Source organism: Emys orbicularis, chromosome 15 (assembly GCF_028017835.1).
Source record: "Emys orbicularis isolate rEmyOrb1 chromosome 15, rEmyOrb1.hap1, whole genome shotgun sequence".
NCBI classification, from domain to species: domain Eukaryota; kingdom Metazoa; phylum Chordata; order Testudines; family Emydidae; genus Emys; species Emys orbicularis.
In genome coordinates, this window is record NC_088697.1 from 7,773,362 (window position 1) to 7,902,992 (window position 129,631).

Here is a 129,631-nt window from a genome sequence, read left to right on the forward strand (position 1 = left end):
CTTCATTGATGCACAGCGCACCCAGCTGTGGTCTTCTAATCACCTGGTGTCTGGCTGTGTGTAATTGACAGCCAGGCAATTTGCCTCAACCTCCCACCCCACCATAAACGTCTCCCCCTTACTCTCACAGATATTGTGGAGCACACAGCAAGCAGCAATAACAATTGGAATACTGGTTTTGCTGAGGTCTAACCTAGTCAGCAAACTGCACCAGTGAGCTTTTAAACATCCAAATGCACATTCTACCACCATTCTGCACTTGCTCAGCTATAGTTGAACTGCTCCTTACTACTGTCCAGGGTTCCTGTGTATGGCTTCATGAGCCATGGCATTAAGGGGTAGGCTGGGTCCCCAAGGATAACTATAGGCATTTCAACGTCCCCAACAGTAATTTTCAGGTCTGGGAAGAAAGTCCCTTCCTGCAGCTGTTCAAACAGACCAGAGTTCCTGAAAATGCGAGTGTCATGCACCTTTCCTGGCCATCCCACATTGATGTCAGTGAAACGTCCCTTGGGATCTACCAGTGCAGCACCATTGAAAAGTACCCCTTGCGGTTTACGTACTGGCTGCCAAGGTGGTCCGGTCCTAAGATAGGGATATGCATTCCGTCTATCGCCCCACCACAGTTAGGGAATCCCATTGCAGCAAAGCCATCCACTATGATCTACACATTTCCCAGAGTCACTACCCTTGATAGCAACAGCTCAATGATTGCGTTGGCTACTTGGATCACAGCAGCCCCCACAGTAGACTTGCCCACTCCAAATTGATTCCCGACTGACCGGTAGCTGTCAGGCATCGCAAGCTTCCAGAGGGCTATCGCCACTCACTTCTCAACAGTGAGGGCTGCTCTCATCTTGGTATTCTTGCACTTCAGGGCAGGGGAAAGCAACTCACAAAGTTCCATGAAAGTGCCCTTACACATGCAAAAGTTTCACAGCCACTGGGAATCATCCCAGACCTGCAACACTATGCGGTCCCACCAGTCTGTGCTTGTTTCCCAGGCCCAGAATCGGTGTTCCATGGCATGAACCTGCCCCATTGCCACCATGATGTCCAAATTGCCAGGGCCCGTGCTTTGAGAGACCTCTGTGTCCATGTCCTCAACAATCTCGTCATCATGCTGTCGTCGCTTCCTCGCCTGCTTTTGCAGGTTCTGCACATACTGCAGGATAATGCATGAGGTGTTTACAATGCTCACAACTGCAGTGGTGATCTGAGCAGGCTCCATGCTTGCAGTGCTATGGCATCTGCATGGGCTATCCAGGAAAAAGGGCGTGAAATGATTGTCTGCCATTGCTTTCACAGAGGGAGGGAGGAAGGGGTGACTGACAACATGTACCCAAAACCACCTGCGATAATGTTTTTGCCCCATCAACCATTGGGAGCGACCAGGGAGCTTTGCGAACAGGGGCTGCTAACAGGGAGTTTCGCAAGGGAGTTCTCCAGGTGAAGGAGGAGCTAATACAGCATCTGTGGGGTAAGTGACTGTCTGTAGTGTGTGTTTGTTTGAGTTTGGGGGTTACTTGCTGTGTGCTGAGCTTGTGTTTGTTTGGTTGGTTGTTTGAGGGACCGTGTGCTCTGGCTGGCAGTTGGAGGCAGGTTTGAAAGCTCGAAGCCTCTGGTAATTGGCTGAGCCTTACTCAGTGGGCGGGGCATTCACTCAGGCCAGGGCTTTATAAAGCCGCGCACAAGCGACCAGGGAGCTTTGCGAACAGGGGCTGCTAACAGGGAGTTTCGCAAGGGAGTTTAGAAGGGGAGTGGGAAGGGAGTGGGAGTCCCTCGCCAGCCGTAACCCCATCCCCGTGGCCCCCCCCTAAAACCTATAAACCAAACCACATTCCAAAACTTCCTTCTGTAAACCACCCTTTCACTAACTAGGATAAAATGCAGGCAGAAGCCCAGCAGCAGAGTGGGGGCTATCCAGTTTATTGCACCGACTGTTGCATGTATGATTACCTGCCCTGTGGGCGGGTGGCGTATGTGTGCAGTCGGTGCAAGGAGCTCCTGGCCCTCAGAGACCATGTACGGACTTTGGAGGCCAGGGTGGCGGAACTGGAGGAGCTGAGAGAGGCAGAGAGGTATGTTGATGAGGCTTTCCGGGACACTGTAGAATTGTCCCACCTCCGCTTAGACAGCACCTGTGCTGTTAAGGAGGAAGAAGGGCCCAGGGAAGTAGAGCAGTCAATGGAAGCAGAGGGAAACTTTCCCATAGTTGGGACCCTCCTTCCAGATGGTTCTGGGGTTGCCTCTCGCACTGAGGTTGCCTCTCCGGGGGAGGGAACTCCAGTTTCTAGGAAAAGGCAGGTGTTAGTAATGGGAGATTCGATTATTAGAAATGTAGATAGCTGGGTCTGTGATGACCGGGAGAACCGTATGGTGACTTGCCTGCCTGGTGCGAAGGTTGCGGATCTCTCGAGGCATCTAGATAGACTTATGTGTAGTGCTGGGGAGGAGCCGGTGGTCGTGGTACATGTAGGTACCAATGACATAGGGAAGGGTAGGAGAGATGTCCTGGAAGCCAAATTTAGGCTGCTAGGGAAGAGACTGAAATCCAGGACCTCTATGGTGGCATTTTCAGAAATGCTCCCAGTTCCACGCGCAGGGCCAGGTAGGCAGGCAGAGCTTCAGAGTCTCAATGCGTGGATGAGACGATGGTGTAGAGAGGAGGGGTTCACGTTCATTAGGAACTGGGGAAACTTCTGGGATGGGAGGAGCCTATACAGGAGAGATGGGCTCCACCTAAACCAAAGTGGAACCAGACTGCTGGCACTAAACATTAAAAAGGTTGTAGAGCAGTTTTTAAACTAGGAGATGGGGGAAAGCCGACTGCTGCAGAGGAGCGTGTGGATCGGACACAGACTTCCCTTAAGGGAGAGTCTGATGATAGAGAATCTCCAGGTTATAGTCAGGAGCAGAGGACTGAAAAGTATAATGTAAGGGCCGGATCAGATGATAAACAGCCACATAAAAAAGAATCTGGCACATCAGAAAAAGACAGGCTAATAAACAGGGACAAGTTTTTAAAGTGCTTGTACACAAATGCCAGAAGTCTAAATAATAAGATGGGTGAACTAGAGTGCCTTGTGATAAAGGAGGATATAGATATAATAGGCATCACAGAAACCTGGTGGACTGAGAGCAATCAATGGGACACAATCATTCCGGGGTACAAAATATATCGGAAGGACAGAACAGGCCGTGCAGGGGGAGGAGTGGCACTATATGTTAAAGAAAGTGTAGATTCAAATGAAGTAAAAATCTTAAGCGAATCCACAGGTTCCATAGAGTCTCTATGGATAGAAATTTCATGCTCTAGTAAAAATATAACATTAGGGATCTATTATCGACCACCTGACCAGGACAGTAATAGTGATGATGAAATGCTAAGGGAAATTAGAGAGGCTATCAAAATTAAGAACCCAATAATAGTGGGGGATTTCAATTATCCCCATATTGACTGGGAACATTTCACTTCAGGACGAAATGCAGAGATAAAATTTCTCGATACTTTAAATGACTGCTTCATGGAGCAGCTGGTACGGGAACCCACAAGGGGAGAGGTGACTCTAGATTTAATCCTGAGTGGAGCGCAGGAGCTGGTCCAAGAGGTAACTATAGCGGGACCGCTTGGAAATAGTGACCATAATACAATAGCATTCAACATGCCTGTGGTGGGAAGAACACCTCAACTGCCCAACACTGTGGCCTTTAATTTCAAAAGGGGGAACTATACAAAAATGAGGGGGTTAGTTAGACAAAAGTTAAAAGGTTCAGTGACTAAAGTGAAATCCCTGCAAGTTGCGTGGGCCCTTTTTAAAGACACCATAATAGAGGCTCAACTTCAATGTATACCCCAAATTAAGAAAAACAGTAAAAGAACTAAAAAAGAGCCACCGTGGCTTAACAACCATGTAAAAGAAGCAGTGAGAGATAAAAAGACTTCCTTTAAAAAGTGGAAGTCAAATCCTAGTGAGGCAAATAGAAAGGAGCACAAACACTGCCAACTTAAGTGCAAGAGTGTAATAAGAAAAGCCAAAGAGGAGTTTGAAGAACGGCTAGCCAAAAACTCCAAAGGTAATAACAAAATGTTTTTTAAGTACATCAGAAGCAGGAAGCCTGCTAAACAACCAGTGGGGCCCCTTGACGATGAAAATACAAAAGGAGCGCTTAAAGATGATAAAGTCATTGCGGAGAAACTAAATGGATTCTTTGCTTCAGTCTTCACGGCTGAGGATGTTAGGGAGATTCCCAAACCTGAGCTGGCTTTTGTAGGTGACAAATCTGAGGAACTGTCACAGATTGAAGTATCACTAGAGGAGGTTTTGGAATTAATTGATAAACTCAACATTAACAAGTCACCGGGACCAGATGGCATTCACCCAAGAGTTCTGAAAGAACTCAAATGTGAAGTTGCGGAACTATTAACTAAGGTTTGTAACCTGTCCTTTAAATCGGCTTCGGTACCCAATGACTGGAAGTTAGCTAATGTAACGCCAATATTTAAAAAGGGCTCTAGGGGTGATCCCGGCAATTACAGACCGGTAAGTCTAACGTCGGTACCGGGCAAATTAGTTGAAACAATAGTAAAGAACAAAATTGTCAGACACATAGAAAAACATAAACTCTTGAGCAATAGTCAACATGGTTTCTGTAAAGGGAAATCGTGTCTTACTAATCTATTAGAGTTCTTTGAAGGGGTCAACAAACATGTGGACAAGGGGGATCCGGTGGACATAGTGTACTTAGATTTCCAGAAAGCCTTTGACAAGGTCCCTCACCAAAGGCTCTTACGTAAATTAAGCTGTCATGGGATAAAAGGGAAGGTCCTTTCATGGATTGAGAACTGGTTAAAGGACAGGGAACAAAGGGTAGGAATTAATGGTAAATTCTCAGAATGGAGAGGGGTAACTAGTGGTGTTCCCCAAGGGTCAGTCCTAGGACCTATCCTATTCAATTTATTCATAAATGATCTGGAGAAAGGGGTAAACAGTGAGGTGGCAAAGTTTGCAGATGATACTAAACTACTCAAGATAGTTAAGACCAAAGCAGATTGCGAAGAACTTCAAAAAGATCTCACAAAACTAAGTGATTGGGCAACAAAATGGCAAATGAAATTTAATGTGGATAAATGTAAAGTAATGCACATTGGAAAAAATAACCCCAACTATACATACAACATGATGGGGGCTAATTTAGCTACAACGAGTCAGGAAAAAGATCTTGGCGTCATCGTGGATAGTTCTCTAAAGATGTCCACGCAGTGTGCAGAGGCGGTCAAAAAAGCAAACAGGATGTTAGGAATCATTAAAAAGGGGATAGAGAATAAGACTGAGAATATATTATTGCCCTTATATAAATCCATGGTTCGCCCACATCTCGAATACTGTGTACAGATGTGGTCTCCTCACCTCAAAAAAGATATTCTAGCACTAGAAAAGGTTCAGAAAAGAGCAACTAAAATGATTAAGGGTTTAGAGAGGGTCCCATATGAGGAAAGATTAAAGAGGCTAGGACTCTTCAGTTTGGAAAAGAGAAGACTAAGGGGGGACATGATAGAGGTGTATAAAATCATGAGTGATGTTGAGAAAGTGGATAAGGAAAAGTTATTTACTTATTCCCATAATACAAGAACTAGGGGTCACCAAAAGAAATTAATAGGCAGCAGGTTTAAAACAAATAAAAGGAAGTTCTTCTTCACGCAGCGCACAGTCAACTTGTGGAACTCCTTACCTGAGGAGGTTGTGAAGGCTAGGACTATAACAATGTTTAAAAGGGGACTGGATAAATTCATGGTGGCTAAGTCCATAAATGGCTATTAGCCAGGATGGGTAAGAATGGTGTCCCTAGCCTCTGTTCGTCAGAGGATGGAGATGGATGGCAGGAGAGAGATCACTTAACCCAGAATTTCAATGGGCAGTGGAGACTGGGAACTGTGGTATAGCTACTCACAGTGCATCACTGCGAAAGTCGACGCTAGCCACGGTACTGTGGACGTACTCTCCCGACTGAAATAAAACAAAAGCATCTCCTGGAGAGGCCAGCCATTAATCCTGGGATCTCACCCATACCCTCTGCCCCTCAGCAATAACCCCCCCAAAGTCCTAGCTACTGTCCTGCACCACAGCGACCCCCACCTATTACTGCAGCACCAACCTGATTTCAGCTCATGGAGCTCACTTTGGACTTCCCAGCGTTGCTGACTATTTTCATCATTGATTTACAGAAGAGTCTGTGATGGGTTTGAATAGAATAATGATTCGAGATCAGCATGCGGGGTCAAATGAAGTTATTTGACGAAAGCCTAATGCTGCACTATACAGAAAGAAGATGTACATTACCGCCCTTTATAGAGGGTGAAGAGAAGTTAGTTGGTCTCTGCATCTGTGCCTGGTATAGTGCTGATGGTGTTCATTCACAAAGCTAACTTTCCAATCCACTCCTTTTATAGGGTATGAGACAAAGAAACTTCTTTTGACAAGGAAAAATATTTTCCCATGATAAATTTTATTGCATGTTCCGTTTTTCCAACTACTGATGGAATTTCATTGATGGCCATCAGTTTACCTACACACATAAAATGATGGGGTCTAAATTAGCAGTTACCACTCAAGAAAGAGATCTTGGAGTCACTGTGGATAGTTCTCGGAAAACATCAACTCAATGTGCAGCGGCAATCAAAAAAGTGAACAGAATGTTAGGAATCCTTAGGAACAGGACAGAAGACAAAATAATATCATAGTGCTTCTATATAAATCCATAGTACGCCCACATCTTGAATATTGCATGCACATCTGGTCACCTCATCTCAAAAAAGATATATTGGAATTGGAAAAGGTTCAGAAAAGGGCAACAAAATTATTAGGGGTATGGAACGGCTTCTGTCTGAGGAGCGATTAATAAGGTTGGGAATTTTCAGTTTGGAAAAGAAGCAACTAAGGGGGGATATGACTGGTGTGGAGAAAGTAAATAAGGAAATGTTATTTACACCTCATAACACAAGAACTAGGGGTCACCAAATGAAATTAATAGGCAGCAGGTTTAAAACAAACAAAAGGAAGTATTTCTTCACACAATGCACAGTCAACCTGTGGAACTCTTTGCCAGAAGATGTTGTGAAGGCCAAGACTATAACAGGGTTCAAAAAAGAATTAGATAAGTTCATGGAGAATAGGTCCATCAAGGGCTATTAGCCAGGATGGGCAGGGATGTTGTCCCTAGCCTCTGTTTGCTAGAAGCTGGGAATGGGTGACATGGGATGGATCACTTGATGATTACCTATTCTGTTCATTCCCTCTGAAGTACCTAGCATTGGCCACTGTCAAAAAACAAGATACTGGACTAGATGGACATTTGGTCTGACGCAGTATGGCCACTGTTATTATTGATGAGTAAAACAACATTTCTAACCTGGTCATTATTTCTAAAAGCTGTGACAATTGACAGTTCTTAATGAGTTAACATCTTTCAAGAGGTATTTTTTCACCCCTCACAGAATCCATCTGAAATAACAAGGAACTCTTAGCAATTCCAGAACATAATTGAATCATCAGCACCCCATATCAGTTACCCAGTCTTGTTTATTATAACATACACCTGTAGACACCTTTCATTAGTTTTGAGGGAACCCTTCCCTGGATGTCTTGGCTGTATTAGTAAGGTCATGCTGGTTGGATGTGATGGGGTCCTGTGCATGGCTGGAGGTGATGGAGGGTTTGAAGGGAATTTGGGGTGGTTTGCATCATGGGTTGTGTGCAGCGTGGGTGACGATGAGTGAGAGAAGGGTATGTGAGATTGGAGGGTTCACAATTTTAGGAGGTTTGGGGACAGCTGGAAGGGAAAATGGGTGTGTGCAGGGTTGGGGTTGATGAGGTGAGTGATGGCAATTTCGGGAGGTTGGTGTGATGGAGTCTGTGGAGGTATCAAGGGGATTTGGGATGGTTTAGAGGTGATGGTGTGTGTGCAGAGTTGGGCTGTTGGGTGGTGATGGGAGGTTGTGTGGGGTTGGGGGAGTTGATGGCGGCATGAAGGGGATTTGGGGCTGGTGTCAGAGAGAAGCACTCTCACTGACACAGCTGTGTACACTGGGGATTAGTTCGGTCTCACTGCATCACTCAGGGGTGTGGATTTTTTACACCCCTGAGCGACATAGGTATACCAATATAATTTCACAGTGTAGACCAAGCCTTAGCGACAGCTCAGGGACGGAAGTGTCACGCTGCCTGGCGTGGCTCACAACCGGGAGTGCCAACCTCACAATGGACTGTCAAAGAACAGGGCAGATGCCCCAAACTGGGTTTGTGTTCCATGTTTAGATTTCAGCAGCCCAGTAACAACCGTGAACTCCTGAAGCACTATGATAGACACATAGTGCAGCCCCAGTCCCCGTGGGCGCTCCAATCTATCTTACCACACAAGCACGCTTAAGGGTGTGATAATGTTTTACTCCGAACATCAGAAGATATTTAGGTTACTTCCAGTCCCGAGGGACCAATCACGTACTTCAGCTGACTTGCAGTTTAGGCCTTGTCTACACTACGCGGCTAAATCGGCACCACTGAGGTCGATGCAGTGGTCTGGTGAAGACGTGATGAGTTGACAGGACAGCGCTCTCCTGTTATCTTAATCAATCCATCTCAACGAAAGGCGGAAGGTACGTCAATGGGAAAACATCTTCCGTTGACATAGTGCAGTGTAGACACCGCAATAAGTCAATGTAAGTTACCTCAATTTGAGTTACATAATTTACGTAGCTTAACTAGTGTAATTTACTTTGATTTGTAGCGCTAGTGTAGACTAGGCCTCAGATCTCACTCCAAAGCCAATTTGATAGGAAACTAGCTAAAAAGTTATTAACTCAGAAACGAAATGAGAGCTATTTACAGGGTAAAGCATTGCCAGTGCAGACAGGAGGGACATGATTTGTTTTAAATGAGTCAAAGGATAGTTTCACTGTTTTCTTTCTAAGCATTTAGCTCTGGAGCCAGCCTCACAGCCCAGTTAATACTGAGGGGGCAGTATTAATTAAAGGGTAAAACACTCCCTTAATGTAGAGTTAAGGTTTGCTGGTGCAATATCAGCCCCTTGCAGAACCTCTACTCTGCAAAACTCAAACTTCTGAAAAGCAGAAGATGCAGTTCCAGTTGCCTGCACCACCTTCATCCTGTCCTCTTTCAGCAACGTCCCATTAACACACACACATTTACTCTGCCAACACCTCACTGGCTGAAATCTACAAGCTGTTCTCTACCTTTTACAGCCCTTCCAACCAGATCTCCAACTCCATCTCCGCCTGACAAGGCACAACGCCTGGGCAAACCAGACTGGGGTACAGATTGGGCATGGCCATGACAGTGACTGCAGAGCAAGACCCCTGACCTCTACTCAGATCAGCCCCACCTCACTGATCTCTCCTCACTCAGACGCACTGCACCCCCTCCCCAAATTCCTGAAAGCCTGGGTAGGAGAGCTTATTTTCCCTTGTGATGGTCTGAGCTCACCTTCCCAACCCGGACACAGCTGGAGGTAAGATAGATGCCCCCTCCATTGCTCCCCTTTGGGAAACAAAGTGTTAATTTAGAGGAATCTGATAAGGTTCAGATGGGGAGTGGCTGATCTCCGCTCACATTCTCCACAGTTCCAGCCCCTGTTGCTTATTGAAAGAAATAACTCAATATCCCAGTTACATGAACATAAGAACATAAGAAAGGCCGTACTGGGTCAGACCAAAGGTCCATCTAGCCCAGTATCTGTCTACCGATAGTGGCCAATGCCAGGTGCCCCAGAGGGAGTGAACCTAACAGGCAATGATCAAGTGATCTCTCTCCTGCCATCCATCTCCATCCTCTGACGAACAGAGGCTAGGGACACCATTCTTACCCATCCTGGCTAATAGCCATTTATGGACTTAGCCACCATGAATTTATCCAGTCCCCTTTTAAACATTGTTATAGTCCTAGCCTTCACAACCTCCTCAGGTAAGGAGTTCCACAAGTTGACTGTGCGCTGCGTGAAGAAGAACTTCCTTTTATTTGTTTTAAACCTGCTGCCTATTAATTTCATTTGGTGACCCCTAGTTCTTGTATTATGGGAATAAGTAAATAACTTTTCCTTATCCACTTTCTCAACATCACTCATGATTTTATATACCTCTATCATGTCCCCCCTTAGTCTTCTCTTTTCCAAACTGAAGAGTCCTAGCCTCTTTAATCTTTCCTCATATGGGACCCTCTCTAAACCCTTAATCATTTTAGTTGCTCTTTTCTGAACCTTTTCTAGTGCTAGAATATCTTTTTTGAGGTGAGGAGACCACATCTGTACACAGTATTCGAGATGTGGGCGTACCATGGATTTATATAAGGGCAATAATATATTCTCAGTCTTATTCTCTATCCCCTTTTTAATGATTCCTAACATCCTGTTTGCTTTTTTGACCGCCTCTGCACACTGCGTGGACATCTTTAGAGAACTATCCACGATGACGCCAAGATCTTTTTCCTGACTCGTTGTAGCTAAATTAGCCCCCATCATGTTGTATGTATAGTTGGGGTTATTTTTTCCAATGTGCATTACTTTACATTTATCCACATTAAATTTCATTTGCCATTTTGCTGCCCAATCACTTAGTTTTGTGAGATCTTTTTGAAGTTCTTCACAATCTGCTTTGGTCTTAACTATCTTGAGTAGTTTAGTATCATCTGCAAACTTTGCCACCTCACTGTTTACCCCTTTCTCCGGATCATTTATGAATAAATTGAATAGGATTGGTCCTAGGACTGACCCTTGGGGAACACCACTAGTTACCCCTCTCCATTCTGAGAATTTACCATTAATTCCTACCCTTTGTTCCCTGTCCTTTAACCAGTTCTCAATCCATGAAAGGACCTTCCCTTTTATCCCATGACAGCTTAATTTACGTAAGAGCCTTTGGTGAGGGACCTTGTCAAAGGCTTTCTGGAAATCTAAGTACACTATGTCCACCGGATCCCCCTTGTCCACATGTTTGTTGACACTGTCAAAGAACTCTAATAGATTAGTAAGACATGATTTCCCTTTACAGAAACCATGTTGACTATTGCTCAAGAGTTTATGTTTTTCTATGTGTCTGACAATTTTGTTCTTTACTATTGTTTCAACTAATTTGCCCGGTACCGACGTTAGACTTACCGGTCTGTAATTGCCGGGATCACCCCTAGAGCCCTTTTTAAATATTGGCGTTACATTAGCTAACTTCCAGTCATTGGGTACCGAAGCCGATTTAAAGGACAGGTTACAAACCTTAGTTAATAGTTCCGCAACTTCACATTTGAGTTCTTTCAGAACTCTTGGGTGAATGCCATCTGGTCCCGGTGACTTGTTAATGTTAAGTTTATCAATTAATTCCAAAACCTCCTCTAGTGATACTTCAATCTGTGACAGTTCCTCAGATTTGTCACCTACAAAAGCCAGCTCAGGTTTGGGAATCTCCCTAACATCCTCAGCCGTGAAGACTGAAGCAAAGAATCCATTTAGTTTCTCCGCAATGACTTTATCATCTTTAAGCGCTCCTTTTGTATTTTCATCGTCAAGGGGCCCCACTGGTTGTTTAGCAGGCTTCCTGCTTCTGATGTACTTAAAAAACATTTTGTTATTACCTTTGGAGTTTTTGGCTAGCCGTTCTTCAAACTCCTCTTTGGCTTTTCTCATTACACTCTTGCACTTAAGTTGGCAGTGTTTGTGCTCCTTTCTATTTGCCTCACTAGGATTTGACTTCCACTTTTTAAAGGAAGTCTTTTTATCTCTCACTGCTTCTTTTACATGGTTGTTAAGCCACGGTGGCTCTTTTTTAGTTCTTTTACTGTTTTTCTTAATTTGGGGTATACATTGAAGTTGAGCCTCTATTATGGTGTCTTTAAAAAGGGCCCACGCAACTTGCAGGGATTTCACTTTAGTCACTGTACCTTTTAACTTTTGTCTAACTAACCCCCTCATTTTTGTATAGTTCCCCCTTTTGAAATTAAAGGCCACAGTGTTGGGCAGTTGAGGTGTTCTTCCCACCACAGGGATGTTGAATGCTATTGTATTATGGTCACTATTTCCAAGCGGTCCCGCTATAGTTACCTCTTGGACCAGCTCCTGCGCTCCACTCAGGATTAAATCTAGAGTCGCCTCTCCCCTTGTGGGTTCCCGTACCAGCTGCTCCATGAAGCAGTCATTTAAAGTATCGAGAAATTTTATCTCTGCATTTCGTCCTGAAGTGAAATGTTCCCAGTCAATATGGGGATAATTGAAATCCCCCACTATTATTGGGTTCTTAATTTTGATAGCCTCTCTAATTTCCCTTAGCATTTCATCATCACTATTACTGTCCTGGTCAGGTGGTCGATAATAGATCCCTAATGTTATATTTTTACTAGAGCATGAAATTTCTATCCATAGAGACTCTATGGAACCTGTGGATTCGCTTAAGATTTTTACTTCATTTGAATCTACACTTTCTTTAACATGAACAAATAAAACCAAGAACACACATCAGTAAGGCTACATTACTATAAATACTACTCAGCTAACTAAGGGTTAAACGATACAGTGATAAAGTTCGGGTCAAATCAGTAAATCAATGAGTTAACAAGGATATTGGGTTGGAATCAAGTCATCAATTTAGTCAAACCATCAGATTAATACAGCAGAAAATCAACCCTTATAAATCCTAAAACAGCAACCCAAGAAGGCAGGGGCATATTTAGTGATGCCGAAACCCCAATCAGATTTTCACCCAGGCAGTGCATTCCAAATTTAGCCAGCTGAATATTTCAATACCGAAACCAAATTATTGCTTACATTTAGCCCACAACCTCAAAGCTAATTAGTTTTCTCCTTAGATTTCACTATTGCGTAGCTAATACTTCTCCTTGCCCCAAAACACAGATACAGACCTTATAGAGACATTAGTAAAAAGTTCAAACAGCTCTCTCTGAACAATGTATATCTGACAGCTCAATTCCTTGGAATCCTTCCATAAGTAAAGGAGCATGCCTGCAGTCATTTCATAGGGCAGAGTGTTACGGCTATTAAGATTTGGGGAACTATTCTTCTTAGCATCTTCTCTGTGTAGATTTCAGAGCTGTTCACACACTCACACCAACTGAGCCACACTGTTACACCCCAATCTAATAGACAGGCTGGAAGGCTCCACATCCATAAAAAAACAATAGACAAAAATAGAAAAAGGAAAATAAATTTCAAAGATTACAAGCGGTTGGATCTGTGCAGCTCTTAGTCTTTGGATTCACATGGAGTAGGAACTGTAGCTGCAATTGAGGAACCAGGTAATGGCATAGATGGTCCAGCACTTCGGGCTAGCAGGCTTTTCAGGTACAGGGAGACTAGTGAAGGCTGCATAGCCTGTCAACATTGTGCTTCATTCCCCAGAGGGGATCAGTCCTGGGATCCTGGCAGTCAGTCTCTCTTAGATGACTTACATAAGAACACAAGACTGGTCATACTAGGTCAAACCAATGGTTCATCTAGCCCAGTATGCCGCCTGAGAGTGACCAGTGCCAGATGCATCAGAGGGAATAAACAGAACAGGCTTGTTGATCTGAAAGCTGAAGGACTTCCACCCTTACCTTTAACTTTATTGTTGTAGATTGCAGCTTACCCTACCTTACCACACCTCACCCGAGGTCTCTGGACAAATCAGGTGTGAACTAATCCTTCAATACAGATGTGTCCAACTCCAGTTGAAGTGAGGCAGAGTTTGGGCCAATGTCAGTTTGAAAAAGCCCTGCTTAACCCAGCAGTTTTCTCAAAGTATCTACTGTTGTAAACCGCATGTAGTGTGGACGTGCAAGCCCCAAAGGTATCAAACATGAAAGAAACATAAGGCCAGTTATGGGGAGGTTTCCATGGCCAGGCCTGACGGTTAAACAGCTGTTCTCTAACAGCTGTCCTCCTCAAAAAGAAAAGGGGCCTCAGCACCCATAAAAATAACTGGTTGCAAAAATAAATCATCATGCATCCATCACCATTTTGAATTCTGACATCTCCTGCTCGATGTGTCTTTGTTTAGCAAAAACCAAATTGGTGAACTCTGTGGCTGTTACCCTCTAACTGAGTAAAAGGTTACACATCTTGTCTCAAGCAATTTTCCTCTTAACAGAAAATTTATTTTAAAGTTTATCAAAATAAATTCCATTTGAAATAGAAATAATTACAGTCTATACTGGGTCTTTCTTTTCATACATGTTATTTCTCTCACATGTTCCCCCACTCTAATTCCTTTGGAGTGAGATTTTACTTTTCAGGATTAGCCACCATTTCCGATATAGTAGGAGGGGGCAGGGAGAGAACTAGAAGAAAACCTGAATTATATTGTAACACTGAAAGTTATCACATAATCAGGCTCTTACTTTACACTAATTAACTTCATATTTAATTACATTGTCACTGATAATTTATTCAAAGATTACAAAATATGAACCTATAGGGCACTTTTCTCTTATTTCCCATTTCCACCCAGTCAGCTTTCTGTGAAGTCACATTCTACAATAAACTAGGAACCTTCCATTTCTGAGAGTTCATTTCTCCCTGGGTCTTCTCCCAGAAGTGTGGGTGGAAGGGGTCTCACACTACGTGGGAAGGTTGCATCATGAGAAAAACCACCTGAGCTCTATTTTCACACTTTCTAATCCTTCAAAGTAGCAGGAGGCAGAGAAGTGATTCATTAGATTCAAGAGCAAATGTAAGAGACCAAACCACAGACTCTGGACTCAGCATTCATGTATCCTGGAGTCTGAACATGGAATCTGATACACTTCCAAATTGATTACCATCATTTGCACAGCATGGAAGTGCTTCTTGTCCAAAAAGGCAGCCAGACTGGGACCCATAGGCATGGAATGGTTCTGAAGGAATCAGCTGTTTCTCTCTGTGCTTCATGAAACTTTGGATCCAAATGGTAAAAGACAGTTGTTCCCAATTTAATCATGGCATCCTTTAGGACCATGATCAATGCCACTTAATTAGGGAGCAGCATTCTAAAAATAGTTTACCTGGGCCACAGGTCACCATAGCATCCATCTCTGGGGTGAAAATCAACCACTCGTACCTGCAATTTCTACCTGAGTTCTTGTCAAATCTTTGACCTTATTTGGAGTAATTTTACACTTCTCTGGTGTAAAATTCTTCACCACCCACACAACATATCAGTAGCAATAGTGAGGTATAACTCCCCCAAATATGCCCTTTTATTTCTTTAATCTAGTGGCACAGATTTAAATTAGTGACTAAATTCAGGTGCGGTTTAGAATCCCTGTAAGACACCAAATGTCAGGTAGCTATTAAAAATAGGTATCTTTCTGCATCTATATCACATTCAACACGGATTTCATTCTCTACACATTTGCAGCATCTCCCAGGGGTGAGCTGAACAGAAATGTCTTTTCCATTTTTCCCATCTCTACCTAGATAGGGATTGCATTTCCCAAATAATAGGCAACATGCACCTGATTAGGAAGGAGATATCTTCAGGAGTGACCATCTGCAGGGCCTGGGCCACAATTGCTTTGGGAGCCCAATGCATGGGTATTTTGCTTAGTTACAAGTCATTTACTAGGGAATCCTCTTCCCAGCCCTTTAGAAAAAATATTGACCTAACCAATTGAACAACAGGGGGATTGGGATGGTGATGGGGAATAAGGGAATCCCTCTGACTTACCCCCTCTTCTGTTGTTACAGAGGGTGAAATGACATTTTTCCCTATCCCTGCCCTGTTCCTGCTCTTTGTTATAGTTCAATATACTTTAAGTGAGGAAAATGGTAGTAAAAATATCTGCTCCTCAGGAAAAGCTGAAGCAACATAGCTCTGATGAACTGTGCCAACTGGGAATGAAACAATATGTTCCTGATGGGAGAACTTGATGACTCACAATTGCTTTGAAATGGGGGAACAGTATAACCGTGATGGTCAGGGTTTGTTTAGACTAGGAAAAGTGGTGGAGTTTAGGTCAGGTCAAGGGGAAAGCTAATGCCAACCACTGCACCTGGGCTGCATCTGCACTACAATTATAATTGTCTTTTTACACCAAGATTCATAGATTCATAGATTCTAGGACTGGAAGGGACCTCGAGAGGTCATCGAGTCCAGTCCCCTGCCTGCATGGCAGGACCAAATACTGTCTAGACTATCCCTGATAGACATTTATCTAACCTACTCTTAAATATCTCCAGAGATGGAGATTCCACAACCTCCCTAGGCAATTTATTCCAGTGTTTAACCACCCTGACAGTTAGGAACTTTTTCCTAATGTCCAACCTAGACCTCCCTTGCTGCAGTTTAAGCCCATTGCTTCTTGTTCTATCCTTAGAGGCTAAGGTGAACAAGTTTTCTCCCTCCTCCTTATGACACCCTTTTAGATACCTGAAAACTGCTATCATGTCCCCTCTCAGTCTTCTCTTTTCCAAACTAAACAAACCCAATTCTTTCAGCCTTCCTTCATAGGTCATGTTCTCAAGACCTTTAATCATTCTTGTTGCTCTTCTCTGGACCCTTTCCAATTTCTCCACATCTTTCTTGAAATGCGGTTCCCAAAACTGGACACAATACTCCAGCTGAGGCCTAACCAGAGCAGAATAGAGCGGAAGAATGACTTCTCGTGTCTTGCTCACAACACACCTGTTAATACATCCCAGAATCATGTTTGCTTTTTTTGCAAGAGCATCACACTGTTGACTCATATTTAGCTTGTGGTCCACTATAACCCCTAGATCCCTTTCTGCCGTACTCCTTCCTAGACAGTCTCTTCCCATTCTGTATGTGTGAAACTGATTTTTTCTTCCTAAGTGGAGCACTTTGCATTTGTCTTTGTTAAACTTCATCCTGTTTAACTCAGACCATTTCTCCAATTTGTCCAGATCATTTTGAATTATGACCCTGTCCTCCAAAGCAGTTGCAATCCCTCCCAGTTTGGTATCATCCGCAAACTTAATAAGCGTACTTTCTATGCCAATATCTAAGTCGTTAATGAAGATATTGAACAGAGCCGGTCCCAAAACAGACCCCTGCGGAACCCCACTCGTTATGCCTTTCCAGCAGGATTGGGAACCATTAATAACAACTCTCTGAGTACGGTTATCCAGCCAGTTATGCACCCACCTTATAGTAGCCCCATCTAAATTGTATTTGCCTAGTTTATCGATAAGAATATCATGCGAGACCGTATCAAATGCCTTACTAAAGTCTAGGTATACCACATCCACAGCTTCTCCCTTATCCACAAGACTCGTTATCCTATCGAAGAAAGCTATCAGATTGGTTTGACATGATTTGTTCTTTACAAATCCATGCTGGCTGTTCCCTATCACCTTACCACCTTCCAAGTGTTTGCAGATGATTTCCTTAATTACTTGCTCCATTATCTTCCCTGGCACAGAAGTTAAACTAACTGGTCTGTAGTTTCCTGGGTTGTTTTTATTTCCCTTTTTATAGATGGGCACTATATTTGCCCTTTTCCAATCTTCTAGAATCTCTCCCGTCTCCCATGATTTTCCAAAGATAATAGCTAGAGGCTCAGATACCTCCTCTATTAGCTCCTTGAGTATTCTAGGATGCATTTCATCAGGCCCTGGTGACTTGCAGGCATCTAACTTTTCTAAGTGATTTTTAACTTGTTGTTTTTTTATTTTATCTGCTAAACCTACCCCCTTCCCATTAGCATTCACTATGTTAGGCATTCCTTCAGACTTCTCGGTGAAGACCGAAACAAAGAAGTCATTAAGCATCTCTGCCATTTCCAAGTTTCCTGTTACTGTTTCTCCCTCTTCACTAAGCAGTGGGCCTAACTTGAGCTGCCAACACCATGTACAGCCCTAGTGGATGTAAGGCACAGGTAGTTTTTGCCTCAATGTAGCTTGTTGGGATCAAACCTCTCTCTCCCACCTGGAGCTGATGAACATTCCTGGCTGATGGGACACACTCCTACGACTCAAAAGGAAAGGAGTTGATAGAAAAGATCACAGGACTGATCCCAAAGAAGGGTGAGCTACAAAAGGCAGAAGCAGGCAACTCATCTAGGGGAGCTGAGAGACCACGGTGAAGATGGTGCAAAGATCACTCTGTGGGAATTAGCAAATGTGATTTAAAAAAAAAAAAAAAAACTTTGGCCAGCCCTAGTCAAGGCATTTGTTACAGATCGCTCATTTGGATTTTCTGATGTCTAATAAGGGGTGAGTTCTGATTGAAGCATTTCCCACACTCAGAGCATGTGTAGGGTGTCTCGTCCATGTGGATTCACTGATGTGTGATATGGTTTGAGCGCTTATTGAAGCATTTCCCACACTCAAAGCATCTGTAAGGTTTCTCACCTGTGTGGATTATCCTATGTGTGATAAGGTATGAGCTCCGCTTGAAGCATTTCCCACACTCAGAGCATCCATAAGGTTTCTCACCTGTGTGGATTCTCCTATGTGTGATCAGTACAGAACTCTGATTAAAGCTTTTCCCACACTGAGAGCACATGTAGGGCATCTCTCCTGTGTGGGTTCTCTGATGTGTGATTAGGGTAGAGCTGTGATTGAAGCTTTTCCCGCACTCAGAGCATGTGTAGGGTCTCTCACCAGTGTGGATTCTCTGATGTGTGGTAAGGGCTGAGCTATAACTGAAGCTTTTCCCAGACTCAGAGCAGGTGTAGGGTGTCTCTCCTGTGTGGATTCTCTGATGTGTGATAAGGTGTGAGCTCCGATTGAAACTTTTTCCACACTCAGAGCAGGTGTAGGGCCTCTCTCCTGTGTGGATTCGCTGATGTGAGATGAGAGCTGAACTATCAATGAAGCGTTTCCCACACTCAGGGCATCCATAAGGTTTCTCGCCCGTGTGGATTCTCTGATGTGCAGTAAGGGCTGAGCTATAACTGAAGCATTTCCCGCACTCAGAGCACATGTATGGTGTCTCTCTTGTATGGCTTCTCTGATGTGTGATCAGGGTAGAGCTCTGATTGAAGCTTTTCCCACACTCAAAGCATATGTAGGGTCTCTCACTGGTGTGGACTCGCTGATGTGCAGTAAGGGCTGAACTACCAATGAAGCATTTCCCACACTCAGAACACATATAGGGTTTCTCTCCTGTGTGGATTCTACGATGTGTGATAAGGTGTGAGTGCCGACTAAAACTTTTTCCACACTTAGAGCATATGTAGGGCCTCTCTCCTGTGTGGATTCGCTGATGTGAGATGAGGGCTGAACTATCAATGAAGTGTTTCCCACACTCAGGGCATCCATAAGGTTTCTCACCCGTGTGGATTTTCCTATGTGTGATAAGGTGTGAGCTTCAATTGAAGCGTTTCCCACACTCAGGGCATGTGTAGCATGTTCCTTCCAAGTTCATTCTCTCAAGTGTAATAAGGTCTGAGTGGCTATTGAAATTTTCCTCTGGCCTGTGCTGACTCTCACAGGCTTTTTCTTTTTCTTGGAGTGCACAACTCCCGGAATCATTCCTTTTGGATCTTGCTGATAATGTCCGTTGTGGTTCTACTTGCTCAGCATCTTCCTGCTGGGGTTTCTCTTCGTTCTCGCTCACCATCCCAACACCTGATGGGAGACAGAGAGAATCCAGACATAGGTCATACCCTTCGCCAGAGAGAAGAATGGAAAAAGGGATGAACAAACCAAAATGTGTGCCGGAGAAATCATACCTATCAGGAGCTGATTTTCCCCAAAACCTTCCCCAGAGGAGAGAGAGGAAGGGATCAGTTCTGGGTCTGCATCTTACCAGCTCTCTCAGAGGAAAACCAGATGGGGAGGGACCTGCTGCCAGTTGTCAGTCAGGATACGTGGGAAGCCATGAGTGACCTCTGCCTAATGATTCCACATCTGCAGGGAACAATTCTGAACTTGGAGAGCTCCCAAAGTCTTGGTAGGGCATCCCAAATATTTCCTTTATTCATGGACAATTTTTGAGTTGGTTTAACCAATTCCTCACCTGTGCAGGCAGCTCTCGAGAGCAGTTTTTCCCCAGAGCTGTGGAGGTCTGGGACCCATGGCTCTTTCCCTCATTCCAGCTGCGAGATCACATCAGGTTTGGAAACTGGAAACCTTGCTCAAGGCAAAGAAAACAAGGGAGGTCAGTGGAATTTGTGGGATACTTGTCACAAGGAATATTCCATGATTTTAAACCCAGATCATTTTTAAGTAGTAACACCCCAAGGCCAGCTTTGTTGGCTCAAAGTGGCAGGAGAGTTTATTATTAATATAAATCATATTCATTATCTTAGTTCCTAACGACCAACTAACAGTGGGTCCCCATTGTTCTAGGCACAGTACACACCCAGAAGAGTAGGTGGCCAGTAAGAACATAAGAACGGCCGTACTGGGTCAGCCCAAATTTCCATCCAGCGCAGTATCCTGTCTACTGACAGTGGCCAATGCCAGGTGCCCCAGAGGGAGTGAACCTAACAGGTAATGATCAAGTGATCTCTCTCCTGCCGTCCATCACCACCCTCTGACAAACAGAGGCTGGGACACCATTCCTTACCCATCCTGGCTAATAGCCATTAATGGACTTAACCTTCATGAATTTATCTAGTTTTCTTTGAAACCTTGTTATAGTCCTAGCCTTCACAACGTCCTCAGGCAAGGAGTTCCACAAGTTGACTGTGCGTTGTGTGAAGAAGAATTTCCTTTTATTTGTTTTAAACCTGCTGCCCATTAATTTCATTTGGTGGCCCCTATTTCTTATATGATGAGAACAAGTAAATAACTTTTCCTTATTCACTTTCTCCACACCACTCACCATTTTATATACGTCTATCATATCCCTCCTTAGTCTCCTCTTTTCCAACCTGAAAAGTCCTAGCCTCTTTAATCTCTCCTCAAATGGGACCCATTCCAAACCCCTAATCCTTTTAGTTGACCCTCTCTGAACCTTTTCTAATGCCAGTATATCTTTTTTGAGATGAGGAGACCACACATTACACAGTATTCAAGATGTGGGTGTACCATGGATTTATATAAGGGCAACAAGGTATTCTCTGTCTTATTCTCTATCCTCGTTTTAATTATTCCTAACATCCTGTTTGCTTTTTTGACCGCCGCTATGCACTGCATGGACGTCTTCAGAGAACTATCCATGATGACTCCACGATTTTTTTCCTTATTAGTTGTAGCTAAATTAGCCCCCATCATACTGTATGTATAGTTGGGGTTATTTTTTCCAATGTGCATTACTTGACATTTATCCACATTAAATTTCATTTGTCATTTTGTTGCCCAATCACTTAGTTTTGTGAGATCTTTTTGAACTTCTTCACAGTCTGCTTTGGTCTTAACTAGCTTGAGCAGTTTAGTATCATCTGCAAACATTGCTACCTCACTATTTACCCCTTTCTCCAGATCATTTATGAATAAGTTGAATAGGATTTGTCCTAGGATTGACCCTTGGGGAACACCACTAGTTACCCCTCTCCATTCTGAAAATTTACCATTTATACCTACTCTTTGTTCCCTGTATTTTAACCAGTTCTCAATCCATGAAAGGATCTTCCCTCTTATCCCATGACAACTTAATTTACGTAAGAGCCTTTGGTGAGGGACCTTGTCAAAGGCTTTCTGGACACTATGTTCACTGGATCCCCCTCGTCCACCTCTTCAGAGAGCTCTAATAGATTAGTAAAACATTATTTCCCTTTACAGAAACCATGTTGACTTTTGCGCAACAATGTATGTTCTTCTATGTGTCTGACAATTTTATTCTTTACTATTGTTTCAGCTAATTTGCCCGGTACTGACATTAGACTTACCGGTCTGTAATTGCCGGGATCACCTCTAGAGACCTTTTTAAATATTGAGGTTACATTAGCTATCTTTCTGTCATTGGGTACAGAAGCCGATTTAAAGGACAGGTTACAAACCATACTTAATAGTTCCGCAATTTCACAGTTAAGTTCTTTCAGAACTCTTGGGTGAATACCATCTGGTCCCGGTGACTTGTTACTGTTAAGTTTATCAATTAATTCCAAAACCTCCTCTGGTGCCCTGAAGAATTTACTATTTAAATAGACAAGACAGACACAGAATGGGGGAAGGGGTAGAACCCACCAGCAGCATGAACTATGTGAAGGCAGAGTGACCGATCTGATGAACAGAGGCATACACCTTGTGACTATTGTATTTAATGTTACAACGAGGGCCAGTGTTTTCTGGAAATTGCTGCTATTACTGTATTTTTTTCTGAAATTACTCTTCATTTCTGGAACCACCCTTCATATCCAGAATGGCTGAACAGAGGGTGGGTGGGGCATGCAGGGTCACAACCCCCCAGATTTATGCCCAGAGACACCTGACTCATCTCCAGGGTGCAGGGCAGAGGCTGGGGGCTGGCTGTTGTTGAGACTTGCTCCTGATAGAAGTCTGGGCTCAGCAAAACCACTTTGCAGCTTCCCCATGGCAGGCAGGGCAGTTGGCAGTAGGACACCAGGCTCTCTCATCATGCTGCAGAGCGGATGGCGCTCGCACCTGCTCTCGACTGCATCCGCAGCACCTCTCCTCTGCTCATCTCCCCTGCACACAGCTGGTTCATGCCCCGTCTCCCCAGCACACAGCTGGCTCTAGGCTATCAATGCCCAGTGTCTAGGCCCCACCTCCCCCACACAGCTGGCTTCTGTCCCCTCCCCCAATGCATTTGTGACATTGCACTCTATATGATTTTATGAAAGTATGCTCACGATTATGAATATAATGTAACTGAAATATGCTTCATGCAAAAGGTCTCTTGTAAGGTATCATTACAAAGCTTATAATCTACTGAGTGGGGTCATCCTATTTGTATAAATGTACCACTCTTGTATCTGAAACTAGAAATATAAAATATAACTCTGAGGGCCTATTGTAATTATGCAAAGTGTGGGCCATTAATGGTGGTTTGGAATCTTGATGGCTGCCATTAACCAGGACAATTGTCTGTAGATGGCTCTGTTTTATTGGTAAGTCTTCCTGTATATGTGTGTGCTAGCAAGTGGGTAATGAAGTCTTACAGTGACATGTGATCAGGTCACCTGAACTGGAATCCATCTTTAACCTGGTGCTTTTCTATTGAGAAGGAGGGGGTGGGAACCCAGAGAGGGACAAAGGATTCCCCCTTTATGCAAAAGATATAAAAGTGGGTGGGACAGAACCAAGAGAGGGGGCCATCATGAGAAATCCCCTAGCTACCACCTGAGCTGGAACAAGGGCTGTACCAAGGGAAAGGACTGTGCCCAGACTAGGAAGGCATCCAGTCTGTGAAAGAAACTTATTGAAACATCTCTGAGGGTCAGATTTTAGCTGTATTCTGTTTTATTACTCTATTAGGCTTAGATTTGAGTGTTTTATTTTATTTTACTTGGTAATTCACTTTGTTCTGTCTGTTACTATTTGGAACCACTTAAATCCTACTTTCTGTATTTAATAAAATCACTTTTTACTTATTAAAAAACCCAGGGTATGTATTAATACCTGGCGGGGGGGAGGGGAACAGCTGTACATATCTCTCTATCAGTGTTATAGAGGGCGAACAATTTATGAGTTTACCCTGTTTAAGCTTTATACAGGGTAAAACGGATTTCTTTGGGGTTTAGACCCCATTGGGAGTTGGGCATCTGAGTGTTAAAGACAGAAACACTTCTGTGAGCTGCTTTCAGTTAAGTCTGCAGCTTTGGGGCACGTGGTTCAGACCCTGGGTCCTTGTTAGAGCAGACTGGCATGTCTGGTTCAACAAGACAGGGTGCTGGAGTCCTGAGATACCAGGGCAGGAAAGCGGGAGCAGAAGTAGTCTTGGCACATCGGTTGGCAGTTCCCAAGTGGAGTTCTGTGATCCAACCCTTCACAGCACTTTCATGCTGTAAAGGATTATATATTGCTCATGTTTGTCAATTACTCTGTTTTCATTGCCAGCAAACACTGGTCCTAGTTATGACTGTTATCTGTATATTTGATCCAGCCCTTGAAAGCATGAATTTTTCACACTCTATGATGCTGAGATGGGCCAGATGATACCAGGGAGGGCTCAGGGATGGGATTCCTGTGCAATCTGGTATCACTAAAAGGTGATGAATGCAAGATCTAAAGGCTGGTTATGCAGATCTCCATCTTTTGAAGCTTTTCAGAAAGGGGCAGTGACTGATTTCACCTTATTCAGGAGATTGAAGAAGACAGATAGGCTTTTTTGGGAGAAACAGCTGCATTTGAGCTGACTGAGGGGGGTCTTTTGGGGCTACAAACTGACATGTACTGATAACCAAGAGGTAAGCCTTTAAGAACAGTTCCAAAGTGTATTAAAACCTATCAGGGATTACCAAGAGGACTCATGAGGGGACGACGGTAAATATGCATTTGGATGGTCTTCTTGTTTTATACATTTTCACCCATAAGGCTTAACCTCTGGCACACTGTCATGGATCCATAGGATCTATGCAATGCCCTGGCTTTTAAACAGTCCTTGGGAGGTGCCCCTTGAGTGCGCTAGACCCCCAAGGGGTCCCACTCTTCCACAAGGATAGGTCATGTAACTTCAACACCTGAGACTGAGCCTCTGGCTTCAACACTCCTATTTCAACCTGTGAGCTCTGCCAGCAGGTCCAGCTGAACGACACTCCTGTTCAGAGGCTCTTCCTCATTCATGCTTCAGAGCAGCTCAGAAAGTTTTTGCTGTGACACTGGGCAGACTGTTAAAACATAGCAGGGTTTATTAGTCAACCGAAACACAGCATTGGAAAGTCCTTAGATTAGGACTGAGAAGCAAAGAAGACAATATAGTCCATACTGGCCAATACCCTTGAGCCATGCTGCTGTAGAAAACATTTTGTTTTCCTTTTACTGTGCCTGTCCATTTGTCTTTGCTGCGGTAGAGCTCCCTGCACCAAAATTCCCACCTCTATCACACACACACATTGCTCACAGCCCTTTGAGAGAAAGCAAAGCACAGCAACTGGACGTTAGTCCAGTGAAGACAGTGGAGGACAAGCTGCAATCCTCAAACCCTGGTCAAAAAGGAGAGGCATGTGGGTCCCTACCCATACAGAGGACCTGGGTAGAGGCTTGATACCTGACAGGGCATTCCTTGAGCAGACCATGGAGGCAGGTCAAAGACTTAGCTACACCAGAACTGTGACATCGCAAAAGCACATTTTGGGGAATTGGGAAATCTAGTGACTCAGGTGTAATAGGAGGGAGAATTCACACACTGGGGGAGTTTGAGAAGGCTGGGGAATTAAACACTAATATTCAGAACAACAGCCTCTAATTCTTCCGGAAAATGGAGAATGTAAGAAACAGGAACTGGGCCATGTAACCTCAGGAGGGACAGGCTCAAAGATCCAAGGAACCTGGAGGGAAGACAGATTGTGGCTGCTGCAGATGGGGAGAGGGGAGACAAGACTCTCTCCAAACTCTCACTCCTGTTGAGAACAACCTGATTTTATGATCTATGACATAGTCTCATATCTTGTGGGAAATTTTAGACTCGCTACAGGTAAAATGTCATTATTAGAGTATTGCTTATTAGCTTGGAACATGCATGGAGGGGCAAGGAGGTGAACATAAATAAATGGTGTCAAGTATCAGAGGGGTAGCCGTGTTAGTCTGGATCTGTAAAAAGCAACAAAGAGTCCTGTGGCACCTTAAAGACTAACAGATGTATTGGAGCATAAGCTTTCGTGGGTGAATGCCCACTTCGTCAGATGCATGCTGAAGATAAATAAATGGGTTATTGAGCCTTATATTAGGTTGAGGCTTTGTGGGAGTAGTTATACTGAAGTCTAGGATTTACCTGAATAGGCCTAAGGAGAGAATCCCAGGTCAGATATTTGGCACCTTCATTTTGAGAGACTAACTAGTAACCACAAACAGGTGCAACACACCACAGGATTCTGAAAGAAGGAAGTTTGGGGCGGGCTTTAGCAATTAGGTTGCTATGCAGTATCTGAGCAGTTGGATGCATTCATAGATTGGAATTAATAAGTAAAAATCATGAGTATTAATGCTTGATGCTTAATTTTGGACTTCCCAAAGGCCACATATGAGTTGGGGCAGCTATTGACATTACTGTAATCAGAGTAAAGGAGCAGATATGGTATATAGCCATCCTATTACCATTAGGAAGTGGATAAAATACTTCTCCTAGTTACCACTTTTTAATTTTGTCGGGTCCTCGAGACAGTGTAAACTGAAACAGGGCCTCCCTTGCATCTCGATCTTTGTTTCCAATGGTGTCCATAACTTGTAAGTATGCACAGTGCAAGACCCTCTTTACAATACTTTTCTTAGTCTAATCATTATGTGTATTAATCCTTGCCTATAATTTCAATTATAACTGTCTGTATTAAATCAAGATTCTGTGTTTCACCGAATTTCATCTTCTCAATTAACTTTGAGTAGCCATGTACAAGGGCAAGTTTTACCCCAATACGTGACATTATAGATGTAAAAATTGTACAGGTTACACTACCACCCTATGACATCATCAACAAAGTGCCCAGGTTGTGGCCCTGCTATGGGAGGAAGGAATGCAGCAAGGACTGAGGATCGGTGGCCAGGATCACTGTGCATAGAGATGGGGAGGGGGGGTAATGAGTGGGAGAGGGAGATCAAGAGTTAAAATAATAATATTTGGGGGAAAATGTATAATGAAGAGAAATAAAACTGGAATGTAGGTGCTAAAGCAACAAGGCTTGGGTAGAGATTCGGGGTTAAAGGTCTGGGATCCCCCACAGCTCTAGATCCCCAAACCTCTCCTCTGCCCACTAACCCACCCAGCCCACTTCCTGGGTGCCCTTCCTCCACACTCCCCTCCCCTTCTTCCCATTACTCTCAGCCATCACCACCTCCCAGCACCATGGGAGCTTCTTGTGTTCCCTCCTCATCTCTCACTACCTCATCCCTCCCTGCTCCTTCTTACCTGTAATCCTGCACACACCCTCCCCATGTCCTGGCACTCCAGAATTATCTACTCCACCCCCTTCTCCTCCCCTCCCATGGCTCTGTTCTCCCTTCACCCATGCAGTCCTGAATGGAAACATTATATGCTCTCCTATCAAAAGAGGAGCTCATCTGACTGTCACACAAGCCATGCATGAGTCATACACCTATTTACTTAATTTAGAATTCTACAGGCAGTATATTTTCCTCTTAAAATGAGGAAAAGGCATGAAAGCTCTAGTTTTTAATGTATCCAATAAGGATACATTAAATGCAATTTTAATATGGCCGATGGCACCAAAAAGGCACATGTCCAAAAATTATTCTAGTGGGTGGGAGATAAGGCAAAAAATGGGGGCAAGGAAACTTGTCAAAACTTGTATGATGCTTAAAGGTATAAAGTTATTACTATTTAGGCTCTTTAGAGACCCTACAGCTTCTAATAACTGAGGGGACAGGACTCCTTACCCAGCAAGACCACCGTCTCATAGTTCTCCTGCATGACGTCTCTGTAGAGGGCTCTCTGAGTGGGATCCAGAAGAGCCCACTCTTCCCTGGTGAAATACACAGCCACTTCCTCGAAGGTCACCGGCCCCTGAAAGAGCAAGAGTCCTACACTCAGTACCTGCTGCCCCGTCACAACCCCACCACTCATGGGGGAAAGGAGCCAATCAAATGGAAGCTCTGCGTGGCTCACAGTCAGAAGTCCCAACCCCACAATGCTCAGAGCATCCAGAAAACGCCAGTGTGAGGGGGAAAAGAGAGAGCCCCTTGTCTCTCCAGCAGATCCATCACACCCCTACTAGCCACAGACTGATACAGGAGATGGAGGCCCTAGCAGGGTACAGGGAGAGCTCACTAGTAGAAAGCCCAACACTGTTCTCATTGTGAAGTGCTGGACAGGGCCAGCCTTAGTGGTGGGCAGACTACATGACGGTCCAGGGGGGCCTTGCTGAGGGGGTTCCTCTAGCAGGGGTGTCCTGTCTCTCCTCTCCCCACTTCTCTTCAGCTGTCTGCCGCTGCAACTGTTCCTACAGCCCTGCCCCCTCCCCCCACTTGGAGCTGCCTCTGGCCAAGCTGCTCTCAGGAGCCTTGTGTGTGTGTGCAGGGGGGTTGCTGATTTTGGAGTGGCCCCAGCCTCCTGCCTCTACCCAGTCTCTGCTGAGCTGAGGTGGGGGGACAAGATTCTGTGCTGCTGCCTCTGGGTCAGGAGTGGGAGCTGCTGGCCGCTGCTGCTGTCTGCACGAGTCTTCAGACTAGTGAGTGCTGCTCTGCTTAAAGTGAGAGCGTGCTGTGTCTCACAGTCCTGCAAGACACACTGTCTCTTTCACACTCCAACACAGACACTCACCCCACAACAGACACTTCAATTATTGTTGTTATTACTTCTTGGTACTTCCTGTCAAAATGCCCAAGACACAATTTTATTCTTTCACATTCATTAAGGATTGCAGTGCTGTTATTTTAGCTTTTTAACTGGTCTGTGCATTTCATAATTTTATTTCTGACTTCTGCTTAAATTCAATTATTTGAGTAATGAGTTCTAAAATGCCTAACCTGGCCTGGCTGGAGTAATTATCATTATTACTTTTACTACCATATTGTCCTTTGTCATTCATTATTTAAAATGGTACTATCAGATAATAGACTGTAAATTTTGCTAGTACTTACCTTAGCAGTGCTCTTTTTTTTTTTAAATTAGCTAAACTCAAAACTTTAGACACTGTGCAGATGAAGATCATTTATTTTCAAATTATATTTTTCGGTATATCTGTAAAGTAACTTAAAATTTATATGAAAATTAATGCAGTTGTAAGTATGATACTAATAGCAATGATGGAGTCAAATGTGAGTCACATACACAATTGTGATCAGTAAACATAAATGCCAAAATAACTAGAAAAATAAATTCCCGTTCTTAATAAAAGAGAAAAAACCTTAATCACACATGTAAAATTAAGTAAATATGTTTTTCAGTGAAGTGAAAGACAATTGACTAAAATAGAGGAGATAATGGCAGTAACAGAGATAAATATTAGAGAAAGTATGCAGATTTTATTTATTTTTATTTATATCTGCTAAAGATAGGGTGCAAAGTATCAAACTTGTGTTTCTGATATCTGCGTTAAAACTCCAGAACTGATACCTCAAGGCTTGGGATAGGGAATATCTTGCTGTGTTATCTCCTGATTGTTCTAAATTTACATTTAAACTTAAAATGTGGCTGTAATTGGAGTCAGTATATATTTTTCTTTGTTTATGTAACTGTTAGATACAGTGCTCCTATCAGCAAATTCCTAAGTTATTATCTGCAAAAAACCCTACTGTTTTCAGGTGCCTCCGTAGCCCCTGGAATCACAGTTAAAGTTGCTCCCCTCCCCAAAATCTGAAATGGCCCCTAGTGAGCCAGGAGTGGCCACATGGCTACAGGATATCTGGGGCTCCAGCAAGATGCAGCCCTCGTGTGAGAGCGCAAAGACCGTCTTGAGCAGCAGGCAGAGCGCCGGGCACCACAAGCCACAGCAGCAGTGTAGAAGTAAGGGTGGGAATGGCAGCCAATGATTTTAGTTTACTGTTCATTTATTGTGTGGTGTTATAATTAACTGACACGTTATGTCATATAGAATCATCGTATGCTAAATAGAGAATAGATTGATCAGTATGTAGAGAGAATAATCATGTATTAGGTATTTAAGTAAACAGGGTTGAAACACAAGGCCTGTGGACTAAGACCTGTAAGATTTTAGCTTAGTTATTTTAGTCCTTGGAGCTAAAAAATGCTGACATATGTAAATGACCGAGGAATAACCCGATGCCCTAAGATTATGGGGAAAGTACCACCAACTGGTAATGGGGTGAAAAATTACCTGGAAGATTAATTTTAAATAAAAAAATTCTGGAAAGGCACCTCTGTTTCCAAAGGTCTTAACCAAAGGACACAGGTTGTGCGTCAATGCTAATGAGGTATAATCAGAATCACATTATAAAAAGGGGGTGCCAAAGCAGGAAAATTGAGCTCCCTATGGGAAATTCCAGCAGGAACCATCCCTCTACTGATGATCAATCCATGTGAGACACATCAGACCCTAATACTATTGTTCAGGATGTGAGTAGAACTATAGTTGTAACTTTTGCAAAAGTCTTTATAGAATTTCTATATGCTTGGGTAGTCATAATTTTAATTGTAACTTTAATAAAACTCATAAAACAGACTAGAGCTTGTACTTGTGAATGTCTGTGTGGTCACTACCCTTGGTCGTTCTGTGTTCCTAGGGACTATACATTTGAAGCAAGTAGCAGAGGCGACTTTCACTCTGTTAAGCTTGAAACTGTAGCCACCAGAGCCAAACCCACGGTGGTCTAATGCCACATTACAAAATGCACTTTAAATAAAATAAAAGGCTGCACAATCCACCACATACCAGGCCACTCTTACTTCTGCGCTGCTGCTGGCGGTGGCATTGCCTTCAGAGCTGGGCGCTCAGCCAGCAGCTGCCACTATCAGGCCACCCTGCCAGTGCTGAATTAGTGCCAGGGCTGAGCTCTGGCATCTCTTTCAATAAAATTAAGAACTAGAGGGAGGCACCGGGGCCTGGAAGTGATGGTGGGGAGCCCGTGAGGGCCAGGGGTAATGGGGGGGCACCAAAATACAAGATTGCCCAGGGTGCCATTTTCTCTAAGGCCAGACCTGGAGCTGGGTATGGGGGGAGGGGCATATCCCCTAAGGCAGTGGTTCTCAAGCAGGGGGCCCTGGACCTCTTGGGGACTGCAAGCAGGTTTCAGGGGGTCCTCCAAGCAGGGCCCGTGTTAGACTCGCTTGGGCCCAGGGAAGAAAGAAGAAACCTCGCTGCCTGGTGCTGAAGGCTTGCGTCCTGAGCCCTACCACCGGGCACTGAAGCCAAAGCTTGAGCAATTAGCTTTGTGGGGGTCCCTGTCGCATGGGGCCACAGGCAATGCCCCTCGTTGCTACCCCCTAACACCAGCCCTGGCTTTTCTATGCAGAAAACCATGCATATGCAGGGCAGTGGAGTTTTTATAGCATGTTGAGGGGCCTCAGAAAGAAAAAAGTTGAGAACCCCTGACTAAGCCTCACTGGTGGGTGCCCCCTCTACATCTCATAGCAGCTGCTGGTTAGTCAGGTCAGGCTCCAGCCCTGGGGGTCTGGTCCATTTTCCTAGTCCCACCTAGGTGTGTTGTTTGCTCTTCCACAAATTAGAGCATTTCCACCTTCTAACCTCATGGGTCTGTTCCTAGAATGTAAGCCACATATTAAACAAGTCCCAACAGGTTTGCTACACCCTGGCTTCCTCCCATTCTCCACCCTGTGAATTTTCTGCCCCGCTCCAACCTCCAAACCAGACTGCCCAAGCCTTCCCACCTCCTGTGTATTTGCTGTGCCTCTTAGTCCAGCAGGAACCCACCAGTAACTCCCAATAATCCCTACCTGGACTGGCTCCTCTGCAGCCATTTCCTTTCCCTGTCCCATGGGAGAACAGGATGAACTAGAGCGAGATGTGTGCGACATTCTGCAGCCTGGCAGGACGAGAAGGGCAGTTATGGAGGTTTCAGAACAGGCTTTAGTTAATTTCACATCACAATTCCCCCAGGCCCTTTCCCTGCAAAAATACATCCTAGATTCTGCCATGCTGGGAAAATGCTTGATCTCTTCATTACAGTGTGGACCTGACCCCTCCTGCCAGGGCTAAGTCAACAGACATTTTTTATCCTCCCCAGTAATAAAGTCTCTGAACAAAATGCTAGAAAGGAGCAGAACCAAAGGGGCTGGGCAGGTTCCATAGGGGACACTGGCTCCTCCTTCCCCGCCGGTGCCCCTGCCATGCCCTGTTGCTAGCAGAGAAAGGCCACCGCATCTCCACCCCAGAGGGAGCTGTGTCTCATGGTTTCCCCAAACAGCACCCAGTAACCCCGATCCCTTTTGGGGAATGACTCAGGCAACAATTTCTCACCCAAACAAGGACGAATTGCTGTAGATGAAATGGGGGGGGGGTAAGCCCCCCAAATATGAGGATAATTTAAATTGACATTTGAGAATTATGGAGAAAAAATCGGGAAAAATAAGAGAATAGAGAGTCAATGATTTAAGAAAAACGAGGGAATCTCCTTGGAGTTTTTAGCCATATGTGGTAAGGGGAGAGTAAAGGGGAAGAACTAGAGCGAATTGTTTCAGTATTTGAGAGGGAAGTGGCACAAACAGGGAAAGGATGCAAGTATCTCACCCCCCGACTCTCACACACTTCTCCCCCTGGACTTTCCTGGCTGCACAGAGCACATTCAATCCCCCCCCTGCCCTTCCCCTCCCTGCAACTCCGGCGTCTCCCCTCCTTTCCCTCCCCGCCACCTCCAGCCACACAAAGGGGAACCCCCGGCCCCATTCTCTGTCCCCACCTGAATCTCAGCGGTGCCTGGGGCAGATCCTGGCTGCAGCGGAGACCAGCAGCTCCGCTACCGCTCAGGCAGCTCCAGCGCTGCCGGCAGCACATGTACAACCAGGGAGCAGATTCCCAGGGGCTGCAACAGCTGCGGATCCCTGGGGCAGAGACTCACTTTCCTGCCCGTCCCCCGCACTTCCCCCGGGGGCTCTCACTCACTCACCGGGAGTCTCTGGCGCCGGAGCTGATGGGGACAGAGTCCGGGGCTCTAGGAGGCTGGTTCCCCGGGAGAACGTCCCAGCTCGCCCGGCGCGGCCGGGAAGGAGCTTTAATGACGAGCTCCCCCCAGCACAGACCCCGGGGAGCAGCAGCTGCTCAGCCCGGGCTCCCGGATCACAGGGAGGCAACAGCAGAGGCCGGTTTGTGCCAGAGCCCCGCCCCCAGGAGCCACCCGGTCTCTGGGTTTTGTTCCCCCGGCTCCTGCCTCCTTCTTCCCAGCACCCACCGCTACCAGCTGCTCCCTTCCTGTGTCTGCAAATACCACCCCGGGGCGGGCTGCAGCACTCGCTGGGGCTGTCTCCAGTTGCTTAAGTTGCCTGCATCTCTGTCCACCTGGGCGGTGGGGAGAGAAGATGGGGGCAGGGAAAGAAGGACTGCTTGGATGCGGGGCGGGGGAGGGTTGTACCAGAGGGAGTCAGAAGAAGTTGGGCAGCAGAGGCTCAGGGAAATTGAGGGGAACCCCACGGGTGTCACAGTGTTGGCCAGGGTTTGTACAGCACCTTGCACAATATGCAGTCCCGATCTCAGTCATGGTCTGTGTAGCACCTGAGAGCCTTGATCACAGGCACTGGGAATGGATAGAGGGAAAACCTCAGCACCTGAAGGGTTAATGCAGCAATGTGTGCAATCCCCACTGGGTGGCGCTGCTGCTCTTATGAGGGGTTGTTTTAGTAAACAAAACATAACAGTCCCATTCCCATATGGTCTAGTGGTCAGGATTCCTGGTTTTTACCCAGGCGGCCTGGGTTCAATTCCTCGTGTGGGAATAGAGCAGATCTTTTGCTCAGAGGGGAGGAAGGAAATGAAAGGAATGGGGAGGGATCCTGAAAGCAGGGGATTTGGACAGTGTTGGGAGGGGATCCCAGAAGTGGGAGTGGGGGGTGGAGATCAGGGAAGGATCCCAGCATTGTGGGAAGTGGGCAGCATGGAGAGCCCAGGCCTGGCACGGGGAGTGGGAAGAGTGACTCTGTCCTTCTAAACTCACCAACTGCAGACTAAGCAGGCTTGGAAGAATTACTTATTTGTTGGTAAATGTCAATTTCTGTGTAAACACACAACCCAATGGCAAAATATTTCCATTGATAATAATCAAAATTGACAGATGGACCAAGTAAGAAACATGCTGCTTGAGCAGGTATCCTATTCTAATCTTATAGGGTTCCCTTCTGCCTTAGATGTTGTACTCAAAGTACTATACAGGATCTTTTCAGGGGGATTAAGGCAAGACGCCACATTTATTAGTAATACCGGTATTAATTAATACTCTACAATATGCATATGAGATATATATATCACAGTCATGCATTCACACACACACACATACAAACACACTCCGTCTTGCTGTTGTTACCAACTAGTTGCTCCCCTTAACTGCACTGGCCAGGTGAGTTAGATGGGGGAGGGGTGGAGCCGATCCGGATCGATGCTCCGATGGTGACAAGACGAGACCCGGGGTCCTCCTGCAAGACACCTCATATTTATAGCAGCTTCCCTCTTATGCAAATCTAGACCAGATTCAAAATCTGGGTCTGTGTCCATTGGTCTGTGTCCGTTGGTCTTTGTGCTGCTTTTCTCTGGGTGTTGTCCCAATGCTGCTCAAAGAGGGTGTTTTCTAAAGAAGGTGCTTGCTTCTAATCCCTGAGGCCGTCAATATGTCTGCTCTTCTTTGTTGGGCCCACTTGACAAGTTGTATTGTCCTTTGCTCTGGCTCTCATTCCCTCTGCAACTGTTGTAGCTGTCTGGAGGTGGGTGTCTTCCACGCCTCACTCATTCACACCTCATTCAGTCAATAGGGCAATTGATTACAGAGTGGAGGGAAGATCTTATTCTACTTCTAGCAAAAAGGCTTTTACTTTAACTATACTATCCTTAGGGGCTATAACATTTGATACAAAGTTTTCTACCAATTTTCTATATAGGGATCTAATACAAAGTTGTATGAAAATAGAGAGGCACAATGCCAAGTCATATGAAATACAAAATAACATCATGCAAGATGCAATGTCATAAAGATACTTAATACAAAATGTCATAAAGAAAGATACTTAATACAAAATAACACAATGCAACATCATAAAGATTTATAGAGATAGTTAATACAGAGATGTCTATACATTGTCCCCCTTTTGACCTCTCAAGAACAATTCTTGAGTGGTCACCATTTAAAATCTCTGTTTCCAATGCGTGAATTATCATCAAAGTTACTGGAATCCAAATGCTCCATGCCTTGAGCGCCATCTGCTGGTTTGGGTTCATTAGTGGTGTTGGTATCTGTAGCTTAAGAAAACAATTTTAGTTGCGAGATATGAGCCCATTTTAGCTTGCCCTGTTTATCTATCCGGTACACCAAAGGGCTGAGCCGGTCCACAATAGAATATGGACCTATCCATTTAGATTCCAAATTGTGCTCCCTTCTACCCAATTTTAAATACATAACCAGATCTCCGGGCTCCCAGAGTTGGGAGTTACCAGCTTTTTGCTTATGGAGTCTGTTATTCATTTTATCAATGGCCTCATTGATCCGGTATTGCAAGGTTAATTTGTCCTCCTGTAATTGTTTGAGCCACTGAAAATAATCATGTTGTGGTGTTACCACATCTATTTCCCCTGATCCTAAACCCATCTGTGTGGGATCAATCATCAGTTTCATCGGCTGTCCAAATAAAATTTGAAATGGCTGGATTTTTGTTTTTAGCCGGTTGCTACTGCGGATGGCAGCCAGAATTAGAGGCAGCTTTTCTGGCCAATTTTTCCCAGTATTACTTACCACCTTCCTTAGGGCTTCTTTAATGGTGCGGTTCATGCGCTCTACTTGCCCTGATGATTGAGGGCGATAGGGGATGTGAAATTTTTGTTTAATACCCAAGGCTTGTAATAAGCTAGTAAACATTTCCCCTACAAATGCTCCTCCATTGTCTGAATCTATTATCTCCGGAGTTCCATAACGACAGACCACCTCAGTAAATAATTTTTTTGCAGCTTCTGTGGTGGTGTTTCTTCTAGTGGGGAATGCCTCTACCCACCCAGAGAAAGCATCTATGATTACCAGTAGGTACTGGAATCCCTCTTTGCTCCATGGCAATTTGTCTATGTAGTCAATTTGTATTCTATGCCAGGGACCTACTCGTCTCTGGTGCATAAGGGGCTGGTAATGTGGTGGCCGGGCTTTATCCTGAGCACACCTGATGCAATTTTGAACCCAAGTTTTAACATCATCTTCCATACCTTTCCACTGGGCTACCTCTCTTAGCCTGCTTAGCGTCCCTTCCACTCCCTCATGCATGAACTGATGTGCAACATTAACCAGTTCCTGTTTTTCTATCTTTCCTGGGGTTCTGTGTGGGGAATGTAAACAGTTATTGTCATCAATAAATTCATCAATTGACTGCGGATCCCCCATTACCTTTCCCTCCTGACTTCTAGTCACTACTGCAGCTATATCATACTGCCGTGCTATACCATCTACTTTATTATTCCAAAGAGCCTCTGGAGTGTTCTGTCTGCTATGTGCCTTTACATGCCTGACCTTTAAACAGCCAGGATGTTGTGTTACCCATTGGTAAATCCATTTCCACTCCTCTACATATGAAATGTTTTTCCCATCTGCTGCCTTCCACCCATTTCTTTCCCAGTCATGCATCCAGTATTGTATTCCCTTGACACAGAAATCACTGTCTGCATAGATAAACACAGGTCTGGGGTTGTTCTGATATTGCTGTAGTACCCGATATATGGCATGGAGTTCAGCATGCTGGGCTGACCCATGATCCAAATAGCCCTGTAGTATTTCCTCTTCTAAGTTAATTGCTGCATATTTAATTTTCCTTATGCCTTTAAGCACCATTGAGCTCCCATCTGTGAACCACACGTGTCCCTCTATCCCAATGGTATCTAGCTCCTCCAAGGGGGGTGCCTGTATTAGGGCTATTCTTTGCTCTAATGTAACCTCGGGGCAGTCATGTTTATTCCCTTTTTCAATCAGAGCGTGAGTCAATAGGTCAGGTCTAGACACGGTCTCGGTGGTGACTCCTCTGTTTATCAGTGTGAGGGTCCACTGAGCCATGCGGGTGTTTGAGACCTTGCCCCCAACCAGTTTCCCAGACAGAATGTACTTTAAAGGGGTGTGGGTACTTTGGATTGTTAGGGGAGCCGTTCCAGTTAGGGGTTCAAAAGACTGGACTGCCCACACCGCTGCCAAACATTCCCTCTCACAGGGATCAAAATTCATTTCTGGCCCCTGTAACTTCCTAGATTCGTAAGCTACCGGGACCAGTTTATCTTTTTCATTCTTTTGGAGGAGAGTAGCTGCTAATGCCAGGTCGTTAGCCGCGAGTCGGATTACAAACGGCTGGGACTCATCTGGGAATCGCAGAGCAGGGGCTGTCAGGGCTTTTTGTTTAAGCACCCTTAGAGCCTCCTCTTGCTCTGACCCCCACTCCCATTTTACCTTTTTCTTAAGCAGTTTCCACAAGGGCAGTGTAATCTCAGCATATTTATAAATATGAGGTCTTAGAAAATTAAACCCTCCCAACAGGACCCGTAGGGAATGTTGGTCGGTAGGAGCCGGCATTTCTATCAGGGCTCTTACTTTTCGTTGATCTACCTGCCTCCCTTCCTTTCCTATAACAATGCCTAGATAAGTCACTTGAGACTGGACCAACTGGGCTTTTTCTAAGCTAACTTTAAAACCAGTCTCTTGAATTAGAGCCAAAACATTTTCAGTTAATCGTTGTACCTGTGCCTCAGTTTCCCCAAAAATTAAAATATCATCTACGTAGGAAAACACAAAGGACCGATCTTGTGGGCTAAGGCGATCCAGCATGTCTATGACATGTTTGTGAGCTATAGCTGGGCTATTGTGAAATCCTTGGGGTAGACGCTGGAATGCCCATTGCTGCCCATTGACCGTGAAGGCAAATCTATCCTGTGAGTCTGGGTGCAATGGGATAGCAAAGAAGCAATTAGCCAAATCAATGACTGAGAAATACTTTGAAGTAGCCTGAACCTTTTGAATTACCTGGGTCATATCGGCTACTATAGGGGCCATAGGGATTGTGCCTTTGTTAACACGCCTATAGTCAATAGTTAAACGCCAAGATTTGCCGTCTGCCTTGAGGACTGGCCAGACAGGAGAGTTAAAAGGGGAGTTAGTTTTTCGAATGACCCCCTGCTGTTCTAAGTCCCGGACTGTTTGCTGTAACTGTGTTTCAGCCTCCTTGGGATAGGGGTATTGTTTTTGAGGGGGTACCATATCCCCAATGATTTTTACACAAGCCTGTATTTTCCCACAGTCCGTTTTCTTTTGAGTCCAGACAGTGGGGAATTTTGAGCGCCACACCTCAGCTTGCTGAGTTATTGTGGTGGTGGCTACTGGTCCCCCTTTGGTTAGAGGGGTCCTCTGTTCCACTTTTCCCTTATGGGGAGGGGGCATGTCCAGTTTCCATAAAGTGCCCCGTGGTAAATCAATCACTATGCAATTTTTAAATAGCCAGTTTGTGCCAAGAATCATATCATTTGTCATGTCTGGGGTCTGGATCAGATCTCCGTGGGTTCTAAACCCTTGCACGGAGAAAGGCACTTCTGCCCACTCCCATCCTGTACTGGGCTTCCCTTGAAAGGACTGCAGTGTGACTTGTTTGATTCTAGTGCCGGCTGGTGGCTGAGTTCTAATTAGCGAGACTGCAGCTCCTGTGTCAATTAAAGCCAATGTAGGAGCACATGTGCCCTGCTGGATATAAATACATGGTCGACCTTCAGGGTCCCATGCAATTTTACTGATGAACCTCCAACGTGGTGCTCCTACATATGGAGGAGGTTCGATATCCAGAGGGTCTCCCTATACTGTATCTCCTGGGAATGGGAGGGGGTCCGTAAATACAGAAGGAGTAGGGGGAGGGAGAGGAGCTGTCGGTGTTAGTATGCTCGCTACTCTCCCCTCCTTAGAAAGCATCTGAAGTTTAAAAGCTTCTGCCAATAAGTTCTGTGTGGGTGCCCCGTCCCACTTGTCTCTATCTGCCCCGTATTGCATTAACACCTTCCAGGCCATGCGGCGAGCGTCTCTTTCAGTTAACTCTTCCTTGCCTGGAGCTGGGGTGTTTGTTTTAAATTTCTGGAGGTCTGGGTACAAATTATCCCTTTGTCTTCCTCCATAATACCCTCTACCCCGAGATCTACCTCTAGTGTGTGTTCCCCGTGCCCCAGTTATGCCTTTATTGCCGCTTTCATTAGAATAAGTAACCGAGGGCTCTAATGTTGCAACATACGCCACTCGTTCCTTTTTTATGGTAGGGGCAGGACCGGAATATGTAAGTATTTGCCGGACCATTTCTCTTAGTTCCCGTAATGTGGCAGGCTGGCCGGGTTGCCACACTCCCAGTCTCATTGCATAAAACGGTTGTAAGGAGGCAGCACATTCTCTTAAAGAATCTACACTGAAAGGCACCAGGTCCAGTTTAGTGGCCGTATCACGTGTAACTAAGCCAGCCATCATCTGCATGAGACCCCATCGGGTTAAAAACGTTTCGGGGTCCTCATCAGTTTCCTGTGAAATCACAATGGCTTGGGCCACGAAATTACGCCTGCCCATTAGTTCTGCAAATTTTGTCAGAACATCCATTAGGTGGTAATCCTCACCAATCCTGAACCTGTCTAGAAGCCCCCACATATCTGGGGCTGCACAAATGCTCATTAAGCGGTGCAGCTCTTGTGAGTTGAGATCCTCCCTCTCTCCCAGTAGAAGAGCATTCACACTCCATCTAGAGAAATTTTCCCGTTTTAAAATCCCCAGCCACTTTGCCATGGCCTGGAGATCAGAGGCAGAAACAGGCACTGTGGTTACTGTTTCGCTCCCACCACCCTCCCTCGTGGTGGTGACTGTTCTCTTCGTTATTGTTGAAATGGCATTTTGGCTCTCGGAGGGGGAATCTACCCAAATATCCCCTTCCCAATCTCCAGAGGGGTCTAAAAAGTCTGCCCCATCTGGGGTTTCAAATATCCCTTCTCCTGAAGTTACTGCTGCAACTTGTCTGTTTGCAAATCCCACTTTTTGTTTTAGTTGGTTGATAAGTGATTTACAGTGGCTATGGTCAATAGGGGCTTTCCCCTGTTCTAAAGTTAACTTTTTGACCATTCCCTGTAATACCTGATTTTCTTTTTAAATTCTTTCCTTCTCTTTGGTATGCTCCTGTAAGATTTGAGAGTGTTGTTTTAACTCTCTGTACCCATCCTTAAGGGAGTCTAGCTGGGTTTGGCTGCTAATGGACAAACATTTCCACTTCTCTGCTTCTGCAGCAGAGGTTTGTAAATCTTGCTGCAGTTTCTCCTTTTCATTTTCACATTCAGCCAATCGAAGGAATACCTCATTACAGGTCTTCCATAGAAGCCAAACTGCAGCTGCTTTTTTTTTTATTGGGGTTGAAGGTTTATATATTAACATATATTGAGCCAATTTATCTTCTAGGTCCGAAATCGTATGGACATCAGCTAACACTTGATCAGACCAAGGGCTGTGTCCAAATTTTTGCAAAATTCGTTCAAAAGGGGTAACATTTTTTACAAACGCCAATTTTTCAGTCCCCTCTCTGGGAGCCTTCTTAAAAGACTGCTTAACTTTAAACATTTTCTGGTATACCCAACCTCCTATTGGGACTAAAACAGCAATGCTTATCCTCTTCGCCTGGAGCAAGAAATTTAATTCTTCTCCCTTCTTTTCTACTGCCGGCACTCTACGACCGGGGGAGCGAGAAAGCTACTTCTCCTCCTCTCTATACCCGGCCTCCTACCACCGGGGGTGTGCACACCTTAATGATCGATCACTTTTCAATACTTTTCAATACTCAATATCAAAGTTTGTTTCTTTACTCAATAAATGCTCGTGGTACCTTTCCCCCTTTCGCAATTCTCCACCAAAATGTTGTACTCAAAGTACTATACAGGATCTTTTCAGGGGGATTAAGGCAAGACGCCACATTTATTAGTAATACCGGTATTAATTAATACTCTACAATATGCATATGAGATATATATATCACAGTCATGCATTCACACACACACACATACAAACACACTCCGTCTTGCTGTTGTTACCAACTAGTTGCTCCCCTTAACTGCACTGGCCAGGTGAGTTAGATGGGGGAGGGGTGGAGCCGATCCGGATCGATGCTCCGATGGTGACAAGACGAGACCCGGGGTCCTCCTGCAAGACACCTCATATTTATAGCAGCTTCCCTCTTATGCAAATCTAGACCAGATTCAAAATCTGGGTCTGTGTCCATTGGTCTGTGTCCGTTGGTCTTTGTGCTGCTTTTCTCTGGGTGTTGTCCCAATGCTGCTCAAAGAGGGTGTTTTCTAAAGAAGGTGCTTGCTTCTAATCCCTGAGGCCGTCAATATGTCTGCTCTTCTTTGTTGGGCCCACTTGACAAGTTGTATTGTCCTTTGCTCTGGCTCTCATTCCCTCTGCAACTGTTGTAGCTGTCTGGAGGTGGGTGTCTTCCACGCCTCACTCATTCACACCTCATTCAGTCAATAGGGCAATTGATTACAGAGTGGAGGGAAGATCTTATTCTACTTCTAGCAAAAAGGCTTTTACTTTAACTATACTATCCTTAGGGGCTATAACATTTGATACAAAGTTTTCTACCAATTTTCTATATAGGGATCTAATACAAAGTTGTATGAAAATAGAGAGGCACAATGCCAAGTCATATGAAATACAAAATAACATCATGCAAGATGCAATGTCATAAAGATACTTAATACAAAATGTCATAAAGAAAGATACTTAATACAAAATAACACAATGCAACATCATAAAGATTTATAGAGATAGTTAATACAGAGATTTCTCTACATAGAATCCACCATGTGGGTGTTTCATTTCCCTCCCCAGTTTCACATGGAGACACAATTTCCTTTGCATGGATCCATGAACAGCAAAAACTTCCTGTGTCTCTAGTCTGAGCCAGGGCATTCAATTCCATTGGAACCTTCTCTCCTGCAATGGCAATGGTCAGACAGAGGGGATGTGGCCATCTTCAGCCCTGAGAGTGAGATATTTGCTCTCCTCTTTCTTCAAGCTGCTGTTGTTATTCCATAAAACATGAACCATGGAATAAAAAGCTGACATTATTCCAGGGTGAGGAAAGAAAGGAGCCACCAACTCCCCCCAAAATCTCAGTGCCCCAGAGAAAACCTGCCCCTGCTATTGGAATCACTGATGTGCTGGGGATATGATGGGAAAAGGGACTGTCTGAATTATCGAGGCAGGGAATGAACAATCTACAGCAATGTCATCAACCAGAAACACACTCCAATCATGCTCCAGCCAGAAGGGAAATGGGCAGGAATTCTTGCTGTTCAGCCATGGCCACATTTACAGAACTACACAGCAGTCAGTCTCACCATCCAAGGTGCCAAATGGAGCCAGTCTGGTCTTACTCTGAGGGAAGTCTACATTCTACATTCAAATCCTGTTACCGGGGCTGCTGCCCAGCAGCCTGCGCATCTGCCTGCCAGCCCTAGAGCTCGTAAAGCGCTAATCCAGATAGGGGCGGCGGGGAGCTCTGTGTGCAGAGCCAGCAGAGTGGCGCAGCGGAAGCGTGCTGGGCCCATAACCCTGAGGTCGATGGATCGAAACCATCCTCTGCTACGCCCGCGCTGGTTTCTTTTGGCTCTGGGCCTTCAAGCCAGGCGGCAACCAGCAGAGCGCCAAGAGCCTAGGCCAAGAGGCGGCTGAGGCGGCAGCCTGCCAGGGAGCTCCCCGGCACCTCTGGCTGCCTGGGCTGAAGGCAAGAGGCAGGCCTGGGCGTGGTGAGGGCCTCCTGTCCCAGAATGAGGCAGCAGTGCTTCCTTTCTGCCCCCTCCCTCCGCCCCACCGGCAGGCGGCTGCTGCGGGAGAACACGAGGGAGGCTCTCAGGATGCTAGGCAGCTCTGTGTGGCTGTCAGGGGAAAGAGCCGAGGCTCCCGACTCGACCTGCCATTGACTCGCGTGGCTCTGCGCTCCGTCAGCCGGGGCGGGCCAGGCTGCGGACCTGACTCAGGCTTGGGCAGCATGGCCACGCTTTCCTGACGAGGCATGAGGCAGGCCAAGAGCTCTGCGCAGCCTACAGGGAAGTGGGAGGGAGGCAGTCTTCCAGCCGGTGTGTCTCGTCCATTTCTCCCTTGCCGCTTGGGGGGAGGCGGGAAGGGAGCGAAACGTTCCCGGCTGAAGGTTTTGCGCTCGGCCTTGAGGATTAAGCCCGAACCTCCGGCATGGCTGCTGGGAGATGGGTTTCTGAATGCCATCCAGCGTGCTCTTCGGGCCAGCAGCTGAAAGCACCGAGGCCAAGAGGGACGGTTTTGAGGCGGCAAAAGGGGGCCTTCGAGGCTTCCAGCAGGTCTCGAGGAGCAAGCAAGTAGCACGGACTTACCGCCATCCTTTCGGTTAACAGCCGAACGCGCTGACCCATTGCTCCACAGAGACACAGCTGGCTTGAACGCAAAAGTCGGGAATCAGCTCAGGGTAGGGTATACCATAGGTGTGCAGTGGTTAGACAAGAAACAGCAAGGAACTGGACTGGTATGGAGTGAAACTGTGTCTTATGTGTGCCTGATGACTGTACGTTTGAGATAGTTCTGTGGGAAGGAGCAGAAAAGAGCATTGGGGCTGCGGTATAGCACCTGCATAGGCTTTCTCTGACCTGTTTTGCTGTAAGAGTTAACAGGGAGAGGTTGTTAGTCGCAGGTCAGTGGGTGGGTATATGCAAATTAGGAGTGTACAGGGAAACCAGTGAGAGGAAGGAGGCTGAAAGACTTCTCTGTCTTTTGAACAGAATGGTGTGTTAACGGTTCTTGCTTTGAATTCCTCCGTTGAAGTCATTTCGGGGAAGTGACCCTCACTTAGAGTTACCTAGTTCTCAAAGTCACGTGAATGGTGTTTGGTGCGTGTCTGGGAGCTCGTCGTGGTGAGGTAGAAAGCGGTTGGGGACAGAGGGGCTGCGGAGCGTCCAAGATCATCAGTCTTGTTTCTCTGTTCTCTATGAGCTAAAATCAAGTGTAGCGGTGACAGAGCACTTCACCGGCCACCTGCAGGACCAAGAGGCGTAAGCCAGAGTGACATTGTTCTTTAACTATGAGAAAGGGACTAAGAGATTTTCTCTGTTGGATCATATGAAGTGGAACTATAAATTCCCTGAACACTAAATATCACCCAATGTGGGTCAATCCATTCTCATCGTTATATCCACTCCTTATACTCCACACCCAAAAGTAGCCACTTTATGGACTTATTCTGATATCTCAAGAAAAAAGTCTCAGGGGTCTATAGACTAATTGAAGAAAGTAAACCTTTTTATTTTCTCATTGAGAAGCAGAGGTATGTACAATAATTTTCTCTGGTTTCCATCAGGAGCCACTGTAACATACAAGGGAAGCAGAGCTGTCCCTAGGGTATGGCGAGTTGGGGCGGCTGCCCTAGATCCTATGCTTTGCGTTGTCCCGTGGCAGTTTACTCAATTGCTAGACTCTAGGGATGGCTCTTTGTGTGTGTCATGTGGGGGGTGCTAGGCAGGCCCGGGAGGGTGGGATTACGGTGGGGGGGGCCAGGCTGGCCCAGGGGGATAGCGGGGGTCTTGGCGCCAATAGCGGGGGTCGGAGCCACACTCACCAGCGGAAAGCGGTATCAGCGACCCCAGCCTGCCAGCTTCTGGTATCACTCGGGAGAGGGGGCAGAAGGCAGAAAGAGGCAAACCAGAGGTGGGAAGTGGCAGGGTGGGGTGGGGACAGGACCTGGGGCTCAAAGGGGGGATTTGTCCCGGGCCAAGCACCCCTCTATGGACAGCCCTGAAGGAAAGCACTGACTATTACAGTGACAATAAAACTGACCAGCATTGCTGGGGAGACTGAAGGAGATCAGCACTCATCAGGTCTCTTCTCTCCATCAAGGTGAGCCAGACACTGCTCTCTCCTGGCTCTCATTCTAGCAGCTGGATGCCAAGGAGCGATTTCCCCAGAGGAAGTGCATTGAGTGCCCCAGTGTTGCTGGGGTGGCTAGCGCTGCTGCTGGCTGTGGGGGCTGTCAGGGGGGTTGATGTCTGCACAGACTCTCAGCTGCCAAGCCAGAGGGGCACGTGGGACCTTACCAGACTGGCTTGGTGAACACGGGGGTTGACAGAGCAATACAGATGCTCTCCAGAGCATGGAGCAGCATCCGCCCATGCAGCCAGGCAATGAGCATTTCCCACAGCCTGGAGTCTAGGGGGAGGCGGCAGCTGCTGTTCCAGCTCCTCGGGGACAGGCCCTGTTAGCCAACAGACACTTCGCACTCATCCACAGCTAAGGGCGTCGGGTACCTTCGGTGGGAGTGTGGAGTGGCTGTTTGTTTTTCTGTTCACACTCCTCTGCGGAATGAAAATTGGGGAGGGGAGGCAGAAGCCCCACTTCCCTCCCTAAATGACATCCAGTGGGGGAAGCCAGGACAACAGGCTCGGGCAGAAAGTGGTGGCCAGACTCTTGCCGCCAGGGTCTAGTCTAGCTCAGGGTCCAGCTCAACTTCCTCCCCGTGCCACTGGCCCCCAGTCCCCTTCCACCACCAGGTAACCCAGGAGCTAAGGCAGGAACGGGGTGAGGAAGCAAGTCAAGGTGAGCAAGGCAGGCAAAAGCGAGTCTTGTCTTCATTGGCCGATCACAATGATGTCCTTTTTGTGTGCCACGGCTGCCAAAACATCCCAGACAGAGAAGCAGGAGGCAAAGAGGTGCCACATAGCTGCTGAAGTAGCTCAGTTGGGAGAGCGTTAGACTGAAGTTTTAAAGGTACCCAGTTCAGTCTTGGGCTTTGGCAGGCATTTTCATCCCTCTTCGTGTACAGGTGGCTTGTTTTCTGGGACCGCAGCAGCACCTTTTCCTCAGGCAAGTCCTTGATTTTGAGCTCCCCAGCAGGAGAGCAGAACGTGGGATTCTGCCCCTACTTGGCCCACCTGACCTTTAACAATGAGGGACCGGAGCTGTCTTTCCCACATGACTTATTGGTCAACTCAATATGGCGGTAAGAGAGTGAGGCAGGGTGGCCCTGGGAGATGGTGCCAGAGGGCACAGGGACTGGGGACGAAAGCTCCTCTGCACAGCTGAGCGAGGGCAGTACTGGGGAAGGGGCATGTATAAAAGTGGCCACGTGGAACATGGCAGGGATTCGGGGGCCCAGGAGGAGGCGCTTGCCCATTAATGACTTTAGGGTAGCTCAATGGGCAGAGGTGATTGGAGGAAGGGCCCGTCTCTTCTGGTCCTCCAGGACAGAGAAGAATGATGGAGCTGGAGTCTTGTTCTTCACATTCACGGTGTGAGTACAGAAGGTGGTGGAGCTCCAACCACGGAAGGCATTGCTCGTGGACTGTGTGGCTCCATGGCACTGGGTATAGCTATATTAGTTTGTATGGTCCCCAGTTATGGTGTGAAAGGAAATATCAATGGAAGGAACTGGCTCCCTTCCTCTGGACCGCACGGTGTTTGGTGTTGGGGGGGATTTTAATTGTGTCAGCCGGCCTGAGGACCACTGTTCCCGTTTTCCCGACCATCAGAGGAAACATTTTTACAATGAGCACTCTCTGGAGCAGGTCTGTAGCGAGTTTGGCTTAAAGGACGTGTTTCTCCATAGTGGAACCAGTGGAGGACGGGCAGTAGCCTCCTATTCTTCTGACCCGACCTCACACCAGCCACAGATGGGTTACACCTTTCTGTGGGGACAGGCCAGGAGTCACATTTACCGGATTTACATGAAAGAGAGCACGTTGACAGCCCAGTGCAGGGTGGTGCCAATGGACGCAGCTCTCACCATGTGCTCAATGTGGGCAATTCCCTGAACCATGGCAGAGGATATTGGAAGATGAACATCCAGCGCTTGCAAGATAAAGGGGCAGGGAGTCGAGGCCTGGCGGTATTGGCAGAACGGGAAAGCATCAGAGGTTTCTATGGCAACCAGGGGGATTGGTGGGAGTCGGTGAGGGAGGAGTTGGCGGCTTTGTTCCAGCGATCCGGCAAACACGGCAACATTAAAGAAACCAACGGTACCAAGTCCTGCAGTGTCGCCTGTGGGATTTCCACAAGAGCATCCAGGCAGGGGAGCCAGTCAGCGTGTGACAGTACCAGCGGATCAAGCGACAGCTGGCCGAGTTCTGGGAGAGGAGTCTGCAGCTGGCCAATATGAGCAGGACCACCGAGTGAAGGGAAGGGCGGCCTCCCCTCACATTTTTGCGGCTTGCAGGGAATGGAGACAAGGCAGGGGGATGCGGGGACTCACGGCAGGACCCGTGGATCTGGTAGAGCAGGACTATAGTCAATGGACGAGGAGAGAGAGTCCTGCGAGAGGAAGCCCCTGGTGGGAAGCACTAAATGCAGAGTGGAAGCCAATCAGCCGAGAGTCATGGCGTCTAGACAAAGAAATGCTAGCAGGTCCCATGGTGTAATGGTCAGCACTCAAGACTTTGAATCCTGGAATTTGAGTTTAAACCTCAGTAGGATCTCCTGGTGATATGTTGACTTGCTGAGATGCCTTGGAGATCAATGTGCTCAGTTTCCCTGTCTGAGTGTAGAAAAAACAAACTTTAATAAAAAGGAGGAAAATAACTTTGTATTAACTTGGGAAAACACCACAATCAGGATTCACAACACTATGAGCAAAACACCCGCCCCACAATGCGCTGAGCACCCACCCCTTTTGCCTTGGGCTCTTAAATCCAGACACCAATAGCTCTTTGGCTGTGCCCCTCCCTTCACAGCACCTCACCCACAGCTGCTATCCTGGGTCAATGAAAACCCAAAGTTCCAGCTCCGCAGCTGGATTTTCATTGACCCAGGACAGCAGCTGTGGAGTTCACTGCTCACCTCCTGGGGGGAAAGCCCCTTTCGCCCTCCGCTGTCTGGCCACATTGCCGGTCACTTGCCGTTCCACTCTGTCACCGCTCTGCGGGCCACCCTCTCTCCTCCGGGATGTCTTGTGGTCCCACCAGGAGCCGCGCAGACTCCCTAAAAGTAGCGGCCACCAGAGCCATTACAGTAACCCCATCCTTTCCACTCACGGCCACGCCCCTGAACCACCCCTTCTCCCCAAGGCCCCGCTCCTACGCTGCCTCTTCCCCCCAAGACCAGGGCCGGCTTTAAGCCGATTCACTCGATTCCCTGGAATCGGGCCCCGTGCCGAAGAGGGCCCTGTGCCCGCGCCTAAAGGGGCCCCGCTCTGGGGGTTTTCGGCGGCATTTCGGCGGCGGGGGTGGGGTCCTTCAGTGCCGCGGAAAACCCGGAGCGGATCCTGCCGCCGAAGTGCTGCCGAAGCCCCGGACTGCCTCCGAGTATTCTAATTGGGCCCCGCGGGTCATAAAGCTGGCGCTGCCCAAGACCCTGCCTCCTGCTAACTGCTCTCCGCTCCCTCCCTACCCTCACTTGCCCTTATGGTCATTACAAAGTGGTAAGGCAGAGCCCTCCCACTTTAAAAGTCATGGGGTGTTGTTCCCTCCTGCTCAAGCACCCCTGGGTCCCTGCACTTCACACAGCTCTCACTGATTTCAGCTGTTAGTGAGGAAACCTCACTGCTAGCGCAGACTGGGCAGTTTCTTGCATGAGAGACACTGTCCCAAAGCAGGACTAATGCTTAGAGCTGGTTGTCAGTGATTTCCGATTTGTTGGTCTGCAGCAAGACTCTACATTGAGTCTTAATCAGCTCTGTTATTCCACAGAGACGAACAAAAGGGTGAAATGGTGCCTGGAAGCCTTAAGAAGAATTCACCCCAAGAATCAACACTTGTCGATACCCGCTCACAACTCCACTGAGAATGTTTTGGGGTCACTCCTTGCCTTTATCAACCTAGTGGCCTGGGACAATAGCTATTAACAGGTGCTCCAGTGGTGCAATTGGTTAGCGCACAGTATTTATAGGGCAGTGCTACGAGGAGCTGTTGTGAGTTCAAGCCTCACTTAGAGCACTGGTTTTCATTAACCAAATGGCTTCACCCACTCGTTTGGCCCTGTGGAATGTAGAATTCCAGCCCAGGGAACACTAAGGAGGGGAGGAGTCAAAAATGCCCCCTTCAATTATTAACCAGAGAGCAGGTCAGAATCTACAATACTTTCTCCCCCACCAGGCCTGTGCCAGGATCCCTCAAGCAGAGCCTGGACTCCTGCCCATCCTTTGACCCCTGAGCCAGGGGAGGGAGAGGAGGAAGGCAGCCATTGTTAGAGGGCTTTCCCTTCCCCTTCCCACTTCCCTGATTCTTGTCTCGCAGACAGCAAGCAGCAAAAGACCAGAAGTCCGAAGCGCAGACAATGTGATGTTTACTGGGGTTACAGAGTAGCAGCCGTGTTAGTCTGTATCCGCAAAAATAACAGGAGTACTTGTGGCACCTTAGAGACTAACAAATTTATTAGAGCATAAGCTTTCGTGGGCTACAACCCACGAAGAAGCTTATGCTCTAATAAATTTGTTAGTCTCTAAGGTGCCACAAGTACTCCTGTTATTTTTACTGGGGTTAGTTTCCAAGCAAGCAGATTCTGAAGCCCTTCACACCAGTCGGGCTTATCTCTGTACGCTGATAGAGTCTGTTCCCCAGGGTTCCCTTCCCAGCTCTGACACCGCAGAGCCTTGCCTGTGTCCCTCATCCCTGTTCCCGTCTCCCCCCTTAACAAACATGATTCCAATTTCCCCTTCCACTTCCTGTTTGACCCCAGTTTATACAGTCATATTCTCAGCTATACCATAACCAATCATTTTCCTGAAATCTAACTAACCAATTCTAACATATTGCAACATAATTCTCTAACCAATTATATCCCACTCCCCTAATTAACTTACACTTAGCAAAATTAATTCTACAGCAGACAGAAACAATTAGGGGACCAGACAGACTGACAATAGAAAAGTGGGGCCACAAAGATAAAACATACAGAAATGAGTGTTTCAGAACCACAACCATTGAGATGCTCTCTTAAGATCTGTTTCTTTATCTGGTGGTGATGGGCCCTATCAGGACAGGATCGTCTTCCTAACAGCCCAATAGCACCTTATTTCAGTGTGACTGGTTTGGGATGTGAGGATGTTGCCGTTTGCTTCCCAGCTTCTGGCTGCCCCTGCTGCTTAGCCAAAGGCCTTAGCCTAAGAACAAGGCCTCAGACTCTCCTAGGGAGAGAAGGCCCAGACACAGGCAGACTGTGATTTTGATTCTTTGTTTTATATCCCTGTAAGTGATAAAAATTCACCTAAGTTCTTAAAGTCTAGGCATTTACAGGCAGCCTGAATATCTCTATTCTAACAGCCCTCAGTCCCTGGGGCAGGATGATCCATGTAGCTCACTGAGTGGGTGGTGGGCTGAGCTTCCCCCTGGCTGGAGCTTTTCAGGGATGAGATTTTGAAGAATTGTAAGAAGAAGAAAATCTCTCCTGTTCCTGTTTGTCACCTTTTGCCCTTCTTGTGCCCCCTCTAGGGTGACCAGATGAGAGAGAGAAAATATCGGGATACATGGGGGGGAATGGTCCGCCGGCGGAGCCAAAAAAAATAAAATAAAGCCGAGTGCTGCCGGCAGAGCAAAATATCGGGACAAATTGCATCCCAACCATAGATCCGTCAGGATGCGGGACAAACACCTGAATATTGGGACGGTCCCGATTTTATCGGGACGTCTGGTCACCCTAACCCCCTTAGCCTCTGTTCTCCCTGATAGGGGAGATGCAGAGCCAAGCCCCAGTCTTCCTGAGTCATAGAGTCTGTATCCACCTCGGAAATATTGCCACTGGAGAGTATGGCTCCCACCTCTTCCGTAGAGGGACTGTAACAGCGGCTCCCCAGTTGGGTCTGGGGGTGCCAGAGATCCAGGCTATAGGGTGCAGGTGATATAGGGCCTATAAGTCCCCTGCCTGAGGGGAGGCCAATGCATGAGGTGGGCCATAAGCACCACAGGTTTTAACCCTGTCCGCTTCCTTCCCCATGGCTCTTATTTAGATTATATTGAAGTACCCCTATGGCTGGGGATATGGATTTGTGGGCACAGCATTGTGCAGTGGGCTTCCAAGACAGCCTGTAATTCAGCAAGCGGTTTGCAACTGGGCCTTGGGCTGGAGGTGATTTTCTCTCCACACAGCAGATGGGGGATGCGCTGGGACCAGCTCCTGCCTCTTTTTTGTGAGCTGGTTCACGTGAGGACACACCAGACATCACTGCTATCTACCTAGGGGAGAACCGCCTGGGAATGTGCTCCAGGCCAGGCTGATTTGGAAGTTAAACAGGATACTGGACAACACAGCAATGTGGGGCTAGGTCCCTGAGAAATCATCGCCATCCTCCCAAGCACATTTCAATTGCCTCCACCTCCCTTAGCCAGGCAATGTCCCTGAAGTGTGTGCTGTCTTCATAGGTCCTTTCTCTGTCTTTCTCATGTCTTGTTGGTCTCATTAACTCTCCTGTGTCTCTGCTTTCTAAGCACAGACTGACTCTGCATTTCTGGCTGCTCAGAGGAGGGGAGAACCATGCCTATGCGTGGCCAGCAGACAGCCACAAAGACTCCTGGTGGCCAGCCTGCTCCCTGCTCCCTGGCATGCCAAACACCCACTGAAGGCCACCCGCAGACCAGCATGCGGGGCAGCTGTTGATGCTCTGTGGCCAACATCAGAAAACAGTAGGAAAGCAGGGCCAACCCCACTGGTGGGGTCTCTTACCGTTCCCACTCACAGTGCTCACTTTGGCAGTGGAGCAGGAGATTTTACCCCAAGGGGCTTTTCCCCAGCTGGTGAGAAGCAGAGAAACACCCAGGCTCCCAAGGCGCTATTTAGCAAGCCCCCTCAAGCACAGGGACAGGCGCACATTTGGAAGAGGGAAACTGCTCTACATGCTAGCCTGGGCAGCCACCCATTTTCTTTGGCAAGTCAGGAATTGCAAAGGCTAGACTGGAAGCACCTGGGGCTCATGCCAAACAGACTCCAGATACCAAATGATGGTGCTAATATGCTCCCCCTGCACCCTTCCCCCATTACCCCAGGAGCCGAAAATCTTCCTAATCCGCAGGGTAGTTCTCCTCCCAGGCTCGTGCGAGGGCGGGAAGTGCCACCAGCCCCATTTCCCAGACAGGAGAACTGAGAGCCAGAGAGGCTGAGTGATGTGCCCCAGGACACCTGGGAAGTCTGTGGCAGAGCAGGAGGCTGGGACCGGAGGCTTTTCCTTAAACATGTTTCTGTCTCCTGCCTCCGGGTCTGGCCTGCTCCTGGGTCGCTGGGCGGTGCAGGGGCGGGGCCTCAGGGCAAGGGGCAGTGTGAGGGGGGCCTCAGGTGAAGGGGTGGTGCCGGGGCAGGGCCTCGGATGAAGGGGCAATGCAGGGGTGGGGTCTTGGGGAAGGGGCAGTGTGAGGGGGGGCCTCGGGTATAGGGGCGGTGCAGGGGTGAGGACTCGGGGGAAGGGGCAGAGTGAGGGTGGGGTATTTGGGAAAAGGGGCAATGCGAGGGCAATGCCTTGGAGGAAGGGGTGGGGCGGGGCAGGGCAGGACTTTAGGAAAAGGGGCAGGGATTAGGGGGAACAGGCGATGTGAGGCCGGGATCTCGGGGCTAGAGGCAGCGTGAGGGCAGGACCTCAGGGGAAGGGCCGGTGCCTCAGGGAAAGGGGTGGTGAGGGGCAGAGCTTTGGGGGAACGGGCGGGGTGAGGGTGGGCACTCAGGGAATGATTGAGAATTCATTCAGTTCACTATCAGATTTGTCTTTGGGTAACAATGTTGTTGAAGTGAGGTAGGGAGGAAGGAGCTGTGTGTCTGGACACAAACAAGAGTTAGGGTATGTCTACACTGCAAAATTAGGTCGAATTTATAGAAGCCGGTTTTATAGAAATCAGTTGTATACAGCCGATTGTGTGTGTGTCCACATAAAATGCTCTAAGTGCTCTAGTCGGCGGACCGCGTCCACAGTACCGAGGCTAGCGTCGACTTCCGGAGCATTGCACTATGGGTAGCTATCCCACAGTTCCCGCAGTCTCCGCCGCCCATTGGAATTCTGGGTTGAGATCCCAATGCCCGAATGATGCAAAACAGTGTCGCGGGGGGTTCTGGGTACATGTGATCAGGCCCCTCCCCCTCCGTCAGAGCAACGGCAGACAATAGATTCGCGCCTTTTTACCTGGGTTACCTGTGCAGACAACATACCACGGCAAGCATGGAGCCCGCTCAGCTCAGCTCACCGTCACCATATGTCATCTGGGTGCCGGCAGACGTGGGACTGCATTGCAACACAGCAGCAGCTGCTAACTGCCTTTTGGTGGTAGATGGTGCAGCATGATTGGTAGCTCTGGGGCTGACAGCCATAGGGCTGCATTGCACCAGCCCCTTGCCTTTTGGTAGAAGATGGTATATTACAATGGGTATCTGTCGTCATTGTACTGCAGTGGCTGTCAATCATGGGCACCTGGGCAAACATGCTCAGTCCTATCGAACTGTCTGGATGATGATGACTATCAGTCGTAGTATGCTATTTTCTGCCAAGCACCCAGTATTTTCTGCTAAGCACCCAGAAGAGGCTGAGGGCAATCTGGGTGCTGGCAGACGTGGGGCTGCATTGCTACACAGCAGCAGCCCCTTGCCTTTTGGTAGAAAATGGTATATTATGACTGGTATCCATTGTTATCATACTGCAGTGGCTATCAGTCATGCTGCACCATCGGCTGCTAGCTTAAGATGTGAAAAATAGATTTGTTCTGTATTCATTTGCTTCCCCCTCCCTCTGTGAAATCAACGGCCTGCTAAACCCAGAGTTTTGAATTCAATCATGGGGGGGGGGGGGCTCATTCTGTGTGACAGTTGTTTGTGTTTCTCCCTGATGCACAGCCACCTTTGTTGATTTTAATTCCCTGTACCTGTATGCTATGTTGTCACTCGCCCCTCCCTCCCTCCCTCCCTCCTTCCCCTGGTCCGCCAGATACTAGTTTCGTGCCTTTTTTCAGACCAGGTGCCATAGCTAGCACTGGGATCAAGGAGCCCGCTCAGATTACCGCGGCAATTATGAGCACTATGAACACCACGCGCATTGTCCTGGAGTATATGCAGAGCCAGGACTTGCCAAAGCAAAACCAGGACCAGCCGAGGAGGCGATTGCAGCGCGACGATGAGAGTGATGAGGAAATTGACATGGACATAGACCTCTCACAAGGCACAGGCCCCAGCAATGTGGAAATCATGGTGTTCCTGGGGCAGGTTCATGCCATGGAACGCCGATTCTGGGCCCGGGAAACAAGCACAGACTGGTGGGACCGCATCGTGCTGCAGGTGTGGGACGATTCCCAATGGCTGCGAAACTTTCGCATGTGTAAGGGCACTTTCATGGAACTTTGTGACTTGCTTTCCCCTGCCCTGAAGCGCCAGAATACCAGGATGAGAGCAGCCCTCACAGTTGAGAAGTGAGTGGCGATAGCCCTGTGGAAGCTTGCAACGCCAGACAGCTACCGGTCAGTCGGGAATCAATTTGGAGTGGGCAAATCTACTGTGGGGGCTGCTGTGATCCAAGTTGCCAGGGCAATGAGAGACCTGGTGATATCAAGGGTAGTGACTCTGGGAAACGTGCAGGACATAGTGGATGGCTTTGCTGCAATGGGATTCCCAAACTGTGGTGGGGCCATAGACGGAACCCATATCCCTGTCTTGGCACCGGAGCACCAAGCCACCGAGTACATAAACCGCAAGGGGTACTTTTCAATGCTGCTGCAAGCCCTGGTGGATCACAAGGGACGTTTCACCAACATCAACGTGGGATGGCCGGGAAAGGTACATGATGCTCGCGTCTTCAGGCACTCTGCTCTGTTTCAAAAGCTGGAGGAAGGGACTTTCTTCCCGGACCAGAAAGTAACCGTTGGGGATGTTGAAATGCCTATCGTGATCCTTGGGGACCCAGCCTACCCCTTAATGCCATGGCTCATGAAGCCGTACACAGGCAGCCTGGATAGGAGTCAGGACCTGTTCAACTACAGGCTGAGCAAGTGCCGAATGGTGGTGGAATGTGCATTTGGACGTTTAAAAGCACGCTGGCGCAGCTTACTGACTCGCTCAGACCTCAGTGAAAACAATATCCCCATTGTTATTGCTGCTTGCTGTGCGCTCCACAATATCTGTGAGAGTAAGGGGGAGACATTTATGGCGGGGTGGGAGGTTGAGGCAAATCGCCTGGCCGCTGATTACGCGCAGCCAGACACCAGGGTGGTTAGAGGAGCACAGCAGGGCGCGGTGCGCATCAGAGAAGCTTTGAAAATGAGTTTTGTGACTGGCCAGGCTACGGTGTGAAACTTCTGTTTGTTTCTCCTTGATGAACCCTCCGCCCCCCCCCCCCCCCACCCGGTACACTCTACTTCCCTGTAAGCCAACCACCCCACCCTCCCCTCCCCCCTTCGGGCACCGCTTGCAGAGGCAATAAAGTCATTGTTACTTCACATTCATGCATTCTTTATTAATTCATCACACAACTAGGGGGATAATTGCCAAGGTAGCCCGGGAGGGGTGGGGGAGGAGGGAAGGAAAAGGACACACTGCAGTTTTAAACTTTAACTCTTATTGAAGGCCAGCCTTCTGATGCTCGGGCAATCATCTGGGGTGGAGTGACTGGGTGGCCGGAGGCCCCCCAACCGTGTTCTTGGGCGTCTGGGCGAGGAGGCTATGGAACTTGGGGAGGAGGGCTGTTGGTTACACAGGGGCTGTAGCGGCGGTCTCTGCTCCTGCTGCCTTTCCTGCAGCTCAACCATACGCTGGAGCATATCATTTTGATGCTCCAGCAACCAGAGCATCGACTCTTGCCTTCTGTCTGCAAGCTGACGCCACCTATCATCTTCAGCCCGCAACTTGCTCTGTTCATCCCGCGATTCAGCCCGCCACCTCTCCTCTCGTTCATATTGTGCTTTTCTGTAGTCTGACATTGACTGCCTCCTCGCATTCTGCTGTGCTCTGTGAGCGTGGGAGGACATCTGGAGTTCCGTGAACATATCATCCCGCGTCCTCCGTTTTCTCTTTCTAATCTTCACTAGCCTCTGTGAAGGAGAAACATTTGCAGCTGGTGGAGGAGAAGGGAGAGGTGGTTAAAAAAGACACATTTTAGAGAACAATGGGTACACTCTTTCACGTTAAATTTTGCTGTTCACATTACACAGCACATGTGCTTTCGTTACAAGGTCGCATTTTTCCTCTTATATTGAGGGCCTGCCAGTTTGGTGTGAGAGATCACTCACGCAGTGCCAGGCAACAGATTTCGGCTTGCAGGCAGCCATGGTAAGACACAGTCTTTTGGCTTTTTTAACCTTCTTAACATGTGGGAATGGTTTCAAACAGTAGCGCTCTCATTTCCCATACCAAGCACCCGTTGGGTTGGCCATTTAAAATGGGTTTGCAATGTAAAAGGAGGGGCTGCGGTTTCCGGGTTAACATGCAGCACATAGCCAACTAACTCCCCTCCCCCCCCCAATTCTCTGGAATGATCACTTCACCCCTCACCCCCACCGCGTGGCTAACAGCGGGGAATATTTCTGTTCAGCAGAGCAGGAACGGGCACCTCTGAATGTCCTCTTAATAAAATCGCCCCATTTCAACCAGGTGACCGTGAATGATATCACTCTCCTGAGGATAACAAAGAGCGATAAGGAATGGATGTTGTCTGCATGCCAGCAAACACCGGGACCATACGCTGCCATGCTTTGTTATGCAATGATTCCAGACTACGTGCTACTGGCCTGGCGTGGTAAAGTGTCCTACCATGGCGGACGGGATAATGCAGCGCTCCCCAGAAACCTTTTGCAAAGGCTTTGGGAGTACATCCAGGAGAGTTTTCTGGAGATGTCCCTGGAGGATTTCCGCTCCATGCCCATACACGTTAACAGTCTTTTCCAGTAGCTGTACTGGCCGCGATTGCCAGGGCAAATTAATCATTAATCATTAAACACGCTTGCTTTTAAACCATGTGTAATATTTACAAAGGTACACTCACCAGAGGTCCCCTGTGCGCCCTCAGGGGATGGGAGCACGCCTTGGGTGAGTTCGGGGGTTACTGGTTCCAGGTCCAGGGTGATAAACATATCCTGGCTGTTGGGGAAACCGGTTTCTCCGCTTCCTTGCTGCTGTGAGCTATCTACATTATCTCCATCCTCATCTTCCTCGTACCCCGAACCCGCTTCCCTGTGTGTTTCTCCAGTGAGGGAGTCATAGCACACGGTTGGGGTAGTGGTGGCTGCACCCCCTAGAATGGCATGCAGCTCCGCGTAGAAGTGGCATGTTTGCGGCTCTGCCCCGGACCTTCCGTTTGCCTCTCTGGCTTTGTGGTAGGCTTGCCTTAGCTCCTTAATTTTCACGCGGCACTGCTGTGCGTCCCTGTTATGGCTTCTGTCCTTCACGGCCTTGGAGACCTTTTCTAATATTTTGCCATTTCGTTTACTGCTACAGAGTTCAGCTAGCACTGATTCATCTCCCCATATGGCGAGCAGATCCCGTACCTCCCGTTCTGTCCATGCTGGAGCTCTTCTGCGATCCTGGGACTCCATCATGGTTACCTGTGCTGATGAGCTCTGCGTGGTCACCTGTGCTCTCCACGCTGAGCAAACAGTAAATGAAATTCAAACGTTCGCGGGGCTTTTCCTGTCTACCTGGCCAGTGCATCTGAGTTGAGAGTGCTGTCCAGGGCGGTCACAATGAAGCACTGTGGGATAGCTCCCGGAGGCCAATAACGTCGAATTCCATCCACACTACCCCAATTCCGACCCGCTAAGGCCGATTTTATCACTAATCCCCTCGTCGGAGGTGGAGTAAAGAAACCGGTTTAAAGGGCCCTTTAAGTCGAAAGAAAGGGCTTTGTCGTGTGAACGTGTCCAGGCTTAATTCGATTTAACGCTGCTAAAGTCATCCTAAACTCGTAGTGTAGACCAGGCCTTAGAGGAGCTGACAAGTATCCGGTTTTAAAGCTCATCAGACACACACACACAGAGAAAGAAACCAGACATTTTTTTAGAGCACCAGCAAATAAGGGATCCTGGGAATATGCACCACCGTGCTAAAAAATAAATAAATAAATAAATAAATAAAATATAAAGTCATCAGATAGAAACAGAAACTGCCCAGTACAAAACCTACCCTTCACTTCAGCCATAACGCTAAAACAACAACGCTTTCACCCACCAACACCATGCTGCCCTCTCACTCCCACCGCTTTCCTAATCCACACGAGCTGCTCCCAGCCAGGTCCCACACCCTATTCACACATCTTTGGTCACTGTGTAGCTCAGTGGCAATCACTGCCCTGAAATGACTCTGGTGCCAGCACTCACAGCACGAACTCCCCACACCGAATTCTGTTCACACACAGAGAATTCTCTCCACCCGGCTCCTTCGGTTCATCTCGCTGCTCTCCCTGCTGCCGCCAGACACTGCTCATCTTCATAGCCCCGCCCACGGTCACGTGACACCTTCTGTCCTTCTGGTCTCCAGTGAGTGAGTTGCCTGCGGTGAGTGAACACATCAGCACACGTCACAGCCCCAGCACACGTCACCGCACATCACAGCCCCAGCACCCGCGGCTCCGCGCCACCGGCCATTGTTAGAACCTTCCATGAGATTCCATCTCCCAGCTCCCTCTGGCGCCAGCAGCAGCCGGGCGGGGAGTGTCTGTGAGAACCAGCCCCATAGACCCGTAGGGGCAGGTGGATATTGGGGGCGGGGGGGGATGAGGGGAGGAGAGACCCAGCCCCATAGACCCGTAGGGGCAGGGGGATATTGGGGGCAGGAGGGGAGAAGGGGGTTGGCAGAGATGCAGTCCAGGGTGCAGGGGAAATCGGGTGGTTTGGAGGGAACTGGGGAAGAGGAGAGACACGTGAGGGGGGCACACATTGGGACAGGGAAACTGACTCACTCCAAGTACAGGTGGGGCGGGGTGGGGTGGAGGCAGATCGTGCTGGTCCTAGGGTAATTTTGGGTGGTTCTGATTCCCGACTGGGAGGGGGACGGAGCTGCCAGTGGGCTCACCTCTGGGCTGAGGAGACCTGTGGTGGGGTGGGTGCAGGGGCTGTATGTGTGTGTGTCAGGCTGGGGGAGCTGCCTGGGCAGAGGTGCTGGAACTGGGGGTGCTGGGGGTGTTTCCATCACACCCAGGGGTTACGGTTGGTTCAGTGGCTCAGCACCCCTCCCCCCCACTGTACAGATTGTTCTGGCACCACTGGCCGAGGGTCACCTTTGAGTGCACTTTGCCGCCCCGCTCAGGCCTGCCTGGCTCTCCTAGGGCAGGCGAGTGCCCAGCTCTCCTGTGGCAGGGCTGGCGAAAGCTCGGTACAGATACTGACAGCGCCGGGGAGCCTGGACGAATATTAGTTGGACAGAGGAGCCTGGGGAAGTTTTATTAGAGAGCAGAAATGAATCCCGAGCACAGCCCTGGAGCTGCAGTGCTCGGGGTGTGGGCCTGGGTCTCCTGAACTGTCTCCCTGCCCCCCCTCATGGCATAACAAGTTCCCTGCAGAGAACAGAGGTGCGGGAACGAGGGGTGCGGCGGGTGCTGCAGCACCCCCATGTCTCACTGTGAAAAACTCCAGGTGCGGTGGGAACAAAGCCGCATTATTGTGTGATTCTGGAGAACCCCGGAGCTGTGCTGCCCCTGTGTAGTGTGAGCAGGAATTGCACGTTTTCACACTGCTTGTGAACACACCTGGGTACAGTTCGCAGGCTTTCAGCTCCCCCACTATAAAAAGTGAGAGAGCCCCACTGCCTAGAAGTGCCTGCTCAGCCTGCTGCAGACATTGCCCGGCCTCTGGCCTGCTGCCCTTTCTGCGCCACAAACCCCGGGCACTGAAGAGACGGATCAGAGTGTCGAATTCAGGGCTTGCCTACAGGGGGACACTCAGCAAAATGAAATTTGATTAGCAAAAGTGGGTTAGTTAGTTAGTGACTTAGTTAAATGGCATTGAACCCCTCAGTAACCCCATTACAGAACTGACCTAGGGAAGCATGGGAAAGACAGCTCCCGTCCCTCGTTGTTATGAGTCAGGTGGGCCAACTAGGGGCAGAAGCCCACGCTAGCTTTTCTTGCTGCAGAGCCCAAGATCAGGGATTCACCTTGGGTGCAGGCACCGCTGTGCTTCTAGAAAACAAGCCACCCCTGCACAAAGAGAGATGAAAGGGCTGCCAAAGCCTGGGATCGAACCAGGGACCTTTAGATCTTCAGTCTAAAGCTCTCCCAACTGAGCTACTTTGGCAGCTATACAATACTCTTGTGGTCTGCTGCTTCTCTGTCCGGGATGTTTTTGCAGCCGTGGCACACAAAAAGGACGTCATTGTGAGCGGCCCATGAAGACAAGACTCGCTTTTGCCTGCCTTGCTCAGCTTGACTTGCTTCCTCACCCTGTTCCTGCCTTAGATCCCGGGTTGACCTGGTGGTGGAAGGGGACTGGGGGCCAGTGGCGTGGGGAGGAAGTTGAGCTGGACCCTGAGCTAGACTAGACCCTGGCAGTGAGAGTCTGGCCACCACTTGCCACCCCACCCTGTTGTCCTGGCTTCCCCCACTGGATGTCATTTAGGGAGGGAAGTGGGGCTTCTGCCTCTCCTCCCCAATTTTCACACCGCAGAGGAGTGCAAACAGAAAAACAAATGGCTGCTCCACACTCCCACCAGAGGAACCCGACGCCCTTAGCTGTGGTGAGTAAGAAGTGTAAGAAGTGTCTGTTGGCTGACAGGGCCTGTCCCCGAGGAGCTGGAACAGCAGCTGCTGCTTCCCCCTTGGCTCCAGGCTGTGCTGTGGGAAATGCTCATTGCCTGGCTGTATGGGCGGATGCTGCTCCGTGCTCTGGAGAGCGTCTGTATTGGTCTGTCAAACCCCCGCCTTCACTGAGCCAGTCTGGTAAGGACCCAAGTGCCTTCTCCGGCTTGGCAGCTGAGAGTCTGTGCAGACATCAACCCCCCCCCAGCAGCGCTAGCTCCCCCAGCACCACAGAGGCACTCGATGCACTTCCTGTGGGGAAATCGCTCCTTGGCATCCAGCTGCTAGAATGAGAGAGCAGTGTCTGGCTCACCTTGGTGGAGAGAAGAGACCTGATGAGTGCTGATCTCCTTCAGTCCCCCCCACAATGCTGGTCAGTTTTTTTGTCACTCTAATAGTCAGTGCTTCCCTTCAGGGCCGTTCCTAGAGGGGTTCGGGGCCCAGGACAAATCCCCCCCCTTTCCGCCCACACACCACCCATTCCCCCAAGCTCCCATCCCTGTCCCATTTCTCCCTGCCCTGCACCTTCCTACTGAACAGTTGGTCACTGGCAGGCAGGAGGCACTGAAGGGGAAGAGGAGAAGCTTGTCTGCAAGGTCTGTAGTGGGGGCAGGCGCTGGCTGCCAGTGGGTGCTGGGCACCTATGTTTTTTTCTGTTGGTGCTGCTGCCCCGTAGCACCCATGGAGTCACTCACTCGGCTCCTTTCACACTCTTGAGAGAGGAGCAGCAGCCAGGGCTATGGCTGATCTATGGGATGCTAGATGAGTGGCAGAGGCTTCAGATGCTGAGAGTTTTGTCTGACACCTCAGGGACACAGTGTGAGGTGGTGTCCCAGGGATCTCTATGAAAGGAGCAGAACAGGATTTACTTGAGGTGGGGAGAGAATTGAGAGTGTCTCAGGGGGTTGTACAGAGGTATTGCCAGGGTTAGAGACTGGCTGAAATGCAGGCCTTGCTGTGAGCAGGATTCAAACCTGCAGAGGTAAACCCTATTGGATTTCAACTCCAACACCTTAACCACTTGGCCATCACAGCTGGGAGCACAACATTGCCCCAGTGCCAGAGAAACTGGTAAATAATCACAATGCCCAGGCTTGAACCCATCTGAAATCCAGAATTCACACAGTGAACCTGGCTCCCAAAGCACAGGGGGGATTTGGGGTTTGTTCTCTTTGCTTAGCCATGTGCAGTCGCACAGAGAGCGCTTTGAAACGTCTCCCCTCCCACAGAGCGGGAATGGGAAATGATTCTTAACTGGAAGCTTGATGTGAATGAGGATGTCTGGACCCCAGGGCCAGGGACTGGCCTTTGCTAGAGAAACCAGTGACACACTGAACCAGGCTAAGGAAAATGTTTCTTGGAGTCAATAACTGGAATAGCAGCAGGATTGTGCAGCAAAATGTCTCACGAGAGGAGTTAGCGCATTGGTGGTCCGGTAGCAGAAGTCACAGATACAGCGGGGGAGGTCTAGCTTTGGTTTCTGGCCAGCAGAGGGATGAGTTTTATTGTCTCCAAATTTCAGTAGAAAAATTCAGACCCAAACTGTGTGGGATGGGGGTTTCTTTGGTTTTCATTTGTTTTGTTTGTTTGTTTGTTTTTCTCATTTGAAATGTCCTTGATAATTTGTCTGGGAAAACTGTTTGGACAAGGCCAAGGAAGAGTTAGAACAGTTACAAATCTCCATGGGAGTGAGGGGGTCTCTCAGCGCGGGGGAGGGGTGGAGATTTTCATGGAGGGGAGTTGAGGAGATAAATGAGGCTTTTGCTGCAGCAGAGGGAGAGGTTTGGCAGTTTCATTTTTACCAAGTGAACCCCACCCCCCCACACACACTTCTCCCCTGCTGCTGCTGCTGCTGCACCAGCTCAAACCCCACTGTCACCCCCAGCATGTGACCTACAGCTTCCAGCTGACAAAGCCCTTATCTATCAGAAACAAAATCCTTGACTCTGCCCCTTCTCCCAGCTGAGCCCTCCCCCCACAGAGCCCAGGACAAGCCCGACCTAGCCATGCTGGGGGCTTGGGCTTAATCCTCAAGGCCAAGCACAAAACCTTCAGCCGGGCACGTTTCGCTCCCTTCCCACCTCCGCCCAAGCGGCAAGGGAGAAACGGACGAGACATGCCAGCTCGAAGACGCCTCCCTCCCACTTCTCTGTAGGCTGCACAAAGCTCTTGGCCTGCCTCATGCCTCATCAGGGAAGCGTGGCCATGCTGCCCAAGCCTGAGTCACGTCCGCAGCCTGGCCCGCCCTGGCTGACGGAGCGCAGAGCTACATGAGTCAATGGCAGGTTGAGTCGGGAGCCACGGCTCTTTCCCCTGACAGCCACACAGAGCTGCCTAGCGTCCTTAGAGCCTCCCTGGTATTCTCCCATAGCAGCCGCCTGCCGGTGGGGGGGGGGGTGGAGAAAGGAAGCACTGCTGTCTCATTCTGGGACAGGAGGCCCTCACCATGCCCAGGCCTGCCTCTTGCCTTCAGCCCGCTCTTGGCGCTCTGTTGGTCGCCACCTCGCTTGAAAGCCCAGAGCAAAAAAGAAAAAGGAGCATACCTAGCAGAGGATGATTTCAATCTATTGACCGCTGGGTTATGGGCCCAGCACGCTGCCGCTGTGCTACTCTGCTATTTCTTTGCCTACTGCATCCAGCACCCAGTCTCCAGCATCCACACTAGCGCTTTGCGAGCTCTCACGCTGGCAGGCAGATGTGCAGGCTGCACAACCTTAGTAACTGCAGAGGTGTATCTCTGTGGTGCAATGGGTTAGCGCATTTGGCTATTAACCAAAAGGACGGTAGTTGAAGCCCACCCAGGGACAGTGGGGATCCTGTGCTACTTCCTTGTTTCTGAGGACTTGCTCGGAGCCTCAAAGGCACCCTTTTGTCGCCTCAAAACCGCCCCTCTTAGCCTCAGTGGTTTCAGCTGGTGGCCTGAAGCGTGTGCTGGATGCAACTCAGAAACCCATCTCCTAGCAGCCATGCCGGAGGCTCAGGCTTAATCCTCATGGCCAAGTGCCAAACCTTTAGCCAGGCACGTTTTGCTCCCTTCCCGCCTCCGCCCAAGCAGCAAGGGAGAAACGGATGACACATGCCGGCTCAAAGACTGCTGTAGTAAGATGAGGCCCTGAAGCATAAACCCTTATCAGAGGCCCGGTATGAGGCCTAAGGCCTGAACTAAAGCAATGGTCAAGACTTTGTTAACATAAAGCAAAGTTAAGCTGTGAGCCAGAGGCAGGCCCTGCTCACAGAAGCTGGCAAGGAAAGGGCTGATGTTGCAAGAATACACATACCTGAAAGGTACCAGAACACTCCGATACGTGCCCATTCCACCCAGATAACAAGGAACAGGCTGACCCATCCCAAAGATGGCAAAAGAGTAATATGATGGATGGGGTTGTTTTGATCAAACCAACATGTACAAGGTGAGAGGTGGCAACTTACTACGTAGAGGGGTGGTACCTCAATACGTCAGGAGCAGGGCTGTCCCTAGCTATTCTGGGGCCCTAGGCAGCAACCCCATAGGGGGGGTTTGTGGGCGCCCAGGCCTCCGCACGGGGGTGGACTGGCCCCAGGCCTCCGTGGGGGAGGGGGCTGGCTTGGGGGGTGGGGGGTAGAGGGGTAGGGAGGAACCACCCCCCAGCAGCGTGGCTGGGGCCAGGTCACTGCACTTCCCGCAACTCAAAATGACGTCCTTTTTGTGTGCCATGGCTGTGTTACCCCAAGCGGAGTAAGGTAACGCTTCAGAGAGAAAATACTAGAAAAAATTGTAGGGGGAAAGATAGAAAAGGAAAGCCCCTTTTCTCAGAAGAGCAGACTTGGCTCCCTTCCATGTCCGTCACCGGTGGATTTAGCTTACCCTGTGTGATATAATAAAAATAAAGAGAGACAAGGTAATATGGTGCAAACAAGGGTAAGTATAGTAAGGGCAAAGGTGGGGAAAATGGGTGGGGAGAAACACAAACTTAACCATACAGTGATTCAGTGACTGACTTTAGGAGCTTGAAGCTCAGACCCACAAAACCTCCCTTGGCATTTCGAAAACAATAAAAGAAACCCCAGTACAGAAACCTTTCCTATGACTGAGGTGCAGTGGACACAGCGTGCAGGTGTCAAGTTCGGGACCTTCTCCTCTCTGGCTGATTTAGAACCTTCGAGGAGGACCACTGGGAGTCTCGACGACTGTTGGACTTCGTCGCAGGTGGGGAGACCCTCTGGGAAGAGGGACCCTCCACAGGTCAAATGGATTCAGTTCGCTGTGACGGGGATCGTGATGACAGGCCTCTCCTTCCTCAACCTCGCTGCGGGATAGATGGTGCTCTTCTCTCTAGCTCTGGAGTATTAGGAAGACCTGACCATGCACGCACTGCCGCTGGAATGGACAGCCCCACGCAGGCACTGAGCACGCTCTTATAAGGCCTTTTTGGCAGGAAAAACTGGTTCTGTCTGGTTTGAGCCAGAGGACTCCAAGGTCTAAGTTGTAAACAAGTTTGCTTACAAGGATGGAGTCCAAAGGTCATAGTTCATATACTCCATATTGAATTCTATTAAAGCTAGTGATTCACTTATCATTACTTTAGAAATACATTATTAAAACAACTAATTGAACATATTAAACAACACCAACATTTCTTACTTCTTTATACCTAACAGCTGACAAAAACCTCCCAGACAGAGAAGCAGCAGGCCAAAGGGTACCATGCAGCTGCTGAAGTAGCTCAGTTGGGCGCACATTAGACTGAACATCTAAATGTCCCTGGTTCAATCCTGGGCTTCAGTAGCCTTTTCATCCCTCTTTGTGCAGGGGTGGCTTGTTTTCTGGGAGCGCAGTGGCACCTTTACCTGACACAAGTCCCTGAACTTGAGCTCCCCGGTAGGACAACAGAGCATGGGCTTCTGCCCCTAGTTGGCCCACCTGACCTTTAACAACGAGGGACAGGAGCTGTCTCTTCCACAGGACTTATTGGTCAAGCCAATATGGCAGTAAGAGAGTGGGGCAGGGCAGCCCTTGGAGATGGTGCCAGAGGGGACAGGGACTGGGGACGAAAGCTCCTCTGCGCAGGTGAGCGAGGGCAGTACTGGGGAACGGGCATCTGTAAAAGTGGCCACGTGGAACATGGCAGGGATTCGGGGGCCCTGGAGGAGGGGCTTGATGTTCAGTGCCTTGGAGCAGCTGGACTTGGACATGGTGGGGGTTCAGGAAATGCACATTAATGGCTTTAGGGTAGCTCGATGGGCAGAGGGTGGTCCTCGAGGCGAGGGAAGAACGATGGGGTTGGAGTCTTCTTGTTCACATTCGTGGTTCGAGTACATAAGGTGGTGGAGCTCTGACTAGGGAGCTAATTACTGGTGGATTTTGTGCTCCGTGTGATACCAGTCAGCTCTGTGTTCTTGGGGAACCAGGGCGCAGTATCCAGCCTGTCTGACTCATGAAAGACACCCCTCCCCCCCCCCCGAGCCTCTGCTTAAACCAAAACCTATCAGAGAAAAGACTTGCAGAGAGCAATGAAGGGCACTGGGAGAGACACCTAGACCCCTCTTGACAAGGGTGACATGATTAAGACATCTCCATTAGCATACAAAATGGAGAGAAGAGACAACTCCCCTAGCCTCATCTGCATGAGAGATGGGGCAGGGAGACATCTCAATTTGCATACAGATTGGAGAACAGAGAACCACACTGAACTCTGGGACCAGAAAAGCAGGGAAGCACTGCATCATGGGAATCTCTGCTCCAGATGCTAATGAACCTATGCCTGCCCACACCCAGCTCAGCAGTTATCAGACCAATTCTAGTAAGGAATCCTTGACTGATATCCAAACTACTGAAGCAGTCTAGTTGGATTGTGAGCTCCCTGGAAGAAAACACCACCCATAGCTAGGAGTGATCAGCTCCTATTATCTAGCCTAAAGAAAACCCTTGAGTCATCAGTTTACCCATAAACAAATCTAGTCTTCTCCCTTGGACCATTGTATTTTCTCTACAAAAATCCCTACTCATCCTCCAGTCAGTTTTCTGCTGCTTAGATCCAGACTATGCATCAGTTCCACTAGAACTCCATCTTCTCCTGACTGATCGTGCTGGGGGCTCTGCCTGTCTCCTGCCCTCAGGATCCTGAGCTACCACCATCACCTGGGAATCCCGACCAGTTCAAGCTTAAGGGAGCGGTGAGATCCCCTTCTCTCTCTCTCTCTCTCTCTCTCTCTCTCTCTCTCTCTGTTTGTTTTCCTTTCTACCTTAGGTATTAACTTTTAATAATGTATGTTATGTTGGTTTAGCCCTCCTTGTGTAGTTATCACTATTATTCAATAAATAACTTTTATGGTTAAAATCTGGTTGCTTCTCTCTCTCATTGAACTTTACTCTTTTGTGTTTTTAGCTTCCCCCAGTCACTCTGCAGCAACGCTTCTTGTACCTAAGCTAACGATCCCTGCAGTGCCCAAAATACTGTGGGGTTTGCTCATCAAGTAGGTTACTGCCAGTACAATTGTGATGTGAGAGTGGGGATAGGGACGTGCTGAATCTGGGTAACAGCTTGAAAGTGCTGCTTGACCCAGTCCATGGAGCCCAGGGGCATATAAGGGGGGGCAGCTTGAAAGTGCCGCTTCATACAGCCCAGTGAGTCCAAAGACATATAAGGAGTCAGCTTGACAGTGCTGATTGACCCGGTCCGCTCAGACTTGCTCTTTTGATGTATGTGTGAGTGTGGGTGTGTTCATCCAGTTCTGGGGTTAGAGAAACCCAGCCCTAGAGAACCTAGGTCCTGCAGGAGAGCTCCATTGGGAGGGGACTTGCAGACGGGAGAAGTAGAGCTCCATATAAAAACACAAGTGACACAAGCAGTACATTGATAGAATTACAGAACCCCCCCCCCCGCCAAAGAGTAACCCGAATAAATGAGCATATACCAAAGTAACAGGCAAATCTGGTAACACGTGGCACTGGTTACCGCTATATTAGTGTTTATGGTCCCCAGTTAAGGTGTGAAAGGAAAGATCAATGGAAGGAACTGGCTCCCTTCCTCTGGACCTCATGGTGTTTGGTGTTGGGGGATTTTAATTGTGTCAGCCGGCCTGAGGACCACTGGTCCCGTTTTCCCGACCGTCAGAGGAAACATTTTTACAATGAGCACTACCTGGCGCAGGTCTGTAGCAAGGTCGGCTTAAAGGACGTGTTTCTCCGTAGTGGAAGCAGTGGAGGGAGGGCTGTAGCCTCTTATTCCTCTGACCCGAGCTCACACCAGCCGCAGATTGGGTACACCTTTCTGCGGGGACAGGCCAGGAGTCACATTGACCGGATTTACGTGAAGGAGAGCACGTCGACAGCCCAGTGCAGGGTGGTGCTAATGGACTGTTCGGATCACACAGCTCTCACCGTGTGCTCAATGTGGGCAATTCCCTGACCCATGGCAGAGGATATTGGAAGATGAACATCCAGAGCTTGCAAGATAAAGGAGCGGGACGGCGAGGCCTGGCGGTGTTGGCAGAACAGGAAAGCATCAGAGGTTTCTATGGCAACTAGGGGGTTGGTGGGAGTTGGTGAGGGAGGAGTTGGCGGCTTTGTTCTGGCAGCCGGGCAAACACCACAACATTAAAGAAACCAACAGTGCCAAGTCCTGCAGTGTTGCCTGTGGGATTTCCACAAGAGCATCCAGGCAGGGGAGCCAGTCAGAGTGTGACTGTATGACCGGATCAAGCGACAGCTGGCTGAGTTCCGGGAGATGAGTCTGCAGCTGGCTGATATGAATGGGACCACTGAGTGAAGGGAGGGGTGGCCTCCCCTGACATTTTTGAGGCCTGCAGGGAACGGAGACAAAGCAGGGGGGTGTGCGGACTCAGGGCAGGGCCCGCGGATCTGGTAGAGCAGGACTATAGTCGCTGGAGGAGGAGAGAGAGTCCTGCAAGAGGAAGCCGTTGGTGGGAAGCAATAAGTGCAGCGTGCAAGCCAGCCAGCTGAGAGTCACAGGCATCCAAAAACAAAAGTCTAGTAGGTGCCATGGTGTAATGGTCAGCACGCAGGACTTTGAATCCTGCACTCTGAGTTTAAATCTCAGTGGGACCTCCTGGAGCTATGTTGGTTTGCTGCAAAGCCTTGGATGCACCAGATTGAGTGTTTTTCCCCTCCTGCTGGGTGACTGATGCCCACTGGAGATAGGTCTTTGGTCCAGCTGGTTCAATGGATTGGCCGCTATAGGTTGGGATCCTAGAACTTAACAGTCTGGCTAGAGATTCCTGCGGTTTGACCTGATGGTTGTTTTTCTCACTGCTTCACCTCATGTCCACAACTTTGGTCCCTGTACCTGCAGCTGCCACCCTCTTCCTCTTGCCCACATGGCATTTAAAGGAAGCAGTGCCAGAGCCAGGCTTAATAGTCAGAGCTAGTCAGGAGGGAGGAAGAGTCCCAGGCTGGAGCCCAGCACACCTTTCCTCCTCTGGGCACCTAGAGCAGAGCCGGCAGATGCAGACAGCTCCAAGGGAAGGCTTAAAAGCCACAGAACAACTGAGGTCAGGACAAGAGGAGGGGAGGACCATGCTTATGTGTGGCCAATAGACAGCCACAAAGACACCCGGCCAGCCTGCTCTCTGCTCCCTGGCATGCCGAACCCCCACTGAAGGCAACCCACAGACCAGCATTCATTCTGCAGCCAGCATCACAAGGTGCTAGGAAAGCAGGGCCAGCCCCCCGGTGGGGTCTCTGACCGTTCCCACTCACGGGGCTCCTTTTGGCAGTGGGGTAGGAACCCCCCCCCCACAGTATGCTGGGCAGTGGCCTTTTGCCTTGGGCTCTTAAATCCAGACACCAAAAGCTCTTTGGCTGTGCCCCTCCCTTCACTGCACCTCACTCACAGCTGCTGTCCTGGGTCAGCCTGCTCCCTGCCATGCCAAACACCCACTGAAGGCCACCCGCAGAGCAACATGTGGGGCAGCTGCTGATGCTCTGTGGCCATTATTGAAAATGGTAGGAAAGCAGGGCCAGCCCCCCTGGTGGGGCCTCTGACAGTTCCCACTCAAGGTGCTGACTTTGCCAGTGGGGCAGGAGATTTTACCCAAGAGGCTTTTCCCCAGCTGGTGAGAAGCAGAGAAACACCCAGGCTCCAAAGGCGCTATTTAGCAAGTCCCCTCAAGCACAGGGACAAGCACACATTTGGAAGAGGGAAACTGCTCTACCGCTGGCCTGGGCAGCTGCCCATTTTCTTTGGCAAGTCAGGAATGGCAAAGGCTAGACTGGAAGTACCTGGGGCTCATGCCCCAGCATTTGCGACGCCCAAACCACAACTCCTTCCTGGGGCTCTAGCTGAAGCCAGAGCATTGGCCTGAGCAGCCAAGAAGAGGTTTCACCAATGTCCAGAGAAGGCAGTACAAGCTGGTCCCATGGTGTAATGGTCAGCACTCAGGACTCTGAATCCTGCAATCTGAGTTCAAATCTCAGTGGGACCTTGTGTTGGCTTGTGGTAAATCCCTGGAGTTGAAAGTGCTCAACTTTCCTGTTTCCAGGTGTGCAAGAGGGAATCCTTCCTCTCCCGCTGGGTGACTCACACCCACTGGAGTCAGGCATTTGGTCGGGATGGCTGCAATGGGTTAGTGTTCTAGAACTGGCTGCTGATTCCTGCAGTTCTGTGGTTTGACCTGATGGCTGGGATTCATGATGCCCACAAGTTTGGTCATTGTGCTTTTTACCACACTTTTCCTCTTGCCCACATGGCGCTTGAAGAAGGAGTGCCAGGGCCAGGCTTCGTAGTCAGAGCTAGGCAGGAGGGAGAAAGAGCCCAGCACACTCAGGGAGGGAATCTGGCCCAAGACTCAAAAACTGATTACAAATTCTTTTAACAGTAAAGTGGGACCCTGATACGATTTCAACAATACAGTGATTGGAACCTGTTGGTCTGTGGTTAACAGGAGGAGACTGATGCAGGTGTCTGGCAGGGGATTGAACTGAATAGCAGGAGCTGGTTCATGGGAACCCAACGTGCTGCTGCACCAGCCTGAGAAACTCATACTGAACCTGATCATCAGCAATGTCAGTCTAATGATTGTCTCAGAGAATAACCTGCCCTAACGTCTATTTCACAGACAGCTCAGTAAGTGTGCGGTGAGCAGGGGGCTGGGACCCAGCAAATCCTGAGCCAACCAAACCGTCTAGCAGGTTCCTTGGAGTTTCTATTTCAAATTCCCAAGAAGTTCACAGCTAACGTGCTGGGATGAGGGCCCAGGACACAGCTGGACATGACCAAACAGTGGAGAATTCTCTAGTGACTCCTGGTGATCAGATGGACATTGCAGGAGATGGGCCATTGGTGCCAGGTGAGGGATAAATGACTGCGCAGTTATTTCTGTCATATAGTGATGCCGAGCACATGTTCAGCTCAATGTATTTGTGTTGGGTTTATGAGCAAATGTGCATCATCCATTAGAAATTTTTTATTTTCCACTGGAAATTTGAGTTTGCTTCACATGACACTGACCCAGGGGAGTATACAGTGCAGGGGATATCACCATGGAGCTACTTTTTCCTGTCTCTCACTGCTCCAATTTTCCTCCCTGAGCCCTGAGTAGAGGCCAGGTCAGTCTTTGCCAGAGGATCGTGTGTCACAATTATTAACCTATTTACGTTGTGCAGGAAAAGAAATTTGTAAAATTCTGTGGGATCCAGGCAAAGAAATGAGAATATCTTAGGAAGGGACCAAAGCTGTGGGTTTCACTCCCAGAGCCAGAGCTAAACTTCCCCAACGTTCAGAGTGCTGGGCAGGGTCATTATTCCAAGTTGGGCCTCAAAAGTGGTGGGCTTAGGGGCACACGTTGATTTTTGTTCAAGTCTTTTATTTTACACTTTTAACCACTGGGCCTGCTTTTTTTAGCAGGTACATTTCTAAAAGGGAAAGTTAAAGAAGTGATTACCAGTCTTTAGTTTGTTCCTTATAGATGTAGCCTGCAATGTAAAGAAGTACCTTTTTCATCCCATGATGTGTTTTGCTTTGGGTTTTACTTCTGTAAGAGAACCGAATCCGGACAGTATAAGGTATAGAAATAATACAGAACTAAATGTGCAACAGCGCCCATCTTCCGATGTCTTTCAATAGAAGCTTCTCCTTACTGGTCTACACTGTGGGGGGGGGGGAGGAATCGATCTAAGATACGCAACTTCAGCTACGTGAATAGTGTAGCTGAAGTCGAAGTATCTTAGATCGACTTACCTGGGGTCCACACAGCGTGAGATTGACGTTCGCGGCGCCCCCGTCAACTCCGCTACTGCCGCTCGCTCCGGTGGAGTTCTGGAGTCGACGGGGAGCGCGTTCAGGGATCGATATATCGCGTCTTAACGAGACGCGATATATCGATCCCCGATAAATTGATCTCTAACTGCCGATACAGTGGGTAGTGAAGACGTAGGGAGTGAGACCAATGGATGTCTGACACGTTAGTCCGAAACTATTGGCTAAGAGTATCGGGCAGACTGTATGAAAGGGGATGAGTCATTTAAATGGGGCTGTGGATTAAAGATGGAAGCACCTAGCAGGCTCTGGCCAACACCAGCCGTCAAGCTGCTCATGAAGAGGCGTTATGAAGGCGACGTTGTGGGACCTGTAAAAAATGGGACATTTCACAGACTCATGGATAAAGTACTTGTGCCCCACACAGCGTCTGCCACCGCACACTTAGGCCATGTCCACACTTACAAGCTTACAGCGGCACAGCTGTACCGACACAGCCGAGGTGCTGTAAACGCGCTCGTGTAGCCGGGTTACGCCGAGGGGAGAGAGCTCTGCCACTGACAGAATAAAACCAGCTCGAAGGGTGGTGGTAGCCATGTCGGCAGGAGACATGAGTCACAAAAGCACGTATGCCGGCAAAACATATGTCACTCGGGGCGGGGTGTATGTGTGTGTGTGTGTTTTCACAGCCCTGAGAAACAAAAGTTTTGCCAACATAGGTGCTAGTGTAGACATGGCCTCAGAGGATGCAATGGTCTAGTCCACCACCTGGGCGGAGCACCCCCCCATTTACAGGGTTTGCTAGCAAGCCCTTCTCTCAAGCTCAGAGTTTTACAATCCTTAGAGCACCTTCCACTTATAAAGTGTCTCTGACAGAGGCTGTTCCCTTTAACACTGTGACACAGTCTGATCCCTGGCTTAGACCTTCTTATTGAGAAACAGTCCACAATGTCATGCTCCCTCTGTGTTGTTTCTAGTGTAGGAGAGAGAGTGTGATTCAGTGTATTTCCCATCTCTCCTGAGCCCAGGTCGCTCTGAATCACTCACACTGCTAAATGGAGCGAGCCGGTGGGATGGGAGAGGTGAGATTTCCCTCCGTGGTGAGTGGGGCAGAGGGCTGGATGACCAGTGGGACATGAGCAATGCCAGCGTGGTGAGCAGCTCCAGTGTGGAGTCACTGAGAAGAGCCCAGTGTGCAGGAAATGAGACTCGTCTGACTCGCTGTGACAACTCCACGGCTGAGACAGGCCAGGCAGGAATTGCTGAGGACATCGGTGTCGTTTGTTCAGGTGATTCATTTCCAAATCTCACAAACATTCTCTGTTCAGTAGGAAAATACACATTAAAAGCCGGGCTCTATCCCTGCAGGGAGCAGGCGGATCAGACTGGTGAATGGGGCAGGTCGCTGCGCCGGGAGAGTGGAGATTTATTACAGTGGCAGCTGGGGGACAGTCTGTGACAATTTCAGGGACCTGCCAGACTCCAACATCATTTGCAAACTACTGGGATGTGGACATGCCAGCAATGCAACTGTCTCTGCTCGTTATGGGCAAGGAAATGGGCAGATCTGGCTGGACGACGTGAACTGCTCTGGGAATAAATCCGATCTCTGGGAGTGTCCTTCCAGGGGCTGGGGCCAGCACAAATGCAGAGACAAAGAGGACGCGGGAGTTCTCTGCTGACGTCGGTTCTGGGAATGCTCTTGTGAGCCGGGTTACCAGGGGATTTAACAGAGGGGGCAGATGTTTAAGGAGATTGCTGAGAATGATCCTCTACCTGACTGTCTCTGCCTCCCTTTCCCTTGTGTAACTACCTACCAACGTCACCATTAGAAAGTCCTCAGGTCCCACCCAGAGATATTGGAGATAGTGCAAGATTTCCCTGATGTACGAATGCTGCATCGCAGGTGTCTGAAGGAGACTGTATCCCGGACACCAGTGACAGAAAAGGATTTAGGGTCCTAGTGAAGAAATAACTGAACATGAGCTCCCAGTGCCGGGTGTGGCAAAACGGGCTAATGCGAACCTTGGCTGTACAAACGGGAGCAGTGAGTAGGAGCAGGGACTACATTGTACTGTTGTGTATGGCACTGGTGAGACACAGACTGGAATCCTGTGTCCAGTTCTGATGGCCACAGAAATTGGAAAGGGAGCAGAGCTGAGCCACAAAAGTGATCTGATGGCTAGAATAAAAGCCTTCCGGTGAGAGATTTCAGCATGGATCTAATAACCCCTCCATTCGATTTTGTACCCGGATTTGGGGAAAAGCCAGATGGTGAAGTCGTATCATATGATGCTGCTCTTTACATTCCACTAGTATCTCTGGAGGGTGTTAAACAGCAGCAACTAAAGTTCAAGATTTTAAAATCAACAGGTCCAGATCACTTGAATCCAAGTTTTGAAAAGAGCTGGCAGAGAAGCTCACTGGGCTGTAAATGTTGATTTCTCAATAAGCCTTGGAACACTGAGGAAGTTCCGGAAGACTGGAAGAAAACTAACATTGTGCCAGTATTTGAAAAGGGTAAATAGAAGGTTCAAGGTAACTATAGGCCGGTCAGTCTCACATCAATCCCTGGCGAGATAGTGGAGCAGCTAAGGAACTCCATTAATAAAAAATTAAAGGAGGGTAATATAATTAATGCCAGTCACCACTGAGAATAAAATTAGAATAATCAAAAATTATTTATGGAAAATAGATCCTGTCCAGTGTGGCTGATAAAGGTATTAGTGCTGATGTAAGACTTAGATTTTTGTAAGATGTTTGATGTGGTACGGCACAAAATTTGGTGAAAAAACTAGAGCGATACAAAATGAACATGGCACACATTAACTGGATTCAAAGCTGGCTAAGTGATGAGTTTCCAAATAGAATTGTAAACAGGGGATCGGCACCAAGCGGTGTGTTTCTAGAGGTGTTTATCAAAATATAAACTAACTTACAGACCAGGAGTATTCCTAATGGCACAGGTGTGCCTGCTTCTCCTTGCACTTTTTTTCCAGCTGGGGACATATGTTAGAAAGACTCAACCTGATCTCATCTTCAATTATCAGCCTTTCAGCCAGCACAGGGAGCAGGCAGGGAGTACCTAGGGGCTGTGTGCGTGGAGGGTGGTTAGAGGCTACTCCAGAGATATACCGAAGAAGCCTCGTGCTGCCCACAGTCCTTGCACCCAGGGCGCCCTGTGGGACGATGAGCCTCTGGGACACCAAACGGATCCATGTCCAGGGATTTGACAGGCTACTTCCATGAACACAAATCAGCAAACCCTGCAATGGCCCCAGCTCCACAGGACGCGGCGGGCGAGCGCTGGCAGGGGAAGGCAGGGCACACAGGGTTGGCTTGGGGTGCTCTTTAGTTTCCCAGCATGACCAGCGGGGAGATGGCAGGCAGCTGGCAAAGCGGAGCCCAGAGGCAGCTGTTAGGATATGGCTATTCAGGCCTGTTTGTAAAGGCCTAGACTTTAAGAATGTAGGTAGATGTTTATCATTTAGCTAGTTATCGAGGTATAAAAGAAAGAATCACAATCACTGTTTGCCTGTGTAAGGGCCTTCTCTTACTGTGACAATCTGAGGTCAATCAGGAAGTGGGGGGGAAATTGGAACCATGTTTTTCTAATGGGGGGGAAACGGGAACAGGGACACAGGCAAGGCTCTGTGGTGTCAGAGCTGGGAAGGGGGACACTGAGGAAGGAAATGGGAATCATTGCTTGCTGGAAGTTCCACCCAATAAACATCGAATTGTTTGAACCTTCGGACTTCGGGTATTGTTGCTCTCTGTTCACGCGAGAAGGCCCAGGGAATGGGAGGGTGAAGGGATAAGCCCTCGAACACTAACATGTAACACACATTTGAACCTCTTCTTTTCACACCATTGCTCATTCTCAGGGTCTGCTTTGTCTCCAGACAGATCCATTCCCTTTCAGGACGGCTTTCCTCTTTCTGTCTGTTTCACTCATTGAGGTGTCGGAGTAAACACTCCCCTTCACTCTATTCTCAGACAAACACGAGTATTAACTGTTTGCTACGATGGTTCTAGAAAACATTTGTCAAGTGGAAGATGCCATTTCTGGGGGATTGTTCCCAAGATGCAGTACTTTGTGTTCCAACATATCCCAGCTTCCTTGGTGAAAATAAGACTAAGGTTTCCTTGCAATATGCACATTCCTCACATTAACTTGGAAGCCAAATACTCCCTTTATGCACCTTACAGAAATGTCTGTATCCCCTGGCAGCGAGGCAACTGGGCAGGTCGCTGGCAGAGTTGAGCACCACCTATTTGGCAGCCATCTTTAGAGAAGAACCCCACCCTAGAGTCAGCCCTCCCTCCGTCAGCGCCTCCACGTCTGTGGCTCTGAGTGGCACTAGGGTGATTAGGGGACGAATCCGGGGCTGGAAGGGGGTAAGGTCAGCCTGTAAGGAGTAGCCAGGTGGAGCAGACCCAGGGGGAGGCTGTGGGCTGCTGGTCGGTCGTTGGGATCCGAGCTCTAGATCAAAGCTGCACAGCGACCTGACACCCAGGGTTATAGGGCCGACATAGTGACCCCCTTACTGGCCTCGGTGAACCCCAAACCCTTGTTACTAAGGGCATTGAGGAATCTCTGTCCCTTAATATCTTCTGGGAGCTCCCCAGCAGGCTGCGGGCGTCAGCTGCCTCCTGCCCCACAGGTTAGACTCTTGGCGCTGTGCCAGCCGCCCCCTCGCTTGAAGGCCCAGTGTAAGAGGAAGGAGGCCTGGTGCTGGCAGAAGAGGGTTTTGATTAATCGACCTCTGTGTTATGGGCCCAGCACGCTGCCCCTGTGTCACTCTGCTGGTTCTTCACCCACAGCATCCACCACCCAGCCTCCCGCATCCACACTAGCACCTTGGCAGGCAGGTGCGCAGGCTGCTAGGCAGCAGCCTTGGTAACAGCAGACTTGTATCTCTGTATCTCTGTGGTGCAATGGGGCAGCGAATTTGGCTGCTCACTGAAAGAATGGTGGTTTGAGCCCCCCCCCCCCCCCCTGCAGGGACAAGGATAACCCTGTGTTACTGGTTTGCTCCTCAAGACTTGCTGGGAGCCTGAAAAGCCCTGTTTTCCACCTCAAAAGTGTCCTTCTTGGCCTCAGTGGTTTCAGCTGGTGGCCCAAAGAGTGAGCTGGATGCAACTCAGAAACCCATCTCCCACCAGCCATGCCGGAGGCTCAGGCTTAATCCTCAAGGCTGAGTGTGAAACCTTGAGCCAGGCACGTTTCGCTCCCTTCCCACAGCCACTGAAGGGTTAAGGGAGAAACAGATGAGACACGCCGGCTCAAAGATTCCTCGCTCCCACTTCCCTGTAGGCCGTGCAAAGCTCCTGGCCTGCCTCATGCCTCGTGAGGGAAGCGCGGCCATGCTGCCCAAGCCTGAGTCACGTCCGCAGCCTGGCCTGCCCCGGCTGACGGAGCGCAGAGCCACGCGAGTCAATGGCAGGTTGAGTTGGGGCCACGTAACCAACCCGGCTGGGGTGGCTGGGAGGGACGCTGTGGGTGCGATGGGGCTGGGGCACTAGCCTGCGGGGGGGGGGGCGGGGCTCTGGACTCCAGCTGGGTTTGTGGAAGGGGCAGGGCCTTGGATGAAAGGGGCGGGGCAGGGGTTAGTCTCCCCCAGCTGGTGGTTCGCGCCCCTTCACTGCACCTCACTCACAGCTGCTGTCCTGGGTCAATGAAAACCCAGAGTTCACCTCTCACCTCCTGCGGAGAAAGCTCCTTTCTCCCTCCACTGTCCGGCCACATTGCCGGTCACTTGCTGTTCCACCATGTCACCGCTCTGCTGGCCGCCCTCTCTCCTCCGGGATGTCTTGCAGTCCCACCAGGAGCGGCGCAGGCTCCTTAGAAGTAGCGGCCACCAGAGCCCGAACAGTGGCCCCATCCCTTCCACTCAAAGCCACACCCCTGCACCACCCCTTCTCCCCAAGGCCCCGCTCCTACGCTGCCTCTTCCTCCCAAGACCCCGCCTCCCGCTCACTGCTCTCCACCCCCCTCCCACCCTCACTCGCCCTTACGGTCATTACAAAGTGGTAAGGCAGAGCCCTCCCATTTTTAAAAGTCATGGAGTGTTGTTCCCCCCCGTTCAAGCACCCCTGGGTCCCTGCACTTCACACAGCTCTCACTGATTTCAGCTGTTAGTGTGGGAGCCTCACTGCTAGCACAGACTGGGCAGTTTCTTGCATGAGAGACACTGTCCCAAAGCAGGACTAATACTTAGAGCTGGTTATCAGTGATTTCCAATCTGTTGGTCTGCAGCAAGACTCTACATTGAGTCTTAATCAGCTCTGTTATTCCACAGAGATGAACAAAAGGGTGAAATGGTGCCTGGAAGCCTTAAGAAGAATCCACCCCACCAAGTACCAACATTTGTCGCTACCCGCTTTCAATTCCACTAAGAATGTTTTGGGGTCACTCCTTGCCTTTATCAACCTAGGGGCCTGGGAAAAGAATAGTTAACAGTTGCTCCAGTGGCGCAATTGGTTAGCGCACAGTACTTATAAGGCAGTGCTGAGAGGAGCTATGCTGAGGTTGTGAGTTCAAGCCTCACCTGGAGCACTGGTTTTCATTAACCAAATGGCATCACCCACTTGTTTTGCAGTGTAGAATATAGAATTCCAGCCCAGGGGACACTGAGACAGGGGAGGAGTCAAAAATGCCCCCTTCACTTATTACCTCTTCTCCAGAGAGCAGGTGAGAATCTACAATCCTTTCTCCTCCCAGGATCCCTCAAGCAGAGCCTAGAGTCCTGCCCATCCTTTGATCCCTGAGCCTGGGGTGGGAGAGGAGCAAGGCAGCCATTGTTAGAGGCTTTCCCTTGCCCCGCCACTTCCCTGATTCTTGTCATGCAGACAGCAAGCAGCAAAAGACCACAAGTCTGAAGTGCAGACAATGTGATGTTTACCGGGGTTAGTTTCCAAGCAAGCAGATTTCAAAACCCTTCACAGCAGTCGGGCTTATCGCTATACGCCGATAGAGTCTGTTCCCCAGGGTTCCCTTCCCAGTTCTGATGCCGCAGGGCCTTGCCTGTGTCCCTATTCCCTCTTCCCATTCCCCCATTTAACAAACATGATTCCAATTTCTCCTTCCACTTCCTGTTTGACCCCAGTTTATACAGTAATATTCTCAGCTATACCTTAACCAATCATTTTCCTGAAATTTAACTAACCAATTCTAACATATTGTAACATAATTCTCTAACCAATTATATCCCACTACCCTAATTAACTTACACCTAGCAAAATTAATTAAACAGCGAACAGAAACAACTAGAGAACCAGACAGATTGATAATAGAAAAGTGGGGGCCATAAGATAAAACCTACAGAAATGAGGGTTTCACAACCATTGAGATGCTCTCTTAAGATCTGTTTCTTTATCTGGTGGTGATGGGCACTATTGGGACAGGATCGTCTTCCTAACAGCCCAATAGCACCTTATTTCAGTGTGACTGGTTTGGGATGTGAGGATGTTACTGTTCACTTCCCAGCTTATGGCTGCCCCTGCTGCTTAGCCAAAGGCGTTAGCCTAAGAACAAGGCCTCAGACTCTCCTAGTGAGACAAGGCCCAGACACAGGCAGACTGTGATTTTGATTCTTTGTTTTATACGCCTGTCACTAGCTAAGTGATAAAAATACACCTAAGATCTTCAAGTCTAGGCCTGTACAGGCAGCCTGAATATCTCTATTCTAAGAGCCCTCAGTACCTGGGGCAGGATTATCCATGTAGCTCACTGAGTGGGTGGTGGGCTGAGCTTCCCCCCGGCTGGAGCTTTTCAGGGATGAGATTTTGATGAATTGCAACAAGAAGAAAATCTCTCCTGTTCCTGTTTGTCACCTTTTCCCCTTCTTGTGCCTCCCTCAGCCTCTGTTCTCCCTGATAGGGGAGATGCAGAGCCAAGCCCCAGTCTTCCTGAGTCATAGAGTCTGTATCCACCTCAGAAATATTGCCACTGGAGAGTATGGCTCCCACTTCTTCCGTAGAGGGACTGCAACAGCAGCTACCCAGTTGGGTCTGGGAGCACCAGAGATCCAGACTATAGGGTGCAGGTGATATAGGGCCTATAAGTCCCCTGCCTGAGGGGAGGCCAATGCATGTGGTGGGCCATAAGCACCACAGGTTTTAACCCTGTCTGCTTCCTTCCCCATGGCTCTTATTTAGATTATATTGAAGTACCCCTATGGCTGGGGATATGGATTTGTGGGCACAGCATTGTTCAGTGGGCTTCCAAGACAGCCTGTAATTCAGCAAGCGGTTTGCAACTGGGCCTTGGGCTGGAGGTGATTTTCTCTCTGCACAGCAGATGGGGGATGCACTGGGACCAGCTCCTGGCTCTTTTTTTGTGAGCTGGTTCCCCATGAGGACACACCAGTCATCACTGCTATCTACCCAGGGTAGAATCACCTGGGAATGTGCTCCTGGCCCAGCTGATTTGGAAGTTAAACAGGATAGTGGACAACACAGCAATGTGGGGCTAGGTCCCTGAGAAACCAAAGGCGGGGGGGGGGGGTAAGAGCAGAGACAAGAACTAGAGATGGGAGAGGAGAAAGGGTCTCGAGGGAGGGAACCAAGGAGTGCAGTGGATAAGTCTGCCATGTGAATACTAGTGGTCACAGGTGCTCTAGAGAAAAGTCAGAGCCAGCTGGTCCTGTGGTGTAATGATCAGCCCTCCGGACTCTGAATCTCGCAATCCCAGTTCAGCTCTTGGTAGGATCTGCTGGAGCTGTGTCGTATTGCTACGAAACCCTGGAGGTCCTGCTGCTCAGCATCCCAATTGCACAAGAGCCTCTCTTTTCCCTCCTGCTTGGCTACTCATGCCTGCTCAGGGGAGATCTCTGTTCCAGATGGCCACATGCTATTGAACTTGAGAGTCAGGCTAGAGATGCCTTCCATCCTTTGTGTTGACTTATAGCTGCATTCCTGGCTGCCTCAGCTGATGACTACAGGCTCTTCTGCACATAGGCGCCGACTTCCCCTCTTTCCCTTGGGTGCCCCCGGCCCCGCCCCCACTCCACCCCTTCCATGAGGCCCCGCCCCTGTCCCACCCCCATTCCCACCCCTTCCCCAAAGTCCCCACCCAACTCTGCCCCCTTCCTGCCCCTATTCCAACTCTTTCCCCAAATCCCCGCTCCAGCCCCACCTCTCCCCTGCCTCCTCCCCTGAGCGCACCATGTTCCCACTCCTCAGCCTCACTCCCGGAGTGGCCAAACATCTGTTTGGCAGTGGCCAGGTGGGAAGCACTGGGAGATAGGTGGAGGAGCCGGTATGCAGCGCGCTCAGGGGAGAGGGAGGGGGTGGGATGGGGGTGAGGGGAGCTTGACTGCCAGTGGGTGCAGAGCACCCACTAATTTTTCCCCATGGGTGCTCCAGCCCCGGAGCACCCACAGAGTCGGCGCCTATGCTTCTGCACCCCGGCCCCTAACCCAGGGTAGGTGGAGGGTTTGGAGCTCCCCATAGTGGCTTCGGCTCCCTAGGTGGCTTTTACCATGGCCTGGCTTCAGCTTCTGTCCTGGCTGGGGGCAGGGCCTCCAGGGGAAGAGGAGAGGTGAGGCCTTGGAGATGGGCAGGGCCTCGTGGTTCCCCCACTTCTACCGGGGTTCCGGGGCTTTTCCTCAGGAGCAGAGGCTGCATCATTGTTTAAATCTAAACCAACCCCAGATGAGGAGGGAGACATTCCCCAGGGATCTCAGTCCTAACCTGCCTCCTGTCCTGCTGCCAATGCAGCTCAGGCCAAGCCTGCAGCCCCCAGCTGTTGCTGCTGCAGGGGGTGAAGCCCTTTCACTCGTATTGCCGAGTGTCCCTAGCTCTGCGGCCTTTCTCTCTCCTCGTGCTGAGGGACCTTCCACTCCATTCCCAACCCACGTCCTAATGATCCAGGGGGTCTCCTCCCAGAAGAGGATCATTCGGGACTGGATCCCTCTTTGCCTTTTCTCTGTGTCTAGCACAGTTCAAGGTGCCCATGGAGGGGTGTATGACCCCATGTAGAGCTGCCATTCAGCTTCCCTCACTTGGTCTCATCTTTCACTGAATCTGATCTTTTTTCAATCCCTCATCACCATCCTCCCAAGCACATTTCAATTGCCTCCACGTCCCTTAACCAGGCCGTGTCCCTGTAGTGTGTGTGCTGTCTTCATAGGTCCTCTCTCCATCTTTCTCGCCCTCTCATGTCTTTTCGGTCTCATTAACTCTCCTGTGTCTCTGCTCTCTAAGCACAGACTGACTCTGCATTTCTGGCTGTTCAGAGGAGGGAAGGACCATGTCTATGCGTGGCCAGCAGACAGCCACAAAGACACCTGGCCAGCCTGCTCCCTGTCATGCCAAACACCCACTGATGGCCACCCACAAACCAGCATGCGGGGCCAACATCAGAAAACGGTAGGAAAGCAGGGCCAGCACCCTTGGTGGGGACTCCGACTGTTCCCACTCAAGGTGCTCACTTTGGCAGTGGGGCAGGAGATTTTACCCCAAGAGGCTTTTCCCCAGCTGGCAAGAAGCAGAGAAACACGCAGGCTCCCAAGGCGCTATTTAGCAAGTCCCCTCAAGCACAGGGACAGGTGCACATTTGGAAGAGGGAAACTGCTCCACACACTAGTCCGGGCAGCCGCCCATTTTCTTTGGCAAGTTAGGAATGGCAAAGGCTAGACTGGAAGCACATGGGGCTCATGCCCCAGTCTTTGTGATGCCCAACCCCCAACTCCGTCCTGGGGCTCTAGGTGAAGCCAGAACATTGGCCTGAGCGGCCAAGAAGAGGTTCCAGTGCTGAAGGGAGCAGGACTTTCAGCACAAAGGTAAAATGACACAAGCACAACCACGAAGGGACTCAATACTTGAATCTCCTGATCCGAAGCCAGATCCTTATCCATTAAGCCATATGGTCCGACAGGACAAGCCTCTCCAAGTACTTCTTTAGAGAAGATGGACACTGTGTTTCTCAGACTCAGGTCACCCAATGAGGGGGGCCAAGACTCTCTGTGCACAAGAGACATGTGAGACTTAATTCTATGGATCCAGGTGCAGGAGGGTTAGGCATGGGGGATTGGGGTGCAGTGGATGGACCGGCTGTCTAGGTGTGGAGATTTAGTTGCACTGAGGCACACTAGGGAGGAGGAGGAGGAATCCTGCTGATAGGCAGTGGCTGTGGAGAAAAAGAGGTGGCAATTCCCCCATCCTAAATGGCCTGACTGGCCTGACCCTTCTCCCCTCTGCGGAGTGTGGCGGGGGGGCAGCTCACCCCTGTGGGGCAGGTGGTCACAGGCGCAGGGCGCTGGGTTCTGATACACCTGGAGGGCAGCTCCGGTTTGGCAGGGCAGGGCCTGTGGTTTCCCTTCTGCATTGCCTGGTGCTGGGCCATTGCACAATCCCAAGACACGCTGCACAGTGCGCCCCGAGAATGGGTGGGGGGCCAAGCAGATGATCCAGCACGAGCGGGGAGAGGATATGTGGTTGGATGGAGGGAAGGCCTTGGACTGCAGTGGAGGAGTGCAGACCAGGGGTGACACCCCAAAAACCTGCAGCAAAGGGATGGACAGGTGGAGGGGGTGGATAGAAGAGGCAGTGGGCCTAAAAGGGGAGTGGGGTCTAGTGGTCAGAGTGGGTGGGGGCTGGGCACCAGGACCCCTGGGTTCTATCCCTGGCTCTGGGAGCGGAGGGGGTCTAGAGGTGAGAGCAGGGGGGCTGGGAGCCAGGACTCCTGGGTTCCATAGTGGTGGCTGTTTTTTTCCTGTGTCTCCCTCCCTAGAGATCCCAGCCCAGCCCCCTTGCGGAATCTGAGTGGGGGTGGGGGGTTGCCCTTCCGCTTCAGACTCGTGATTTGAACCCCTCCCCCCACGGGCTGTGACATCACGGAATCTCCCTCCCAAGTCACAAAGTAGGAGCCCCTCCCCGCATGCGGAGGAAGCTAGTGGGTTTCTTGGGGGTCTCTGGCAGAGGTGACAGCACCCACCAGACACCCCTTCATGGCTGCAAGGAGACCCCCCTGCACCCTCCTGGACAGCCCCCTGCTACGAGGGGCCTGGGGCACCCAGCCAGGGTCAGGAGGTGAGAAGGGGCCACAGTGGTAGAAAGGGGGCAGAGCTGGGGGCTGGTGCCGGATCGGGGGCTGGCTACATGGGAAAAAACCACACTGCTCTGTTACATATTTCCCAAGGTTATGGCTGAATACTGGGTTTGGAAAGACTTCAGGGAAATATTTTGTTTCCAAACAGACTCCAGATACCAAACGAGGGTGCTAATATGCTCCCCCTGCGCCCCTCCCCCATTACCCCAGTATCTGAACATCTTCCTAATGCGCAGGGTAGTTCTCCTCCCAGGCTCGTGAGAGGGCAGGAAGCGCCACCAGCCCCATTTCCTGGACAGGAGAACTGAGAGCCAGAGAGGCTGAGTGATGTGCCCAAGGGCACCCGGGAAGTCTGTGGCAGAGCAGGGGGCTGGGATCGGAGGCTTTTTCTTAAGCATCTTTCTGTGTCCCGGATCTGCCCTGCTCCTGGGTCGCTGAGTGGTGCGGGGCGGAGCCTCGGGGGAAGGGGCAGTGTGAGGGCAGGGACTTCGAGAAAGGGGCGGTGCGAGGGCAGGGATTAGAGGGAAGGAGCAGTGCGGGGGCTGGGATTATGGGAAAGGGGCGGTGCGAGGGCGGGGATTGGGGGTAGGGGTGGGGCAGGGACAGGGTATCGGAGAGAAAGGGAAGCTCAAGGGTGGGGCCTGGGGGGAGGGGCAGTGCAGGGCCAGGGTCTCGGGAGGCTGGGAATGCGGGGAAAGGGGCAATGCGAGGGCGGTGCCTTGGAGGAAGGGGCGGGACTTTGGGGAAAGGGGCAGGGATTAGGGGGAACAGGTGGTGCAAGTGCGGGACCTCTGGGGAAAGGTTGAGGCTGGGGCGGGGCCTCAGGGAAAGGAGAGGTGCAGGGGTGGGTATTAGAGGGAAGGGACAGTGCAGAGGTGGGGCCTCGGGGAAAGGGGCGGGGACATGGGGAAAGGGGCGGGGACTAGCGGGAAGGGGCGGTGTGAGTTCAATGAGGAAAGGCCTCTGGGGAAGGGGCGACGTGGGGATGGAGATTGGGCAAAAGGGTGGTGGAGGGGCAGGGCCTCGGGAGAAGGAACAGTGCGAGGCTGGGGAAAGTCCTGGCGCTGGCAGTATCGGGTTTACCATGGCGCTGGGCCCAGAGTCAGGAAAGCTGCCCCCACCCCTGCTCCAACCCACCCTGCCTCTTCCCGCCCCTGCTCACCGGGTACCGCCCCAATCTACCAACCTCGGTATGTTCATTTCCCCATCATCACACAGCCATGAAGCACACACAGTGTGAAGCAGAGTGAACGTCATGTCCACACTGGGCTGTTAGTGAAGACAGCTTGGAGCTATGAGTTTAGGTTGAATTTAGCCGCGTTAAATCGAATTAAGCCTGGACACGTTCACACAACGAAGCCCTTTTTTTCAACTTAAAGGGCCCTTTAAACCGGTTTCTTTACACCACCTCCGACGAGGGGATTAGTGATAAAATCGGCCTTAGGGGGTCGGAATTGGGTTAGTGTGGACGGAATTCGACGTTATTGGCCTCCGGGAGCTATCCCACAGTGCTTCATAGTGACCGCTCTGGACAGCACTCTCAACTCAGATGCACTGGCCAGGTAGACAGGAAAAGCCCCGCGAACGTTTGAATTTCATTTCCTGTTTGCTCAGCATGGAGAGCACAGGTGACCACGCAGAGCTCATCAGCACAGGTAACCGTGATGGAGTCCCAGGATCGCAAAAGAGCTCCAGCCTGGACCGAACGGGAGGTACGGGATCTGCTCGCCATATGGGGAGATGAATCTGTGCTGTCCGAACTCCGAAGCAGTAAACGAAATGGCAAAATATTAGAAAAGGTCTCCAAGGCCATGAAGGACAGAGGCCATAACAGGGACGCACAGCAGTGCCGCGTGAAAATTAAGGAGCTAAGGCAAGCCTACCACAAATCCAGAGAAGCAAACGGAAGGTCCGGGGCTGAGCCGCAAACATGCCGCTTCTAAGCGGAGCTGCATGCCATTCTAGGGGGTGCAGCCACCACTACCCCAACCGTGTGCTATGAGTCCCTCACTGGAGAATCACACAGGGAAATGGGTTCGGGGTATGAGGAAGATGAGGATGGAGATAATATAGATAGCTCACAGCAGCAAGGAAGCGGAGAAACCGGTTTCCCCAACAGCCAGGATATGTTTATCACCCTGGACCTGGAACCAGTAACCCCCGAACTCACCCAAGACCCTGTGGGCACACAGGGGACCTCTGGTGAGTGTACCTTTGTAAATATTACACATGGATTAAAAGCAAGCGTGTTTAATGATTAATGATTAATTTGCCCTGGCAATCGCGGCCAGTACAGCTACTGGAAAAGTCTGTTAACGTGTATGGGGATGGAGCGGAAATCCTCCAGGGACATCTCCAGAAAGCTCTCCTTCATGTACTCCCAAAGCCTTTGCAAAAGGTTTCTGGGGAGGGCTGCCTTATCCCGTCCGCCATGGTAGGACACTTTACCACGCCAGGCCAGTAGCACGTAGTCTGGAATCATTGCATAACAAAGCATGGCAGCGTATGGTCCCGGTGTTTGCTGGCATGCAGACAACATCCATTCCTTATCGCTCTTTGTTATCCTCAGGAGAGTGATATCATTCACGGTCACCTGGTTGAAATGGGGCGATTTTCTTAAGGGGACATTCAGAGGTGCCCCTTCCTGCTCTGCTGAACAGAAATATTCCCCGCTGTTAACCACGCGGTGGGGGGGAGGGGTGAAGTGACCATCCCAGAGAATTGGGTGTGTGGGGGAGGGGAGTTAGTTGGGTTTGTGCTGCATGTTAACCCTGAAACCGCAGCCCCTCCTTTTACATTGCAAACCCATTTTAAATGGCCAACCCAACGGGTGCTTGGTATGGTTAATGAGAGCAGTACTGTTTTAAACCATCCCCACTTGTTAACAAGGTTAAAAAAGCCAAAAGACTGTGTCTTACCATGGCTGCCTGCAAGCTGAAATCTGTTGCCTGGCACTGCGTGAGTGATCTCTCACACCAAACCTGCAGGCTCTCAATATAAGAGGAAAAATGCGACCTTGTAACGAAAGCACATGTGCTGTGTGATGTGAACAGCAAAATCTAACGTGAAAGAGTGTACCCACTGTTCTCTAAAATGTATCTTTTTAAACCACCTCTCCCTTCTCCTCCACCAGCTGCAAATGTTTCTCCTTCACAGAGGCTAGTGAATATTCGAAAGCGGAAGCGAAGGACGTGTGATGAAATGTTTACTGAACTACAGACTGCCTCCCACGCTGACAGAGCACAGCAGAATGCGTGGAGGCAGTCAATTACTGATTTTAGAAAAGCCCAATATGAGCGAGAGGAGAGGTGGCGTGCTGAATCGCGGGCTGAAGAGGAGAAGTTGCGTGCTGAATTGCGGGCTGAAGAGGAGAAGTGGCGTCAGCTTGTACACAGAAGGCAAGAGTCGATGCTCCGGCTGCTGGAGCATCAAACTGATATGCTCCTGCGTATGGTTGAGCTGCAGGAAAGGCAGCAGGAGCAGAGACCGCCGCTACAGCCCCTGTGTAACCAACAGCCCTCCTCCCCAAGTCCCATTGCCTCCTCACCCAGACGCCCAAGAACACGGTGGGGGGGCCTCCGGCCACCCAGTCACTCAACCCTAGATGATTTCCCGAGCAATAAGTTTTAAAGTTTTAAACTGCAGTGTGTCCTTTTCCTTCCCTCCTCTCCCACCCATCCCGGGCTACCTTTGCAATTATCCCCCTAGTTGTGTGCTGAATTAATAAAGAATGCATGAATGTGAAGTAACAATGACTTTATTGCCTCTGCAAGTGGTGCTTGAAGGGGGGAGGGGAGGGGAGGGTGGGGTGGTTGGTTTACAGGGAAGTAGAGTTAACCGGGTGGGGGGGGGGGGGCGGAGATTTCATCAAGGAGAAACAAACAGAAGTTTCACACCGTAGCCTGGCCAGTCACAAAACTAGTTTTCAAAGCTTCTCTGATGCGCACCGCGCCCTGCTGTGCTGCTCTAACCGACCTGGTGTCTGGCTGCGCGTAATCAGTGTCCAGGCGATTTGCCTCTACCTCCCACCCCACCATAAATGTCTCCCCCTTACTCTCACAGATATTGTGGAGCGCACAGCAAGCAGCAATAACAATGGGGATATTCTTTTCGCTAAGGTCTGAGCGAGTCAGTAAGCTGCGCCAGCGCACTTTTAAACGCCCAAATGCACATTCCACCACCATTCGCCACTTGCTCAGCCTGTAGTTGAACAGGTCCTGACTCCTGTCCAGGCTGCCTGTGTACGGCTTCATGAGCCATTGCATTAAGGGGTAGGCTGGGTCCCCAAGGATCACGATAGGCATTTCAACATCCCCAACGGTTATTTTCTGGTCCGGGAAGAAAGTCCCTTCCTCCAGCTTTCGAAACAGAACAGAGTGCCTGAAGACGCGAGCATCATGTACCCTTCCCGGCCAGCCCACGTTGATGTCGGTGAAACGTCCCTTGTGATCCACCAGGGCTTGCAGCAGCATTGAAAAGTACCCCTTGCAGTTTATGTACTCGGTGGCTTGGTGCGCCGGTGCCAAGATAGGGATATGGGTTCCGTCTATCGCCCCACCACAGTTTGGGAATCCCATTGCAGCAAAGCCATCCACTATGTCCTGCACGTTTCCCAGAGTCACTACCCTTGATATCACCAGGTCTCTCATTGCCCTGGCAACTTGGATCACAGCAGCCCCCACAGTAGATTTGCCCACTCCAAATTGATTCCCGACTGACCGGTAGCTGTCTGGCGTTGCAAGCTTCCACAGGGCTATCGCCACTCGCTTCTCAACTGTGAGGGCTGCTCTCATCCTGGTATTCTGGTGCTTCAGGGCAGGGGAAAGCAAGTCACAAAGTTCCATGAAAGTGCCCTTACGCATGCGAAAGTTTCGCAGCCACTGGGCATCGTCCCAGACCTGCAACACGATGCGGTCCCACCAGTCTGTGCTTGTTTCCCGGGCCCAGAATCGGTGTTCCACGGCATGAACCTGCCCCAGGAACACCATGATTTCCACATTGCTGGGGCCTGTGTCTTGTGAGAGGTCTAGGTCCATGTCCATTTCCTCATCACTCTCGTCGCCGCACTGCAATCGCCTCCTCCTCGGCTGGTCCTGGTTTTGCTTTGGCATGTCCTGGCTCTGCATATACTCCAGGACAATGCGCGTGGTGTTCATAGTGCTCATAATTGCCGCGGTGATCTGAGCGGGCTCCATGATCCCAGTGCTAGCTATGGCGTCTGGTATGAAAAAAGGCGCGAAACTAGTATCTGAAGGACCAGGGGAAGGAGGGAGGGAGGGAGGGAGGAGCGAGTGACGACATGGCGTACAGGTACAGAGAATTAAAATCAAGAAAGGTGGCTGTGCATCAGGGAGAAATACAAACAACTGTCACTCAGAATGCCCCCCCCCCCGAGATTAAACTCCTAAGCCTGGGTTTAGCAGGCCGTTGATTTGACAGAGGGAGGGGGGAAGGAAATGAATACAGAACAAATCTATTTTTTACATCTTAAGACGATAGTGCAGCATGACTGATAGCCCTCGGCATTTTCTGGGTGCTTGGCAGCAAATACTGGGCACTTGGCAGTATGATGATGACGGATACCAGTCATAATATACTATTTACTGCCAAAAGGCAAGGGGTTGCTGCTGTGTAGCAATGTAGCCCCACGTGTGCCAGCCACATGTCTGCCAGCTCCCAGATCGCCCTCGCCCTCTTCTGGGTGCTTAGCAGACAATACTTGGCAGAAAATAGTATACTACAACTGATAGCCATCATTGTCCGACGAGGACGGTTACCAGTCGTAATAAACCATCTACTGCCAAAAGGCAAAAGGTAAGGGGCTGGTGCAATGCAGCCCTACGGCTGCCAGCCCCACAGCTACCAGCATCCCGATCGCCGATGAAGGCTACCAGTCATGCTGCACCGTCTACCACCAAAAGGCAGTTAGCTGCTGCTGCTGTGTAGCAATGCAGTCCCACGTCTGCCGGCACCCGGATGACATATGGTGACGGTGAGCTGAGCTGAGTGGGCTCCATGCTTGCCGTGGTATGTTGTCTGCACAGGTAACGCAAGTAAAAAGGTGCGAATCTATTGTCTGCCGTTGCTGTGACGGAGGGGGAGGGGCCTGACGCAATGTACCCAGAACCCCCCGCGGCACTGTTTTGCATCATTCGGGCATTGCGATCTCAACCCATAATTCCAATGGGCGGCGGAGACTGCGGGAACTGTGGGATAGGTACCCATAGTGCAATGCGCCGGAAGTCGACGCTAGCCTCGGTACTGTGGACGCGGTCCGCCGACTTCATGCACTTAGAGCATTTTATGTGGGGACACACACAATCGGCTGCATACAACCGATTTCTATAAAACCGGCTTCTATAAATTCGACCTAATTTTGTAGTGTAGACATAGCCTGAGAGGGGACATGATAGCAGTTTTCAGGTATCTAAAAGGGTGTCATAAGGAGGAGGGAGAAAACTTGTTCACCTTAGCCTCTAAGGAGAGAACAAGAAGCAATGGGCTTAAACTGCAGCAAGGGAGGTCTAGGTTGGACATTAGGAAAAAGTTCCTAACTGTCAGGGTGGTTAAACACTGGAATAAATTGCCTAGGGAGGTTGTGGAATCTCCATCTCTGGAGATATTTAAGAGTAGGTTAGATAAATGTCTATCAGGGATGGTCTAGACAGTACTTGGTCCTGCCATGCAGGCAGGGGACTGGGCTCGATGACCTCTTGAGGTCCCTTCCAGTTCTTGAATCTATTATAGGTTCAAGTCCCATCTGAGGTGAAAAACTGCTTTCTTCCTGTATATTGCAAGGAAACCTTAGTCTTATTTTCAGCAAGGAAGCTGGGAGATGTTGGAACACAAAGTACTGCATCTTGGGAACAATCCCCCAGAAATGGCATCTTCCACTTGACAAATGCTTTCTAAACCCATCAGTAGCAAACAGTTAATACTCGTGTTTGTCTGAGAATAGAGTGAAGGGGAGTGTTTACTCTGACACCTCAATGAGCAAAACAGACAGAAAGAGCAAGGCCGTCCTGAAAGGGAATGGATCTGTCTGGAGACAAAGCAGACCCTGAGAATGAGCAATGGTGTGAAAAGAAGAGGTTCAAATGTGTGTTAGATGTTAGAGGGCTTATCCCTTCACTCTCCCATTCCCTGGTCCTTCTCGCATGAACAGAGAGCAAGAATACCCAAAGTCTGAAGGTGGAAACAATTAGATGTTTATTGGGTTGAACTTCCAGCAAGCATGATTCCAATTTCCTTCCTCAGTGTCCCCCTTCCCAGCTCTGATGCCACACAGCCTTGCCTGTATCCCTGTTCCCATTCCCCCCCTTAGCAAAACATGATGTCTATTCTCCCACCCCACCCCCACTTCCTGACTGACTGCAAACTATATAGTAAAACTTGAGTTCTGCTTAGCTATATCTTAACCAATCATTTTACTGAAATTTAACTAACAAATCCTAACATATTGTAACTGATTATCTAACCAATTATATCCCCCCACCACCTTCCCAGCTTATGGCTGCCCCTGCTGTTTAGCCAAAGGCCTTAGCCTAAGAACAAGGCCTTAGACAGTCATAGTGCGAGATGGCCTATAAACAGGCAGACTGTGATTTTGATTCTTGTTTTGTACCTCTATAACTAGCTAAGTGATAAGAATACACCTAAGTTCTTAAAATCTAGGCCTTTGCAGACAGGCCTGAATATCCTAACAACCAGGTCTGCCGTATGAGAGAAAATAGAGAACCACAAATGATCAAACTATAAAAACGTGGCCTCTGCATTATAGGCCACACTCACTGCTGGGGAGCTACACAGGGACAGGGCTGACGCTCAGAGGAGCTCTACGTCAAAATGGAATTATTTGGGCATTAATTCTATGGGGATGAAGGGGTTCTAGTTACCTGTGCCCTGTCCCTTTCAGGGATTGGAGCAATGCTGGAGAGGCTGACGGGCACGGAGCTGGGGAGCAGTGTGTGCTCCAAGGAGAGTTATTGTGCTCTGGTGACACAGAGCAGGGGTGGGGATTTTGTAAGCTGTGGTGTTTGTACAGAGATAAAGTTTACTAACCCCCAGGTTCAAAGCTGTTCCTGCTCTGGGCTGTAAAGGGCCTTCTTTGCTGAGAGTACAGCTGCCTGGTTGAATATTTGCCTGCAGGGTGATGGGTTCCTAATTCAAATCCAAGTGATTCCCTTTAAAACCTTTTTCAAATGAAAATCGATTTCCAGACCCATCTCCAGTGTGTTCAGGAATTCCCTGAATGGGGGGAGGGGGGATTGAAATGAATTTAACGACTCAGCATTTTCCTGTGCAAATGTATAAAAAATGAGCAGAGCTGTCCAGCAGCTGAAATCAGTTCCAGTCCTCGGCGTCTCTAAGGCCTGGTCTACACTACGAGTTTAGGTCGACTTTAGCAGCGTTAAATCGAATTAAGTCTGGACACGTTGACACGACGAAGCCCTTTCTTTCGACTTAAAGGGCCCTTTAAACCGGTTTCTTTACACCACCTCCGACGAGGGGATTAGCGATAAAATCGGCCTTAGCGGGTCGGAATTGGGGTAGTGGGGACGGAAATCGACGTTATTGGCCTCCAGGAGCTATCCCACAGTGCTTCATTGTGACTGCTCTGGACAGCACTCTCAACTCAGATGCACTGACCAGGTAGACAGGAAAAGCCCCGCGAACGTTTGAATTTCATTTCCTGTTTGCTCAGCGTGGAGAGCACAGGTGACCACGCAGATCTCATCAGCACAGGTAACTGCGATGGAGTCCCAGGATCGCAAAAGAGCTCCATCATGGACCAAACAGGAGGTACAGGATCTGCTCGCCATATGGGGAGTTGAATCAGTGCTAGCTGAACTCCGAAGCAGTAAACGAAATGGCAAAATATTAGAAAAGGTCTCCAAGGCCATGAAAGACAGAGGCCATAACAGGGACGCACAGCAGTGCCGCGTGAAAATTAAGGAGCTACGGCAAGCCTACCACAAAGCCAAAGAAGCAAACGGAAGGTCCGGGGCAGAGCCGCAAACATGCCGCTTCTACGCGGAGCTGCATGCTATTCTAGGGGGTGCAGCCACCACTACCCCAACCGTGTGCTATGACTCCCTCACTGGAGAAACACACAGGGAAGCAGGTTCGGGGTACGAGGAAGATGAGGATGAAGATAATGTAGATAGCTCACAGCAGCAAGGAAGCGGAGAAACCAGTTTCCCCAACAGCCAGGATATGTTTATCACCCTGCACCTGGAACCAGTAACCCCCAAACTCACCCAAGGCGTGCTCCCAGACCCTGAGGGCACACAGGGGACCTCTGGTGAGTGTACCTTTGTAAATATTACACATGGTTTAAAAGCAAGCGTGGTTAATGATTATTGATTAATTTGCCCTGGCAATCGCGGCCAGTACAGCTACTGGAAAAGTCTGTTAACGTGTATGGGGATGGAGCGGAAATCCTCCAGGGACATCTCCAGAAAGCTCTCCTTCATGTACTCCCAAAGCCTTTGCAAAAGGTTTCTGGGGAGGGCTGCCTTATCCCGTCCGCCATGGTAGGACACTTTACCACGCCAGGCCAGTAGCACGTAGTCTGGAATCATTGCATAACAAAGCATGGCAGCGTATGGTCCCGGTGTTTGCTGGCATGCAGACAACATCCATTCCTTATCGCTCTTTGTTATCCTCAGGAGAGTGATATCATTCACGGTCACCTGGTTGAAATGGGGCGATTTTCTTAAGGGGACATTCAGAGGTGCCCCTTCCTGCTTGCTGAACAGAAATATTCCCCGCTGTTAGCCACGCGGTGGGGGGGAGGGGTGAAGTGATCATCCCAGATAATTGGGGGGGGGGGGGAGGGGAGTTAGTTGGGTTTGTGCTGCATGTTAACCCGGAAACCGCAGCCCCTCCTTTTACATTGCAAACCCATTTTAAATGGCCAACCCAACAGGTGCTTGGTATGGGAAATGAGAGCGCTACTGTTTGAAACCATTCCCACATGTTAAGATGGTTAAAAAAGCCAAAAGACTGTGTATTACCATGGCTGCCTGCAAGCCGAAATCTGTTGCCTGGCACTGCGTGAGTGATCTCTCACACCAAACCAGCAGGCCCTCAATATAAGAGGAAAAATGCGACCGTGTAACGAAAGCACATGTGCTGTGTAATGTGAACAGCAAAATTTAACATGAAAGAGTGTACCCATTGTTCTCTAAAATGTGTCTTTTTTAACCACCTCTCCCTTCTCCTCCACCAGCTGCAAATGTTTCTCCTTCACAGAGGCTAGTGAAGATTAGAAGGAGAAAACGGAGGACGTGGGATGATATGTTCTCGGAGCTCCAGATGTCCTCCCACGCTGAGAGAGCACAGCAGAATGCGTGGAGGCAGTCAATGTCAGACTACAGAAAAGCACAATATGAACGAGAGGAGAGGTGGCGGGCTGAATAGCGGGATGAACAGAGCAAGTTGCGGGCTGAAGATGATAGGTGGCGTCAGCTTGCACACAGAAGGCAAGAGTCGATGCTCCGGCTGCTGGAGCATCTAACTGATATGCTCCAGCGTATGGTTGAGCTGCAGGAAAGGCAGCAGGAGCAGAGACCGCCGCTACAGCCCCTGTGTAACCAACAGTCCTCCTCCCCAAGTTCCATAGCCTCCTCACCCAGATGCCCAAGAACACGGTGGGGGGGGGCCTCCGGCCACCCAGTCACTCCATCCCAGATGATTGCCCGAGCATCAGAAGGCTGGCCTTCAATAAGAGTTAAACTGCAGTGTGTCCTTTTCCTTCCCTCCTCCCCCACCCATCCCAGGCTACCTTGGCAATTATCCCCCTAGTTGTGTGATGAATTAATAAAGAATGCATGAATGTGAAGTAACAATGACTTTATTGCCTCTGCAAGCGGTGCTCGAAGGAGGGAGGGGAGGGTGGGGTGGTTGGTTTACAGGGAAGTAGAGTGAACCGGGTGGGGGGGACGGAGGGTTCATCAAGGAGAAACAAACAGAAGTTTCACACCGTAGCCTGGCCAGTCACTCATTTTCAAAGCTTCTCTGATGCGCACCGTGCCCTGCTGTGCTCTTCTAACCGCCCTGGTGTCTGGCTGCGTGTAATGAGCAGCCAGGCGATTTGCCTCAACCTCCCACTCCGCCATAAATGTCTCCCCTTTACTCTCACAGATATTGTGGAGCGCACAGCAAGCAGCAATAACAATGGGGATATTGTTTTCGCTGAGGTCTGAGCGAGTCACTAAGCTGCGCCAGCGCGCTTTTAAACGTCCAAATGCACATTCCACCACCATTCGGCACTTGCTCAGCCTGTAGTTGAACAGGTCCTGACTCCTGTCCAGGCTGCCTGTGTACGGCTTCATGAGCCATGGCATTAAGGGGTAGGCTGGGTCCCCAAGGATCACGATAGGTATTTCAACATCCCCAACGGTTAATTTCTGGTCCGGGAAGAAAGTCCCTTCCTCCAGCTTTCGAAACAGAGCAGAGTGCCTGAAGACGCGAGCATCATCTACCTTTCCCGGCCATCCCAAGTTGATGTTGGTGAAACGTCCCTTGTGATCCACCAGGGCTTGCAGCAGCATTGAAAAGTACCCCTTGCGGTTTATGTACTCGGTGGCTTGGTGCTCCGGTGCCAAGATAGGGATATGGGTTCCGTCTATGGCCCCACCACAGTTTGGGAATCCCATTGCAGCAAAGCCATCCACTATGGCCTGCACGTTTCCCAGAGTCACTACCCTTGATATCACCAGGTCTTTCATTGCCCTGGCAACTTGGATCACAGCAGCCCCCACAGTAGATTTGCCCACTCCAAACTGATTCCCCACTGACCGGTAGCTGTCTGGCGTTGCAAGCTTCCACAGGGCTATCGCCACTCGCTTCTCAACTGTGAGGGCTGCTATCATCCTGGTATTCTGGCGCTTCAGAGCAGGGGAAAGCAAGTCACAAAGTTCCATGAAAGTGCCCTTACGCATGCGAAAGTTTCGCAGCCACTGGGAATCGTCCCACACCTGCTGCACGATGCGGTCCCACCAGTCTGTGCTTGTTTCCCGAGCCCAGAATCAGCGTTCCACGGCATGAACCTGCCCCAGTAACACCATGATTTCCACATTGCTGGGGCCTGTGCCTTGTGAGAAGTCTATGTCCATGTCAATGTCCTCATCACTGTCGTTGCCGTGCTGCAATCGCCTCCTCGGCTGGTCCTGGTTTTGCTTTGGCATGTCCTGGCTCTGCATATACTCCAGGACAATGCGCGTGGTGTTCATAGTGCTCATAATTGCCACGGTAATCTGAGCGGGTTCCATGATCCCAGTGCTAGCTATGGCGTCTGGTCTGAAAAAGGGCACAAAACTAGTATCTGACGGACCAGGGGAGGGAGGGAGGGGCGAGTGACAACATGGCGTACAGGTACAGGGAATTAAAATCAACAAAGGTGGCTGTGCATCAGGGAGAAACACAAACAACTGTCACACAGAATGCCCCCCCCCAAAGATTGAACTCAAAACCCTCGCTTTAGCAGGCCGTTGATTTCACGGAGGGAGGGGGAAGCAAATGAATACAGAACAAATCTATTTTTTACATCTTAAGCTGGCAGACGACGGTGCAGCATGACTGATAGCCCTCGGCATCTTCTGGGTGCTTGGCAGAAAATACTGGGCGCTTGGCAGAAAATAGCATACTACGATTGATAGCCATCATCATCAAGACAGTTTGCTAGGACTGAGCATGTCTGCCCAGGTGCTTATGATTGACAGCCACTGCAATATGACGATGATGGATACCAGTCATAATACACCATCTTCTACCAAAAGGCAAGGGGCTGCTGCTGTGTGCAATGCAGCCCCACATCTGCCAGCCCCCAGATCGCCCTCGGCCTCTTCTGGGTGCTTAGCAGAAAATACTGGGCGCTTTAACCATCATCGTCATTGTGAAGGCAGCAGAATATGACTGGGGGGATGGGGGACATACGGAGTTCCAGCCACTGCTGTACGATGATGACGACGGTTACCAACGTAATACACCATCTACTGCCAAAAGGCAACGGGCTGGTGCAATGCAGCCCTACGGCGGCTGCCAGCACCCAGATCGCCGATGAAGGCTACCAGTCATGCTGCACCATCTACCGCCAAAAGGCAATTAGCTGCTGCTGCTGTGTAGCAATGCATACCATGTCTGCCGGCACCCAGATGACATATGGTGACGGTGAGCTGAGCTGAGCGGGCTCCATGCTTGCTGTGGTATGATGTCTGCACAGGTAACCCAGGTAAAAAGGCGCGAATCTATTGTCTGCCGTTGCTCTGACAGAGGGGGAGGGGCCTGACGACATGTACCCAGAACCCCCCGTGACACTGTTTTGCATCATTCATGCATTGGGATCTCAACCCAGAATTCCAATGGGCGGCGGAGACTGCGGGAACTGTGGGATAGCTACCCATAGTGCAATGCTCCAGAAGTCGATGCTAGCCTCGGTACTGTGGACGCGGTCCGCCAACTAGAGCACTTAGAGCATTTTATGTGGGGACACACACAATCGGCTGTATACAACCGATTTCTATAAAACCGGCTTCTATAAATTCGACCTAATTTCGTAGTGTAGACATACCCTAAGAGGGACACTCTGTATCTGAGGCGTGTGGGTCACCTCTGTGGTGATGATAGGTGAAAAAATGCTGGATTCAATGAAAGATGAGACCATAGGAGGGGAAGGTGAATGGCAGCACCACACAGGGTCATAACACTCAGACACGGGGCTTCACTGTCACTACCCCTGTGTTTTCCATCATTTCTATCCTAAGACACACCCCCTCCCCCACCCCCTATCACACAGAACCTTTTCCCCTTGAGCCCAATCCAACCCTACCCCTACCGCTCTCCCACACACACTCCATGGGCTACAGCCTCTTGGTGACTCACCCAGATGGGGGCTTGTCTCTGCATCTCCCCAGCAGGGGAGCAGAGAGCCGAAAGGGCCACAGGAGACCAATGGAGCTCGGCAGGAATCGAAAAGACTTCCCTTCCCTTCTCTTCTCAAGAGTCTCGTTAATTTCACCCATGAGACGTTCCAGCACCGGGTGGGCTCAAAGCACCAACCTTCCCCTCAGCAGCAGAAGGGGGGACCCAGCTCTATCACATGGAAGGAGGCTCCCCACCTCTGTTGCTGCCATCCTGCAGCCTTTAATATGGATTTGTTTTAGCTAATGCACCCCCCCCACACACACACCCTAATCCAGCCATGAAACAAGGAGAGAAGCCCCTAAATGTAGGCTCAAGTAGCGCAATGGGTTAGCGCACGGTACTTATAGAGTTGTGTTATGTGGAGTGATGCTGAGGTTGAAAGTTCAAACCTCATCTAGAGCACTAATTTTCTTTAAGCAAATCGTTTCTGCCAATCATTTTGCCCTGCGGAAAATACAATTCCAGCACAGAAGACACCGAGGTCCCCTTGCTTTACGGAGAGCAGGGCAGATTCCACAGATCTACCAGACTCTGCTCTCCACCAGCACCGTGTCAGGAGGGGTCAAGCCGAGCCTAGAGCACGGCCCATATTGTCATTCTTCACCCCCTGACTCCCCCTCAGTCTTTGCTCCCCAAACCACCTTTGTGTTTCTTGGATCATCTACTGAGGGGGGCCGAGACTCTCTGGGCACAAGAAGTCGAGTTCCCAGCGAGATGTGAGACTTAATTCTCTGGAGCCAGGTGCAGGACTTTGGCAGGGAGGCTCAGGCATGGGGGATTGGGGTGCAGCGGGGGGGGCGGCTGTCTAGGTGCAGAGATTTAGTGACCCTGAGGTGCAGGAGGGAGGAAGAGGAGGAGGAATTGGCTGTGGCCGTGGAGAAAAAGAGGAGGGGGAGGCTCTTAGCAAGCTGGGCTAGCTCAGTCAGCAGCGCCTCAGGCTCTTAATGGGAGGGGCCAGGGTTTGAGCTGCTGTCCAGGGACTCAGCTTTTAAGTTGCCTTGTGTCCCAGTAGCCAAACGATTCCTGGTGGTGCCCAGAGCCATGTGTGGGACAGGGAGGCTGAGACTTGTGACGCCTGCTCTGTCGCTGGGATCCTGGTAGCTCAGACTCAGGGAAGGCTTCTGTACTCAGAGGTGCTGACTTTGAGAGTTCCCGGGGGTTGCTTGACCCCCTGCTCCACCTCAAGCCCTGCCCCCACCCTGCCCCATTTCTTTCTCTCCCCACTCCTCCAGTATACTGGATTACTGACAGGCGGGAGGCACTGAAGGAGAAGAGGAGGAGTTGTCAGCCGGGCCTGCTGGCAGGTGGGAGGTGCAGGGGCAGAGCTGGCTGCCAATGGGTGCTGAGCACCTATTTTTTTTTCTGTTGGTGCTGCAGCCCCATAGCATCTATGGAGTCGGTGCCTCTGGCTGCACTGACTCCGCTCCTTTCACACTCTAGAGAGAGAAGCAGCAGCCAGGGCTCTGGGTGATCTATGGGGCACTAGGTGAGTGGCAGAGGCTTCAGGTGCTGAGAGTTTGCCTGACACCTCAGGGACACAGTGTGAGGTGGTGTCTCTATGAAAGGAGCAGAACAGGATTTACTTGGGCTGGGGAGAGAATTGAGTGTCTCAGGGGTTTGTAGAGAGGTATTGCCTGGGTTAGAGACTGGCTAAAGCACAGGCCTCGTTGTGAGCATGATTCAAACCTGCGCAGGGGAACCCTATTGGATTTCGACTCCAACGCCTTAACCACTCGGCCATCACAGCTGGGAGCACAACAGTTGCCCAATGCCAGAGAAACTAGTAAATAATCACAATGCCCAGGCTTGAAGTCATCTGAAATACAGAATTCACACAGCAAACCTGGCTCCCAAAGCACAGGGGGGATTTGGGGTTTGTTCTCTTTGCTTAGCCATGTGCAGTCGCACAGAGAGCGCTTTGAAAAGTCTCCCCTCCCACAGAGCGGGAATGTGAAATGATTCTTAACTGGAAGCTTGATGTGAATGAGGATGGTGGGATCACAGCGCCAGGGACTGGCCTTTGCTAGAGAAACCAGTGACACACGGAACTATGTTAAGGAAAATGTTTCCTGGAGTCAATAACTGGAATAGCAGCAGTATTGTGCAGAAAATGTCTCTGAAGAGGAGTTAGCGCATTGGTGGTTTGGTAGCAGAAGTCACAGATAGAGCGTGGAAGGTCTGCGGGTTGGAAGTGAGGGGCACCGGCAGAGCAGTGACTGGGGAGCTCAGGGCTGGGAGCTGCCCATCCCCGTGGCTCGTGTGGCTGCCCCCGGGCCCAGCAATAGCTATGGAGGGTGACTCGCGTCATCTGGGGGGAGGTGACCCAGGCAGCGGGCGGCCCTGGGGGTCTGACTTACTGATAAAATTGGTCTCTTCGCTCCATGGTGCTCGGCGGCCTGGGTCATTACCGGCACCTCCCAGGAACAGGTCAGGGTTGGGGGGGATAGAATTTCCCTCCAAAGCTATTTTAGGGTCTGATCCTGCAAGCCCCCCATGTACCCAGTGCAGGATGGCTCCAGGCTCCTCACCCAATCCAGTGCTGGTGTGTACAGCAGAGAATTGGAAGCAGCAAATCGGGGGGTCAGAGAAAGAGACTAGAAATACAACCATTTACTTCTGAAAGGAGAAAAGGAAAAGCCGACATTCCCGAGCTGTGTAATTGGGCGAACTGCCCCTTGGCGACTGCGAGGGGAAATCTCAGGGGCTGTGCTCACCTGTTCCCAGGGTCGTGTCCTCAAGACAGATTTGTGGGAGAAAGGAAATCACCAGAGAGAGGAGTTGGGCCCAGTGTGTATTTTTGTGCTTTGGGAGGGAATTCAGGGCCTGGGACTGGAGCGTTAAGGAGGGAGCGGGTGACGGCTCCCCTCCACTTTCAGGCTGAAGGAATCCTGGGTTTGGTGAGTCCATCGGGGGGGGGGTCACATCGCTCAGAGGCAGAGAGGAGGAGAACTCCCCCCACAATGACACATCCAGATCCTGGAGAAGAAGGAAGAGAAAAGAGCCCAGCAGCAGGGGAAGGTGGCTGAGGAGGGGGTTCCCTTGTGTATGTTACGGAGCACTTGGGAAGCTGTGGCCATTCAAACACACTGAGCTTTACTAAAGAGCAAGGCCAGACTTCTGTGACTCGGAGAAGGATTTAGGTGTGATAACGGGCAAACAACTCAGCATGAAATCCCCGTGCAATGCTGTGGCCATCCTTGGCTGTATAGACAGGAGAACAGTGACTAGAAATAGGGCACTAGTGTTATCTCTGTGTACAACATGGGTCAGAGCAACACTGGAATCTTGCACCCAGTCGTGTTGGCCACATTTTAAGACGAAGAATGAAAAATTGGACGGGGGCAGAGAAGAGCTACAAAAAAAAAAAAAGAGCTGGAAAGTTGCCTTCCAGTGCGAGACAAGAGCTCAGTCTGTTCAGTTTATCACAGAGAAGACCCAGAGGTCACTTGATGACATGGCGTAAATCCCCTCCCAAAGAGAAACTCCTGGGTACTGAAGGGCTCTTTAACCTAGCAGCGAAAGGCAGAACAAGAACCAACGGCTGGAAGTTAATGGCAGAGAAACTAAAATGAGAAATAAGGGACACATTTGAAATCGGGCGAATAAACATTGGAACAAAGTACCCAGGGCAATGATGGATTCTCCACCCCACATGGAGGTGGCAGGAGGTGCTGAAGCAAGTGCTCTCAGGTGAGATAGAAAACATGCTGGGCTTTCTCTCCGGTGCTTGGCTGGTGCCTTGCTCACATGCTCAGGGTCTCACTGATCTCCATTTCTGGGGTCAGGAAGGAATTTCCCCCAGGTCAGACTGGCAGGGAGGTTGGAGTTTTTGCTGTCCTCTGCGGCATGGGGCACGAGTCACTCGCCTGGATCAGCTGAGTACATCTCACCAAACCAATTCCCTGCTAGTGCAGGGGCCTCAGGTGCTGGTGCCCCTCTGCCTCTCCTGTGCTACGCCTGTGGCACACACGGGATATTCTCCTAAGGGCTGGAATATTTTGGTCTAATCCTGGTAGTTGGGCTCAGCGCAGGGGTGACTTTGTGGCCTGTCACGTGTATGGGGATTAGACTGAATTATTTAATTGTCTTGACTGGCCTTAAAATCACACACACACAGCCAGAGCCCTCACCCCCTCCTGCACCCCACCCCCCTGCCCAGACCAGAGCCCCCTCCCACACACTGAACCCCTCATTCCTGGCCTTCACCCCCTTCTGCATCCCATCCCCCTGCCCCAGCCCAGTGACACTGAGTGAGGGTGGGGGAGAGCGAGCCACGGAGAAAGGGGAATGTAGTGAACTGGGGGCGGGGCCTCGGGGAAGGGGCAGGGCTGCAGGGAAAGGGCGGGGCTAGGGTGTTCGGTTTTGTGCAGAAAATTGGTAATCCTACTTCAGGCCTAGCATAGGTTCTGCCTTTTGGTTTTGCCAGTGGGTACCCCATCCCGACTCTGCCCTCTCCCCCAAGGCCGCAGCCCTGCCCCCACCCCACCTCTTCCTGCCCCCGTTGTGCCCCCTCCCCCTAAATCCCCTCCTGTGAGGGCCTCCCACTCACTCCTTTCTACCCCTCCTGCCTTAAGGGCACAGTGTGTATGTGGGGGGGGGGACCCAGCTCCCCCCAACTGGCAATTTTCAGCATATTTATGCACTTTTCATATTCTACTTATTGAATGTGGGTCTATCATTGGGATCTTAATGTCTTCATTAAAATAGTAATAAACTACATGTGACAAAGTGGGAATGTTCATAATGTTTTCTCTGACTACTGTGTGGGTGCCTCAGTTTCCCCTATGCATTTCTTAAGGATCTCGGTGCTGGGATAAGGGGGTGTGATTGTTGCAGAGCCCTAGAGGGCAGGGGGGGACAGGGGTCTGTCTCCAGGCAACTGATGGCCTGGGCCCCTCCCCTGCCAAGGTGCCAAGTGAAGGTGTTGGAGAACAAAGAGATCAGGTGACCTCCTGGCCCGGGAAAGAGACAAAGGCCACAGGAGGGGCTAGAGGGGTTTTCAGTTTGGAGCTGGCTGGGGAAAAGGAGGGACGCCCAGAACCGGGGTCTGGGCTCCCTACCCCCAAAATGGACCTGACTGAGGGGTCCTGGTCTCTGTACCTACAAGCTCTGTTGTAGACCATGTTCCTGTCATCTAATAAACCTTCCGTTTCACTGGCTGGCTGAGAGTTACAGTGTATCAAAATCATTGCACTCAGCTCCAAGCTGTCTTCACTAACAGCCCAGTGTAGACATGACGTTCACTCTGCTTCACACCCGCTTGGGGCCTCTTTGGGAGCTGGGGGCCAGTGATGGCTGTGGGAAGGTGGCAGCTGGGAGGGACAAGCAGTGGGGTCTTTCCCCTGCCTCTTGCCCCCTCTCTTGTTTCTTCTCCAAGTCCTTGCTCCCCTTCTTGATGTTTCCCCTTCTTGCTTCCCACCCACGTCCCTTTTCCCATCCCCCCTCCTGGTGGCTCGGTCTAGTGCCTGGCCCACCCATGCACTCAAAGCGCAGAGGAGTCTCCCCGTTCTTGGGGTCGGAAGGGTTGCCTAGTGGTTAAGGCACAGGCCTGGGGCCAGGTGTGCTGGGTTTGGTTCTTTGCTCTGCCACAGACTCCCTGCTTAGCCTTGGGAAAGTCACTTCACCTCTGTGTGCCTTAGATCCCACCTGGGGCTACTACTGACCCTGCCTCCTAGGCGAAATCCATTCATGGCTGTGTGATGATGGGGAAATGAACATACCGAGGTTGGTAGATTGGGGCTGAATTTCTCCACAGCCTGAGAATGAGACAGCTCCGCACAGGGGGGACTGGAGAGAGAGGGGCTCAGGCCAGCTCCACAAAGAAGGGGGTCAGGGCTTCAGCCCTGCAGCTTCTGCCACTAGGGCAGCTGGAGACTTTACTGCTGCATCTCCGGCTGGGGTCGGGGCTTCTCCTCCCCCTAAACTGCCACTGCACCCACCAGCCCTAGCCAGGCTCCCTTGGGTCACCTGATGGCTGCTGTAGCCAGAGTGGAGCCTGAACCCCCACAGGTGGAGGCCATGCCCACCAGCCCAAGAGGTGCAGGGCGGTACCCAGTGAGCAGGGGCGGGAAGAGGCAGGGTGGGTTGGAGCAGGGGTGGGGGCAGCTTTCCTGACTCTGGGCCCAGCGCCATGGTAAACCCGATACTGCCAGCACCAGGACTTTCCCCACCCTCGCACTGTTCCTTCTCCTGAGGCCCTGCCCCTCCACCACCCTTTTGCCCAATCTCCATCCCCACGTCGCCCCTTCCCCAGAGGCCTTTCCTCATATTCCCAGCCTCCCGAGACCCTGGCCCTGCACTGCCCCTCCCCCCAGGCCCCACCCTTGAGCTTCCCTTTCTCTCCGATACCCTGCCCCTGCACCACCCCTACCCCCAATCCCCGCCCTCGCACCGCCCCTTTCCCATAATCCCAGCCCCCGCACTGCCCCTTCCCTCTAATCCCTGCCCTCGCACCGCCCCTTTCTTGAAGTCCCTGCCCTCACACTGCCCCTTTCCCCGAGGCTCCGCCCCGCACCACTCAGCGACCCAGGAGCAGGGCAGATCCGGGACGCAGAAAGATGCTTAAGAAAAAGCCTCCGGTCCCAGCCCCCTGCTCTGCCACAGACTTCCCGGGTGCCCTTGGGCACATCACTCAGCCTCTCTGGCTCTCAGTTCTCCCGTCCGGGAAATGGGGCTGGTGGCGCTTCCCACCCTCGCACGAGCCTGGGAGGAGAACTACTCTGCGGATTAGGAAGATGTTCAGATACTGGGGTAATGGGGGAGGGGCGCAGGGGGAGCATATTAGCACCCTCGTTTGGTATCTGGAGTCTGTTTGGAAACAAAATATTTCCCTGAAGTCTTTCCAAACCCAGTATTCAGCCATAACCTTGGGAAATATGTAACAGAGCAGTGTGTTTTTTTCCCATGTAGCCAGCCCCCGATCCAGCACCAGCCCCCAGCTCTGCCCCCTTCCTACCACTGTGTCCCCATCTCACCTCCTGACCCTGGCTGGGTGCCCCAGGCCCCTCATAGCAGGGGGCTGTCCAGGAGGGTGCAGGGGAGTCTCCTTGCAGCCATGAAGGGGTGTCTGGTGGGTGCTGTCACCTCTGCCAGAGACCCCCAAGAAACCCATTAGCTTCCTCCGCATGCGGGGAGGGGCTCCTACTTTGTGACTTGGGAGGGAGATTCCGTAATGTCACAGCCCGTGGGGGGAGGGGTTCAAATCACGAGTCTGAAGCGGAAGGGCAACCCCCCACCCCCACTCAGATTCCGCTAGGGGGCTGGGCTGGGATCTCTAGGGAGGGAGACACAGGAAAAAAACAGCCACCACTATGGAACCCAGGAGTCCTGGCTCCCAGCCCCCCTGCTCTCACCTCTAGACCCCCTCCACTCCCAGAGCCAGGGATAGAACCCAGGGGTCCTGGTGCCCAGCCCCCACCCACTCTGACCACAAGACCCCACTCCCCTTTTAGGCACACTGCCTCTTCTATCCACCCCCCCCCCATCTGTCCATCCCTTTGCTGCAGGTTTTTGGGGTGTCACCCCTGGTCTGCACTCCTCCACTGCAGTCCAAGGCCTTCCCTCCATCCAACCACATATCCTCTCCCCCCTCGTGCTGGATCATCTGCTTGGCCCCCCACCCATTCTCGGGGCGCACTGTGCAGCGTGTCTTGGGATTGTGCAATGGCCCAGCACCAGGCAATGCAGAACGGAAACCACAGGCCCTACCCTGCCCCACCGGAGCTGCGCTCAAGGTGCATCGGAACCCAGCGCCCTGCACCTGTGACCACCTGCCCCACAGGGGTGAGCTGCCCCCGCACGCCATGCTCCGCAGAGGGGAGAAGGGTCAGGCCAGTCAGGCCATTTAGGATGGGGGAATCGCCACCTCTTTTTCTCCACAGCCACTGCCTATCAGCAGGATTCCTCCTCCTCCTCCCTCCTGTGCCTCAGTGCAACTAAATCTCCACACCTAGACAGCCGGACTATCCACTGCACCCCAATCCCCCATGCCTAACCCTCCTGCACCTGGATCCATAGAATTAAGTCTCACATGACTCTTGTGCACAGAGAGTCTTGGCCCCGCTCATTGGGTGACCTGAGTCTGAGAAACACAGTGTCCATCTTCTCTAAAGAAGTACTTGGAGAGGCTTGTCTTGTGTGACCACGTGGCCTAATGGATAAGGCATCTGACTTCTGATCAGGAGATTGAGGGTTGAAGTCCCTTTGTGGTTGTGCTTGCGTCATTTTACCATTGTGCTGAAAGTCCTGCTCCCTTCAGCACTGGAACCTCTTCTTCACCACTCAGGCCAATGTTCTGGCTTCAGCTAGAGCCCCAGGAAGGAGTTGGGGGTTGGGCATCACAAAGGCTGGGGCATGAGCCCCACATGCTTCCAGTCTAGCCTTTGCCATTCCTGACTTACCAAAGAAAATGGGTGGCTGCCCGGGCTAGTGTGTGGAGCAGTTTCCCTCTTCCAAATGTGCACCTGTCCCTGTGCTTGAGGGGACTTGCTAAATAGCGCCTTGGGAGCCTGCGTGTTTCTCTGCTTCTTGCCAGCTGGGGAAAAGCCTCTTGGGGTAAAATCTCCTGCCCCACTGCCAAAGTGAGCACCTTGAGTGGGAACAGTCAGAGGCCCCACCAAGGGTGCTGGCCCTGCTTTCCTACCATTTTCTGATGTTGGCCCCGCATGCTGGTCTGCGGGTGGCCATCAGTGGGTGTTTGGCATGGCAGGGAGCAGGCTGGCCAGGTGTCTTTGTGGCTGTCTGCTGGCCACGCATAGACATGGTCCTTCCCTCCTCTGAACAGCCAGAAATGCAGAGTCAGTCTGTGCTTAGAGAGCAGAGACACAGGAGAGTTAATGAGACCGAAAAGACATGAGAGGGCGAGAAAGATGGAGAGAGGACCTATGAAGACAGCACACACTACAGGGACACGGCCTGGTTAAGGGATGTGGAGGCAATTGAAATGTACTTGGGAGGATGGTGATGAGGGATTGAAAAAAGGTCAGATTCAGTGAAAGATGAGACCAAATGAGGGAAGCTGAATGGCAGCTCTACATGGGGTCATACACCCCTCCATGGGCACCTTGAACTGTGCTAGACACAGAGAAAAGGCAAAGAGGGATCCAGTCCCGAATGATCCTCTTCTGGGAGGAGACCCCCTGGATCATTAGGACGTGGGTTGGGAATGGAGTGGAAGGTCCCTCAGCACGAGGAGAGAGAAAGGCCGCAGAGCTAGGGACACTCGGCAATACGAGTGAAAGGGCTTCACCCCCTGCAGCAGCAGCAGCTGGGGGCTGCAGGCTTGGCCTGAGCTGCATTGGCAGCAGGACAGGAGGCAGGTTAGGACTGAGATCCCTGGGGAATGTCTCCCTCCTCATCTGGGGTTGGTTTAGATTTAAACAATGATGCAGCCTCTGCTCCTGAGGAAAAGCCCCGGAACCTTGGTAGAAGTGGGGGAGCCATGAGGCCCTGCCCATCTCCAAGGCCCCACCTCTCCTCTTCCCCTGGAGGCCCTGCCCCCAGCCAGGACAGAAGCTGAAGTCAGGCCATGGTAAAAGCCACCTAGGGCCCTCCACCTGCCCTGGGTTAGGGGCCGGGGTGCAGAAGCATAGGCACTGACTCTGTGGGTGCTCCGGGGCTGGAGCACCCATGGGGAAAAATTAGTGGGTGCTCTGCACCCACTGGCAGTCAAGCTCCCCTCACCCCCATCCCACCCCCTCCCTCTCCCCTGAGCGCGCTGCATACCGGCTCCTCCACCTATCTCCCAGTGCTTCCCACCCGGCCACTGCCAAACAGCTGTTTGGCCACTCCGGGAGTGAGGCTGAGGAGTGGGAACATGGCGCGCTCAGGGGAGGAGGCAGGGGAGAGGTGGGGCTGGGGCGGGGATTTGGGGAAAGAGTTGGAATAGGGGCAGGAAGGGGGCAGAGTTGGGTGGGGACTTTGGGGAAGGGGTGGGAATGGGGGTGGGGAAGGGGCGGGGCCTCATGGAAGGGGTGGAGTGGGGGCGGGGCCGGGGGCACCCAAGGGAAAGAGGGGAAGTCGGCGCCTATGTGCAGAAGAGCCTGTAGTCATCAGCTGAGGCAGCCAGGAATGCAGCTATAAGTCAACACAAAGGATGGAAGGCATCTCTAGCCTGACTCTCAAGTTCAATAGCATAGGGCCATCTGGAACAGAGATCTCCCTTGAGCGGGCATGAGTAGCCAAGCAGGAGGGAAAAGAGAGGCTCTTGTGCAATTGGGATGCTGAGCAGCAGGACCTCCAAGGTTTCGTAGCAATCTGACACAGCTCCAGAAGATCCGATCAAGCTCTGAACTGGGATTGTGAGATTCAGAGTCCGGAGGGCTGATCATTACACCACAGGACCAGCTGGCTCTGGCTTTTCTCTAGAGCACCTGTGACCACTAGTATTCACATGGCAGACTTATCCACTGCACTCCTTGGTTCTCTCCAGCTGCTCCCTCCCTCGAGACCCTTTCTCCTCCCCCATCTCTAGTTCTTGTCTCTGCTCAATGTCAGACTACAGAAAAGCACAATATGAACGAGAGGAGAGGTGGCGGGCAGAATCGCGGGATGAACAGAGCAAGTGGCGGGCTGAAGATGATAGGTGGCGTCAGCTTGCAGACAGAAGGCAAGAGTCGATGCTCCGGCTGCTGGAGCATCAAACTGATATGCTCCAGCATATGGTTGAGCTGCAGGAAAGGCAGCAGGAGCAGAGACCGCCGCTACAGCCCCTGTGTAACCAACAGCCCTCCTCCCCAAGTTCCATAGCCTCCTCACCCAGAAGCCCAAGAACACGGTGGGGGGGCCTCCGGCCACCCAGTCACTCCACCCCAGATGATTGCCCGAGCATCAGAAGGCTGGCCTTCAATAAGAGTTAAAGTTTTAAAGTTTTAAACTGCAGTGTGTCTTTTTCCTTCCCTCCTCCCCCACCCATCCCGGGCTACCTTAGCAATTATCCCCCTAGTTGTGTGATGAATTAATAAAGAATGCATGAATGAGAAGTAACAATGACTTTATTGCCTCTGCAAGCGGTGCTCGAAGGGGGGAGGGGAGGGTGGGGTGGTTGGTTTACAGGGAAGTAGAGTGAACCGGGTTGGGGGGGCGGAGGGTTAATCAAGGAGAAACAAACAGAAGTTTCACACCGTAGCCTGGCCAGTCACAAAACTCATTTTCAAAGCTTCTCTGATGCGCACCACACCCTGCTGTGCTCTTCTAATCGCCCTGGTGTCTGGCTGCGCGTAATCAGTGGCCAGGCGATTTGCCTCAACCTCCCACCCCACCATAAATGTCTCCCCCTTACTCTTACAGATATTGTGAAGCGCACAGCAAGCAGCAATAACAATGGGGATATTGTTTTCGCTGAGGTCTGAGCGAGTCAGTAAGCTGCGCCAGCGCGCTTTTAAACGTCCAAATGCACATTCCACCACCATTCGGCACTTGCTCAGCCTATAGTTGAACAGGTCCTGACTACTGTCCAGGCTGCCTGTGTACGGCTTCATGAGCCATGGCATTAAGGGGTAGGCTGGGTCCCCAAGGATCACGATAGGCATTTCAACATCCCCAACGGTTATTTTCTGGTCCGGGAAGAAAGTCCCTTCCTCCAGCTTTCGAAACAGAGCAGAATGCCTGAAGACGCAAGCATCATGTACTTTTCCCGGCCATCCAACGTTGATGTTGGTGAAACGTCCCTTGTGATCCACCAGGGCTTGCAGCACCATTGAAAAGTACCCCTTGCGGTTTATGTACTCGGTGGCTTGGTGCTCCGGTGCCAAGATAGGGATATGGGTTCCGTCTGTGGCCCCACTACAGTTTGGGAATCCCATTGCAGCAAAGCCATCCACTATGGCCTGCACGTTTCCCAGAGTCACTACCCTTGATATCACCAGGTCTTTCATTGCCCTGGCAACTTGGATCACAGCAGCCCCCACAGTAGATTTGCCCACTCCAAATTGATTCTCGACTGACCGGTAGCTGTCTCGCGTTGCAAGCTTCCACAGGGCTATCGCCACTCGCTTCTCAACTGTGAGGGCTGCTCTCATCCTGGTATTCTGGCGCTTCAGGGCAGGGGAAAGCAAGTCACAAAGTTCCATGAAAGTGCCATTACGCATGCGAAAGTTTCGCAGCCACTGGGAATCGTCCCACACCTGCAACACGATGCGGTCCCGCCAGTCTGTGCTTGTTTCCCGGGCCCAGAATCAGCGTTCCACGGCATGAACCTGCCCCAGTAATACCATGATTTCCACATTGCTGGGGCCTGTAGTTTGTGAGAGGTCTATGTCCATGTCAATTTCCTCATCACTCTTGTCGCCGCGCTGCAATCGCCTCCTCGGCTGGTCCTGGTTTTACTTTGGCATATCCTGGCTCTGCATATACTCCAGGACAATGTGCGTGGTGTTCATAGTGCTCATAATTGCCGCGGTAATCTGAGCGGGCTCCATGATCCCAGTGCTATGGCGTCTGGTCTGAAAAAAGGCGCGAAACTAGTATCTGATGGAGGGAGGGGCTAGTGATGACATGGCGTACAGGTACAGAGAATTAAAATCAACAAAGGTGGCTGTGCATCAGGGAGAAACACAAACAACTGTCACCCAGAATGGCCCCCCCAAAGATTGAACTCAAAACCATGGGTTTAGCAGGCCGTTGATTTCACGGAGGGAGGGGGAAGCAAATGAATACATCTATTTTTTACATCTTAAGCTGGCAGCAGACGGTGCAGCATGACTGATAGCCCTCGGCATCTTCTGGGTGCTTGGCAGAAGATACTGTACTACGACTGCTAGCCATCATCGTCAAGATGGTTCAATAGGACTGCCGGCAGGACTGAGTCTCCAGGAGACAAAGCATGTCTGCCCAGGTGCCTCTGATTGAACTGGAGTACGACGATGATGGATACCAGTCGTAATACACCATCTACTGCCAAAAGGCAAGGGGCTGCTGCTGTGTAGCAATGCAGTACCACGTCTGCCGGCACCCAGATGACATATGGTGACGGTGAGCTGAGCTGAGCTGAGCGGGCTCCATGCTTGCCGTGGTATGTTGTCTGCACAGGTAACCCAGGTAACCCAGGCGTGAATCGATTGTCTGCCGTTGCTCTGACGGAGGGGGAGGGGCCTGACGACATGTACCCAGAACCCCCCGTGACACTGTTTTTGCATCTTCAGGCATTGGGATCTCAACCCAGAATTCCAATGGGCAGCGGAGACTGCGGGAACTGTGGGATAGCTACCCACAGCGGAACGCTCCGGAAGTCGACGCTAGACTCGGTACTGTGGACGCGGTCCACCGACTTAATGCACTTAGAGCATTTTATGTGGGGACACACACAATCAGCTGTATAAAACCGATTTCTATAAAACCGGCTTCTATAAATTCGACCTAATTTCGTAGTGTAGACGTACCCTGAGAATAGAGTGAAGGGGAGTGTTTATGTCCATGAGCGAAACAGACAGAAAGAGCAAGGCTGTTCTGAAAGAGAATGGATGTGTCTGGAGACAAAGGAGACCCTGAGAATGAGCAACGGTGTGAAAAGAAGAGGTTCAAATGTGTGTTAGGTGTTAGTTAGGTTGGTCTGCCAAATTTAAAGAAAATACCAATGGCCTTAGCATGATGCGGACACTGGCTGTTTCTGATCCTTTACTGAGAGTTCATTGAGAAATATTTTCCTTAATTATGTTATGGAACATAGGGTGGGCTATGAAGGCACATTCTTCCTGCTTTCGTCCTTCGAGACAAGATGGCTATATGGCCTGGGTCCAATGCACACCTTCCATTCAACTGCTAGAGAAGACAACAGCAACACAGACAGGGATGGCAGCAGGGCAGACTGAAGCTCCAGGAAAATGGTGGGACCAGGTCTCATCAACCCCTCCATGTACAAGGCTGAGCCAGCAAGTGTGGTGTGCACTGCAGCCTGCCCCTACTCACTTTTGCAACTGTGTTGCCCTGAGGACACTGATATGTCTGGGTGGTATCAGATCCCTGGATGGGCTCACAGAGCAGCTCAGCCTCGCTTGGCAGAGACTGGCCAGACCCCCTGGAAGGGGAGGGCATGCACTCAAGCCCTGTAATCACTGATGCCAGGGTGGCACCAGGGTGGCACCTCCTGCTGTTTGTCTCAGGGATTAGCTCACTCAGTGCTTACAGACCCGCCTCAGTCCAAGTACTGCAGCATCCTCTTTATGACTCAGCCATCCGGCCATGCCATGATCTGTGCTCCTCCCTTCCAGGGTGACGTGGGGGCGGGGGGGCGGGGAAGTGTCTCCCAATCCAGCCATTTCCCCAGTGGTGAGTGGCAGGGATCCAGGCCCACACTACTCTGGGTCCCAGCCCAGGGATCCTGTAGATAACAGCTTCTGCTTCCTCTCCTTAACTTCGTGCCCCAGTGCTGCTTCAATTCCCGGGGCTGCTTCCCCACAGCCCCAGCATGTTCTTCGCCCTCTTCTCAGGGTCTCCAGTCTGCAAGTCCCAGCAACCAGCCAGGAGCTCTCTCTAGCTTCCCCTGGTCCCTGCTAGCCGCTGCCCTGCCAGAGGTGCTGTGACCCTATGCCCATATTCTTCATAGAGATATTGTTATGATATGCATATGACATAACTAAGATGTGTTCTATGCAAGATGGGTCATGTGAGATATCACTGCAAAGATTGGACTGTCCTTGAACTCAAGATTTAGGCGCAGTAAGACCAGAGTTAACATGGCTGTCCTTGGGTTCAGGATTGCGTGGCCTAATGACCAGAGTTAATATGGCCACCCTCTGGTTCAGGGCTGCAAGGCCTAATGGCCAGATCTGGGGGCCGATTCGAAGGGGGGTAGCAGCTGGAGCAAGGGGAGCTGGGCCCACCTGACTCCACCAGGTCCCAGCCCAAGGCCCTCTCATGTTGAGTGCATTCGCCACCCAGCCAGCCTGGATCCTACCGCAACATGACCTGTTGGGCATCAAAAGGAAATGTTGGAAGACACAAGACAGCTGAGGGTATTCACATCTGCACACCTAGTCACAGCCAGCACTTTACCATTCCCCGTCCCAACCAGGGAATGATTCCTCTGTGTGGAAAACCTCACAACCCCTACGGTGGCAGCTAGCAAAATGATTCATGGGATGGTTTGAATTCAGTGGATGTTGACAGCAGAATCAATGCTCATTAACACTTTCTGTGAACCTGTATCTCTAAAGCTTTACAAAATCACCATGACTTTCTAGCAAAATATTGTCCTTGTCCTTTGTGATGAGCAGGGCCAGCTCCAGGTTTTCTGATGCCCCAAGCAGCAAAAAAAAAAAAAAAAAAAAAAGGCCGCGGCAGTGCAATCGCGCCGCTCCACTCTTCGGCGGCAATTCGGCGGCAGGTCCTTTGCTCCGAGAGGCACTGAGGGATCCGCTGCCGAATTGCCGCTGAAGACCACGGATGTGCCACCCCAATAGCAGCTGGACTGCCGCCCCTTGGTACTGGCCGCCCCAAGCACCTGCTTCTTTAGCTGGTCCCTGGAGCCGGCCCTGGTGATGAGCATGTCACTGGCAGAGGACAACCTGGAGATCTTCTGAAATCGAACCCGTTAGAGGAGCTGGCGAGCTCAGTACTCAGCCCCAGGCACTCAGGCGTGTGGAGTGGGACACCGGCGCGTGCTCTGGTACTGCTCCAGGCACAGGTGCCATGTTTACAATTTCCGTAGGTTCCACTTTCAGACAATGCTGTGTTCTAACAACGTCTCCTGCCTGTTTAAAGAACATAAAGGTTCTATACTGAGAGTCCCTGGCAAAACTAGTGCTGTCCTCATGAGCACTGACTCCTCCTGCGAAAGGACCCATATACCCACTGCACTCGGGCAATGGCATAGGAAGAGTGTTTCTGAACATGCAAGTGCCTGCAAATGCCGTATCTCTGGCACACCTGGGGCTGCCTGCAGCCTGCTCACAGGAGTTAACAGGTATCAAATGGCATTTTCTCTTATGGCTGCTAAATACACTCGAACACCAGACTGCTGTGCTTAACGTGTTGATGAGCTAGGCTGAGATTTTCAAAGACTTCTAAGGCAATTTGGCTTAATGGATCCAAAGTCCCACTGGATCTGCAGAGCGACTCCCAGAGTCTCCTGCAGATTTCCTTACACCACCAGCACTCACTCAGTTTTGTTCTATTAACATCGCCCATTCCCATGTTTTCCTGGGAGCCCCAACAACCAGAATGGGACATCAGTGCATGGTTCTATTTCTAAACCAGTTGTGATACCAACTCTCTAATACAGGCCTACTCCAAAGTGGGCCAGTGAGATTCCCCTGGCTATCCCTTGGCTCGGACTGGGCAGGTCAGCCATGCTTGGCTGTTTGGGATTCCCTCCGTACATTACAGGAGGAAAGCCGGCATTCTATGGCACATGTGAGCAATAACAGCTTTTATACCTGTCTCCTGTAGACGCCAAGTTCCACGGTAATTAGAGATATGCCAGGTGGTGGCAGAGATTTTTCTCCTGCTTCACAACACGAAATATTTCTAGTTATCTCTGTCAGATCTTGTTTCACATTTAGCCAGCTACAGGGGTGTGCCTAAGACCCAAGGGCGAATGGTGAGTTTATTTCCCTGTGTTGGGATGGAATGAAAATGACGAGATACAGAACCTCTAACCAGAGCTGAAAAGAGCAGTTCTGAACAGGATGCAGTGCAGCAAGTAAGACAGAGGTCGACTGATTCCACTGCAGAATTTAGCAAACCACACCCGAGTGCAGAAGCAGCTATAGAGCCACCAGTCTCAACAAGATGGAGTTTAGGATCACCAAAAGCTCCCTGTGTCCCCTCTCTGTTGGGATCTCTGGGTCCTGCCATCAGCTGGGGCACCAAGTCCCAGGGCCTCTGGCTCTTCACCAGACCTGAACTTGGAGGGGTCCCCCGCAGGCGTGAAAGGGACATTCAGTCCTTGGCCTGACACTGCTAAAACGTGTCCATCAGTGTGGGCACCTTTCTTATTTTAGAAGTGTATAAAACAAATTGAAAAAGGAGGCTGATGCCTTGGATACTTGCTCTCAGCTCAGGCTGAGTAGAAGCTATTCAGGCCGGTTGTAATGAGCATCTATGGATGGCACCTTCCAGGAAGCATATGTGTTATGATATAGTCTTTAGTTGCACAATCACACACTTTCCCACAGGATCCCGGCCTCATTCAGTGCACAGAATGGATAGTGCTCTGTGGACAAATCAAGCTGTGGACTGAAGGAGGCTGTAGTCTGTAGGACCCCAGCCTCATGTGCTGCAGAAGTTGGAAAGTGAGCAGTGAATAAGGCAGAGAATTTCCGGAGGAGAAAGGGTGGTCCCATGATTTAGACAGATGAATGCTGCCCTGGTAAACTGGATTTTCTCCCTTCCTCTGCCACAGAGTTCTTGTGTTACGTTTGGCAAGTCATGTAACCCAAAACTTTCACAGGTGGCCACTGGGTTCATTTTCTGGATACCCAATTTACTCCATTAGAGGGAGATCTGCAGATGGAGGGGAAGCAGGACAAAGTGCAGCAGCTCTATGGGCATCTATATGGGTAGACATATTGGGGGGAAAGCATTAACTGTTTGATCATGTAATGTTATTGTGTTAATATTTAGTTACCTCAGAACTAAAGTGTCTGGCAAAGTATTCACCATTTCCAAGCTGAAGTGGGGAAGGCTTCACAGCCCTCAAATGGCATCACCCTAGTTATACAAATGAGAGAAAGACATTGAAGCTGTATCTTAAAATGCCTGGAGCATGAAAGAAATGGTGCTTCTGCACCCAGAGATGAGCAACTGAGAATGAGATGTGAGCAAACCAAACCTCACTCAGATAGACAGATAGATAGAAAGAACATGAATCAATCAATCTATCTAATCTGATTGTTTTATGGCCATGTGCATATATTTGTCTGTTTTAGGGCTGGTCTACACTTACAATTCAGATTGACCTAGCTATGTCTCTTGCGGGGGTGGGGGTGTTGAAAAATTCACCCTCCGAGCACTGTAGCTAAGCCGACCTAGCCCCTGGTGTGGACATGGCTGGGGGTGACAGAAGAATTCTTCTCTCAACCTAGCTACCGCCACTTGGGGAAGTGGATTCCCAACAGGGCAGTAATCCCCATCTCTCCGTGCAGGAAGTGTCTACACTCTAGCGCTACAGCTGCAGCAACCTGTCGCTGTGTTGTTGTAGCACCCACAGTAGAGCCAGGCCCTTACGCTGTGGGTCTCTTTGAAGCAATGATACCCCAAGATGAGCCCCTGTCGCTTTGGAGTCACTGGTACTGTCCCGAGAGCAGGTTCTGTCAGTGATGTGACCCCCCCAGCTAGGCACTGCCCAGAGAAAGGCTTTTGAGTACAACGGACCATCCCAGCTTTTTTGAAGTCTTCGAAGTCCACTGGGACAATCCTCTTCACCTCACCAGTCATGATGCTGGGAGCCCCGTGGACCTGTTTGTCCATCCACTTGCTGCACGTGGGCAAAGAGCTCACAAACTAACAAACCCGGCTGACAAACCTTTCTGCCTGGTGTAGAGCTGGACTTCCAGGCTTGGGAGCTCTGCTGTGATTCATTCATTTCAAACACCAGCTGCAGATTTGGTCATGCTGGGGGAGCTCGCAAAATCCCATGTATGGAAAGAGTCTTTTCTGAGTCCTACACGTACAGCAGCACCGCTCTTAGCCCCTTTGCTGAGAGTCCCCTAAGTTACGCCGTGTGCTGCTGCAGCCATTCTAGTGACCCCAGTGGAGTATTGTGTGTGCAGCCATGAGCTGCCTGAACTCTCCAGCAGCCTGGGAGGTGTGTGCTACCTGCCCAGACCTGGCACAATTGCAGCAGAGGAATTGTTGTGCCCAGGCACTGAGAAGATGGTACTTTGTTCCCAACACGAGCACTGCACCGCAGGGACTGACAGCAGAATGCTGGGCCTGCCAAGGAGGTGTGGGGCGAGTGCTGTTAAGTTGGCTCATTATATAGACAGTTGCACACGCTAAATAAATTCTCTCCAGTGCAGCGCAAGGAGCAGACCCGACCTAGGAGGCTGCCAAAGCCTGCCGGGCAATGAGCGGCTGGAGAATTTCTCTCTCATAGAGACTCTGCCTCTCTTGTTCCATTCCTGCTCCAGGGCAGCACCACGTTCGATTTTGCACTAAGGCCGCTCAATGCCGTGGGCTGGAACAGTCCCAGAGCCACCACCTGCCCACTTTGCATTGCTATAAAGAGAGGGGACTCCAAACTGGGGCCCAAACAGCCCGTCCCCTTTGTGCTGAGCCTGGAACGAGGTCACTTGGGAGCGACTGCGCTTGCTGGGCCACCTCTGTCCCTGCCGTGTGGAGCGGGTCAGACACGGGCGTGTTTCCAGGGGAAACGGTGACTTTTTGTTCTCACGCTGAACATTTTCATTACAAACCCAAACGGTTTTGGTTGGAAAGTTTTCAGTTTGAGGTTTTCCATTTTTTTCTGTAAAAACCTAAATTTGGTGTGGGAACCATTGAACTGAAAGTGAAATTTTCCATCAAAAATAGTTTCCGCAGAAAAATGCTGATGGCTCCTATTGATGTGGGCTCAATCCGCTTCCACTGCCCCAGTGGATGGTGCCGCACGCGCACGGCCAGGCCTGTCCCTCCAGCAGAGTTCACATGGGGAGGGGGAGGAATTGGGAGCTCCCCACCAGCTCTGCGATCGCTGTATCTCTGGCTGAGGCCTCTGGGGATCCCGGCTTGTCAGGCTTCCAGCTGAACCCAAACAGGCAGCTGCTCGGCTGCTAGGCAGGCTCCCGTTCTCGGCGCACGTCCGACTGCTCTAAGGACTGGAAAGCCGGAAGCAGGGGCTGCCCTGTGGGCTGCTGGCGGGTTTGGTACCGGTGAGCGAGACACAGTGTGTGTGTCGGCTTCACTTGCAGCGCCAGCACCAGCCATCGGCCCCATTTCCCAGCCTGGAGCCAAAGCCGGTTTCCCCAGGAAACCCCTGGTCAGAGCTGCAATGCTGCCGTGTGGAGCCTGGCCAGACCGTCTCTCCCTGGGCTCCATTGGTTAGTTCTGCCGGGCCCATGTGAGCGCGGTGCCCCCAGTGCGCAGGCTGCATGTCTGCCTGGGAGAGCTCAGGAGCTAGAGCTGCGGCTGCACCAGAGCTGGGCGCCCCCATCCTGTGGAGAGGCTGGATGTACCTGACTGGGGGAGGCAAGAGGGATCCTCGCTGTGCTGCTACCAGGACAATTCGACCTTTTCCTTCTCTCGTTAGGGGGCAGAATGAATCCCTCTTCTCCAGCCAGCTGGGCTCCCACCTTCCCCCTCTCCCATACGTTCATCAGAGAAACCAACAACTTCTGAGTGACACCCACTGCTTGGGGCCTAGACACCAGAAGTGACAGCCGGATCCCACCCCGGGCCAGGACGGTTTGTGTTAAAAGGCCCCATTGTTGCCAGCACAGAGGCCTGAGGACAGCAACAGCGGGGTTTGTTGCCCGGTGTGCTTCGCACCAATAAACACACCAGGTGGAGAAGCAAACAAAGTTTATTTGAGATCTCAAAGTGGTGCAAGGAGACAGGCAAGTCTCAGATCAAGCACACCAGCAAAAACAGTTTACCTCTCTTTATACATTTTACAACTAAGCCCCCCTTCTTCCCCCCTCTCTAAAACCCCTCTACCCCTTCCTTCTACCCCCTCCCCTCTCTACCGAAGGCATGTTTATACATTTAAGCCGTTAAATCATTCTGGGGCTATAAATCTAGCTTGTTAGTAACACTCCTCTAAACTGTTATCTGGTCTTGTTTACTCTTAATTTATTACCCCTTCTCCAGCTAGAAACATGCAAACCTCATCATTATCGCTTGGTACCTGGTATGAGGGGAGGGGGGGTTTGTAACTGATAACTGGCTGTTTACACATTCCAATTTCTGCCCTTGGCTTTTGAGGCTGATTAGAGTTAAACATGGAAGGACAGAGTTTAAACATGGAAGAACTCTGGCTCAGGCAGGCTTAGTGACCCCAACAGTTCCCTCCTTTGAGAATACTCAACAAGCTTTTGGCTGAGTTTTCTCATATTCTGTAGACAAGATACGATTGAGTGCCATGGAGCTGGGGTTCTCAATGAGAGGGTATGCTGGGATTTCTGGGGAATGGGGGGCACAAAGCTTACAGAGGAGCAATTTAAAACAAGCAATCAGGAGGAGGGTGACCAGGCACAGTACCACACCTGTGAGGAGGAGACGCACAAGGCTATTTCCCAGTCCTCCTAGGTTGGGCAACCAACTCCAAAGGGAATAAAAAACTGTGGGTTCCCTTTCCTGGGCTTTCCACTGCTCGAAAGCCCATTCAGCTGACAGGACGTGCTTGTTAATGTCCTGTGAGTTTTCTGGGACATAAGTACAACATTCACTCCCAATAAGGACACACACCCCGCCCTGGGAGGCTAAAACATAATCTAAGGCCTGTCTGTTTTGCAGGGACAGCAACCGGAGCTGGTAAAGCTCTGAGTTAAGGCTTTTCTCTATGGCCAAGGTCTCATTGGCACATTTGGTGAGAAACTCAGAGAGCCTACGATAAAATTGAGCCAGTCGTCCCACCCCATAGTATGGGAGGAGGATCATACCCAATCTGTCTCCTTCTGTAATGGGCTCTGGGGTGGCATACAAAGATCTACGCTGCCTGGCGCGGCCAGGGGGCAGTTTAGGGAGGACACGAAGGGGAGGGGCAAGATATCCTAGATAGCAGCTTCCATACCACCGATGCGGTAGCCACTTATAGGCAGAGGTACCGCATATATAAAAGGAGTGGCCATTCCCTACCAAGCCATTATAACCACTACTCCACCTATTTGTTTGGGTATCACTAAACGGTCCGAACCGGGCAGTAGAGTCGGATTTGCCATTAACATAGACAGGGATGGAAGCATCACTGTCAGGGGATAAATAATACTGACAGGTGCTATTCCCAGCAAACCAGGTGTGATTGCTGGACTTAAACTGTCAATAGCACACCAACCCAGGGGCCACTGACCGCAACCTAATAGGGGAAGGGATATACGTTGAGTTGGCCTGCGGCTTCCAGGGGTCATCCCTTAACGCATACTGGGACTCAATGGTACAGTTCTGCGACAAGGGGGTACCCGAGGCATTTTTCCCCCTACTGAACCATCCCCAACAGATATCTGACCAATTTTGGGGAACTACCTTCCAGGGTAACCCTGCAGCATGGTGCGGGATTTGGGAGCATACCCAGCAGTTAGAGAGGTTAAACTCTTGGGCAAAGCAAACCTTCAGGGACTCATATGTGTTTGTCTCTAAGCTAGTAGGGATTCCTTTCCATCCCGCATGTGCCTGGGGGGAAATGGGAGTTAACAAGAAGCGTGTCTCTATGGCAAAGAGCACCACTGTGGCAGACCCTGGACCTGAACTCATATTGGGCAGGTGACCCTAGGGCTTAACAATCACAATTCCCCAAATACCTACAAAATAACAATCACCAATAGCAAGCAGATTAAAAACAAAAGGGACCAGGCCACCAGGTTAGGCCGGCCCTGTGAAAATAAACATAACGAACGCTCAAAGGTCTCGCGGGGAGTGCGCTGCGACTTGTCCAAAGAGATCACAGGGCATTCCCAGCAGACACTATTGTCACCTGAATAACAGCTTAAGTCCCAGATCGTCGCTGGCAGTCTTCTCTGCAGGCTGGACGGTCCACCATTCAGGAGCAGGCACCGCTTTCAGACGAGAGTGATGAATCCAGTTTTTGTGTCCCTCAACCTTTGCTGCTGTATGGGAGACCAGCAGGACGGTGTGAGGTCCCTTCCACTTCTCTTGGAGAGGCTCGTCCTTCCAGGTCCGAACGAGTACGGAATCGCCTGGCTGCAAGGAGTGGATCGGGGCATCCAGCGGGAGAGGCTGCAAATCTTTGGTATACCTGTGGAGAGAACAAAGAACAGCAGACAGAGAGCGCATATACTGAGATAAGAAGCCACACCCCATTTCCCACTCCCCTGCCAGAACAGGTGTACCATTCATAGGCCATGCCCTTCCAAACATAATCTCGAAGGGACTGAGCCCTAACCTGCCCTTTGGGAGAGCGCGAACTCGGAGCAAAACAAGGGGCAAAGCATCAGGCCACTTAAGGGAAGCCTCTTGGCAAACCTTTGAGAGATGCCGTTTAAGTGTCTGATTTGTACGCTCCACTACCCCACTGGCCTGCGGTCGCCATGGCGTGTGGAGCTTCCAGGGGATCTGTAGGGCATCCGATATATTTTGAACGACTTGGGATGTGAAGTGTGTTCCGTTGCCTACTCTGTGCCACTCGATATCCTCGGAGTCCAACAAAGTTCAGGAGGCTCACAGTGGCTTTAAGGCAAGAGGTTAGACCCACAGCGGCAATTAACAAGTCATCCACATATTGCAGGAGGAGGACTTTGTCCTCGTTGTCCCACTCCTCCAAGTCTCTAGCCAGGGCCTGGCTGAAAAGGGTGGGGGAATTTTTAAATCCCTGGGCCAGCACTGTCCAGCAAAGCTGCTTTCTAACCCTCCTTTTGTCCTCCCACTCGAAGGAGAAAATCTCCTGAGACTGGGGGTCAACCGGAATCGTGAAGAAAGCATCCTTTAAATCCAGGACCGAAAAATGGGTGTACTGCCCCCCTATAGAGGCCAACAGTGTATACGGGTTTGGAACAAGGGGGTGTAGAGTCTTAACCCGCTCATTAACTGCCCTCAGGTCCTGGATCAGCCGATATGTGCCATTGGGCTTTCGTACAGGCAAGATAGGAGTATTCCAAGCTGACTGACATTCTCGAAGTACCCCGCACTTTAGGAACTGGTCTATAGTCTCCTGCAGTCCCTCTCTGGCTTCCCTTTTGATTGGATACTGCTTGATTCGCACTGGACCTTTTCCTGGCAAGAGCTGAACAGTAATAGGAGTATGATGGGCTGCCTTTCCTGGGATCCCTGATGCCCATACCAGAGGAAAAACCCGCTTCTCCCACTGACTCCACTCTGGGGCTCGCATGGCTGAGGGCTCAATTGCAAGAGTCATTATCCAGGCATTCTCTGGGGGTAAGGTGAGGCTTATTTCATCTTGAATGAAATGCAGGGTGGCACCTAAGCGACAAAGCAGGTCCCGTCCTAATAGTGGCGTTGGACAATCGGGGAGGTAAACCAGTTTGTGAGCTAGAGTTCTGTTTCCCAAAGCACATTCCGCTGGGGCATATACTTGGCACTTAGTTCCTTTCCCTGTGGCTCCCACCACAGTGAGGGAGTCTGCCACAGGCAGCTGAAGGGGTTGGTTTACAGCGGTTCGTGGAGCTCCAGAGTCTATTAAAAAGTCTATGTCTGAATCTCCCACCCGCATTTTTACTCGGGGTTCTGGGGGCAGGATAGTCCGTCTCCCCTGACACCCCTATTCCTGATCCTCTGCTGCCATCATAGGGGTACCTTCCCTTTCGGGGCACTGATTTTTCCAATGTCCCTCCTTTCGGCATATGGCACACTGGTTGCGACCCAGACGCCTTTCCTGTGAGCCAGGGCGCCCACGTCCACGTCCTCTCATTCCCCGGCCCCTTCCACCTTCCTGAAATCTTCCCCTGCCACCAGCCTGTACTGCTGCAACCATCATTTTCACTTGCCTCTTTTCCTTTTCTCCCTCCCTAAGGCTGTAAGCCCTGTTTGCAGTTTCCAGAATCTGTGCCATTGTCATGCCCATCAAATCCTCCTTTTTCTGCAGTTTCCTTTTAATATCAGGGGCAGCACGGCTGGTAAAGATACCCTTTATAATTGCCTCAGTTGCCTGATCATTGGGATTGGCATTAGTAGTTTGCCTGATGGTATCCCGAATACGCTGCAGAAAAGCAACCAGACTCTCTTTTGGCTCCTCTACTAGCTCATACGGCTTAGCCCAATTGTTATGTCGGACAGCTGAGTGTCGGAGACCATGTAATAGGAGCTCTTTGTATACAGTGAGACGGGTGAGATCCGCCGGCACGTTGGGATTCCACCGGGGGTCTGCTGTAGGGACCTGAACTGCAGCAACAGGGACGTTTGCTGCGTTTGCCTCATGTCTAAGCTGTGCCTCCTCCCGTGCCTTAGACACAACCTGATTACGCTCCACCTCAGACAGCAGGGTCCACATAAGGACATTACAGTCATCCCAGTCAGGTTTATGGCTAGCCAGACACCCTTCAAAGACCGAGATAAACTTGCTTGGATTCGTAGAGAATTCCCCTGCCTGTGCCTTAAAGGCTGCTAGGTCCACTGGGTTAAAAGGCACATGCGTGTAAACCTGCATTGTAGTGGCTGGGCGATTTTCTGTTCCAGAACGGGCTATCCGAGTCTCAGTAATCAATGGATAGAATCCCACCGAGGGGGCAATTTCTGGGACCTGAGGCACCCTGTCTTTATATGGTGGGGGTGTTGGAGCCGAAGGGGACACCGACTCTGCCATCACAACCGAGGGAGGGTTCTGGGGACTAACAGTAGTTACTACCGAACCTGTCGGAGTCAAATTACACCTTTGCAAAAGATCTGACCTATCTCTTAACAACATAAACAACTGTACATACATATGTTCATTCCATTTACCCGTACGCTGACAAAACAAAAGCAATTGAAGGATCGTGTTATAATTAAGTGATCCCTCCGGTGGCCACCTTTCCTGGTCCTCTAGCTGATATTGAGGCCAGTCTACTGTACAGAATCTTTTCAGTTTACTTTTAATTAACGGATCCGATCCAAACACTTTCCAGTTCACCAGAATGCATTCTAAGGGCGTACACCTTGCCCTGCCTGCAGTACTCTGTCCCTGCCCTATACTCTAGGGAGACACTGGGCGTCCCCAGGTCAAAACAGGTAAAGTCCCCACTGAACTGTTCCTACCTTATCCAAGGGTCCGGTTCTGCACCGTCACCCGCAGCTGCTTCTCCACTACTCGAGCGCGTTGCACCGTTGTACCCTCCGGGGTCGACCAAACCACGTCTCCGCCGAGGCCCCCGATGAAGTCACTGGTGAGTGCTGGGCGTCGGTCGTCGCCGAAATCCGTCGACCTCCGAGAGGGGTCCGGGCAAGGCTAAATTTCAGCCTCGAGCCCACCCAGGGACGCCAAGACTGTTGCCGGCACAGAGGCCCGAGGACAGCAACAGCGGGGTTCGTTGCCCGGTGTGCTTTGCGCCAATAAACACACCAGGTGGAGAAGCAAACAAAGTTTATTTGAGATCTCAAAGTGGTGCAAGGAGACAGGCAAGTCTCAGATCAAGCACACCAGCAAAAACAGTTTACCTCTCTTTATACATTTTACAACTAAGCCCCCCTTCTTCCCCCCTCTCTAAAACCCCTCTACCCCTCCCTTCTACCCCCTCCCCTCTCTACCGAAGGCACGTTTATACATTTAAGCCGTTAAATCATTCTGGGGCTATAAATCTAGCTTGTTAGTAACACTCCTCTAAACTGTTATCTGGTCTTGTTTACTCTTAATTTATTACCCCTTCTCCAGCTAGAAACATGCAAACCTCATCATTATCGCTTGGTACCTGGTATGAGGGGAGGGGGGTTTGTAACTGATAACTGGCTGTTTACACATTCCAATTTCTGCCCTTGGCTTTTGAGGCTGATTAGAGTTAACCATGGAAGGACGGAGTTTAAACATGGAAGAACTCTGGCTCAGGCAGGCTTAGTGACCCCAACACCATCGTTGCAGTGGACGCATGCCAAGGGTATTAGTTGGCTCAGACTGGTGACCTAATGGATGTGGCCACACCACCCCCCCCCCCATCCCAGGGCAGTCCCATCCGAGAGCCTGAGAACCAGGATCCATGGAGCGACATTCCCCCCCTGCCCCGACAGATGGGCTCTGCAGATGCTGGTGGAGGGCAGCGGGAGGGAAGGTTGCACTAGCGCTGCCTGGGCTGTTTCTGCGCCAAGGATAAATGGAGGGGGTCACGCAGCCTGGGCCTGACACTCCACAGTGCTACACTCACGCCGAGCACAAGTCAAATGCTGCACCAAGGGTGGTGAGTTCCCCATGAATTCCCATGTGAGAGCACAGTGCCACTGTCTTCCACACACACTGCACACACTTAAACACACACACACAGTGCCCCTGTCCTCCACACACACTGCACACACATACACACACACACAGTGCCACTGTCCTCCACACACACTGCACACACACACAGGGCCACTGTCTAACACACACACACCCCGCTCATGCTGCGCACACATGGACTGCTACGAAAGAGACACAAACTGCACACTGCAGAGACGGCTGGTTGGTTTCCAGGTTGCTTGTATTGACAAAGGTGCTGACGTGTGATCGCTTCTTTCCCCCGGGCAGAACCGCAGTGGGGGAGAGGCTCACACCCCGGGGCTGCCAGGGGACGGGGCAGGAGACAAACGCAGCGCGGTGACAGTTACAAACACTCACAAACAATGGAACCAGGAGAAGTCATGACATCAACACGAATCCAAGCGACACAGTCTGGCGCCAGTGGCAGCAGCGGAAACCCAGCGCTGGGCGGGGCCGCTGAGCGAGGACTTGGCGTGACGCAATAATGGAGCGAGCGGGTGATAGGGGGGCTCTAGGCAACACGTGCCAGGGAACGGCAGAGCCTCGCTGGGAGGACGGAGGAATCCCATGATGCACCGGGGCTGGAAGGAGCCGCGCGCAACGCCCCACCTCTCCGTGCGGTGCCTCTGACCTTCTCCTAATGGCGTCCAGAGCCCTGCACCCACTTCCGCTTCCGGCCTCACCCTGGGTATGAGCGTTTCAGGGCTGTGGCACTGGGGAGGCAAGAGGGGGGTGACGGGGGCGGGGCAGAGGGACCGGGGCGGGAAGGGGGGAGCCGGGCAGTCACGTGGTAGTCTGGCACAAGGCAGGGGGGCCGGGGCTGGAGCCGGGCTGGGGCACTGGTGGGGCGGGTTACAGGGGGCGGGGCATGTGGGAACTTGGGGGGTGGGGCAGAGGGAGCGGGGCGCGCGGGGCCGGGAGGGGGGAGCCGGGCAGTCACGTGGCAGCCTGGCACAAGGCAGGGGGCGGGGCTGGGGGCTCCCCCTGCGTGTCCCCTGGGCCCGGCCCCGCCCCCCGGGAACCCCCCAGGCTCTGGGCAGCGCGTGTGTCAGACGCTGCACGGGGGGCGGGGCCGGGTCAGTCTCCGCCCCCCCCCCGAGAGCGAGTTTCCAGCCCCGGCTCCGGGCCCCGCCAGCCCCAGCTCCCCCCCCCCCCCCCCCGGCAGCAGCGGGGCCCGGGCGGCTCTGGCCGGCCCGTTCTCAGCCCGGGCTCGGGCTCCGCGGCGTTTCCTGCCCCGGCCAATGAAGCGCCGCCGCCCCCGGGAGGGGGGAACTCGGCCCGTCCGACCCCGGGGGAACTGCAGCCCAGAGCGGCGCCGGGACCGGCCCCCGGCTGCGCAGCGGGGCCGGGCTCGGGGCCGCGGTCACTTTCTGTGGGGCCCCGGGAACGAAGGGGCCGGGGCGAGAGCCCAGCGGGCCGGGGGCATCGGAGTTACCTCCGGATTTAAATCACTAGCCGGGAAGTCTCGATTCAATCCGGGTTTCTACATAAAAGTGAATTCTTGTTACAACCGTAACACACGTTCTCCACAGCTCAGAGGGGGACGTGGGGCTCATCTTTAGAAGATACACACGAGATATTTTTAAACAGGGATCTATTTTGCAAACTTTTCAGATGAGTTTTACAGCTGTATCAGAAAATGAAGGATTGTTTGGTTATTTCATTTACCAAAGATAATTGAAGCAGATATTTATGAAGTCATTCGGAGGTGAACTATCTCCAATTCAACCGGTCAGGCATTAATATTTGGAGCATTTTCTTGCCAGGCTGTATTAGGAGGAGAACATCACCAGACAGACATTTCAATTGTTTTATTTAACTAAAACAACAACATTAAGTATTCTGGATTGTTTTCTTCAACGGCAAACATAATATTTTAACAAAAAAGCATACGTCCCTCGCTTCTCACATTTATCTCCAGATCTATTCCACCCCCAACAATCTTCTATTCATTGAACTTTTTAAAACTTTTCACTTTTAAAGAGAGGTAAGGGATTGACTCTGTGTACACACATTTGCAGAGGGACAATAAAATTGAGGTCTGTTATTTCTCACCTCTATATATTATTTATTTATTTAAAACATTTTTGCTGTTAACAAGCATGTTACCTCTGGAGACACAAATCCAGAGTTTGAGAACTACAAAACTAAGCATCTCTGATGGTATCTTCTAAACTCAGCACTGAGTCCCATTGGGTAGATAGAAAGATTAACCTAAATAATCTATTCAGAAGCCCCTGGAACCCCATAAAATTGGGTCCCTACTCCATGAACTATTAGAACTCGTTTACAAAACTTTTCTTAAACATTACATGAATATAATGTCTCGTGCTATAGAATTAGAATTTATAATCCCTATTCCATGATGAGATATAATGTATCTTAATTAAAACTATCTTTAGATAGGTTTTGTCCTCAAAAATCCAATTTTTTTCTAAAGAAGTGCTTGGAGGGGTTTTTCTTGCGTGGCCTAATGGATAAGGCATCTGACTTTGGCTCAGGCATTTGAGGGCTCAAGTCCCTTCGTGGTTGTGCTTGTGCAGTTTTCCTGTTGTGCTGAAAGTCCTGCTCCCTTCAGGACTGGAACCTCTTCTTGGCTGCTCAGGCCAATGCTCTGGCTTCAGCTAGAGCCCCGGGAAGGAGTTGGGGGTTGGGTGTCACAAAGGCTGGGGCATGAGCCCCAGGTGCTTCCAGTCTAGCTGTGACGGGTTGGATCACAGAAACCCCCTTGGGAGCTGCCACCTAATGTGCAAGACTACCCCTGCTTCTGTTTTCCCTGCCAGCTCAGGATTCCAGCACCCTGTCTTGCTGAGCCAGACACTCCAATCTGCTCTAACAAAGACTCAGGGTCTGAATCACTTGTCCCAAAGCTGCAAGTTTACCTGAAAACCAGCTCACAGGAGTGTGCTTGTCTTTAGCACTCAGATGCCCAACTCCCAATGGGGTCTAAACCCAGATAAATCCGTTTTACCCTGCATAAAGCTTATGCAGGGCAAACTCATAAATTGTTCGCCCTCTATAACACTGATAGAGAGATATGCACAGCTGTTTGCTCCCCCAGGTATTAATACATACTCTGAGTAAATTACTAAATAAAAAGTGATTTTATCAAATACAGACAGTAGGATTTAAGTGGTTCAAAGTAGTAACAGACAGAACAAAGTAAGTCACAAGCAAAATAAAATAAAATGCGCAAATCTATGCCTAATCAAACTAAATACAGATAATCTCACCCTCAGAGATGCTTCAGTAAGTTTTTCTCAGACTGGACACCTTCCAGGCCTGGGCACAATTCTTTCCCCTGGTACAGCTTTTGTTCCAGCTTAGGTGTTATCTAGGGGATTCTCCATGATGGCTCCTCTCCCTCTCTGTTCTCTTCCACCCTTTTATATATCTTTTGCATAAGGCGGGAACCCTTTGTCTCTCTCAGTTTCCACCCCCCCTCACTGGAAAAGCACCAGGTTAAAGATGGATTCCAGTTCAGGTGACATGATCACATGTCACTGCAAGACTTCATTACTCACTTGCCAGCACACACATATACAGGGAGACTCACAGGTAAACAGCCATCTGCAGACAATGGGAGTCATCAAGATTCCAAACCATCATTAATGGCCCACACTTTACATAATTACAATAGGCCCTCAGAGTTACATTTTATATTTCTAGTTTTAGATACAAGAGTGGTACATTTCTACAAATAGGATGATCACACTCAGTAGATTATAAGCTTTGTAATGATACCTTACAAGAGACCTTTTGCATGAAGCATATCCCAGTTACATTATACTCACTTATATTTTTATAAAACCATATAGACTGCACAACGTCACACTAGCCTTTGCCATTCCTGACTTGCCAAAGAAAATGGGCAGCTGCCAAGAGCAGTTTCCCTCTGCCAGATGTGCACCTGTCCCTGTGCTTGAGGGGGCTTCCTAAATAGCACCTTTGGAGCTTGGGTGTTTCTTTGCGTCTCGCCAGCTGGGGAAAAGCCTCTTGGGGAATATCTCTTGCCCCACTGCCAAAGTGAGCACCGTGAGTGGGAACGGTCAGAGGCCCCACCAGGGGGGCTGGCCCTGCTTTCCTACCGTCTTCTGATGTTGGTCACAGAGCATCAGCAGCCTCCCTGCATGGTGGTCTTCAGTGGGTGTTTGGCATGCCAGGGAGCAGCCTGGCTGGGTGTCTTGTTTCCTGTCTGCTGGCCACACATAGGCATGGTCCTCCCCTCGTCCTGCCCCTCCCTCAGTTGCTCTGTGGCTTATAAACCTTCCCTTGGAGCTGTCAGCACCAGCCGCCTCTGCTCTAGGTGCCCAGAGGAGGAAAGGTGTGCTGGGCTCCAGCCTGGGACTCCTCCTGCCTCTCCCTATCAAGCCTGGCCCTGGCACTCCTTCCTTTAAATACCATGTGGGCAAGAGGAAAAGCGTGGTAGAAAGTGCAAGGGCCAAACTTGTGGGCATTAGGTGAAGCAGCAAGGATCCCAACCACCAGTAGCCGCTTCTAGACCCCATCCCAACCAAAGACCTGGCTTCAGTCAGCATGAATCACCCAGCAGGAGAGAAACAACTTGGTCTTGCACAGCTGGAGACAGGGAAGGTGAGCACTTTGAGCTCCAGGGGTTTACCACAAGGTCCCCCTGAGATTTGAACTCAGATTATAGGATTCAGAGTCCTGAGTCCTGACCTTTACATCATGGGCCCAGGTTGTGATGCCTTTTGTGGACATCGCTGAGCCTCATGGGGCTGGCTTGTGTAAGGGGACTGTTGGCCCTTTACTAAAACTTAGTGGGTTTTTTTGGTTGGCTAGTTCCCAGTACCAATAGAGGGGGAAGGGTCAATGGGAAATCAGGAGCCTGAGACTGACAGTCCCCAGGAGCAATGGTCACCAACTGGTAGGGAACAAGTGAGGCTTGTTTTGTGTATGGGGTGTTTAGATGTGCTTGTTACTGGGCTGTGGACCTTTTTTCTTCTAGAAGCAGCAGTGACTAGCAGTTGCTTCCCCTGCCCTTAATCTGGAGGTGGCATCCTTGTTACCTAAATAGAGAGCAGAAGGGTGGGGGAGGGGAATTGAGTTTCTTGCCCTGGTGGTTGCTGGCAGGAATGACACCAGCTACCTAGTGCAGGCTGTTGGTGCGGGGCTGTCTGGGTGCTTGAGAAGAGGGGCAGATCTTCTTGGTGGGCTGGTGTCGGCCT

The 129,631-nt window shown here is 50.4% G+C and overlaps 1 protein-coding gene and 6 non-coding genes across 7 annotated transcripts; 3 read left to right on the forward strand and 4 right to left on the reverse strand.

Moving 5' to 3' along the window:
• Nucleotides 1-18,268: 18,268 nt before the first annotated feature.
• Nucleotides 18,269-95,769, reverse strand: LOC135889537 (zinc finger protein 436-like). Its single transcript, XM_065417399.1, has 5 exons — nucleotides 95,587-95,769; nucleotides 27,391-27,517; nucleotides 19,508-19,563; nucleotides 18,847-19,027; nucleotides 18,269-18,762 (listed from the first exon to the last, which is right to left on the reverse strand). Exons 1-5 carry the CDS (start codon nucleotides 95,767-95,769, stop codon nucleotides 18,269-18,271), a joined length of 1,041 nt encoding a protein of 346 aa, XP_065273471.1.
• On the reverse strand, nucleotides 59,708-59,780 carry TRNAF-GAA (transfer RNA phenylalanine (anticodon GAA)). The gene has a single exon. It is a non-coding gene; the product is annotated as a tRNA-Phe (tRNA).
• On the reverse strand, nucleotides 61,234-61,315 carry TRNAS-UGA (transfer RNA serine (anticodon UGA)). Its single transcript has one exon. It is a non-coding gene; the product is annotated as a tRNA-Ser (tRNA).
• TRNAQ-UUG (transfer RNA glutamine (anticodon UUG)) lies at nucleotides 68,256-68,327 on the forward strand. The gene has a single exon. It is a non-coding gene; the product is annotated as a tRNA-Gln (tRNA).
• Nucleotides 69,632-69,703, forward strand: TRNAQ-CUG (transfer RNA glutamine (anticodon CUG)). The gene has a single exon. It is a non-coding gene; the product is annotated as a tRNA-Gln (tRNA).
• TRNAI-UAU (transfer RNA isoleucine (anticodon UAU)) lies at nucleotides 77,941-78,034 on the forward strand. The gene is made up of 2 exons: nucleotides 77,941-77,978; nucleotides 77,999-78,034. It is a non-coding gene; the product is annotated as a tRNA-Ile (tRNA).
• Nucleotides 95,770-99,124: 3,355 nt separating the features above from the next.
• TRNAS-CGA (transfer RNA serine (anticodon CGA)) lies at nucleotides 99,125-99,206 on the reverse strand. The gene has a single exon. It is a non-coding gene; the product is annotated as a tRNA-Ser (tRNA).
• Between the last annotated feature and the right edge of the window lie 30,425 nt (nucleotides 99,207-129,631).

Coding starts and splice junctions, on each gene's coding strand:
- LOC135889537 (XM_065417399.1), bottom strand. CDS start 95,769: ATGAACACCACGCGCATTGTCCTGGAGTATATGCAGAGCCAGGACATG. Junction 19,564..27,390: donor TGAGACGGTGGTCTTGCTGG/GTAAGGAGTCCT, acceptor GTCTCCCATCAG/GTGTTGGGATGGTGAGCGAG. Junction 19,028..19,507: donor AGCAGGAAGATGCTGAGCAA/GTAGAACCACAA, acceptor ACTGCACATCAG/CGAGTCCACACCAGTGAGAG.